This window comes from Trifolium pratense, linkage group LG3 (assembly GCF_020283565.1).
Source record: "Trifolium pratense cultivar HEN17-A07 linkage group LG3, ARS_RC_1.1, whole genome shotgun sequence".
NCBI lineage: Eukaryota > Viridiplantae > Streptophyta > Magnoliopsida > Fabales > Fabaceae > Trifolium > Trifolium pratense.
Genome location: NC_060061.1, coordinates 11,584,303 through 11,724,365, shown reverse-complemented (window position 1 = coordinate 11,724,365; position 140,063 = coordinate 11,584,303). Strand labels below are relative to the sequence as shown.

General features: G+C 33.6%; 16 protein-coding genes, 1 long non-coding RNA gene and 5 other non-coding genes across 35 annotated transcripts in view; 7 read left to right on the top strand and 15 right to left on the bottom strand.

Moving 5' to 3' along the window:
- The window catches only part of LOC123914289 (cyclin-dependent kinase G-2), a 4,188-nt gene extending 2,859 nt beyond the window's left edge, over positions 1-1,329 (top strand). The window contains exons 3-6 of one of the 2 annotated variants that reach the window (XR_006811789.1): positions 73-161; positions 243-264; positions 349-460; positions 539-557. Coding sequence is in view for 1 of the 2 variants with exons in the window: in XM_045965390.1 (XP_045821346.1) it covers positions 73-161; positions 349-460; positions 539-645; positions 830-929 (408 nt within the window). In the remaining variant the exon portion in view is untranslated. Of the gene's footprint in view, positions 1-72; positions 162-242; positions 265-348; positions 461-538; positions 646-829 lie in introns of those variants that run through there. The other variant, XM_045965390.1, reaches the window with a different exon arrangement.
- A 599-nt stretch (positions 1,330-1,928) lies between these two features.
- Positions 1,929-3,966, top strand: LOC123914292. The gene is made up of 3 exons (XR_006811790.1): positions 1,929-2,039; positions 2,530-2,612; positions 3,598-3,966. It is a non-coding gene; the product is annotated as an uncharacterized LOC123914292 (long non-coding RNA).
- Positions 3,967-5,968: 2,002 nt separating this feature from the next.
- LOC123914291 lies at positions 5,969-9,941 on the bottom strand. Of its 2 annotated transcripts, XM_045965394.1 has the most exons (5): positions 9,284-9,938; positions 7,730-8,161; positions 7,248-7,554; positions 6,617-6,794; positions 5,969-6,533 (listed from the first exon to the last, which is right to left on the bottom strand). In XM_045965394.1, the coding sequence occupies exons 1-4, from the start codon at positions 9,746-9,748 to the stop codon at positions 6,661-6,663; spliced, it is 1,338 nt and encodes a 445-aa protein (XP_045821350.1). In that variant the 5' UTR covers positions 9,749-9,938; the 3' UTR covers positions 5,969-6,533; positions 6,617-6,660. The 2 variants fall into 2 exon arrangements, with proteins under 2 accessions (XP_045821350.1, XP_045821349.1); XM_045965393.1 differs by having other exon boundaries at positions 5,969-6,794; positions 9,284-9,941.
- A 1,964-nt stretch (positions 9,942-11,905) lies between these two features.
- On the bottom strand, positions 11,906-17,121 carry LOC123914288 (lipoxygenase 6, chloroplastic). The gene is made up of 9 exons (XM_045965389.1): positions 16,413-17,121; positions 15,826-16,103; positions 15,310-15,553; positions 14,859-15,191; positions 14,403-14,488; positions 14,222-14,329; positions 13,818-14,119; positions 13,441-13,707; positions 11,906-12,949 (listed from the first exon to the last, which is right to left on the bottom strand). The coding sequence occupies exons 1-9, from the start codon at positions 16,777-16,779 to the stop codon at positions 12,190-12,192; spliced, it is 2,745 nt and encodes a 914-aa protein (XP_045821345.1). The 5' UTR covers positions 16,780-17,121; the 3' UTR covers positions 11,906-12,189.
- A 3,628-nt stretch (positions 17,122-20,749) lies between these two features.
- On the bottom strand, positions 20,750-31,417 carry LOC123914290 (probable pre-mRNA-splicing factor ATP-dependent RNA helicase DEAH4). 2 transcript variants are annotated; one of them, XM_045965391.1, is made up of 16 exons: positions 31,038-31,417; positions 30,859-30,951; positions 30,645-30,749; positions 30,308-30,525; positions 29,679-29,731; positions 29,443-29,559; positions 28,120-28,211; positions 27,490-27,576; positions 26,975-27,189; positions 26,618-26,710; positions 25,601-25,724; positions 24,831-24,975; positions 23,293-23,362; positions 22,350-22,510; positions 21,857-22,032; positions 20,750-21,708 (listed from the first exon to the last, which is right to left on the bottom strand). In XM_045965391.1, the coding sequence occupies exons 1-16, from the start codon at positions 31,226-31,228 to the stop codon at positions 21,552-21,554; spliced, it is 2,097 nt and encodes a 698-aa protein (XP_045821347.1). In that variant the 5' UTR covers positions 31,229-31,417; the 3' UTR covers positions 20,750-21,551. The 2 variants fall into 2 exon arrangements, with proteins under 2 accessions (XP_045821347.1, XP_045821348.1); XM_045965392.1 differs by lacking the exon at positions 30,859-30,951 and having other exon boundaries at positions 31,038-31,401.
- A 3,618-nt stretch (positions 31,418-35,035) lies between these two features.
- LOC123914287 (protein XAP5 CIRCADIAN TIMEKEEPER-like) lies at positions 35,036-44,552 on the top strand. 3 transcript variants are annotated; one of them, XM_045965386.1, is made up of 11 exons: positions 35,036-35,343; positions 41,261-41,479; positions 41,580-41,645; positions 41,768-42,036; positions 42,146-42,222; positions 42,412-42,473; positions 42,590-42,721; positions 42,855-42,908; positions 43,683-43,748; positions 43,912-43,986; positions 44,180-44,552. In XM_045965386.1, exons 2-11 carry the CDS (start codon positions 41,309-41,311, stop codon positions 44,228-44,230), a joined length of 1,023 nt encoding a protein of 340 aa, XP_045821342.1. In that variant the 5' UTR covers positions 35,036-35,343; positions 41,261-41,308; the 3' UTR covers positions 44,231-44,552. The 3 variants fall into 3 exon arrangements, with proteins under 3 accessions (XP_045821342.1, XP_045821344.1, XP_045821343.1); XM_045965388.1 differs by having other exon boundaries at positions 41,177-41,479; XM_045965387.1 differs by lacking the exon at positions 35,036-35,343 and having other exon boundaries at positions 41,102-41,479.
- On the bottom strand, positions 38,559-40,418 carry LOC123914285 (pentatricopeptide repeat-containing protein At3g02650, mitochondrial-like). The gene has a single exon (XM_045965385.1). It carries the CDS (start codon positions 40,416-40,418, stop codon positions 38,679-38,681), a length of 1,740 nt encoding a protein of 579 aa, XP_045821341.1. The 3' UTR covers positions 38,559-38,678.
- Positions 44,553-45,885: 1,333 nt separating the features above from the next.
- Positions 45,886-47,504, top strand: LOC123914585. Its single transcript, XM_045965788.1, has 2 exons — positions 45,886-45,912; positions 46,500-47,504. The coding sequence occupies exons 1-2, from the start codon at positions 45,886-45,888 to the stop codon at positions 47,502-47,504; spliced, it is 1,032 nt and encodes a 343-aa protein (XP_045821744.1).
- A 2,722-nt stretch (positions 47,505-50,226) lies between these two features.
- On the bottom strand, positions 50,227-56,039 carry LOC123914284 (U-box domain-containing protein 45-like). Its single transcript, XM_045965383.1, has 6 exons — positions 55,396-56,039; positions 54,470-54,583; positions 53,885-54,070; positions 53,626-53,733; positions 52,168-53,330; positions 50,227-51,412 (listed from the first exon to the last, which is right to left on the bottom strand). Exons 2-6 carry the CDS (start codon positions 54,521-54,523, stop codon positions 50,623-50,625), a joined length of 2,301 nt encoding a protein of 766 aa, XP_045821339.1. The 5' UTR covers positions 54,524-54,583; positions 55,396-56,039; the 3' UTR covers positions 50,227-50,622.
- A 6,699-nt stretch (positions 56,040-62,738) lies between these two features.
- Positions 62,739-72,472, top strand: LOC123914282 (mannosyl-oligosaccharide glucosidase GCS1-like). Of its 6 annotated transcripts, XM_045965379.1 has the most exons (23): positions 62,739-62,922; positions 63,025-63,086; positions 63,165-63,238; positions 64,078-64,329; positions 64,527-64,701; positions 65,485-65,571; positions 65,695-65,763; positions 65,915-66,011; positions 66,402-66,484; positions 66,653-66,760; positions 67,527-67,648; positions 67,851-67,958; positions 68,047-68,120; positions 68,680-68,805; positions 68,897-68,964; positions 69,708-69,857; positions 69,936-69,986; positions 70,947-71,003; positions 71,124-71,273; positions 71,414-71,505; positions 71,618-71,727; positions 71,796-71,859; positions 71,945-72,469. In XM_045965379.1, exons 4-23 carry the CDS (start codon positions 64,238-64,240, stop codon positions 72,087-72,089), a joined length of 2,028 nt encoding a protein of 675 aa, XP_045821335.1. In that variant the 5' UTR covers positions 62,739-62,922; positions 63,025-63,086; positions 63,165-63,238; positions 64,078-64,237; the 3' UTR covers positions 72,090-72,469. The 6 variants fall into 6 exon arrangements, with proteins under 6 accessions (XP_045821335.1, XP_045821337.1, XP_045821334.1 ...); XM_045965381.1 differs by having other exon boundaries at positions 62,739-63,086; positions 71,618-71,667; positions 71,945-72,471; XM_045965378.1 differs by having other exon boundaries at positions 62,739-63,086.
- A 217-nt stretch (positions 72,473-72,689) lies between these two features.
- LOC123914584 lies at positions 72,690-84,670 on the bottom strand. Its single transcript, XM_045965787.1, has 4 exons — positions 83,692-84,670; positions 74,683-74,746; positions 73,163-74,202; positions 72,690-72,928 (listed from the first exon to the last, which is right to left on the bottom strand). The coding sequence occupies exons 1-3, from the start codon at positions 84,668-84,670 to the stop codon at positions 73,188-73,190; spliced, it is 2,058 nt and encodes a 685-aa protein (XP_045821743.1). The 3' UTR covers positions 72,690-72,928; positions 73,163-73,187.
- Positions 84,671-86,850: 2,180 nt separating this feature from the next.
- LOC123914281 (mannosyl-oligosaccharide glucosidase GCS1) lies at positions 86,851-95,447 on the top strand. The gene is made up of 22 exons (XM_045965376.1): positions 86,851-87,286; positions 87,385-87,458; positions 87,943-88,194; positions 88,364-88,538; positions 89,473-89,559; positions 89,686-89,754; positions 90,113-90,209; positions 90,586-90,668; positions 90,843-90,950; positions 91,425-91,546; positions 91,743-91,850; positions 91,936-92,009; positions 92,763-92,888; positions 92,984-93,051; positions 93,438-93,587; positions 93,669-93,719; positions 94,033-94,089; positions 94,208-94,357; positions 94,468-94,559; positions 94,644-94,753; positions 94,825-94,888; positions 94,975-95,447. The coding sequence occupies exons 1-22, from the start codon at positions 86,987-86,989 to the stop codon at positions 95,117-95,119; spliced, it is 2,562 nt and encodes an 853-aa protein (XP_045821332.1). The 5' UTR covers positions 86,851-86,986; the 3' UTR covers positions 95,120-95,447.
- Positions 95,448-96,135: 688 nt separating this feature from the next.
- On the bottom strand, positions 96,136-99,005 carry LOC123914280 (F-box/kelch-repeat protein At1g67480). Its single transcript, XM_045965375.1, has 4 exons — positions 98,865-99,005; positions 98,106-98,191; positions 97,138-98,017; positions 96,136-97,018 (listed from the first exon to the last, which is right to left on the bottom strand). Exons 3-4 carry the CDS (start codon positions 97,674-97,676, stop codon positions 96,391-96,393), a joined length of 1,167 nt encoding a protein of 388 aa, XP_045821331.1. The 5' UTR covers positions 97,677-98,017; positions 98,106-98,191; positions 98,865-99,005; the 3' UTR covers positions 96,136-96,390.
- A 7,467-nt stretch (positions 99,006-106,472) lies between these two features.
- On the bottom strand, positions 106,473-108,016 carry LOC123914279 (probable signal peptidase complex subunit 1). Its single transcript, XM_045965374.1, has 2 exons — positions 107,870-108,016; positions 106,473-106,894 (listed from the first exon to the last, which is right to left on the bottom strand). Exon 2 carries the CDS (start codon positions 106,892-106,894, stop codon positions 106,613-106,615), a length of 282 nt encoding a protein of 93 aa, XP_045821330.1. The 5' UTR covers positions 107,870-108,016; the 3' UTR covers positions 106,473-106,612.
- A 6,344-nt stretch (positions 108,017-114,360) lies between these two features.
- On the bottom strand, positions 114,361-117,573 carry LOC123914278 (60S ribosomal protein L17-2). The gene is made up of 7 exons (XM_045965373.1): positions 117,472-117,573; positions 117,339-117,375; positions 117,197-117,237; positions 115,072-115,302; positions 114,880-114,982; positions 114,733-114,800; positions 114,361-114,615 (listed from the first exon to the last, which is right to left on the bottom strand). Exons 1-7 carry the CDS (start codon positions 117,472-117,474, stop codon positions 114,580-114,582), a joined length of 519 nt encoding a protein of 172 aa, XP_045821329.1. The 5' UTR covers positions 117,475-117,573; the 3' UTR covers positions 114,361-114,579.
- LOC123919241 lies at positions 115,460-115,590 on the bottom strand. The gene has a single exon (XR_006813150.1). It is a non-coding gene; the product is annotated as a small nucleolar RNA snoR74 (small nucleolar RNA).
- Positions 115,834-115,962, bottom strand: LOC123919237. The gene has a single exon (XR_006813146.1). It is a non-coding gene; the product is annotated as a small nucleolar RNA snoR74 (small nucleolar RNA).
- Positions 116,159-116,288, bottom strand: LOC123919240. The gene has a single exon (XR_006813149.1). It is a non-coding gene; the product is annotated as a small nucleolar RNA snoR74 (small nucleolar RNA).
- LOC123919239 lies at positions 116,453-116,582 on the bottom strand. Its single transcript, XR_006813148.1, has one exon. It is a non-coding gene; the product is annotated as a small nucleolar RNA snoR74 (small nucleolar RNA).
- On the bottom strand, positions 116,707-116,834 carry LOC123919238. Its single transcript, XR_006813147.1, has one exon. It is a non-coding gene; the product is annotated as a small nucleolar RNA snoR74 (small nucleolar RNA).
- A 1,092-nt stretch (positions 117,574-118,665) lies between the features above and the next one.
- On the bottom strand, positions 118,666-125,693 carry LOC123914277 (endoplasmic reticulum metallopeptidase 1). Of its 4 annotated transcripts, XM_045965368.1 has the most exons (21): positions 125,131-125,693; positions 124,909-124,994; positions 124,683-124,784; positions 123,735-123,841; positions 123,521-123,621; positions 123,160-123,247; positions 122,723-122,811; positions 122,458-122,597; positions 122,065-122,230; positions 121,815-121,938; positions 121,622-121,718; positions 121,399-121,528; positions 121,221-121,280; positions 120,999-121,117; positions 120,712-120,836; positions 120,279-120,503; positions 119,926-120,086; positions 119,545-119,708; positions 119,281-119,363; positions 119,110-119,195; positions 118,666-119,031 (listed from the first exon to the last, which is right to left on the bottom strand). In XM_045965368.1, the coding sequence occupies exons 1-21, from the start codon at positions 125,344-125,346 to the stop codon at positions 118,888-118,890; spliced, it is 2,613 nt and encodes an 870-aa protein (XP_045821324.1). In that variant the 5' UTR covers positions 125,347-125,693; the 3' UTR covers positions 118,666-118,887. The 4 variants fall into 4 exon arrangements, with proteins under 4 accessions (XP_045821324.1, XP_045821325.1, XP_045821326.1 ...); XM_045965369.1 differs by lacking the exons at positions 124,683-124,784; positions 124,909-124,994; positions 125,131-125,693 and adding an exon at positions 124,168-124,617; XM_045965370.1 differs by lacking the exons at positions 124,683-124,784; positions 124,909-124,994; positions 125,131-125,693 and adding an exon at positions 124,080-124,616.
- Positions 125,694-129,345: 3,652 nt separating this feature from the next.
- LOC123914276 (probable arabinosyltransferase ARAD1) lies at positions 129,346-133,204 on the top strand. The gene is made up of 4 exons (XM_045965367.1): positions 129,346-130,074; positions 131,006-131,302; positions 131,563-131,658; positions 132,326-133,204. The coding sequence occupies exons 1-4, from the start codon at positions 129,601-129,603 to the stop codon at positions 132,746-132,748; spliced, it is 1,290 nt and encodes a 429-aa protein (XP_045821323.1). The 5' UTR covers positions 129,346-129,600; the 3' UTR covers positions 132,749-133,204.
- Positions 133,205-140,063: the final 6,859 nt, after the last annotated feature.

Below are 140,063 nucleotides of genomic sequence, written 5' to 3'. Positions count from 1 at the left end.
TTTTGTTGTCTTGTGCCTAACCACTTATTACAATGATTGGTGCTATATTGATGCCTGTTACTTTAATTGCAGATTTTCAGGATACTTGGCACTCCAAATGAAACAATTTGGCCGGGCTTCTCAAAATTACCCGGAGTCAAGGTCAATTTTGTCAAGCACCAGTAAGTACTCATGATATCCTTTATTAATGACATTAACTGTTTAATTACACTGTTCTTATTTTTCTGCCACTGTTTTCCCAGGCTTCCAACTTTGGGTGGTTTGGTCTGACTATCTGGCCTCCCTTGGTGACTTGTACTGTTACACAACTTCTGTAATTTCTATTAACAACCAAAATGTTCCTTTCAGGTATAATCTTCTGCGTAAAAAGTTTCCTGCCACATCATTCACTGGATCTCCAGTTCTTTCTGATTCTGGATTTGATTTGTTGAACAAGCTTCTAACTTATGACCCTGAAAAGGTAAATGTCACTTGAGCTTCATGAATTATAATTCTTTCTCTGTTAAGTACTAAAAATAACGTCTACTATTTTATGCAGAGGATCACGGCTGAAGCTGCTCTCAATCATGAATGGTTCCGTGAAGTTCCTCTTCCCAAGAGCAAAGAATTCATGCCTACATTTCCTGCCCAGCATGCTCAGGACAGGTATTTAATCTACTGGGACTCTACTACTGGACCTATTTGTTTAAGAAAAACTTTAAATATCTTGTCCCAAGGTAGATAGAAAGGGACAGCTGTGGCAGGATGTTGGCAGCCACTGTAAATATCTGCTGAGTCTTTATAACATTAGTCAACATTGTTTATTTAACAAGATTCGTGATTTTAACAGGAGGATGCGGAGAGTGTACAAGAGTCCAGACCCTTTAGAGGAGCAGCGACGGAAGGAGTTGCAGCAGGGTGAATTGGGGACTGGCGGAATATTTGGTTAAGATTGGAGCTATTTAAACCTATGTCTCAATAATCATTCTAACATGGCACACTGAATGTTTGCATTGATGAGGTGAGGGTATGCACTGAACGGAAGTTGCAAGCTTTGTTTGTTAGACGATCACTCGTGCTGTTTTTTAGCAGGGACTTGTTGGTTTGAGCAAAGATGTATTTTTTTACCTCCTGGAACCAGATTTCTTTCAGGTTAACATTCTTCACGCTTGGTCATCTTATAGAAATACATCTGTGACACTTTGCTGCCCAAGGTGTGGCATAACCTTCTCAAATTAGGAAGTCAGTGTCTGTTGAATCTTGTGTATGTAACATATTTTCATTTCATTGACATATTGTAAACAAATTTTATCTGGTTTTGAGTATTAAAGCAATATGGATTTTCTAGCAGCTATCAGTTATTTCTCTCCTTTTTTTTTAATATTCACATTGTGTATGCAAGAGATGGCTGGTGTGAAGTGGAAGAGGGCCTTCTGTGCATTTCATTGGAGAAAATGTCAGGGATTTATTAGGCATGAAAGGTAATGCATTCCTATGATATCTTGGATATTAAGGAATGAAGATATCAAATATGTTTCTGTGTGATAGAAGAGAGATAATGCCCAGAAGCTGAAGTGTTACCCACTTACCCTGCTAGAAGAGAGACTTTTGATATTTATTGATGAGTCTTTTTTTGGGATGGGGGTTAAAATCTTGTGTGTATTTCTTCATAAATGCTGCTCGCACAAATTATTGTTCTATTTGGATGTCAACAATTACATTAAGTATTTATGTGAACGTAGTTTTGTGGGATGCATAATGTACGATGTAATATTTCATTGTTAACCTGGCAAATTTATTTAAAATTAATCATTGCTTGTTCGGATTTTAAGTGTCAGCAGTCTCTTTTTTGTGTTGACTACCTCCTTTAGAAAATTCACTTTTTTTCTCTTCCAATTGGACAGGAAGCAATTTATTTGGTATAGTAGGTTATTGTTGAACAAGTGAGTTGCCTTACCCAGAAGAATTTCAATTATTTTTATGGTATAAAATTATGCACACATTAGAAGATTTTTCCCCTAGTGCTTCTCTTGTGTCAGTAACCAAAGCTTGTGTGAAAGGTGTCTCTTCTCTTTCTTCTCTGTACTTGCTGGTTTGAAATTCCTTCTCAAATAATTTGTAATGTTTGTGACAATGGTGTTTGAAAACATTTTTGTGCTCTTGAGAGACAGTTTTAAGCTGCTGTCTGTATTAAACTACCAAATTTTTTGAATGCTGATCATGTTGAGGCCAAGTTGTCAATGAAATAGTTTTTTACATTGTATTTTCTTACTATTTTCTGGGTTCTTATTTAATACTATTTTTTTAACCTTGTGTTCCATTGTTTCAATAGCATTCCACTTATGAGAAAAAAATGTACAACTAATTTTCAGCTTGTTCCCTCTAGCTTTTTGTAGAATCTAAGAGTAATAACAAATTCTTTAATGCTTAGTTAAAAGGAAGCAAAGAAGTTCTCTTATTCATGTTCATGTGTATTCACCGTCTGAAGATTGAAGCTTTGAACAAGGATAAGAATTCTTTTATGACATTTGTCTGCAAATGTCACTGCAGTATCAAAGCAAGCAGGTTGAGGAGGATACCACGATATCCTAAAGTATAGGAGTTCAATTAGTCGACCTTCAGGCTCTCTAGAGGTACAATGCAAATCTTGGTTTGTCATATTGAGTTTTCATACCACTTGCATCTCCATGGAATATTAGATCAGAATTGTTTGCTTTTGTTGTATTCATGTTGTATGCTGTTTTAATTCATATATAGTCCTTCGCCTTTTCTATAATGGGGTATGTTGTGGTTTATGACATTTACAGTAATTCTTCATTAAACGAATGTTCTGTCAAATTCACTGTATAGTGTATCTTCAAAGCATCTTCCATAGCAAGGCTGTAACATTGTTGTTGGGAAACTCATCTTCCCTAAGAGTGATAGTTGTGAAATTTCCCCTCAGCAAACATTAGAGTAGGTAATATGTAGCTTTGCTGTTGTAAAATCCATGTTCACTGAACAATTTCTATCATGCTTCAAATGTCACAAGGTTTCCTGACTTCTGTGCGCTTGCTACACGACATCAAAATTTTCGGTTCTATGTTATGAATTCCGATGGTAAACTAACTGTCTCGATTTGTCTAATACTTTAACTTTATGGGGTTCGTTTCTTGTCTGATGTTAAAATATGCTGTCAAGTCTGGTCATAAACTATGTCTTCTCTGGTCCGATGGTGAAAATTAATTGTTTTGAAAGTTGAGTGTTTATCTCTAATGAAAACTTGTTCTTATCAGAATTAATATTTTTATTTATTTATGATCACCCATGATATTTTTTCTTGATGCTTTAATTATCTGTTACTACATTATAGAAATCTAATATTCAACAAATACAGCTGCCTTTATTTTGCTGTTTGTTATTGAAGTGGGGGGGGGGTTTCTCCCTTGTTCACACTTCATTTGGCTTTACACATAATATAAACAAAAGTAAAATATTTGCCCAACCTTGTTGTCGAGGGTTGGGGATTGTTATTTAACTTATAAGTTGGATCCAACTGCTCTACTTGCATGCTTGTGCCAATAGTTGGGTGCATCTCTATGATTCTCACATAATTGATGATTCTATTAATTTGCACAGCTGGGAGATTGTTTATTCAACTTATAAGTTGGATCCAACTGCTCTGCTTGCATGCTTGTGCTAATAGTTGGGTGCAACTCTATGATTCTCACATAATTGACGATTCTATTAATTTGCGCAGCTGGGAGTTTGGGTCACTAACAGATGTAAAGCATCCCCTCTGATGGGCGATATAGTAAGCATAACCTGTGGATTTGTTTTTAAAAAAACAACCCCCTCCCAATCCCTCTTTCTCTGTTTGCATAGTAAACATGAAATGTAGTATGCGGGATCTCAGAGTTTGTATTTGACATGTTCCATTATGCTCAACTAGTGAATATGCAATCAATTTTACTTGCTACAAGGTTTGTGGCAATGTGTTGGCTATTACGTAGGAATATCTTAAAATGGAATTTGGCTATTACGTAGGAATATGAAAGTGGGACAATATGAGTGGTTGTGATGTGGAGAAAAATGCCGTTTAAGTTTTTCTTTGTCTTGCTTCATGGTGCTTCTCATGACCGATTTTAAGCATTAGGGAGGAATGTGTGTGGGTATCACCCATAAGGACCACATGCAGTCCTTAACCTCAAATGGTGCTTCACCATCTATTTGTTGCTTAAACTATGAGTGGTAGTGCTGAGTAGGGTATAACCTTGTCAGTGTATTTTGCAAATCAGAAAAATCTAAGATGGAGGTTTTAAAAGAATATATAATAAAATTTTGTTTGCTGTAAGTCTGTCTGGTGTCAAATGCTATTAGATGTTAAAGCTTATCTGTGGCATGCATTGGTGTTTCCATATATTGGTCGATTTTCATTTATTTAATGTTAACAGCTTATGTTTTTTTGACATCTGTTTGCGAGGCATAGATTGAAAGTATTTTCCATTAAAAAAAAAGGCAATGTAACCTATATTGAACTTGAACTGTAAAAGTGTTGGGAATCAAATTATAAATGCTAAGCACACTACACTAGCATAGCATTGTTGGTCAGATTAGGCAGGTTGGTGGTTGAGTACTTGAGTTATATAGTCTACTTTGTCATTTTGGCGGGTTATACAGGTTAGGTGTGATTGAGGTCATAATACACATTTGCCATTTTTGGAGGTTAGGACTTGGTTAGCCTTCAATCTGTTATTTACGTCATATAACATTTTTAGAAAAGTGGTTAGTTATCAATGCATTGCAACTACTAGAAACAGTTTAATATATTTGTAACAAAATCATTAAAAAACTTTTGATGCGGTCACTTTCCGGTGCAAATACTATTGAAGAGCACAACCAGTTTTTCAAGATGACATTTGTGAAATAAATAAAGGTTTTGTTTAATGAGCGCAAGGAAGATAATCTTCCATAAATGTAAGATTTATCTTGTGTAACATACTCTCTCCATCTCGAAATATAAGAACTCATTGATCATTGCACGTATGTCAATACATAATTTTGATCACAAATATTTTTAATTGTCTATTAGTAAACATTATAAAATTTGATATTTTGAAAATATTTATCGAAACAAGTCAAACAAGATCTTATATGATAATATTTACATTTATATGCTTTTTGAAAAATACGGTCAAAACAAGACATATAAATAGTACATTTAGTCAAAGTAGGTCTTATAAAATGTGACTGAGGGAGTATGATATAATTGACCTAAAAACAAGATTGATACCTATGGGATTAGTTCGAATGGTTGACATAGGTAGCAAGAGATCATATATATATATATTTTTTGAAAGTGACCTTAAGAAGATTGGATTGAACTCAATTATGATGGAGCTCATAAGGAGTCAATGGACCTCGTGGGTTGTGGTGGACTTATTCGAGATTCAGATGGACGTTGGCTGCCTGATGGGATTTGTGCATGAGATTGGAGATTGTGATGTCTTCCATGCTAAAATGTGAGACATGTATATAGGAATGCATTTTGCAAAAACTAAATGTTTTACTCATCTTATTCTTGAAAGTGATTATAAGCTTCTAATTGATTTGTCGAATTGATTTGTCGAATATGTGAACTAAGACTTGCATTGGTAGGTTTGTTGTAAGCACACATGGTGTGAAGACAATTGAAGATAATTTTAGTCTCAATTAGAGTTCTTTCGATGTAATAGTTTTGAAAACTCCCCTTAGGAAACTTATGATTTTCTTATTCGAGTAATTTCGTAATTTTAGGGCTTTGCCCTCTTTTGTTCACCCCCAAAAAAAGAAGTAAAAACAAGATAAAATTTAAGTCACGTTGTGGGTCTTACTTATTTTGCTATAGTAAATTTTCATTGGTTGGCAAGTTCTTTAATTATCAACAGATTATGACGCATTAAGGAACTATATGAAAATACGTTATCATTATTCTCTAATCAATTTACAATTCAATTAACAAGTACTCTACTTCTTTGAGAAAAATAGTTCCATAGTGCTACTGCTATGGGAAGATTTATCACCATTCATCAAATATAACATAACAAGATGTCACAACAAATGATTTTAAATATGGGAATATAAAGTTAGTTATTTTTTTTTTGTTTACAATGTTGTCAATTAAATATATAGCACTCTTGCTCTCACTTCTAATTCCCCCAAAGCAATAAGTTATGGATTTAACAAGAGAACGCTCACACATGTCCAGAGGTTGAAATTTCAGCATAGTGAGGTATGATTTGAAGAATGCTGCGATCCTGACTGCTTTGCAGAACTGTCGTCCTGGCAGGTAAAAAACTGGAAGGCTGGTACACATTTAAGGCAAGTTGTGTGCTTGGATCATGTGGAAACCAAAAACCATATCATCATTGAAGATAAAGTACATTGATGAGAAGAATGAAAATCTTGGACAGAATTTTGGAGACATCTGTGTTGGAAGAAGCCAAATGTCTTTAGCGCAATGTCAGAAATCTTAAGGTCCACAACTGACAAGGCAACTTGTTGCATCCTTTCTACCTCTGCATGCATGTAACATTCTGGCACGGCTACCAAATTCAGTACCCTTGGTCATGAGGAAGAATTATGGATATACAATAGGGTTTCAATAAAATTTAGTAACCTTGGTAACTCGAAGGGTTTCTCAGTATTGGCGGTTAAACGTTATCATGACATCAGCGTCTGACCTAGGACAAAGGTAACCAGACTTAATTCAAGGAAGAAAATTGTGTTGACTAGAGACCGGTCCACTGTCCATCCAAATATAGTGATCCCTCCTGGATTTGACTGCAAATACATCACTGCATATTCAAAAGAAATCAATAAGGATGAGATTCCTGCATACATCTAATGCTAACAACCTCAGTTCAAGTGTTTCATGTGATTTAGCACAACCTCAGTTCCTGCATACATCTAATATAGATTGTCAATTAAGTGAATATTTTCTTATAATTAGGACCAGAGGGAGTAGTAAATAAAGTCACAAATGAGAGGGCAGTAAGTGGAAAAAATAAAAAATGTATAAAAACTGTTTCCACTACATGTAATTCTTTGTGCCTTTTAAGTAGCTTGAAATTATACAATAATTGTTTTTCCACTTCTCTGCATAGTCAGTAAGTGTTGAAAAATGTAAAAAAACTTACTACCAGCAGTGAAATGGCAATACTTAATTGACAATCTATATTTTTGCCATTAATTAGAAGAACTTGTAAAATTCACAGGTTTTTCAGACAGAAGGTGGTTTATTTACGTACCAAAAGCTTGCCTCTTGTGATGCGAGGACATATAAGAAACCAACTGGGTATTTACAGCCAATCCTCCGAAATCCAATGACTCCAGATCACTTTCAGAATAGTCTATATGTATTGAGTTTAAATGGTTTGCAACCTCAAGGCTTCCTGCACTCGCTGAACTTCTCATTTGTGAATTATCAGAAGATGCACATGTTGCTATTGCATGCCACCGACTTGCAAGCGCAACAACATTTTGAGCTCTATGAGAAATTCTTGTTGCTGCGTGAAGACACATAATGATGCCGACCACCTGAACAAGTGTGGATACCTAGAAGAAAATAGATACAAAAAATGGAACATTCAAACTATGTACATTGAAAAAGCTTTGTATGAGTATGAACACAGAATGCTGCTTAAGAGCTTCATAGCTTTTGTATGAATTAAAAGGAAGCAATTCTTTCAATATAAATGCATAAACACTTTGAACATAGAGTTGAACTTACAGCAAAATCTCCACCGTTTACCATGGTAATCATGTCACGATATCCTGTGATCTGCAACAGAGTCACGACTTGGCTAACAGTGACAACCAAGAATTCCAAAAGAAGATAGATTCTGAACCTATGACTTATCTTGGAAAGATGATAACGCAACCGCATGTGCTCCTCCAAAAACACCAACACGTCACTCTCTCTTTCCAAAAGCTTCCCATAATCATCAAAGTGGATGACTTGCAAATTACAGACCAAGTGAAACATAACGCAGGCTGACAGAGAGATTGCACTAACATATGTCCAAGATAAAATCAAAGCTATAAAAATAGCAATCGAGAACCCCCATGACCTATGTTGTATATGTGAAATGCGAATGATTTCTCGCACTGTCTTCAGAAAGAAACACGGCAATACCCACAGAAGGAACAGACGCAAAGATCCCTATGAATTCAGAGGGAGGACAGTTAAATTTTCATTTGTAATTTGTAAACAAGTTCACAAAATTGAAAAGGGAATGATTTGAAAAAATAACAGGCTTATCTTTCTTTTGACTTAATTGTACTTTTGTGGTTACCATAGTTTAAGTTGCTTAAATAAGTCCCTTTGGCCTATACTATCCTAATCAAGTAAACACTAAAACTAATGTTCTGCTGAATTACTAACAGATGGATTTGACTCCTTTAAAGTAGTAGTAAATAGTTTTTTTTTTTTTTTTGAAGACAAGTAGTAGTAAATAGTTACTAATTAGTAAAGTGAGAAAATAAGTAATGATATTTCAACTATCTATGATTTGTCATAAATGTGCAGATAATATCAATAGCTGATTCACTTCACCTTCAAAAGCTAGCTGCTAACTTTAGAGGAGCTGAATCCTAAATAGAATGTGTTGATTAAAATTCAGACTTGAGACTTGATTTAGACAATTTGTTTTTATAAGCAACTTGATTTAGACAATTGAAATGCATGGATCAAAATCACACATTCTCAAAACTACATCGATCAAAAATAAAATCGAAGCCAAATTTTATAAAAATAAAAATAAGGAATAAAGGAGAAGAAATAGAATATCAATTTCACATAGTAAATGCATCACATAGTTACTTATTTTAGTCGTCCGATCTAAAATCAACAGCAAATACATTTTATTTTTTTTTGCTTTCACCACCAGTTTAATCTAGTTCGGGGATTAGTTCTGGCATGAAGTGGTTCCAGCCCCCTCTCGATCGCAGTTGCGGGGATTGAACCCCCTACCAAGTTCAGTGCCAATCACCGTCAATTACCACCGAACAAACTAAAGATTGGTTACTACTTAAAATATTTTGATGAGGTGTAATGTGAGCCGACCAATCATCGATGACCCAGATCAATTAATGCGTGTGTAAGTGTGTTTCTAAATGCAGTAAATCCAAATCAAAAGAAAAAAAATAAAAATATATAGTAATGCTAAGTTGAACCCTAAAAAAAAGTCAAATAACAAACACATTTCAATTTCACAAACATTGCACATTTGAAGCTACAAAACAAAAAATTGTATTAACGTGGCAAATGATATGATTAACTTACCGAAATCTGATTAACATAATCACGATGAAAACAAGCAACGTGTCCAGTATAACGGTCAACGAACAGAAACCTCCGAAGTCCATATTTTCTCAAACAGTGCGAAATACAGAGCAAAGAAACAGCGGCAAGACTCGCCTGAAAAGTAACAATCACCATCTCGCAACCGCGTAACTCGTACTTCTCGCACTCTAAACAATCGCACATCCATAGCGCCACCAATGGAACCGCCACTCCTAAAATGAAGAAAACTGTCCAACAAATTATTGAGTATAGAATTGAACGTGGATTAAACCCTAAGATGTGTAAGAATAATTCTAATCGCGCTAGACTCTTATCAACTTCGGTATCGTCGGTTTCGTCGTTTTTGTTGTTAGTTTCTGGTTCGTGTTCGTGATTTGAAGTTAGAAGAGGGGTTTCTGTTGCTTCGGTGTTTGGTTCTTCTGTTCGTATTTGGAGATTCGTCATTTTCGTATTTATATTTTTTTATTTTTTGATATCTATGATCTATCTATGTATATGAATGGGAATATTGAAGTGATTATTTTCCATTTTGGTATTGAGATTGCTGAATAATGAAGCAGAATTAGTTTGAAAGTTGGTGGAGTAGGAAATTGGGCATTTATTGTCCCTTTCCTTTCCTTTTGGGGAATGCAATACTGTTTCCTGTCATAAGATTTCTTATTTTAATTCAACTGACATTGCCCGTAGAAAGGGAAAGAATAGCTTTTTAATTTAATTTAATTAAAATAAAGGTCATGCTAACCGGTAGCTCAGAGTATTGGTTTAGGAAATCAAAAAAAAAACTTTCAAATTGAAAATAATATTTTTTAAATTTTTTAGAAATTGACTTCACAATTATCAAGACCATATTACTATATTTAATTCCTTAAAAAGTGTTCAGTATTTTCATTAAAATAAAACACGGAAAACAAATTATAGTACTAAATTTGAATCCTGAAAATGAAATCTGATTCATGTGAGGTGTGAGAACCTTGACTCTATTCCTATTTTTGGCAGATTTGGAGACCACCGTACACATTGATTAGTTTTGGATCTCAATTCAATAGTTGAAGACTTGAAGTCAAATCAAAATGATTCATTTTGTCACAAAAGGGAAAAAACAAATCTAAGAAAACAATTATGCATGTCTTTTTTCTAGCTTAATCAAGGTTATTTGGTTTAAACATGTAGCAATGTTTAAAAGTTTAGAATTTGCCACATATTTAGTTCCAACAAGGCTTGAGGGATGAACTAAAAATGAATAAAGAAACTCATGATATCGGATAGAATAATAGATATGTTACTAGAGCAATCAAGGATGACAACAATGTTTGTCATTAGTGGATAAAGATCAACTCCTGCTCAATATATTCTGTCATTTATCATGCTCGTAATTTAAGGTTGATTGATTTTAAAGAGAAACATTTAAAACAAAAAAACTGTCATGAAGAGAGATCAATAGTTGAGATGACAATATGACAATGCACAAAAGAAGTTCCGTAGTAGAAGATCTATATATTATAGCACCTTTTCGTAAGAAAGTCGACAAAAATTACTTTTGCACAAGTTTTTCATTCCATCTCTCCGTCTTCACTAAAAAATATAAATAATCAAAAGAGAGTAAGATTAAGAGAGACATGGAATAATGAGAGAAACGAAGAGAAAATGTGAAGGAAATAATTCAAATCTTAAATATTTACTTTGAATAAAATTCTATTAGAAAAGAGGGCTCATAACGATTGTTATTTAACAATAAATTTTTTGACCGGTTTTTCAAATTAAATTAATGTTTGATGGTAATTGAGTTGGCCAAAATGTTTGAAATTATAACTATCTTTCATTCCTGAGGCAACGGATCTTGTGTGAGCTTACATTTTGTTGCAACAACATGAAAAGTGGTCCTGCTTGCTCCCTAATCAAACCAACGAAAATGACATGTAGGACTTTTGACAAGGCTAATACAAGCTTGCTTGGTGACATGTATTATCACGGGACACCTCTGAAATTTGAAAGTGTGGTATTCAGGTATTGTTTGCACGTTTTATATTCCAAGTTTTTATTTATTTTATGGAACTTGTATATTCCAAGTTGTACATTAACATGTCTTTGTTTGTAATAATCTATCTAATTAACATTGAGCAAGATACAAAATAGTAGTGTATATCCTAAAGATTAAAGAATACAAAAAATAAATTATAGGTGGTCTGTCTAGGATATTATCTCACATCCGCATCAGATGTGAAATGATTTGAATATGAGTTTATAAGTGGAGACAATTCTCACCTTACAAGTCGGTTTTTTTTTTTAGAGTTTAGTTAGATCCAACTCAAATTTTAAGATGGTATTAGAGTCTCCTCCAAAATTTATTGGGCCACACTCTATCAAGTTTTTGCTATCAGGCCAATCGGTAAAAAACAATCCTCACCTTACAAGTGGACGTGAGATGGTTTCACATTATAAGGTATACTTTGGGAATTTGTTTAGGTCATGTTTTAGTACACTATCAATTTATTTTGTATGCAAGCAGTGAATAACTTGCTGCCAAATGCTCATGTTCAATTCAGATTCAGATTTTTGCAATCAACAGAAGCTCATAGTCACAGTGTACAAAGATCTCGGTTGTTTGATAAAAGATCCAACAACTTGTTGTCGTATATAAACTTTATCAAATCAGCTTCAAATCACAACTTTGAAGTTTGAAGTATGAATCTTTAGATCTTGTGAAAAATATACATATAGGAGGCCAGCAGAAACATATTCATCAATTATGGCCATGTATAAAATCATAATGCTTACACTGCACTGCACATACGAAGTTTGTCCACAAAAATTGTGTATCAGATCAAATATACTATGTAGCAAGTGATGATGCCAACACAATCAAAACTGATCGATCAATCAATCGATCATATTGATATGCTGTTGGGGATTCCACGACCAGTTACACCGGGTCCTGACAGAGGAAGCAAAAGTTCATAAGGAGGAACACCTGCACCAGTTCTACTTTTCAAACTCGGATCCTTATTTCTTGCATTTATTATTTCTTCTATCTCTTCAAGTCTAGCAGAAAATTTACCAAACAATTTCAGGATTTCATTATCATTGATCCAATGATTATGCAGATAATTCGTTTGGCCCAAATACTCTTCGTCAGGCGAATGAGTTGACAATGTGTCTTGAACAGCCATTACTTTGGTAGCTTGAAGTTGAGTAGGCAATGATGATAAGAAAAAAAGCTGAGGATTTCGAATAAACTTTTCATAATCAGAATCATTTTCTTGAGGAATAAGTTTTCTCATGAGGGTAGGACGGTTTGGAACATATCCTCCAAAAGGGTATTGTCCAAAGTTTATAGCAGCATGTTGACCTGAAGCAATCCATATGATTGTTGTAAGTATGCCAGATAGGTCCTCTTTGATATCTAGTTTAGGCCACCAGGGTTCATTACTTTTGTCATGGTGACCCTTAAACTTGATTTCACTCCACCATTCTTGGAGCTCAACGTCGGATGTGATTGAATTCGATTCGGAATAGAAGTGTTCAACATAAGATTCTACCCATTCTTTAATGGCAGACCAGATTAGGAGTCCATCTGCAGCATAAGGGTAGTCATCAATCACAAGTTTTACACCATAGGGCATTGAAGGGTCTTCTACTGCCATGCCCCTGGAAAGTGCATTCCATATAGTATTAACAGACTGCTAGTATATGCATATATGTCCTATGAACAAAGGTTGAACTTCAAATGGTAGAAAATCCATGTTACCGGTAAAAACTACATTCGTCTCTTAATATAGGACCTCTTGATATTTTTACTTGTCTCTATTTATAAGATCTCTTTCATATTTACAACTGCATCAATTCTTTCTCTACCAATATACTCATAATTAAGTTACATTTTTTATCTGCAATTAGTAATAAATAACATATGATAGAAACATAAACTAATTCTCTCTCCTGAGGAGTAAACTTGGAAAACAATATCAATTCACAAAAAATTTAACACTACTATACTACTACGAACTTTCTTAATTCATGTGATTTACTCAACATGGTCCTATATTTGGGAACGAGGGTAGTAATAATTAGTTAAGAGACAAAAGAGATATCGAGCAACTGTATGAAAGCTGGATTTTGAAGCATGACATCAGAATTACCTCCGAATAAGATCTGCTGGGAGAGACTCCATATCAAATCTCCACATGTTCTTGTAAGCTGCTGAACTAAGCTCCATGGCATATTTTCCAGGACTAAATGATGCTTCAATTATGCCCCCTCCATTTATTAAATTTTGTCGAGCAAGTGCATTAATTTCCATTGTATAGCGCATATGAGGATGTAGCAACTTGTAAATGGGATGCATTGGGCTTAACTGTCTATGACTAGCAATAATATATGGCTCCATGCATGCATGAGTCCTTAACCTGCATATTACATATTTCCACTGTATCTTTACTCAAAGCAAAATGTGATAAAATTCACCAATTCTTTTGACCGGTTGCAACTGAATTTGCTAAAAAACCAATTATCTTACCAATGATTTACTAGTTGATGGATTCCAGCATCATTTGAGCAAACATGAGCTTTTGCTAACTTCCAAATCCAGTCTGTTGTGGCATCATGGCCTTGTGTGTAAACTCTTTTATTTTGTGGCGAAGAAGGTGTTTGAGGAAGTGAAAGCTCAATAGCTATAGGACGTAGAATACCGGTCTTTGTAATGAAGAGAATTGTCCGGGAGGCATAAGCTTTCCTCTCAGGTAAAGAGTTCATCTTCTTGATGAATGGCAAAAGTGTGTCATGGTAATCAATAATAAATAGTCTCTTTTCCTCCAAGGCCTGTCAGTGTAAAAAGTAATTGATTGCACGTAGGGATAGTGAGTTTCTGTAAGATAAACAGATCAAGCAACAATAAAACAAAAAACAAAACATGGATCAAACCTTTTCCAAGCTCATTCCACCAAGTTCTTGCTCCAGCAGTTCCTTTGTTAATGCTGATTCAGGAGGGCCATAGACAGTTGGATCTAGTTTGCTGCAGATTGGAAACTCCTGCAAAGACAACAAATTGATACTCAAGCAACTGCCTAATAATAGGTATGAAAAATAAATAAATGAAAACTACCTTCAATAGCTCAATATTCACTGGATTTACTCCAGCTAAGGCCTGCCTTGCAAATTCGTTGTCCCGCAACCATGCAAATTTATCTCCTGGAATAATGCAAAAGGATTAGTTTGTTCAATGAATGTGGTTTCGATAAATACAAGGTTATTTTGCGCTCAAGGTTTAAAAGCGTGGTGCAGTAAAAAATTGTGACTGATGATGGGGTCTTAATATGTTTGATTTCATGTTTTGACATATTTAAGTCTAACTTGAAAATAAAGTTTGTCGCTTTTGCATCTACAATTGATTCTAGAATCTAGACTCGAATAGATTATTCAATTCACTTTTACATATAGATATACAAACGTTATAGTTATTTTACATTCAACTCAATTTTTGTCACTGCAGAACTAAAGCACGTATTATAACACGTTTGCCTAGGAATTAATGTCGAAAGCAAACGTAGAGGTTTCATACCTTTTACAATAGCTGGGAGTTCATACTTCAACAACCGTTTTCCAGAACTGAGGACCTGTTTCATAACTTTTCCCACCAAGAGACTATCCACTAACCCTTTATTCTCTTCATCTATCAAACTAACACCATCAATATAAAGCTTGTCAATTTCTGAGAAACACTTGAAAGGAATGTCTGAACGGGACAGACTGGCGGAAATTGTGGGTATAAGATTGTGTAACACAGCTTTCAATCTTCCAGCAGAAAATGTAGCCTGTTTGATTTCTTCAAAAGTTTCATCTCGCGGCACATAAACAGGATGTGGCTTTTCAATTCTAGTCTCAGTCATTGGATCTAATTTATTGCACCAAAAAATACATGTTGCACACTTCATTAGATATATGCTATTTAATCCAATACACGAAAATTCAACATGGCACTACAAAGAAGTAAGAAAAGATATGAACTCTACCGGAGCGAGTTGGAGGTCTTCCAGTTCTGCAGCGGCGAGGATAAGGTCTCTCGGGATCTCCAAGGACTGGTCTAACAAGTTCTTCTTTATTAGGATTGCCTAAATCATTGTAGGGAGCATAATCATAGATTCTTTCATGTGATTTTCTTTCCTTTTCTTGGTGAGTACCACTACCCCTTATGCTTAGCAAGTCCTCGAGTCGAAGATCTTTGATACCTGGTGGTGTTTGTGATGGTAAATATGCCTATCAAATCCATGCAAACAACATGATAAGTTAAGTTTGTATGAAGGACGAGAAAAATGCTATATAGCATCGATATTTCAGATTGAAAGCGTGTTAGGTATCTGACACGTGCCAGTATCATATACCGACACTGACATACATGTTGTTAGTTGTTACATTTAATCACTTTTATTTTCTCAAATTATTACTGTGGTATCTACGTTGTGTCTGGTGTCTGTGTAAGTGCTTCATAGGAATTAATGACTCAATGGTAGATTTATCAGACTACTTACTTGGTTCTTGAATATGATTCTACTTTGAGGGTTATCGTTATGCGAATGAATCCATGTGTTAGCTGGAAAGAAAACGGGTCCTTCAGCAAAGCCGTGAAGGATGATTTCCAGCAAGTGGAACTCCTTTGGCCGAAGATTGGTAATGAGAATAGCAGCAGGGGATCCAAAGTCAGTTGGCACTGTGAAATCAGCAGAGTATTCCACAACATATGGAACGTTTGACGGCTTCGGTAGCCAACCTCTTACATATGATTCCACCCTTTTTCCATTATTAGTAACTGAAAATGTAACAAACAAAACAACAAAATCAAGTATAATCAGTTTTGTCTTGTTAAAAATAAAAAAAAGTATGATGAATTTTATAGTTCTGTTTTTTTTTTTTGCCTCACTAAGAAGTGAGATCACTAAATATTGATATTTTTTCTTACATTTGAGAATCAAGAAAGTATTTGTATAAATTATGGTTTTGAGATTGCAAATAAAATCTACCAATAGTTTGGATTTCGCCGTTTTTCTCGATTGATCTATGCTGAAGATTTTTCTTTATATAGAAATAATAATAATATAAGGATGAAAATGAAACAAACCAGGGTCAATTTGTTCACTGACAAGCTGAATTTGTATCCCCTGACCAGCACCATTGATGAAATACTCCAACTGATCTTCAACAATGTTACTCTTCATCTTCTTCCTTATCGTAACCACCGCCTTCACCTCTAACACTTCGCCGTTGTTGCTACCATCACTTGAACCAGAACCATGTTGTACTACCAAGCCGTTAGTCTCTTTACTGTCCAACGGAGATGTTGCAGTTTTACTGTCCCCGCTACTGATCACTGCTTGAATCTGAACACTCTGCCGTCCAGATGACCGTGAAATGTTTCTCCGATGCTTCTTATCGGAGAACACTATCGGAGATCGGACGAGCAATGGATTAGACTTCACTGCAAACATTGTCAATGGCGCGCAGTGACTTCTAACAGAAACAGAGTGTAGTGTAAACTCTATCTACGCACTATAGTACATAGTACATAACAAATGCTGCTTAAACGACGTCGTTGGGAAAATCAGATAGTAGCTACTAGCTAGCATGTTTATTTATTTATATTTTTTCAATTCACATATTTATATTCACATAATGCCTTTACTTACTCTTCTGTCATTGTTATAAGCAAAAAATCATTTTTCTAAGTTTATTGGCCTTTTCAATGAACTTAAAAGGTCATTTTTTTGTTTATAATAGTGATTGGAGGAAGTATATTTTTAGGGAAAAATTAACATGTGTCCTTTAGGCATTTGTTAGTATACTATAGATAGTAATTTTGTATGCATTTCATATCTTTAGAAGTCAACAATTGATTTGTTCAAGACATAAATACTATTTAAAATATCCTTAACATGTATTCATGTTAGCCTGACCCATATTTTTAAAAGAAAATTGCAAATATACGTCGAAGTTTGAATTTTTATTTATTTTAAGGGGATGAAATCTTTTTTGTTGTTGTCGGATGCGACTAAGTTACTTAATCACCCTTATTAATACAACTAATCATTTTATTAAGACACATCCTAGTTGTTACTTGTAGCTAGCAGAGTAGTTAAGTAAAGTGACCGTAAAAAAAAATATATCATTTAATTTTTTACAAAAATATATATTGTTTAATTATTATATTTTTATTTTTTATTAAATATGTGTGGCCAAATAATTAAATGATATGACCAAATACCTTGTGTTCATCCGAGAGCTGCTTCTTCAATTTAGTGTGTGTTTTAAATGAGAAATGATATTTGTACAGCCAATTTTAAATAACTTTTAGACAACTTTCTCTTTCATACTCTTATTATATTCTTACTCTTCTTCCTCCTTTCTTTCTCTTTATTGGTTTTACCCCACAAAAATAGAAGGAAAAAAAGTTGTCCCAAATTTTTGGGGTTCAAATATCAGTACTTGAAATGATGTTTGATATATAAAATTTGTTGTCAAATATGTAAGTGTTTGTGTATATATTTTTAAAATGTGTGCAAAATATAAAAAATATATACACACAGTTTTTACATACATTATCAATAAATTGACGTTCAAATAAAATTAAACCGATTTATGTAGCTGCTAAAAAGTCCTGTCAACTATCGACTGAATTGTCTTTCACAGTTGGAACTTGGATGCTATAAGAATGGTGACATATGAGAAAGAAAGAAACGTGATGGACTTGCAATGGACCATAAACGTGAAAATCGTTGGACCACAAGCACGAGTACTAATTCCAGGAAAATTTCATTTTCTTTATCATGAAAAGCCTTATCTTAATTTTGGAAAATATAATTAAATGTAAATAAATCATATAAATATAAAAAGTTACATGAATCTACAAATTATAAGAAATTAATTTCTTATACGGTCAAAAAAAAAAATTAATTCTTATGAAAATTCAATATAAAAAAACTAAAAAATTGAATTTGTGAAACTATTGGATGTTTGAGCAAATAGTACATACATTGATACAAGTCTAAAAAAAGATAATAAATATGTGGTTTCAAATATCCCTTCCCAAAAAAAACAAGGCAGTAACGATCACTATTTTGCATGTATTTACATGGTACCTCCAATTGGAATGGAGAACGACTTTGAAAATGAAAACTACATTGAGAACCATTCGAAACCTAATAATTGTCAAGTACGTCTCTGTCACCAACAAAAGCACTAGCAGGTAAATCAAACTAGTATTCATATCGAATGGTTAATAAACTCTTTTTAAGATGAATTATTTGAAAGAATTCAAATTAAATTTTTTATAAAAATAATTATTAGTTGAATTTTATTTATCGGTCAAATTCTAAATTACCGAAATATCTTTTTGCTAGAAACTAGAGGAGGGTTAACAAAAAAACAGTAGCTAGTAACCATCCTCATCAAAATTCAACGTGAAATCATGTGAAACTTGCTTACGGGAGGAGAGACTTGATATACATGTGATTTGTGAACCTACTATTCCGACTAATATTTAATACATTAATGGAAGACCAATATTTAGAAATTTGTGTAAATTTTTTTTTTTGACAATAACAAAATGATATTCATTCATTCAAATTGATAAATTACATCAAAAAAACCACATAATCAACATCGCTAAAAACGTAAAGGATGAATCTGCGAACAAAACTCACAGCATCCGAGTTAATAGCATACAACGGCAAAATGACTACAACAAATAATATGATAAAGTTAAAGTCACCGAAGTATCCATGCCTTCGGATCTGCAGCGTTGAAGCCCAAATCATTGGTTGAATCTGTAATTGACTGAAGCCGATCTTTTCAATAGAAATCAAATGAACACCGCATAATACGGGACAACAAAAACGTCGCACAAGACGACGAACAACACAACGCCGCACTCAGACGGCGAAATCACAAAAAAGAAAACACAAAAGATAAACTTGATCAATGTGAAGATCACTTATTTAAATAAAGAAGAAAAGGAAAAACAATTATGAGGGGTGATTTTGGGTCAAAAATTGACCCTAAAACCACCCCTCCTTGATAGATCAAGAAGAAAAAAAACTAGGTTAAGGTGGGGGCGGCTTTATATTTAAAAATAAATATGATTTTGTTTTCATCCTTATAAATTATGTTTCTCTTCTTTATAAAATTAATGAATTTTAGTTTTCGTTCCTATAAAAAAAATTAGTTTAACATCAACAATTGTTTCTTTTGTTTTTAGTATTTAATGGACAAAATTTTGACATATTTTTCTATAGAAAAATGCTAAACAGTGTTCCTGGAGTATTTTTTAAGCAAACTAAATAGTAAATTTTTGTTAAAATTTTATAGAATGTGTGAAGTCAACACATTGAAAATTGAAATGTTTCACATTTTAAATAAATTATTTCTTCAAATGAAATGTTTAAAAAGTGTTTCGGAGCACTATTTAGCAAAACATTTTTTCTTAAGCTAAAACAATCGCACCTATAAGTAACTTTTATACGGTAGTACTCCTTTTGGTCCTTAATATAAGAAAACATTCACTTTTTAAATACATTAATGTTTCAATGTATTAAAATGTAAATATTTTCTTGTAATGTTTCAATGTATTAAAATGTAAATATTTTCTTGTATTAAAGAGTAGAGGAAGTACTCCCTCCAGTCATTATTGTAAGAAGAAGTTTACTTTTTAGATTCATAGAATGTTGGATATATCTGGTTCATATTATTGACTAGATACATCTAATATTCTATGAATCTAAAAAATAAAGTTTTTCTTATAATAAAGATTGGAGGGAGTATTTATTAAAAGAGGGATATGAATCCTTCCAGAAAGGTGATCATTGGTGGCAGGAAAACATAGGAGAACCATACGATGTCCATCATTGGTGGCAGGAAAACATAGGAGAACCATACGATGTCCGTATGTAGTTTTCTGGGTCCACAGTTATTTGAGGGAAGTCATTGAGTTTCGTGTCTAGTTTGGTGAGTTTCCTAATATGGCTCACAACTTTCACCCTCTTCTTCAGTCAAATACTATATAGTAATATTAACTCGTTGGTCTAAAGCTGCCTGTTGTTAAAATTATGAAACAACAGCTAAATTGAGTTTAGTAATTTCAATGGTATGCTTGGTTTCAGAAAAACATTATTTTGGTCGTTTTTTGTTTTTAGTCAATTCGTTTCATGTTTTTCAAGTTTTATATAAGAATTTCCGTAAAAAAAAGTTTTATATAAGAATTAATGAAAACAATTTTTATTGTTTAGTTACCATAAACAAGATAAAAATAATTAGGGTGGCACCAAACAGTAGCATGGCTTTGAATCCAAACCAACAAATCTAATACCTTGTGCACTACCAGGTTACAAGCTAAGGACAACTTTTTCTAAAAACTGAATATAATTTGGTATTTCATTTTATAATTAAAACCTAAAATTGAAATTGTTTTCTAAAATTAAAGAGCACTAGCTAACTTTTTAAGAGAACTCTGTATGTAATGCAAGTTTTTGCTTATACAAGTGTAAGGGGATTGAGGGGTTCCTTGCCTTGCTCACAAAAGCAAATGATAAAGTACTATCTGCATTGCCCAGTGATCCAATGTTTCTGTCTCCTTTTGTCTGCTCTAAAGATGCTTAAAATACAACAAACTTTCGTGTCGTTTTGTTGTTAAATGTGACTATCAATCAAACTATTTGGTTAAATAAGAGATGGGACTAAAATGACTTATTTTGGACATTTTAGACTTGATGCAAGTTTTCCTTGTTGAACTGCTTCCTAAACTCCTCCCTTCAAATATCTCAATCTGATGTCTGTTATGGCAATTGCATTTCAAAACCCCCTCAGAATGGTTTGACATTTTAATTCCAGGGGTCTTGTTGACGTTGTTCTCTTTCTTCGCCTTCCACTATCCCTTCTTTCTCCACTCTGGGTAAATTTCAATGACAAAAGGGGGATAAGCAAAAAGTATAATATACACTCAGCTATTGTACAACTATCAGAATGGTACAATGCCCAATCTCAGGGTGTTCTGTGCTAAATCTTGGGATGTTGGCCAGAGATAATTGCATCACTATGACACAGGTAATATCAAGCTCATAAAAGGAATGAGGCAACGTGGAAAACTTGAAATGTTAGCTTATCCTGACTCCCAATTCTCAGGCAACTTTTACCAACTAGCCTGTCCCTTGAACAAAATTCCCGACAAAAGCCAAGATCACCATCTTCACAGGTATAAGTATGAGAGGGCTCACTTATTGGCTTTACGAGCAAGAAATCGTTCTCTGGCAGCTTGGATTCTACTTTCACTATCATCTGTAGCAGCAGCAACCTCGACATTCTTCTTGGGCAAATCTGGAATACTTCTCTCAGATTCCTCCTCAACATGATCCATAACACCACCACCACTACAAACAAAAGATTTAGAGTCAGCATCGATCCCAAATTATCATGCAGAGCATTAAACATATTACATATACCAAAGGAACAAGAAGTGCTTGGACGTAAGACTTTTCTGCCATATGTTTCATAAGTTTCTAATGCCAAGGGAATTACCTTAATTTTTTCACATTTAAGGTATTAAGCTTGTTAATGATGGGTATAACCCATTTCATCTCAACAGAACACACATTTCTCATGAACGGCCGTGGTGTTGCAATTAGCTCATGGTACACAACATAATCTGGAAACTTCCCATGTTCATCAGAACTCAATGCAGATGATGGATGCACCTAGTACAGAAGATTCAGGTAAGTCAGGTGCATACAAACAAAGCATTTAGTTGGAATTGAGAAATATTAGCTACTGGCTCTAAACTGTCACAATTTTACAGCAAGCTTTCACCTTTCTGCGATACAAGCCTTTTTTTATTTTGTGACGCACTTATGCAAGTTGTGCTACCCCTTCAATATGGGTTTTACAGTAAAATGCATGGATCTATGGGAAATCATAATTTGAAGGAGATATTATATTAAACCAACATGCGACAGAAGTGCAGCTAAATGTAATGGTTACACGCAATAATAAGTGACTATAAAACTTCAACTACCTGGACTACTTGGCCTTGCAAACCCAGAGTTCGATAACCATTGTGATGCATCTTTCTTTCAGCCAGCTGATTTGCATAGCCTACACACAGAGCTTTCCTCAAATTCCGATAATCCCGCCGGAACTCTTCCCCTTTCCCATTTTCCTTTATATCCAACGGTTCTATTGCAAAGTTAAGAAAATATATCAGTGAGAGAAAAACAAACCTGTTTGATAACCAGCTGGAGAACTCACTAATAAGAGAAAGCAATTCTTTTTCATCTAATTCTACATTTTATTATTCCCATTTTTGGATATTGTTAGCTCTAATTTTGTCAAAAGATATACTCTTGCAACTGCCTGATAAAGCACAATGACTTGTACTGTTATAAGTTAAAACTGAATATTACTGTGGAAATTATTTGACCATGAGAGATTTAAACCATAATTCAAATAAACACAAAAGATAATAAAGTTGCTCTCATGGTGGCAATACTTTATTGTCAAATCATATAACTTAGTTGTGTGAGAACCATAGTAGCAGTGCACATATTTGGGTAGAAGTATAAGTTTTATTATATTATTATGCACTCTTATTATCATTTGATTTGTAGCTGAAAATAAATCCTACACAAGGCATGGCATGCTTGGCAAGTCTCCCCCGTGAAAACTTCCTCCCATAAACTACATTAGTGCCGGGAAATTAACCATCATAATTCATATTCCCTTCATTCCTTTTTACCAGTCGCTTGTGCAGAAAAATATTGTTTTTATTTACTTGTATTCAAAATTCCATGTAACATTATCATTGTTTTGCCAATAACACACGCAGGGAGAGAAATAGGTGGAATGAGGTAATAAATAGTTAGGGTTTTATAGGAAATAATCAAATAATTCTATCAAAAATAACAATTTATTGAATTTTTTGTAAATGAAAATACTTCAAGAAAAATCTAAATACGAACCCTTGGCGATTTTCTGCATTATCTGAGATAACTGCTTACGGACATCTCTGGCAAACGTCATTCCTCGCACCTTCAATCAGTTAATTCAAGAACAATCACATTATGCATTGAAAAAATACACTGTGTGTGGGCGCATATCACTTCATATTTTAGTAAGGTGTGAATACTAGAAATCTTAGATAACTGTTGGCGAATAAAAATGCAGGTATGCATTATCATCAAGAATCAAGAATAAGAAAAGAAAAGAAAAGAAAAAAGGAATATATATTTCCCAATTACCCATGAGATTTTTTCATTAAAGGATAAACATTTAAATTGAGTGTGAATATAAGTAAGCCACAAGGATATTACTAGCCTTTCTAACCTAGGTTGTCCGGCCCCAAAACTATAATGGCGGCGGAATATGCTATAATAGCACATTGCAGAATGTGGTTCACTAACTACGAGAGGTGAACCCCTGATGGCTCAGGCGCTGGACACGGGGTGGGATGGCTGCAATGGTGTGGTTCAAATGGCTGTCCCAAGACTGTGTTTGCTGGTTGTTGAGCTTCGATCTTTGAATATGGGAGGAAAGTGAGTCCAGGGTTGTTTTTGGTCTCTTAATCCCTGATTGGCAGGGAAATTGCCAAAAGAATCCAGTTCCCTCTCTGTAATAGTCAATGGCAGATGGCGGTAGTAGCATGGCTGCTATGTCAAAGTTTTGGAAAACAATACAAGAAATTCATACCATACAATAAAACGTAAAATATAGAAGAACACACAACATTAAAGACATACTCATAACCAAAGTTCATTGCTATCAACATTCAATTCAAATCCAATATAAAGCAGACAAAGTTTAGCCTCAAAGGTTTAGACAACTCATCTAAGGTGAGGAGGAGAGGTGAAGCTGCACAAGGTGAGGAAGGGAGATGGAGTTGTATTGGAGAAGAAATGATAACAGGATCTATTTTGTTGCCATTCAAAATTTTAGGGTGAAATGACCAAGAAGTCCCAAAAAACAGAGGGAACATATCAAATTTATGGCCAAAAACAGGCTACTTTAGGGTGAAATGACAAAAACATCCAAAAAAGAAAAGAAAAGAATTTTACAAGAGTTTTAATGTAGTGGGAGCTGCATCCTGTATTTGTGGGGCTACAGCCACTACTCAAAACTGCAGTGCAATGGAGTTTCGCGTAGCACCTAGGGGCCTCTACTAAACTACACCGCAATAGCGTCCGCTATTGACTACACAGCTCTAGTGTCCCTTTCTTAAGGGTATTTTGAGGTTTTTAAGGTGTCTCTCATAGCCAGACCATGCAGCACCGCTATTGGCTGTGTTTTTTGTCTGTCATTGTGACTACTTTGGCTGCACCTCCAATATGTGATGCCAGGGATGGAGAATAGTGTCCACCAGCCGCTCCGCACCGCTATGCCATAACGGCGTCACATTTAACAACCTACCTTCTAACTAAATATTTTAACAAACCTCAATACAAGAGTTCCGTCACAAATTTATACATTTGATCATTGAAATACCACAATGCAAGAAGGTTACCTGCAAGCCATGGTCTTTGCACCAACCAATGTCATAATCAGTTTGATGCCAACGCTCGTATATCTGCAGTAATTGAATGTGATCACCCAAGCCAGAACCATCAGGAAGGCTAGATATTGGACGTTTCCTCTTTTTCTCGGTCTTGCTGCACATAAAAATGATGTTGTAACCGCTCAGTCCTTGTCAAATGTCAATGTATATATGTACAAACCTCAAGAAAACAAAAGATATATGTCATTTGTATATTATGGGCTCTTTTCTTTTGTTTGGTTGATTGGTAGTAGCTATATTCAAAAGAATGGAAATCATAACAAATTTTATAAGAATGTAGACAATAAAAAGATCAATTGTATGTGCTTGTTAACTGGGAATGCTAATTCCGTTCACCTTAGAGTAGAAGTTAGTGTGGACAATTATAATTGGACCAAGTAACCTGTCCCTTACCTTTCAAAGACTGCACAAGATTTGAGGGGATTCAAGTCATCTAAAAAAAATAAATATCAATTGATATGTTTTTTATTGCTTCCATGATCCTTCTATGTTAATAGAATCTCCACTTAGCCATTTCTTTCTCCTGAAAAGAGATCCGTTCTCCATAATATTGCAAGGGAAAACCAATTTGTCTAAAGCTTTACGGCCAATAAATGTCAAATTATTTAAGAGAGTGTGACTATATGAGCAAGAATGATATTGTAACCACATTTTTTTTGTTAAAGAGAGCAACTTTTTAAGTCTAATTTGAAAATGTGAAGACACTAAGATGGCTCAACCTCTTCCCTGGTAGCAATGCAGATTCAGTTGATAACATGGCAGCAACGGTCAAAGCCTCAGTTATGCAGCCATAATTGTTTGCTTCCATTAAAGTTCTTGACAGGGACGGTTCTAATGGAAGTTCTGCATGGAATTGAGAAACAACTCAGGGAGCCAAGAAAAGTACTCATCTTTAAAATTCAGATTAGGAAAATGAATGGATAAGAAATGAACAAATTTTATGTTCAAACTGAGAATAGCTTCCATTGTCAAGCCTAGCAAAAACACACTTCTACGAACATAATGATAGGAAAAAAAAAGTATACTAGTAAAGTTTTTTATCGAGACTGGGGGAAAGACAAGCATAGTGTTGCCCGGACGTTCAAGAGTTAACTCAACTTGCAAACATCACTAATCATTCAAGTACCCAAATTTTCGCCTTCAATTCTCAACCGAAACTAGAAATTCCAGTGAGCTAACTAATTGAGGGTTTTTTAGTCTAGTTTGTGAAGAACTAAGGCATGTGTCAGTGAGACTTTTGTGGAAATCATAACGATTAAAATAGTGGGCACATGTCCATAATCCCACATTCCCACCAAAATTCTTAGTTACTTTTGGAATTCCCTCAAATTATGTATAGATTTAAATTTAAACTTGGAAAAGAGTTGTGTTGTTAAGGAAAACATTGTACAGAAAAAGGTCTAACCAAAATTGGTAGTTACATACGTAGTTATTGTGGGAGTACCCTTTATATTACGGTTGAAAAATGCTCACATGAGCACACTTTGTTTGTGAAGTACAGCAGCAATAAAAGGGTTTTGATTGTTAGCATCTATGTAGATGATCTTATCTATACAGGAAATGATAATCAAATGATGGATGAGTTCAAAGCATCAATGAAAGATAAGTTCTCTATGACTGATCTTGGAAAAATGAAGTATTTTTTGGGAGTAGAAGTAAAACAACAACATAGCATTATCTGTGATTTCACCACCCCAGTATTTAAAATTTCAACACTAAAATATAAAGAAAAGTACCAGCCATTTTTCGTCCAATACTTGTAATTGCACCATTTTCATCAATAGCATCAATCAGATATAATTGCTTCAAGGCATCTTGTAAGGACTCAGCTGCAGAAAATATGGTTACACAATCACCAAGTTATACTTAAGCAAAACCTCTTAAAATCTCAAGAATGAAGAATGTTAAAAAGCACAAGAAATCACATAAGCAAAGTACTAGTCTGCACCCTCACAGGAAAAAAAGAGCTAAAGAATTGAAACTTCTTAGATAACATAAAAGCAACCTCACAGGATCAACGAGAATCTAGTTTAGTCATTTAATACTGAAGGAGCAAAGGTGTCAATTTACATTTAAACTACAAAAGATCTTACATGAAGGAGAATCAAGAAAGTCAAATTTGAGAATGTCAATATCAGGGAGGTCCAACGACTTCAAGTAAAGAACACTGCCGGCAAGAGAAGATCTCTGAATTTCAGGAACTGTAACATCCAAAAACTCATCATGGTAAATTTGGGAAGGATATAGGCGGTAGCATTTCCCTGGCCGTGTTCGTCCAGCTCTGCCTGACCGCTGATTAGCTTGCACTCTGCGATGTCAGGAAGTACACTAGTTTTAAAGCTTGTGAATTGATTATGCCAAGAAAATTATAACTGCTGTGATAATTGTTAATGCAACAAGAATCCTTTTAACCAATATCTCCGATTCTTTTGTTTAAAGTAATAAAAAATTACTCAAGATGCATTAGTTAGTATAAACCACTATATTGAATGAAATAGAACTGCATATATGATTTGCTTGTCTGTGAAAGAAGGAAAAAGAAAAAAGTACTGCATCAGTGAGTCTATGTTTCATGCCACAATACGATATTAGATTAATTATTGCTTACTTGCTAATTTGGATAACATCAAGAGAATACATCCTACTAGACGGATTGTACTGCCTTTGCTTTACATACCCAGAGTCAATAACATAACTACATTCATAAAATTAAAAAGAATATCAGAAACTGTAACTGTAAGTAGACAAGTTGATGTGCTTTATCTAAAAGGACAAAATAATTGTCAAGATACAGCGAAAGGAAACAAAAACACGTAAATACTTTATTGGTTGCAGTTTTTCAAATCAAGCCAAAAAGAAATAGAATACATCACTGGCTACAATATATACAGAACACTTGTATTCTTGTTTTGCCAACAAAATTTACATTCTCAAATGGGTGCAACACTAATCAATATTCATATAATTGATTCAATCATGTAACTTGTCCGCACATGTTCAATAAATGGAGTTTGGGGGTTCAGGTTTTACGGAACATTTTTTATTTCAGGCTAAAGACAAAATTAAACAGGCTACAGAGATAAGAAGCATTTGATTTAATACTATCAGTAATATCAGCAACAAAATAAAAAATTATGTATAATAACTTATATTCATGATGAAATATAACTAGTATGCATATATTAAGTTAAGTTTAAATTGAAATTCACAATATTTAACTAAATATCAGTGCCCTTACACTACACCATCAACGGTCAAAGAAGTTTCAGCAATATTTGTAGCAACAATAATTCGTCTGCAATTTGGAGGTGGAGGACTAAATACACGCACCTGTAAGATTATACAAGACATGCATGAGTTTCAAATGCCCATAAAAAACCATGCCTCAAATTTTCTTTGATGATTAATGTATCAAACATCAACAGTTGTTTATTTTGTGTTTTTCCTAGATGAATTATATGTTTTCAAGAGTTCATTGCAAGCTAATGTGATTTGACATGATTATGAAGCAGACAAAGCAAGTAACAAGTCGAAATCGGAAAGAACTAGGATAAACTCTCTCAAGGAAACCCACTTGGGCAGGCCTAATAATGTTGGTTTGGGACCTTGGAGTGTGCTCCTCTCAAGGTCTCAAGTTTGATACCCCCTGGTGCCAATTTTGGCGACAGAGCTTTGCTCTGGCTTTAAATGGGACCCCCACAAGTTGACGGTGGGATTGGACCTCTCGGATTAGCCGGTCCTTGGGCCGGATACCTAATTTTCAAAAAGAAAAATCTCTCAAGGAAGTTCAAAGACAGATTATCTATTTATCCTAAGAAAAAATCTTCCCCTAATGACATGTGAAGGAATTCCACACCTCTGTCATTTTTTTCGAAATCCGTGCAAGAGTACAGGATCTATACAAGTTTCCAAGAACCTTCTACATGTGATAGTTAGTTAAGTTCACTATGGACAAAGGTAAAAAAGAGAAGTGAGAGTTATGCGTGGGAGTGAAATTATAATGACTTTCCAGATATTATCAAAATACTGTTTCTTAGACATGCATCAGTACATAAATTTATAGAAGATTGATACCTAGAAATAACAGATACAACATGAGACACGGATACAAGTATACAACGCAATAAAGAAAAGGGGACATAGAAATTATGAAAAATTACAGGACACAACACAGCTATAATACTACATAAAAAACTAGTGTGAAATAAAAATATAAATACAAACTTCAAATTAAAAAATAAATAAAATAATTATGATATTCTGAAAATTAGAATGAGTCATTGCAAACGTAGTAAAATATGAAACTTTATCTAATTATTGTGGTATTCCCATGCGTGTTGGTATAACAATTCGGAAAAAAAAGGTAAGAAAATATATGTACAATTAGGAGTGACCAACATGGATATGACACAATACGAGTACTAATTCAAAGTAGCTATTTCAGGCTTCCTTTTTTTCATTGAGAAAAATTATTTTGTGTTTCCTTGATTGATTGTATTTGGAATAAGTAAATCTTTCAATTATGAAGATTGTACAAAAACAAAAAAAAAAAACTACTGGCCTGCAATTCGGGTGGCAAAGAACCATGTAGTGGAATGATTATAGCATCCATGCAGGAACCTTCATCGAGAGCCCGGACTTTATCTTCCAACTTAGATACCAACTTCTCTATGTCATCCTGCATATATCATCAAAACTTGTTCAATCATTACATCATGATAGAAACAAAAGGATTAAGATTTACACTCTAGAGTACTAGTTATTATAGTGTAAATGTCTTATAACAAAAATGTTCACCTGTCCAGTCATGAATATTAAAATATCCCCTTCCGGTTGACGTACATGTATATCTGCAAAACCAATCCCTCGTAAAAAACTGGAAGAACAAAATTACAAATACAGTAAATGGTAAATAAGGCAGATGGAATGGAGTGTGTTGTGTTGTAGTGCAAGCCTAAACTGAAAAAACATGACCGCATTTACTTCCTACTTGAAAAAAGTTACCAGCCATATTCAATCAGCAAAGAAGGTAAAGCAAGTGAATGTGATTGTTACATCTTTGTGGACAGGTGAATTTCAGAGTTCAGATTGAAAATGCATCAGCCCTCTCTTAGCAGCTTAGATTACTATTTACTTAAAAGCAGCAGCCTAAACCATAGTCGTCCTCTTTTCAATAGCTTAGACCAGTTTTCAAGAGACGTTATCCAAAAATATGTCAAATAGACATGTAAAGCAGTATCTTTTATCAATATGTAATAGAAAAGGCAAATACTTGATAACATTATGACAATTTTTTTTGTCTACCTACAAGTTCTATTTACACATGCAAGCATAATAAAATACATTATTAATAACAGGTAGTATGAATGTATGATTATTACAACAACTAGCTAGCATGAAGATATGATTAAAATTTCACAACATACCAAGAGCGGTTTTAAGAGCTGCGTCAAGATAGCTCACAGGACGCTCCTTGCTATAAAGAATCTCAACAGGATACAACTTCCCAGGGATGTTCAATACAGGGCAATCTCGAAAGAATTTCGACACCTTATCACCATCAAGCGTGGCAGACGTGATCAACACTTTGAGATTGGAGGAACGATGTTTAACCAAACGTTTCATGAGCCCCATCAATATATCTCTGAACACAAAATCACAAATAGTATGAAACAATATTTTCCAAAATGTATGCAAATATACAAAGCACTGACACAACACTAAGACGCCTTCAATCTGAAGTATCAATGCTATATGCCTTACGTGTTCAAACTTCGTTCATGAGCTTCATCCAATATGATAACAGAATAATCATTTAGTTCTGGATCAGCTAAACTTTCTCGGAGGAGAACACCATCAGTTAGATACCTAATCGAATGAAATTGATTCGAATCAATGAACAATGATAAGTTGATAACAAAGGCAATTGAACAATTGAGAAATTGAGAATGAAACTGAGTTAACATTAAGTAATTACTTAATGCGCGTGTTGCGTGAAGTTCTATCTTCAAATCGAATAGCGTAACCTACTTCTTCACCGAGCTGAACACCGAGCTCTTGAGCAACTCGTCTGTGAAAGTTGTTGAGTTAAAACGATGTCGTCGAGGTTAAGAAATTGCTAGGGTTAGTTAGGAAGATGAAATTGAAGAGGAATACCTGGAGACGGAGACGGCGGCAACACGACGGGGTTGAGTGACGGCGATTTTGGAGTAACCGCGGCGGTGTAGCATCTGAGAGAGTTGAGTGCTCTTACCGGAACCGGTTTCTCCGATGATGACGGTGATAGAATTGTTCTCGACGGTTTCAATGATTTTATCTTCGTATTGGACAATGGGAAGGGTTGCCATCTTCGCCGTGAGTCCACAGTGGAAACAACAAGTTCCAAGACCAAATTTGTTAGTACAAGGCGTTACTCAGATGAAAAAATTACCTTTTCTTGGTAAACACATTTGTTAAAAAATTCAAAAGTATTATTAAGTTTAAACAGCACTGCTAAGTAAGGCGTTTTGGATTTTCTGTATTGTTGCGGGTTTATTTAGATATCAACTTTAACCAATTACACATTTAATAAATATTTGGATGTCAACGTCGTAGATCCGAAAACACTAATATTTTGGTTGTTTTTATTTTATCATATTATTTGTAGACATTTTGTCATTATATGCTATTAACTTGGATGTTGTGAATTTATTCGCAGATTCATCTTTTTGTTTTTAACAAAATTGAATTTGTATTTACATATGATATATTCTATCAATTATTGGAATGAATGAATATCTTATTTTTAGTCAAATAAAAGAAAGCATTGCTATACGGCACGACAACAACGACTATTGCACGAAAGTAAAATAAGAATTAAGTCATGACTAATCTTAAAAGGTTTTACCATAAATGAAAGACAAAAAAAATCAGAATTTGTTGATTTTCATCGTAAATTTATTGCATTAAACAATATTATTTCTTATATTTAGTAGTATAATTTAGTTTATAACTTCTTTCATGTTTAGTCTCATACCGATATATTCTCTCTGTCCCAAAATGAGTGATTCATTTTGACTATATACATTATTCATATAATTTGTTTTGACCATAATTTGTTTAGTCATTATGTCATAAGGAGTTAATTTTTTCTCAAAAGTGATGTCATCAAAACCAATTTTATGAGTATACGACAGGAGATCAGTATATCCTGGAAGACCAACTACAAAGTCAGACCCAACACGCGATTTTTTTAATATGAATTTCATAAGAAGTTCAAATGTTGGTGGGTCTATAACTACATCAAACATATCTTTTAACATTATTCCAAATTGTTCTTTTCCGGTATATAACAAAATAACCCAAACTCCGATAGAGATATTGTAAAAATCTTTTAATGCATATCAGTCATGCCTTAAATAAATATTCTTGTTAATTTTCGACTAATACTTCGAATTGATTCTCGAATGGATCTACCAAATTTGCGAAACGATAAATTTCACCTCGAAAATCAGCGGAAAACATATTCGGACGCATCACTACACCCTTGAAACGCAACATACAACAAAAATAAGAATCATACTAATTTGCAAATTACAGACAAAAAAACATCTATTAAAAAATTTAAAGCTATACTAACTTCAGTTACGTCAAACTCAACATAGTAGGTCATATATCTAATCTGCAATTCATTAATCAATTTCTCCGGATCAGATAAATGATTGGGATTCAAATGACTTTTTTAAATATACATATTAAAAAAATAAAGTTAGCATAAAATTCTAAAACAATTTCGATTACATTAATAATGTAATGATATATAGAATAAATTGGGAAGATAAATATTCTGTAGGCCCAAAAACCATGAAACTTAAGTTGTAATGAGAATGTAGTAATGTAATTGCACATGTACAATTACTATAGTGGTTTGAAGATAAATCTTCTCTGACTGCATGCAGGTTTGATTGCATTTAATCCAGGTCCGAAAACCAAACCATTAAACTTAACTTCCAAAGATGAGTATAGGTCAATATGGAATGCAACACTAATAAAGTCAAAGGGAGTGAGGAACTGCAGGATCTAGCACAACAACCACTTGTATTAAGGTGGGAGTGCGTTCATATAGCGAATTAGTCTTAGGCTATGCAAGTGGCAACTTGATGTGAAACGGGTGTAGGATGATGAAGATATCAGTGCCTTTACACTACACCATCAACTGTCAAAGAAGTCTCAACAATATTTTGACACAACATTAATTCGTCTACAAGACATGCATGAGTTTTAAATGAGCATAACAAATCATGCCTCAAAATTTCTTCCATGATTAATGTTATCAAACATATCATATCAACAATTATTTATTTTGTGTTTTTGCTAGATGAATTATATGTTTTCAAGAGTTCATTGCAATCCAACGAGATTGGAAAAAAATTAGTTTGGGGAGGGAGGGAGAGAGAGAAAGAGAGAGAGAGAGAGAATTAGAATGAATCATTATAAACATAATAAAATAAAAAACTTTGTCTAATTATTGCGGTATACCCATTCGTACTGGCAAACAATTCGAGTACAATACGAGTACTAATTCAAAGTACCTATCCCGTGCTTCCTTTTATGCATCGATAAAAACTATTCTGTGCTTCCTTGATTGATTGTAAACCTTTCGATTATGAATATTGTACAAAAAACTACTTGCCTGCATTCAGGTGGCAAAGAACCACGTAGAGGAAATATTATAGGCATCCATGCAGGAACCTTCATCGAGAGCCCGAACCTTATCTTCCAACTTAGATACAACTTCTCTATGCCATCCTGCATATATCATCAAAACTTGTTCAATCATTACATCATGATAGAAACAAAAGGATTAAGAATTACACTCTGGAGGAAATTCTTACAGTGTAAATGTCTTGTAACAAAAATGTTCACCTGTCCGGTCATGAATATTAAAATATCCCCTTCTGGTTGATGTTCTGCAAAACCAATTTCTCGTAAAAAACTGGAAGAAACAAATTACAGATACAGTAATAAAGACGGATGGAATGGAGTGTGTTGACAGTATTTATTAACTTCCTACTTATAATGTTACCAGCCATTCAATGATTCCAATCAGCAAGTGTATGTGATTGTTTATATCGTTGTGGATTTCAGAATTCAGATTGAAAAGGCATTCCTCTCATAGCAACTTATATTCACTTATAAGCAGCAACTTAAACCATACTCATCCTCTTCTCATTAGCTTAGACTAGTTTTTCAAGAGACATTATCCAAATATATGTCAGATAAACATGTAAAGCATTATATTTTATCAATATGTAATAGATTTAAATGTAATAGAAAAGGCAAATACTTGATAACATTTTCTTTACACCCACAAGCAGAATACAATACATTATTAATTACAAGCAGTATGATTATTACAACCAGTTATGCTGGCATGAAGATATGTTTAAAATTATGCTCGAGTGCTTGACTCTTGATCATCCAATCTATAGATCGGATGGCCACTATGGCATGACCGCGTGAATGCATGGACTTGTTGACTGCAGCAAATCGAAGTCTGAAACCAACGGGTTGATGCATGATTCCAAGCATTAGTCTGATGTTGATGCAGAAAACATGTTTTTTTAACAGAAAAGCATAGTTTTTGGATATTCTTTTGGCTTAACATGAATTCATTATCCAATCTCACTCGATGTCTAGTCAATCAATCTTCACTCAAAGATTCATTATCCAAGCATATACTATTCAAGTATAGCATTACAAATCATTCACATGCCACATTTCAACACAAGTACACAAAATAGCAAATATTTCAACAAACTCACGCACGTTCAAGGATATTTAAACGAACATAGGGCATAAAACACAGAGTAAACAAATTCATCATAGTAATCCACAGACACAAAATTAAATTAAATTAAGTTATCACAGACAGTACCTTACTAAAACTCCAATTTATCACATTAATCAATTTTTACTAAAAAGGAATACAATCGTTAACAGATAGCCCCAGATTAATCGTTGGAAAAATAGAGTTTTTTAGTGAGGATGTTGAAATTAATTTAAATGCTGGTGGGTGGGTTTCGAACCCTTGACCCCTTGAACCCTTTTTTTTTTTTTTACGAAAAAACCATTTTTCTTTAAAAAAAATTAAAAATAAAAACAAAGATCAGATTTCAGTATAGGATTTTGTTTTCCCGCGATCAGTTGCTTTGCACTAAAATCAGTTGCTTTGCAAAAATCTTCCTCAAATCCCTAATATTGGAAATCGAATTCAATAGAAATCCCTAATATTTCCACGATCCATAGAAACTGTTCCTGTTCATCTTCCTCCAATCTAATTGCTTGAACCCAACTGTTAACCCTAATCTCCAAGAACCCATAAATCCTCTTCTCTCCACCATATACCCAGCAATTCAATTTTTTGGAAGTCGTACTTGTTCATCGTCGTGCCGTCACAACTCAAACCGTGGTGGTTATTAAGGTATGGTTATGTTATATGCTTACATTATAGATGTCTGAGAAAATTAAATTTGCAAAATTGATTTAAGTTAGAAGACCTGTTATTTTGCAAATTGATTTAAGTTAGAAAATTAAATTTGCAAAATTGTTCATCGCCCTGTTATTTTGATACAGCATCATGTTTACCTTGTTTACTTGTTACAATTGATTATTGTTTCAAATTAATTTGATCGCTACTGTTCCTCTTAATCTGTCAAATTCCAAATTGTGAATACTGCTACAGTGCGTGCGTTTTATTGTTACTACTTTATTAATTGTTTCCTGCACCAGTATAATGAAAATAATGAATATTGCTTTGTTTACTATTATTATAATAATAATTATTATGGCTGAGTAGTTTAATTGAGTCCAAAACAAGAGGACCATCGTTACTATAATATGTATTCGTCGGTGATGCGGAAGTAATGTGTATGCGTTGGTGATGCGGAAGTAATGTGTATGCGTCGGTGATGCGGAATTGAAGGTGTTTGTGCAATGTCTGCGTTTTTTTTGCCGTTGGGAAAGATCTGGTTTTTCCACTATGTTACGGTGATTAGTGTACTGGTTTTTCTAGGGGTGGTTTGCAATTTGTGTTTAAACTTCTAAAGCCTAAGCTATACCAACTAAGGCATGTGCAGCAGCATTCATAGTTCTCCTAAGATGAACCACACTAGTATATGATTGAAATTAGATGCCTTATAGTAGTAAATATATATTCTAGAAGTTGGATTTAGACAACAAATCCAAACAGTCTTGAATTACATGATCTAATTCAACTAAATTTAATCTTCCATGGAGGCTGTTCACAACAAGTCCAGCATCTAACTCAAAAATAAGCTTACCATACCTTTGATCTTTATCCCACTCTAGACCCCACCTAAGTGTCATTGAAGTATGAACTAACAATGAATTAGAATAAAGTCAGGAAAGTTTGAATAGTATTAATTCAAATATATTCATTTAAGATTATGTTGCGTTTTAAATTTCTGATGGGTTCATATATCAAATATGCATAGCCCTTTCCTCATTAAAAATTCACAAAAACTAGTCTGCTTCTATTGATATGAACTTAGGGATGGCCAAAGTTTGGTTTTTAACCAAAACTGTATGTGAACCGAACCAAACTGTATTTCAATTCTTTAAAACCGAACTGAACCATCAACCATTTAATTTGAACTGAACCGAACAGTTTTTTAAACTGTTGAACCAGTTCTGGATTAAAAAAAACCAAACAGAACCATTACTTAACGAATATAAAAAGGAAAAGTGGTCCTTGTTTCAGCGAAAACAAATACAGTACCCTACACCTCATGTGTATGAATCTGGTCTTTGATTTTTTAATATTTTTTTGATAAACTGAAGCTGGTCTTTGATGATAAAAGGAAAACAAATACTCTGCCTCGCCGCCATAGCTTGAGAAGCTATTATTTTATTATTATTTTTTATTTTATTTTGGTTAAGTGTATTATTGGGTGGGGTTAAATTTTTTTAATGAATCGATGAAATAGGCCAGTAAGAGTGGATTGTTTCGTGATTCCATGAGTGAGCCACATACCTGTGAGTGAGGGTGGTTTATTACTTTCGTTGTATTGGGGAAGGGGTTGATGGTGAGTGCTGCAAAATTTGTGAGTAACAAATAACCATGGTGCAGTTTGGTTAACTGGTGAATTTAAGTACATGGTTCAGTTAACAAACTGTTTCCAAAAACAACAGTTCGGTTTGTATTTTCTAGTTTTTGGTTCAGTTAAAAATGGTTTGGTTTCGGTTTGGTTCGTAGTCCGGTTTGGTTTTTCAGTTTTTATGAACACCCCTAGATATGATACATAAACTAGTGTATGCTCATATTTTTCCAGCTGAAACTTGTAATAGGCAGAGTGGTCTCCCAAGAAATTTGTTTCGTTGCAATTGTACTTCTCCCAAGAAATTGTTTATTTCTTTCAAATCCCACATATGATTGGTTGTTGATCAAAATAATAGAAATGGTTTCAGCAACTGTCACTTCCAGTATTATCCTGTTGTTTGGCTAAACCCTTTTATTTTAACATACAATTTATCTTACATAGGCACAAGCCTAAATAAAAAACATTTGGGCACACATACATAATCATGAAAAAATACTTGAATAATAAATGGAATAATTTGCCTAAACCCTTCAATCCTTGATTCAGATTTATAACCAACAACAATTATCTACAAAGCATATAATCATTTCAGTTGGATAAATGACAAGTTATGTTGGCCTCATAGATAGATAAAAGCACCAACCTTGGATCAACATCACAATCACACAGGACCAAATTAAAAATTGCAATAGGAACTTACATATTATTACATAGAATATAAATGAAGCACAAAAGACAGAAATAACAGATCACAGTACAGCTTGAGAGGCATTTTTGTTTCAAGAACAGACATAAAAAACTCATTGTGTAGACATATGATCAAAGACAAACATGAACAACAAAATGCAAATAAAAATTCTTATCACATACCTATCCAGAATTGCAGGTGTTCTATGCTAACAAAGCGCACAAATCAGCTTCACAAATAGTTGAACCAAAAACACATTTACTGCATAAACAGTAACAAATTCAAGCACTGAATGAAACAAACTATATATCATAATAAAAAAATTGCATCATAATACAAGGTATGTAACTATGTATGGCATTTATTGAGCAGTAACGAAATTAGCCATGAGAAAATTAGTGAAAGATTCAAATAATTAAAATGATAGGTAGAAAATGAGGTGAAATTTGCACTGTTTCATTAAGAATCAAAATCAACTTTTCCAACTTTAGAGAGCAGACATAAGAGTAAGAAACAAGCAAGGCACATCATCATTTGTAGAAAACCAAGTTTATTTATCGTAGAGACAAAGCAAAAAGCATCATAATTAACAAAACAATGCAATTCATCAAATGGAATTTAGCGAAAACAGAAATTTCCATGTGATGAAAACCAGTACGATAACCAATTTGAATTTTAAACTTTCACAGAAAAAAAAAAAGAAAGAAAAAGGCAGTGACATACCAAATCACTGTAGGAAAAATATATAACAGTGTGTATTTGATTCCACAGTAGGAACTAGGGAGAGAAGTGATTTCGTATGCATAAAATTTATTTTGATATACCAAAATTAATGACATCATTATCAAAATGGAAAGCAGTAGTTATACATAGCCAATTTAGACAGAATTCAATATAAATAATATAATATATATAAAAAAAAGTAAAAAAATTCATCCGACTCCAAACCATTTTTTCCTAATATTTTCTCAACTCAAAATGTTTTTGCATTAAGATTCTATCTTCCTATCAAAATAATGCCCTAATATTAATATACATTTCCTCTAGCTGCTCTTTCATCATATCCAAATCCACAGCGGCCATTTTGCTTAGCTGATTGTCTACCATTTCCCTATCCATAGGCTCCATTTCCTCTAGCTGCTCTATTGCCATTTTCCTATCCATAGCCTTCAAGCAAAGAGAGTGGAACAACTTGTGATATTCATCAAGATTGATGTGGGAGACACCAAAGTCCTTCATCTGAGTCAAGAACTTGAGAGCGTCATCAAATTTCTGCAGCCTGCAACATCCAACAATGAGTGTATGGTACAGCAGAGCAGTGATTAACTTATAATCCTTCTTTCTGGCTTCTTCCAAGATCTTCCTAATCTGTAGCATACCATTTGAACGTCCAAAACCAAACATAAGAGGCTCACAAATGTCAAAACCTATACTTTCCAATAGCTTCACCATCTCCAAAACCTGTCTGATTTCCCCAGCTTTAACATAGGCAGTAATAATTGTAGTTACAACATACATTGAAGGATGTTGGCTGTCTGCAATCGGTTTAAGGATCAATTGCTTGGCTGCCTCTAACTCTTTAAACCCGCACAAGGCTTCGGCAACATGCATACAGAGTCTTTGTTTTAAAAACAAATCTTCCTCGTCCGCCAACTCCTTAGGGATATCATTCAACATCTCAAAAGCCAAATGTACAGTTTCTTTTTTTGAACAAAGTACTCTGATCATATCAAGCGGTAACAACATATTTAACTGTGGGGACCAATTAGGGTTTGTTTTCCGTTTCTCATTTGCAGCCAGATAGAGAGCATAGGCTTCTTCAGTCATATTGTTTCGAGAAAACCAAGATAATATGTTGCCAAGTAACTCACCGTCATCAGGAAGGAGGGTTTCCGGATGAAGCAGCATCTTTTGACAGATAGAAGCGGCTTGGTGGGGCATATCAAGCCTTGTGGACAAAAGAGCTTGCAGTGTAAAGGTATATGTATCTTGATTCGGTACACATTGAAATACCTCAAATTTATGAAAAACTTCTAGGGCAGTCTTTCCTTGGTCGAACATAAACCCAAAGGAATGTAGGAGCTGATTGAGAATTCGGGTGTTAAGAAGACCAGTGTGACAGTGGCCAATATGCTTAAGCAAGTCCCACAGAAAAAGTATGTTGTTCTTCCTTAGATGAACATCATACGTATCCATGGAACCATCGCATATTGCCGAAACAAGGGATTCCAGAACAGGGGTAGTGATGAGATCTTTATTATTGTTACTCCTCTGCCAAGCCCACTTAATAAAGTGGATAAGATTATGAGGCGAAACCTTTCGGGTTTCAATTAATTTAGTTTGACGAGAGGTTTCAATAGTTTTGAGTACAAAATGGTGCAGCTGTTGACGCAGAGGGCTAAAATCCATTAAATTAAGATTTGCACACACACAGCCTTCGAGATATGGACGAGGAATACCACCAAGAAATGTCAGCGCAATCTGGAAGTCACTGTGGCTGTCATCAGGACTAAGAGGAGGTTGGGTGTATTCTTGATCATGAGAAGAGCCACCATCATGTTGATCATGAGGAAAGAGCAGCAGCATGTTTTGACAGATAGAAGCAGCTTGGTGGATCATATCAGGACTACAACTAGTATTCAAAAGAGCTTGCAATGTAAAGTAATATGTATCATGATTTGGCACACATTGAAAGACCTGAAATTTATTAAAAACTTCAAGTGCAGCTTTTCCTTCTCCTCTCCCCATAATCGAGAATGATCGTAAGAGTGTATTGAGAATCTGAGCATTAAGAAGGCCACCGCCGGAAGGGTGATAGTGTGCAATGTGCTTAATCAAATCCCACAGAAAAAGTAAGTCATTCTTGTTGGTGGTGTGGGAACATTACTAGAGCATATGGATGAAACAAGGGATTCGAGAACAGGGGTATCGACGAGATCCTTATTATTCTACCAAACCAACTTTATAAAGTAATTAGGGTTTGCTAGTTTAGGGTTTGAGTTTGTTAGTAATTAGTGAAGGAGTTGCTGTCATTAAGTTTTAGCTTATGGTTTGTGCTTTTGTATTTAGTGAATTATTGGATTGTTTTTTATGTTTTATTGGATTGTTTTTTATGTTTTGGTCTGTGTTGCAGTTATTTGTGCTTTATGCTTTGTTTCGGTCTGTCATTAAATTTTGTATTTCCTGTGAACTGTTTAGTTAATTTTTTATGTTTTGGTTTTTTATGTTTCGGTCTGTGTTGCATTTTTTTTTTCTTCTAAATTATGTACTAAATCAGAAACCCCAAACAACATATTGAAATTTTTATGCTCATTTCTTAAATTTATTACATCCAAATAGCCCTGTGAAGGAGAAAAGTCATAAAGTAGAAAACACCAAAATTTATGTTAAATTCCATAAACTGATAGACAAAACCTAAACTCAATTGAAGTAAAGCATTCAGATATCTATGTGTACTCACCGTGTCTGGTCTGGAATTCAAACACACACTTTCCTTTTTGGCCCAGACCCTTATGGGCTAAGGTTGAATTGGGTGGACAAGCCTATATTCACAGCTGAAATACTCATAATCCCCGTTTTCACAATCACAGACAGCAGGCTGCATATTTTTATCTGAAGAGAAAAAGAGAGAAAGAGAGATGTCGGGTATGGGAGATGGATATGTGGGCACTGCCCAAGATGCAGTCCGGATCCGACGGCTAGAGAAACAGAGAGAAGCTGAACGTCGGAAAATCCAAGAGCTGAAATCCAAGTCTGCCACCTCCAATGGTCAACCCGGTCTCCTCCAATTTGGATCCAGCACTTCCGAGGTTACATACTGTTTTGTTTTTATTTTTCGTTTGATTTTCTCTATTGCAATCGCTAACTAACCAATCCCCCCCCCCCCCCCTTTCAATTTCATCATTTCAGATTCTTGAAACTGCTTTTAAGAAAGAAACCGTTGGTCTTGTCACCCGTGAACAGTACGTTGAGAAGGTATTTATTATTATTATTATTATTATTGTTGTTGTTGTTGTTGTTGTTATTATTATTATCCCTAACCTGTTCAGTTCATTCATATGTCCATACTGATGGGAATTCTGAATTTGAATACGCAGAGGGTTAACATTCAGAGTAAAATAGAGGAGGAAGAGAAGGAGAAGCTTCAGAAGCAACTACAAGAGGAGGAGGAGCTTCAACTACAGAAACGAAAGAAGAGGAAGATCAAGGGAAATTCTAGACTATCATTTTCTGAGGATATTATTGACAATGACGCTCAGGAAGAGGAGGAGCCACACCAAAGTAATAATATAGAAACAAATGGAGGAGTACGGTGTGGTAAGCTTGGTAAAGACCCCACCGTTGAAACTAGCTTTCTACCTGATAGGTGCGCCGCCCTCTCTTCTATCTTCAATACATACACTCCCTTTTCCTTTATTTGTTGCTTTGTTTGTTTCCCTAACGTTCGGCATAGGAGTGCTGAGGATTTTGTTCAGTGAGCGAGAGGCAGAGGAGCAAGCTGAACGTGAAAGGCTACGCAGACAGTGGCTCCGTGAGCAGGATCAAATTCGAAGTAAGTCTGTCTACTGTTGTTTTTATAATGGTAGTTCCTAATTTCTTTCAAAAATGATAAAAGGTTGAAAAGTATAGCTTGTGGAATATGCTTCCGTAAGGAAGAAAATAAGTGTAATTGCTTTTTGTACATGCTTAATTGCCTCTTAACTCTTGTTTAATCATGAATATATTGCTCTTGGGTCCCCAGATGAGCCTCTTCAAATCACATACAGTTATTGGGATGGAACTGGCCATAGGCGTGTTGTCCAGGTAAGTGAAGGCCATGGGCTTCAACTTCAACTTACTTTTTAAATCTTAAGTAAGTTTGCAGTTTCTAATTTTCTATATAATAATTACATCTGTGTTTTTATCATTTTGTAATTCAGGTACGCAAGGGTGACACCATCGGAGAGTTTCTTCGAGCAATCCAACAGCAACTTGCTCCTGAATTCCGAGAGATTCGAACAACCTCGGTAGAAAATTTGCTTTATGTGAAAGAAGACCTTATCATTCCTCATGTATGAAGACCAAATTTGTTTAAATTTTTAGCAAATCTATGTACATCTTTGTCTGCGTACGGGCATGTGCCCTATTTTATTTATTTTTTATTCAATCTCATTTGTTATTTACCTGTTTTCGTGCATATTACAGCAACACAGCTTCTATGAACTAATTGTGAACAAAGCGAGGGGGAAAAGTGGACCGGTATGTTTTTTAGTTCTTTTTTCTTGAATTTGTTGTGTTATTTTATTTCCGAAGTTGTGTATCCAAATTTTTCTGAAAAACAATATATTCACAGGTATAATATTCCTCTTGAGAACATATATAACTCCCTCACACCTTGTAAATGGTTCTTAAATTGAGAAAACAGAATAGTAGAACTATATTTTTTATTTTCTGCTGTTGGGGTTAATTTTTTTGTGCATTACGCACAATTCAAAACTGTAAACCCATGAAAAAGAGGTTATCAGCTACTGAAAGTTGAACAAATACACAATTTGTGACAAATCATATATAATTTAGTTTGAAGGTGCGATTTATAGCTGAGATTTGTAGTTTGTACTAGTGCCTATCTTAGCTAATAAGCGAACTTATTCTTCTAAGGGTGTAGGGATTCTAGTCAGGGGAATAGTTGAATGATGGTTCATTGCAGTAATGAATTAATTCTTCTTGGTTTAAATGAGAAATTCTGTTCTTTTGACCAGCTGGTATTTCTCCACTATCTGTAGAAGTGTCTTTAACACTAACATTTTTGGGTGATAACTTGTGGTTTTACTTTTAGTCTGTAATCTATATTGCTTTGATGTATCTGACGGTGTTGATATGGCTAATGCTAAAATGTTGCATTCCATCTCAACTGCAGTATCTCTGACAAAAATATTGCTACATGCCGTCATAAACTTGGAGGTGTTTGCAGATTATCTATTAATTATTTGCAGCGAATTAAAGTTACTTACTATTTTTCATATGTATATACAGCTTTTTCATTTTGATGTGCATGAAGATGTAAGAACAATTGCTGATGCCACTATAGAAAAGGATGAGGTACATTTTCTACCCAGTCATTGTAGTTACCTTTTTGAAATTCAAGTTTGCAAAATACTTAAAACTGGACAAATGCATGTTTTTTTTGCGTGTTCTAGTAAATTTCTTTTCGATCTTTTTGCTCTTAATTATCTTAATCAGTTATTCGTATCTCAATCAACAGTCGCATGCTGGAAAAGTTGTAGAAAGGCACTGGTATGAGAAGAACAAGCATATATTTCCTGCTTCAAGATGGGAGGTACTTTGTTTCTCTCTCTCTCCCCTTTTCTGTGTGCATATAGTTTATACGCCGATCTTCATCTTCTTTGGCATCGTAGCATAGTGTATTTGTACATATTTATTATTAAAATGTGTTCTTATTAGTGTGCCTGTAATGTGTTGCAGCAGCAAAATACACAGCTGATTACGATTGTTTTCATTGTCTATCGCAGATTTATGATCCAGCAAAGAAGTGGGAACGTTATACCATCCATGGGGATTAAACTTTTGCTGCCAAATAATTTTACTCGGATTTGCTGCTTCTGAGTTTTGATCTGATCTTCAGCTGAACTATTATGCCTCAATTTCCACCTTGAATAATGTTGGTTTATAATAATATAATTAGCAATTCCGGTATTTGGAATGAGTGGTCTTCATTGTAGAAACTTGGACAAGTAGTTAGAGTGGTGGCGTCATTGGCAGCATCAAGAGCTGAATAAATTTTAATAGTTATTAATCTTTGTCGGATAATTTGTTGAACACACAAAGTGAATTCTCCTCTCAATTTATTTTTTTCATATTTAAGAGTTGAGATCGAATTTCTAACCAAAGGGACCCAAATTTCTTACGATTTAGATAAATTCATTATTGGTACTTACAACACTCAAGTTAATAGCATAAAATGCAAAATGTCTACAAGATGCGACAAAATAAAATTTACTAAAATATCCATGCATTCAGATCTGTAATGTTGATGTTCAAGTGATTGATTACATTTGTAATGGAACAAAAATGATATATTAATCTGAATAAAATAAATACTACAAGATAAGAAAACGAACAACGTCGAACCAAGATGATGTGCTAGTAGGGGTCCAACTCACACTGTGCTCAAGGGGCACACTTTTTAGCTCCTTAACCTTGATCGGTGGGCTACTCTACTGATACATTAAATAGTCTCACATTGTTTGAAAATTAAAATTAGAGATAGTTTATATACAAAATTCATACTGCTTAACCTAACGAGACATCTTATAAAAAAAAAAACTACGCTTACATAAAATCCAAAGAGAAATAATATCTCAAAAGTGCAATGTTGTAGGCTTAGGCAAGAAGAACATTCAAAAAGCAAAACTTGCTCAGGCGCTAATCGTTAGGTTAAATTGCACTTTTGGCCCCGTAAGTTTTAGAAAGTTGCAATTTTTGCCCCTATGTTTCAAAATAGCACTTTTGACCCCCTATGTTTAACCCCTTTTGCAAAAGGTCAATTTTGACCAAGTCAAAGCCAAAAGTGTTATTTTAAAACATAAAGAACTAAAATTGCAACTTTCTAAAACTTAGGAGACCAAAAGTTCCGAGTACATTAGCGCCCCTTATTTTTTTTACAGGGTACATATATAAGTACATATTAAAAAATAAGTTCCAACAAATAATAAATTTAATTATTATTGTATACTCCCTCCGTGACAATATATAAGCAAAAATTAATTTTTTTTAGGTTCATTGCATATTTAATGTACATGTCTTATAATATAGACCAAATACATTAAATATGCAATCAACCTTTAGTGTCTTTTGTTTATATATTATCTTGTCAATTTCTAACTCTCTAATTGCCAATTGGTACTTTTGGTAAAAAAAAAATTGAAACTGGTATATATATTTTTATTTTTATGTAAATATACAAATAAACACATGGTAAATGTAACATTCTCCCTCCATTCCTAGTTGCTAGGATTGGAACCATTTTCTGTTACGGGAGAGTTGATTTTTTCCATATTTTCCTTTTTATATATATAGTTTGTTGTTCTAGCTAGATCATCATTTACCAACCTAAATCTAATAGATCTATAAATAAATTCTCTCAAGCTGCAAATTAATTACCTGCACATTTATTTACAAACCCTTATAACATCTTCTGCTCAAAATTAATCATATCATGCCACCCGCCACTTTCTTTTCCCAAGTGAGTTTCCAATTTTTCATATCATATTTTTATAACTCAATGTTGTTATGTTAATGTTTCAATTATTAGAAAATGTTGTTTATTTATATTATTATTACTAGTAATCTGAAATTGTTCTTCCAAATGTTACATTTCTGATGAACATTGTTTTTCGACACATTTCTTTGATTCCGTGTGCGTTTTTTATTCCATAATAATTCGTTTAATTTTATTGAAAATTGATGAATTAATCTCTTCACAACATTGCATTCCCAGAAAAAATTGAAGCCATGCAAAGAGAATGATGATATGAACATGCATGACATTTTGTTGTAAAATACAATAATATCAATCATGTTATAAGATCTGTTTTTTTTTTTTTTGGTTTACTAAACGAAGAAAAATAAAAACAGATTTCATAGACGTGATTGATATAAGACAAAATGAATTTTAGGAGAAACAAATTTTCAACATCAATTTTTTATGATCGTTATTTCATATACTTTGAAGTATCTATACTAATTAAAACATATTAATTTTCAATTTTTAGGGGGAATTGGATTTTTTTCTCCTCATGTAATGATTTTATCTATCATTTAATTTCTCAGAGGAAGGCAAAGGCAACAAAAAAAATGAATTCAAGGCAACGTCCATTACATGCATGTGGAGTTTCAATCTTAGCAATTGGTGACATTGCAATAGGAAAAACCCAAAATATCAAAGGACCATTAGGTTCAACATTAAGAAATATGGCAAACTTGGCCAAATTTGTCACACCCTTAATCTATGTCATTCAATACCAATGGCTAGCAACCCTCGCCTTCATCGACGATCGCATTCTAGCAGCCGAAAACATTACGGAGAAATTGTTTCCACCTTCGACATACGTGTTCAACAAAATCGATGAAATTGTGTTAATGATAGTTTATTTACCAGATAAACTTGATGGCGCATTGAGCAAGTATGTACCTTTGATAATCCACCATGTTCCATTGTTGGAATGGACATTGCAAATTGTAATCTCAAAGTTGAATTATTTGGCTTCAACTTTGGTACATGAAAATTCAAGTGTGGATGAGAAAACAATAGGTGTTGATAGTAATTATTGCAGCAATAATAGTACTAATGAGGTAGAATCATCTGCATCTGAGGAGTTTCTTAACCTTCCGGTGGATCCGTCGAGCGTGGAAAGTTTTCCTCCTATACCAGAAGCTGATAATAAAGGAGTTATTATGGCAGTGTCTTGTAGTCACAAAAAGAAAGGATCATATAAAGAAGTATTGTTGGAGAGTAATGAGAAGAAAATCGAATGCGATGAATGTGAAGGAAAACAAAAAAAAATTGATGAGAGTACTGAAGAGCTTGATGGAAGTAAAGGATCATACAAAGAAGTATTATTGGAGAGTAATGAGAAGAAAATAGAAGGTGAAGGAAAACAAAAAAATTTTGATGAGAGTACTCAAGAGCTTGATGAAAGTATGATGAAATTTAATGTTGAGAGAAATGAAAACATGAAACAAAACATGAAACATGATCCACTTTTGGAGTTGTTTGAATCTGCATGGCTTATGAGTCCTGCTAGTTACAGGAACAATGCAGAGAAAGAGAATTAATGCAATTAACTAGGATATTGTGTGAGTCATGTAAGACTATAGCAATTTCATGGTTACTTCAAATGTGAGTGCCATTTTGCAATTTGTTTTTGAATTATTACTTTGGAAAACCTAAAGAAACTTGTAAATCAAGTCCAACTTTGTTTTATGCATACCATGTCTCTTTCTTGTTTACTAGATTTTCCTGCTTCATCTTCATCTGATTATTCGTTGTGAAAAATGACTTAAAATCAGAAAATTAAATTCTGATGAATTCACTTAGCGAAATTAGTGACAGTTTTTGGTTACAAATCATCCTTCATGCTAGGAATTGAATTGAATTGAGGTAATATCAATCCCTTATCGCTTATATCTCTGTGTCAACCGATTGATAACATTTTGCATATAAAGTTCAACCGAAACATTCCTCTTAATTTTGTAAATACTTTATACTATCGCAACAATGGCGAATACAAGGCATAAACATTTAAAAGAAGAGAAAAATTGGAAGTTAACAAACCAAACTATTGAACGAAATGTTTTAAATAAAGAAGCTGCACATACCGCATTTTTTATCGGCATAAATTAGTATATACTTATTTTTGTTCGACGTATAAGAAAATGTTGATGGTTTTTATGATTTTTTTCCATTAAACTAGCTACATGTCAATTTCATTAAACAAGTGACAATAAGAAGTGTTTTAAACATACACTACTTTATATATCTGTTGTATATTTGAAAGTATTAACATTGTTAATACTATATTTGATGTATAGATTGAGATCTTTAGCCAAACTTTCTATGCATGTAATCAATCGTTTGACACGGAGAAATAAGCGAAAAAGATTGATATTGTTAGTGGTTTTATTGCTTGAATGAGAATGTTGAATGAAGCTTGAATGAGAATAACGAGATTGAATCTAGGGATTGAAGCTTGTTGGAAGTCGGCGGTGACTTGGTTGAGAATAACTGAGACGTTCACGTTTGTGCTTCCGGTGAAGTTCACGGTGGCGTTTTCATGACTTCCGTGTTCTCTCTTTTAATTGTGTTCACCGTTCTCTCTTTAGATTCAATCTATGGATCGCGTTCACCGTTCACATGTACACCGGGGAGGTTCCGGAGGGTGTTCCCATGCACTTTCAATTAGAAGCTTACCATGACATGGAGGCCTATCAATCTTTGCATCCCCATTGGTACCATGAGAGTTTCTAATTAGCCAATACTTAGACAATTTCTTATCTACCACTTCTTGTCTGTATCCAACTATCATAACCAACCTAACTTTTTGGTAACTCTCTTTAACCACATGTAATTTTATCAATTGTGGAAGGATTCACCGTGAAAGAGGGATTCACTGCGTTGACAGCCCCAATCGAGATAATCGAGTTTGAGAGAGTTAGGATCGGAAGAAGAATAACGACGGTCATAGCTAGTGATTGGGTTAGAGAATTTTTCCGGAGAGGAGAAAAATAAGGTTTGAGTTTAATCGATGATTTGGTTTATGAATCAAAAGAGAGAAAATGCAATTCCAAAAAATCTATAATATATTTCGTTGAGACTTCCCGTCTCTAATCGACATTAAACTACGTTGTCAAATTTTTATATTGACAAAACGTTCCACTGAAGCAACAGATAAAAAAATCGAACATAAATCTGTATAAATACAAGTGAATTAAAAAGTGAATGAAGGGGGCTATTTTGCCTTGATTCTTAATCGGAGTGAGAACACCCTCCTCCCTCCGTTTAACATATTGCGAGGGAAGACAAGAAATTTTTCAATATTTTGAAAAGTGTCGGACAAAACTATATAAAACATAACAAATACTATGAAACAATATTTAACAAAAAATATTAAAACCATATTATATATCTTCTCATCAACATATTAAAAAGAAACATAATATTTATATAGATATTAAATTGTTGAGAGATATAGGTATCACTAGCTAAGGGATAAGGAGTTTTTTTAAGTAAAGGAATTAGTTTAAATATATATTTTTGTCAATTAATTAATATGGTTGTTTATGTATTGATTTTACAAACAAGTCATTTGAAATTAATAATGATTGCACAATTGGAAATGCTCTAAGGACAAAGATACTTGAATCTTGGTTGACAAAGATACTCCAATTTTTCTATACCATGAACTTTTAAACAAAATTGTCTCGTGGACTAAAGCCACTTAATGGTGATGTTGATGAGAGAAGAAAAAAAACATAGATGTTGATGTTCTAAACTTCGTTGAAGAGTTTAAAGTTATTGAAATTCACGTGCAACACCAAATTCTAATTATAACCCAATTATAGAAGACAATCCAACTCATCAACTTAGTTTCCATCATCTTGAAATATGAAACACCAAATTATATCACTCTTCAAGCTGCCCAAAGGTTACGAAATTATTATATTACATGTAATGCAAAATACAGTCAAATTAACTAAGAAAAAAGAAATCTACAATAGTTTATTTATATAAAATCCATTTTCATCAAAATTCGTCTAATGAAACTACCAAATATACTACTAACTTTTATCCTTGGCACTTGTCAAAGCTATCACATAGTCACCATACATACTACTAATTTTTATATGTATATAGTATAATCTCACTAAATCATGAACTTTCCTACTCTTTGATGAAAATGAAATACAAGAAATTAATTGAATCCTTCAGTATTTGAGAAAACAACACCTGGTATGCGACAAAGTTAATACTTTAAAAAAAAAAATGTTAAAATGAGAATTTGAGCAATAATCTGAATATCTTCTTTAAATACTTCAGTTGGCATCCCATTGTCTTTTATAAAAAAACTACTATAGCATGCGCACTACCAAGTACCTACCAACATCGTGCCGAAACAAGGGTAAAAGCTTAAAGTTGAAACACTTGAGGAAAACAGAATAGCTATGACATAATTCACATTTACATTAACTTCAAAAATGCAAATCTAACACTTGCATTGAAGAGATTATGTTACAAAAAGAAAAGGCGAAAGAAGAAAACAAAATCCATAAATTACACAGGCCTGTACATCTCTTCTTCGCTTTGAAAACCAAAAAGTAAGCAACACTGCAACCCCCATAGAAACAAGAAGGAACAAGGGGATAAAACAGAGATATTTACAACTTACGGAACTTTTCAACACTGGTACACGGAATAGCTCTTGCTTCTCCAGAAAAAGCTAAAACCTTTCCCAGTCTTTCTTCTAGTCATTGACTTACATAGAGGTTTCATTTCAGCAGGTGGCACAGAGAAATCACTAGTTTCAGGAGGAGACTCATGTGTCTCAACAGGTGAATCATCTCGTCGCTGCTGTCGGAATAGCATCAAGAGTTTCTGAGCTTTTTCTTGTCCTCTTGAGGTTCCATTCACTGATATTGATACCAATGCAGGTATAACCCCTTCTTGCAGGACCATATCAGAACATTGTTCGCTTCTGTTGCACAAAATTAGGAGACAAGAGACAGCTTGCTCCTGTACTTCGAGCTCATCAGTGTCCAATATTGAAGCCAACACACTAATGAGTTCAGGAGTTGACACCATTTCCTCCCTTCCAACTTGAGAAGTAGCTAAATTTATCAAAACAGCTATGCATTTTTCTGTCCATGTAAAATCATCACCCTGGTCTACAAGAAGGGACTGTAGACTATTAACAATGCCAGATGAGAGTAAGTATGGAATATTGGAAGGCACAGTAGAAAGATTATAGAGAGCATGGAGAGAATCTTGCTTGTATTGAATGTCATAATCAGATTGAAGGAGCTGGGTTAGGAACTGTGCAGCCTGACTCGTGCCAATCATAGGTTTGGCTTCTTCAAGGCAGGAGAGATTCAGATATAGAGCAGTTGCACAACCATAAGAACCGGTGTTAGAAATCATTTCCTCTAACAAAGATAAAATTCCAGCTGATAACAAAATCTCCTTATTTCTGTTGGCAAGAAAGGAAGAAAATATCAAGTTAATGCCACCACAGAGGTTAAAATAATTAAAATATGTAAATTCAAAGAAGACCTAATGAAACATTAACTCTACTATATCTTAAGAAACTTCAGCTGCATTCAATAGTTGTAAAACACAATCATTCTCTTTCTGTTTAAATAAGCCAATAAAGAAACAAAACCCTAAAAACCAACAAATTATGTATATCGTCAAAGTTGTAGTGATGCATTCAATGTAAGGCTATGCATTTCTTTTTAACTGCACCGTCGACCAATGTGCAATTTATTTACAATATTAAGTATAAAAGATTTCGAGAAAAAAAGTACTGTTGTCTTAAAGAGCTAGAGCATAAACAGGTCTTGTGATAAAAATTATTTCTTTTAAATGTTTATTGAAGATGATTAAATTAATAAAAGCTGATGAAGGTAAGGTTCCTTGGCCAAAACGCAAGCTCTCATTTTTCAAATATACCAAGATTGGTTTTGTTGAAGCAATCACATGAAAAGTAGTTTTACTTAATGATTTACAACTCTCAATTAGAAAAGATAATGCAGAGTAGTACTTGTTCACTTTTAATTAGAGACTATTGATTTAATAAAAATTGAATAATGTAAAGCATTGGCTAAATGCAATGTCCTACTTTTTAAATAGTAATACCAAAAACCGTTTTGATTTTCCAACCACATGAAATGAAGTTCTACATAATGGTTCAAAATTATAAAAACTACAAATGATAATGCAGACCTGTCATTATTCACAGCTAGGTTGAAGAGAGCCATTGCTCCGCTTTCCTGAGCCGTCAAATTCCTTTCATGGACAGCCGATTGTAAAAACTGAACAAGTGCTTCAACAAACCCATTAGCCCCCATCAAAATTCTAGCTTCCTCATCATCCCTCAGCAACAACCTTAACTGTTCTACCACTTCATATTTCCTCTTCCAATCGTTCCCTTCAGTCAAGACTTTCAGAAAACTAAGATACTGCTCAGCGTCTTCCTCTTGTGCAGATACACTTTCAGCTCTATTTTCCCCATAATTCTCTGAGACACAACTATCTTCTAAAGGAACCACTTTGACACCCTTCAACTTGCAAGAGCTTACACTATTTACAGATCTTGAATTTGTAGACTCAGACTCTGATAATACCAGTCTCCAGTAGTTAAGATCAAGTGATTCAGGAGGGCCTTCAGGAATAGGAATTCCATTTTGTTCACACCAACTAGCAACAAGACCTTTAACACAGTAATTAGGAGTCAAGCAAAGATGTGGAAGGTTTTGTTGGGTCTTTGGGCAGTTGCTGTGTCCATCACCGAACCATTTCTCTATGCAAACCTTTTCATATGTTTGCCCAGAAGCAATGATGACAGGATCATACATAAGTTGTAGAGATATTGGACACCTTAATTCTTCCGGTGGTAGAGCCATCTGCCCCGGCTCCATATTATTATTTGGTTTGAAATTAAAGGAACTAAGTTTTGAAAACTGTCTTTCAAAAGCCTGACTATGACCAACAGGAACACCATCCTCGATAGATCCCTGAACAGTGGGAGAACAAGGACCAGAACCCTGAGAATCATTGTCATCTGCAAACTCATTTCTGAATAACTTGGAGTATTTCCTCATAAGATGCAAAAGATATGCAACAATTGATTCCTTTCGTTTGTCTTCTTCAGCCCGAGCCCTGTCAATAAGTTTCTTGAGAGCTCTTCTTTCAGCAAGAGCTACTCTAGAAGATGTGATTCCAAGCCTAGTAGCAGCCTGGTGAAAAGATTCAAGCTCATAACTTTCACTATCGTCATCAAACTTTTTGCCCTGCTGAAGCAATGAAATTAAATCATCGCCAACTTGCTTCTCTAAGGGATCAAGTGCAAATTCCACATTTGAAAATTCATTCACAATCTCCTGAACCTGAACAGGTATTGTCACATCCCAGACCAGGTTAAACATTGGCAACGAAAACAAGAAAAAAGCAAAGCAACATTTGTGCATGTGTATAAACAAGGGGCAGGTTTAAAGAAAACCAAATCTAGAATATCACCAGCGAGATGGCATTCAATTATTTAAGAATAAAAAATTTTAAAAAGTCCCCCCTCAGTCATATGCCTAAAATAGAAATCAGCACAGTAAACCCCAAAAATAGAAATCAGCATAATAAACCCGAAAAAGGAGAGAACTATGTAGCAATAGTGTTGAAGTCTATTACCTGACATCCAATGGATTGTGGAACAATATCTTCCACCCGTCTAAGACTATCTTCAAGAGCACATTTAGCCTTCTCAAATTTAAGGAGAACAGAGTCCCCAGTTACAGCCTGCATCACAATCAATCTCATGTAAGATATTCTGCAAAAGTATTTCAGGTCAATAAACCTCCAACCAACAACAAATAATTTTTTAGTAAGATAGGATAAAAACCTTGCAAACTTAATCAGCAAGTAAAACTACGGAAGAAATTAATCATACCAGGTAGAGTTTACTACACACTGAGCAATGATGAAGAACATTCTTGGCTTTCTCTAAGGCCACATGCAATGAACATAATGCCTGAATTCCAGTTTTACTCCTAGGCCTAGCTGCTTCTAAAGAAGGAAATATTGCCAATACTTTGCAATATATTATAGAAAGAGCCTTGCACATTTCTCCATGTAACTGCAAGAAAAAGCAGATAGGTATTGGTTAGATTACATTGCAGAGAATTAGGGGGTGTAACGTAAAACGGGAAACAGTGACACAAAGGAACAGACTAAGAAAAGTATAAAAACATTTACTCTTTTCCTTTTTCAATTGGCCAGGAATGAGAAAATAAAATAATCAAATACCAGAGTTCGCGAGCCTTAAAAGGCAAGACAGATTCAACTATTTTCCTTTATTGCTAGAATAATTACGAAAACTCCGAAAGAAAATATAATTATAATAATTTTCCCCTAGTCCCTAATTAATTGAACTAAAGAACATACAGAAACAAATATAAAATAAATTTGAATCCTTAATTATAATAATTTCCAAAACACCATACAACACAATTAAACATATATATTATAACCATACCTTGGCATCACTAACAGCAAATAGATTTTCTTCAACCTCAGCAGTATCCATCATTCACATCCACCGTGGGCGTAAACTCAAGCACTAAATGATCTCAACTATTTTAGCTACAACCTACGGGATCAAAAGGTAAAACAAAAGAAAATTAGCCAAGAGAATAAAAACTATCAGTTTAAAATCGAAACAGCATCAATACAGCTGCAGCCAATAAAAATTTTTGCATCGATTTTATTAAGCGCTAAGCAGAACACTTATTTATGGCCAAACAAATTCACCAAAAATCTTCAAGCTTTACTTACAGAATCAGAAATTATAAAACAAAAAATTCAAGCTAGTGTTACATACAAAATATAAAATCTCATGTCAACTTACAAATGAATTTTCCAGAAAGAAAAACAAAACACAAAGAACAGGGACCACCATGCAACCAAATGAAGAAGAAAAACAAAACTCAATTAAGCCTTAGATTTGTTATAGCCTTAAGTTTATTCTCAAAATAGGAAACAACTACTTTCTTGAATCTTGACCAAACTTTTCCCTCAAAAGGACAAAAGACACGTGTTGCTAAAGTTTCAAAGTAAACTTTTTCAGCTAAGACTACATCATCAAATCCATTGACAGCAGAAAATTGATTCAAAATTTCAAATGATAAATCAAGTTAATCAACAAGTTTTCACATCATTCTCATTCATGATTCCAATAAATCTAAAGAGATTTTGGAAACATGATTCACATGCTACGATCTTCATTTAAACAAATTCAAATTCAAATTCATCATCATCATCAACAACAAAATTAAGTAAAAATCTGATTTCAGAATCAGAAGCGAATCAATGATTAACAAATTAAGAGAACGCGAGAAAACAGTTGAATCCAGTAAAAAAGGGTGAAATGAAGGTTTAGGGTTTGGAAGCAAAACAACGTACCAATCGAACAAGGAAGTAATAAGAGAAATCATAACCAAGGTGGTTTCATGAAAATGAATGAGAAATTTGAAGAATCGTAAAATTAGGGTTTGGAAAGATCTAGAACTATTTCAGAAGCGTGTGTTGAGTTGAGTTGAGTTGAGTTGAGGTTCGAATCGGAGAACGAGTTTCGTGGAGCACTTTCACGCAAGGTAGTGAAGAAATGATGGTGGAAATTGTTTAAATAATTTTATTTTAAATTTAAATAAATAAACATGAAAACGAGAAAATATTTATTTATTTCCATTATTAGTATTTCTTACTGTTTCACTTTAGTTAGTTAATTAATTAAATGTTGGAAGTTAAAACTGAAGTGTCAATTTTAATTATGATTTTTTAATTTGTGGGGTAGAGGTTTTTGTGGATGAAACGAAAAACAATTATTTGACGAAGAAAAACAATTATTGTTAGTTTTTTAATGATTTTTTATTTAGTTTGAAAAATGTTTGAAAGCAAAGAAGGAAGTTAGAATTTTCGCCGCTATTATCTCTCCAGGTTCACCGGCCGACAGTTGCCGACCTCCTTCCTGATTTGTTGCCTGTCCCAAGACCTGTCATAGTTCTGCTTAGCTCAGTTACAATTTTTATTCTCTTTCAACTTTGAGAGGTTTCAAAGGTGAATAGATAGATATTACTCCTATATGAGAATTAAATTATACTCCCTCGGTCCTAATTTGATTGACACAATTGATTATTTTATGCATGTCGATGTATAACTTTGACGATTAATATTTTTAATTGTATAATAATAAAAATTATAAAAATTTGATATTTTAAAAATACTCATCGAGACGAATCAAACAACATCTTATATGCTAATATTTATTTTTGTTTATTGTAGAAAAATAAGGTCAAAGCAACGTGTGTGAATAGTGCACAACAGTCAACTGTGTCAATCAAATTGGGACTGAGGGAGTAGTTTAACAGTTTTACCGACAAAAATATACCAATTTTTTTTATTACAATGGAGTCAGGGAGGATCGAGCTTAAAACTTTCTGCATACCACCCAAATTTCATCACCATAGACAAAACCTAGATCGGATGTTATAATTGGAGTTCGAATTCTGGTTCATTTTTCTATGTAAAAAAAATAAAATTTCGGACACGAGAAACGATATAGACACGTTAATATCGATACATGTTTCTAAAAATTAAATTAATTAAATGTATTAGTATATTTTATCATAGAGAATTATTTGTATAGTCTTGATCACCATTTGATTATACACATAACAAAACATACATATTATTTAATTATTTTTTCTTTGTATTGTTTTCTCAACTATGTGAGTGTGACCAAGTTGGGACCAAATAGTAATGGTCCATGCAAGTATTTCTCTTTATCATACGTATCAAAGTTGCAAATATTAATGGACTTCGACTTTCATGGTAGCATACTGGAACCTGTGGAATTAGAGAAACAAAGAAATTTTTGAAGAAGGTTTTCCACGTCCAACTGACCCTACCTATGTTATTCTCAAGATGGCTACAGAGACTGACCACCGTCTCCACAATATTTGGAGTGATAATCAACATGAAACTACCTTCATTGGATGGAGAAGTCCTGGGGAATGATGGGTGAAACTCAATTGTGATGGCTACTGAGACTTGCTGGTTGCGGTGGTTTGTTGAGGAACTCAGATGACATTTGGCTAAAGGTTACTCACGAAAACTAGGAAATTGTGATGCTTTCCATGCGGAAATGTGGGGCATGTACCTGAGACTAGACCTTGCTCGTAGAGAGGGGATCATGCATCTTCATGTTGAAAGTGACTTTAAAGTCTTGATATGGTGACAAAGAAAAGCAGCTTTAAAGGAAACATACCCTCTTTGGTCAGTCGTATCAGACAACTCTTGGATTTAAATTGGCAAGTTCAATTGTCACACATTTGGCGCGAAGGAAACAGAAGCGTCGATTGACTTGCTAATTTTAGTTACTCTCTAAGTTATTTCGATGTTCATTTATCGAGTCTCCCCCTAGGGAGCTTCAAAGAATTCTTTTTGATGACATATCTGGGGCTTGCATGCCTAGAAATTAGGAATGACAATTTGACTCATACTCAGAGGCTACCCGCAAAAATTACCCACAACGGGTAGGGTAAAAACCCGCATTTTGGGTACGGACACGAGTATAGGTAATTACCCGCAAAAATGAACGGGTATGGGTGCGGGGTACCTTAGTACCCACCCCGCCCCATACCCGCATAATATATATTTATTTATTTTATTTATATTATTATATTATAATATATGTAAATCAATTTAAAACAATACAACTCTACTAAACTATTACATAATTTTAATAAAAATGTTTATTTATAACATAATATAAAAATAATGTGAATATTTAACATTAATATGAACTTTAACATAAGGTTAGTAATACTTTTGTTTATAATTTTCAGTAGTCAATATTAAAATCTTTGAAATTTTTTTAATTCCTATTAAAATTATATGATATTTTATAATTGATCAATTTATTTTTAGTAAAAATGCGGGTAACGGGTATGGGTACCTAGGTACCCATAGGGTATGAGGACGAGGACAAAAATTGTTATTCACGCGGGTATGGGGATGGATACGGGTATTTTTTCAATCCGCGGGTATGGGTACTATAGTACCCTACCCATACCCTACCCATTACCATCCCTACTAGAAATGTTTGTTTAATTGTATAGTTTCCTTTCTTTTGGGCGTTAGCCCTCTACTATACCAAAAAAAAAAAATTGTCTCACAGGAGATTGAAAGACTACATTAATATATGATAAGAATTGTTGTTTTTGATATTGAAAAATTAATTTTCGGAAAAAATAGAACTGAATATATTATTGGCTAAATCGCGTACTAGATCACTCTTTTAAGACGTTTTGCGGTACTGTTTAAATTGTGCAAAGCAGACAATCAACCGCGCCGTTTTCAGATAAAACAACCTTATTCAACATAGAACCGCGCTGTAATGATAGGAGAAGGAACACCTTCTTGAATGCTTCAACAAAACCACTCGAAAATTGATACAACAATATCAATCGAAATCGATACTAGTACTACAAGTTCTGAACACCAATGAAACACAAATGGAATTTTTTTCAATGAAGAAAAATGAGAGAAAATATTTTTAAGAGTATTTTTTTTCTTTCTCGTGTACACAAAATGAAGAAGAAAAGTTTGTATATATGAGAAAGGCTATAACCGTAAAATGGATTAATGAGAAAGGCCAAAATGTAACGTAGGGGACAATGAAATTATGTGTGGATTAATGGATTTAATTGAAGAATCCGTTGGAAAGAAATCAAAGGTGTGCAGCTATAATGCTACCTTTAACCAATTTAATTAACTAAAAAATTGTAGTTAATTTGATGTTTGGAGTTCGTTTACAAAATTGGGTAGGTAGGGCACATCTCTATTAGTCACTTTGAAATATAAATATATACACATTGTTAAAGAGAGTGTTCTTATCAATATGAGACTTTTCCCACTTTTTTCAATTCACATTTCTTAGTTTCAAGTCCTACAATTTATCCCATTTTATTTCCAATCATAATGTTCCAACTTTCACACATTAAATGAACACAACTATTTTCATTTTTCCAACAAGAATTAGAGCTACAAAGATAGAATATGGCAAGATATTCTCACAGAATATATGATAAGTTTCATGATAAGTTATTATATTTTTCTAGAATAATGCTAGCACCACACTCTTTAACAAACACACTTCAACACACTCTCTTTTATTGGTTGAAATTCACATGGATCTCATAAAAAAATGTGGACCCATATAATTTTTATGGGACCCATATAAATTTTAACCAATAGAAGATAGTGTGTTAGAGTGTGTTTGTTAAAGAGTGTGTTGCTAGCACTCCTCATTTTTCTATCTTAGTGTCTTACTAAACATTGAATTGAGACAAAATATAATATAGTTTTTTTGAACTAGGCAAAAATATAATATAGTTATTCAGTTCATATTTTATCTCTTATCCTGATCGTTAAACGAACCCTAAAATTAAAACATGTCATATCACTATATTTTAGACCAAATATTTGTTTGAGGATTAACACCATTGAAATTCATATATTGTCAAGGGGAGGAAAAAAGATTAGTAGACAGAAATCAAATCCTAAACCTCATTCATAAGCTTTTTCAATTATTTACTAGTGAGTTACACTTTCAAAAACCTCATTCATATATTTAATTTTATTATTTTTACAATTTAAATCATTGCATTTTAATTTTAAAAGTGTTTTTTTAATAGATGAAGTGTCAATTGCCGCATAAAACTCAAACATAAAATTAAGAGGTCATAAATTTGAATCTAAATGAAGATGGGTCCGCTTAATGTTAATTGATGTAGATAGTTTATCTTCCTTCCCTCATGTTTCTTTTTCGCCCTTCTAGCGCACAAAAAAAATCGGTTTTTAGAAACCGAAGCTTTTTTTAATGTAAATATTACACTAAAAAAAACTTCGGTTTATAAAAACCAAATTTTTTTTAGTACTAAAGGGGTGAAAAAGAAACATGGAGCCTAATGAGAAACCAACATTGATGTATACTAATTTACAAACATTTTCAAAGTCTACATCTCCATTATTCCACAATCGGTGTTAATGACATCATGATTTGAACTCAAATCTTAATCTTCTTTTTTCACACTGATCTCATCCACCTCCTTTGCTTTCAAGTCTCAACACTTTTCATCCGCGTTATCTTTGTGCAACAACCTCAACCGCTACTAAACATTCAGCTATGAGAATGTAACTTTGCTAATTTGTCGTCTTGTCCACTTAAAGAAAAGTGAGACACATCACATGTACTAGCACTTATGATATATGAATATGTTCTGCATATTGATTAGAATTCGAATCAATCAAATTTGTGTTAATGTATGTATATGAAAATATAATAATTTAAAATTGATCATCAATAACTAACTAACTAATTACAAGTGCATAAAAATACCAAATGCCGTACAGATTCATGCATACACATAATGTATCTATGTGAATGTGACCACATATTTAATATGCCCATATCGATATATTGTATGTCTTCAAGACTCCAACTATGTGGAGCACATAGGGGGTCTTGCGATAGGAAGAAACAAAATTAAATAGTGATCACTTCATGTTTTCTCAATGTGTCACCAACATTGAAAAGGACAGGGACGTTGTAGCTAGGTCTCTTATGAATTTAATTTGAATTTATAAATTAGTGTGTGTATTGAGATTTGTCCAAAAAAAAAATTATCTTCCAAAGAATGTACACACAAATTGATCAAACCAAACTATAATACAATATACTTTTCGGCAACAATTTTCTTAGTTTTAGGCTAGCTCTACAGTTTCAATTTTAACCAGTTTTGAAAAGCAAAAATGTTATAGTATAATTATCCAACCAATGGTAACTAACTTGTCTTCATGTAACATGGATTAATTGCATTATCTAATCTCTTGCTAACAACTGGTTTATATGAACCACGAGATAAACCTATGAGATGCAAAGTAGGGTCACCTCATCCCTAACCTAAGCATTAGATTCAGTACTGTGTTAGCTTATTATCTGTTTGTTATGTAGTAAGAATTATTGAGGTGTTGCTCTCAAGCCTCTTTAACTTGTCTTTCTTTCTCCTAGATCTATGAATTGATGATTGAGGTAGTTTGGTGGTTGTGATTGGCACACATTATTTTTTATTTGTATATTTGAATCACAGAGTGAAAAACTCTCAAAAACAACAAAATGTGAATTATATAGAGCTACTTATTTAATTTTTTCAAATTATTTATTGTGCCCAAGTTCAATATGTCTTAGGAAATAATCGCATGGAAGAAATCATGTTCGATTATTGAAAGAAATAATTCTTTATCAAATTTTACTTATTTTACGGTCGAACCCTGGAATACACATGAGCTCAATCTCCTAAGAATCGGAAGATTAAAACAAAAATAAAATGAAGTTGTGGTAATTTTGCATGATTATGTGTGCTAATTAAAGAAAAGTCACTATACCTTTGCACAAAGTGTGAGAGATTTTTTTTTTTTTTTGAAACAAAGTGTGACAGTTTTTTAAGAGGAAAGAAAGTGTACTTTGCAAATGATGCGAATAAACATAGGTCTTGCTAGCATGTGTCATAAGGACACATGTTAAGGAGCTTAAAAATGGAAGTTTTCTATTAAAAAACAAAGTTTTAACTTTGAAAAAATTAAATGTACAATTTTTTAGATTAATTTTCTATATAAATGTGCCCTTATAAGACACATGATAGCTTTCTTCATAAACATATTTATAGGGTCTGAGGAGTCGTTGGTGAGTAAAGGAAGAGCCATTGCAAATGACATCCTTCAATGCCTTTTAACTCTTGGAAAAATGAACCTTAGGATGATGTCAAATCGGACTTTAAGTCGGTTCAGAACAATTTTATATCATTCAATTTTGACTATATCATTAAATTTTGACCAAATGTTGTTTGTCTTTCACTTATCTTCAATTTAGTTTGAAATTTTAAATCAAATTTCAATCTTATGTTAGAATTTAATGAAAATTATAATTAAAAAAGATCTAAAGTTGACAAAATCAAGTTGAAGAAGTTTTTATATAAAGTTTCGTAAAATGAAAAATTAAGTTTCGTAAAATGAAAATTAATTTTTTTTCAAGTATGAAGACAGAGGTAAAATTCGAAGGAAAAGTGATCTATAAGCTAATTGAAAGGAGACAAAGTTTTAACTTGCCACAGAAGCACGCTCACCATGAACTTGTCACATCATTATCTTGTTTGTTATCAGTAATTTCGTTAACTCCGCCGTTGAACCTCGTCTGCCTCGGGTGGTTACACCATTTCCCGCGCCAAAGTTAACGGGATCTTTCTCAGGTTATAACTTCAACTTCATCCACTCCATCAATTTTTCCCCCCTTTCTTAGATGAATTTGGTTGCATTGTGTGAATGAATTGGTTTGGTGTTGTTGCAGTTTCAAGGTAAGCACAAGGAGAATTTGTATTGGGGAACTTATCGTCCACAACTATATCTCGGAATTCGTGCAAGGTATTGTTATCATATAGGACAGAGTAATATGAAATTTGTGTCTATACGTATTGGTGTAAAATGAAGCGATACCTTATTATAGCTTATCGTATTTTCTTCCAATATTGAAAAAAATTATTTTCAATACTTTTGCCACAAAATAAATTTTTTTTTTGACTAAAATCATTTAAATTTTTAAAAGCTTAAAAATGGCTCTTTCCTTTTACAAAAAAAAAAAAAATTTCTCCATTAAAAAAAACTTGGCTTCTATTTCTTTCCTCCTTCACTTGTAACTAGTCGTTACTACTACACTGCAAACACAACTCTACTCTACTCCATTAGTCAACGATTCAACAAAAATGATCGGAAGTGGAACAACAACCGCTCGTAACAGACTCAGATCCCCCTCTCAATCCGACGCCGATTCTCTCCACCAAACTTCTAACCGTCACAGAGCCACAACCAAATACGGTACCTCCATTCCTTTATTCAACAAACTCACCTTAATCAAACTGTTTCTCGCAATCACCTTCTTCATCATCTTCTTTCTCATTCTCCGCCGCTCCGTTGCAGTACCTCGTCTTCCTCGTGTCATTACGCCATTTCCCGCGCCAAAGATCATGGACCTTCCTCAGGTCAACTCTAAATTCAACTTCATCCTTTTCATCAATCTTAATTTTTTATTTTTTTTTCATAAATTTGTATTGTTGCAGTTTCAAGGTGAGCATAAGGAGAGTTTGTATTGGGGAACTTATCGTCCTCATCTCTATCTTGGAATTCGTGCTAGGTACTAGTAGTTTCATTTTCCATTTGATTTATGTATTTATTGATAACACTACGATGTGTCTATAGATTGTTTTACTTTGCCTTTGTTTAGCAAAAAGAAAGTGAATGGCTAGATAAGCTAACAGATTAAATTTGTAGTGTTTGGTAAAATTAGCGGTTTAAATAACTTAAAAATATAAGATGACATAAAAAAAATACAGTATGTTTAATCAATATTTAATTTTCTTTTTCAAGTATGATGACAGGGATAAAATTCGAAGGAAAAGTGATAAGCTATAAGCTAATTGAAAGGAAAAATGAATTAACTTATCAAAATAAGCTACTAAAAATAAGTTATAAGCTGGCAAGATTTTTTTTACCAAGCCTTTTTGCTTTTCAATACTATTTTGGTGATTTTGTATTTGTACTACTAATGGTGCACAATCTAAATCTTGCGTTACACATAAACTGAATAAACCGTCAATATAATCATATGAGTATCACTCTCTCCAATTTAGTTCTTGAAGTATATAAAAGTAATAAGTAGTTTCTAAAATATATGAAAACCATCATTTTAGTTCCTATATTATATGAAAATCCATCATATTTTTCCCTAACATCTTAATAGTAGGGACTAAAGTGACGGATTTCATATACATTAGGGATTATTTATTTATGTTATATGCTTTAGGGACTAAAATGGAAAGAGAGATATTTTAGAAACTAAATTAATGGTTTATTCCACTGAAATTGATGTCTATTTATCTGGTTTAGATTGTGTTTGGGACGCCGATGTCAACAACATTTGACTTTCTCATTTTTTTGTGTTTTTGGTGGGACTTGTTTGTGTGTTTATGTCAGGACTCCACAATCTCTGATGGCTGGATTAATGTGAATTGGTGTGAAGGACGGTAGCAATCACTTGAGGCATGTATGCAAGCATGAGGATGACTTAAGTGCTTATGGTTGGGGAAAGCACAATGGACGTGATTATGGGCATCAAGTACTGGTTGACCATGGCATGATCTTGACTACTGAGTTCTTAAAATCAAAGGGGGATGTCAGTGGTTATGGAGGGGACTGGGCAGTTCGAATTGATGTGCAGGTTGATAAGTAAGTGATGCTATTAACTTCAAATAACTTTTATATAAGTATTATGGCAGAACAATTTTGTTTCTGGTTTTTCCTTATTGGAAAGTATAGGTAGTGACAGGTTTGTTTCCCTGTATGAGTATCTGCATCTCTCAGTATTTGCTTTATTGAATTATTTTTATCGATTGAACGGCTTTGTTCTTGTGGTCCAACCCCAGGTCTAAGTGGAATGAAGAATTTGGGAGAGATGCCCAGCTCTTTTTCTATTTGGCTGATGAAGGTGGTAATGTTCTTGATGTAGGTAGAGAAAAATTGAACATTCGCGAGAGTTCATTACTTGCATCTGGCTCTCGAACAGACATTGGAGACTGGCAGCTACATTTAAAGTCAATGGTAATGCTAGGAAATGGTATTATGATTAAATATTCAAGAGTATCTTGTTCGTACTGCCATTGGACATATTTTTGGAGTTTATGTTTAGTTACTTGTAGCTAAATTGACAATCAATCTCGTTTAGTCTGCTCAAGGAAAACTTGATTAGATGCCAAATGTCAGGCTGCCGTATGATACAAATGACACTCATGCGGTCATGCCTCTAGTTTGCAAAGCTTTAACTCACATTCAGGCAAAAGAGGCTGACAGTTAGTAACATTTGTTGACATTCCCCCAAATCCAATCATCTAATATCACTTGTCTCGGGCATGTACCATACATGTACATGATGAGCATGGCATGACCTCCATATTCATGACCACCTTTCTCATTGCCTCAACTGTGAGCAACCCTCATGTTGCTTTGATACCAACTTGAATATGACCTGAAAGTTGATATTGAATTGCTTCAGAGATTAACTCTAAGCCTTGTGATTTTTATAATGATAAATGTGCAACTATAATCCCTTGTTATAGGGATTAAATCCGGTAACTACAGACTATATCTTCCTATAAACTTTCCTAATTAATAATTACATCAGAGAAAATGTACAAGGAAAGATGGAATATTTATATACAGGAAATAAGGAATATCTCGACATAGCTCGGCACATATAATGTGCTTTAATTTAGTTTCTTTTCTATCTAGATTCAAGTTTTCTGACCTATTTTTCTTCTCGATTATCTGTAATATTAATATTATGCCTAATCCCATTACTCACTTTCTTATGATTTTCTTGACCAGGATGATCTAAAGCTGCATTACTCTGGATTTCACACACCTCACTTTCACAATTTGTCTGATCTTGTTGAGGGAAACCTTGCATCACAAGTATGTTAGGGTATTTCAACTCAATATATTTATGATATAAGTTTCGTGTAATAGAAGATATATGTGGTCATAAAACTTGCGAGTGTTTTGCTGATATCTCTACTTATGTGCATGTCTTGGTAGACAAGAAAGCATGGTCAAGTGCAGCTATCTGACTCATCAGATGATTCTCCTAATGTGTTAGCTTTTCAGGTAAAAGCACATATGCACTTTATGAGACCCATTTTAGGAAAACTTGAGCACACATTTGGGTGCACGTATAGACACACAATACAAAATTCACTCATTTTATAGGGACTAAAATAATATTTAACTCCCCCCTTTTTTTTACTTCATGATGCAGATTATTGGTGGCTTTCCTTTCACTACAGATATCGTGTTTATCTCTGGAACTGATTCAGAAAATTCAATAGTAGAAGAGCGCGTCAATAGTCTTGCAGGTTTTTACCACTGTCGTATAGTGTGCTTTTTTAAAATATGGTGTGTATATTTATGTGCTTTCATGAAAAGGGAGAACAAATTTAATTATTTACTTTGTTGCAAGAGTGGTTCATTACTTTGAAAACCTTCTCAAGTTGACAGATAACATGGGGGGATTTATACGATTGTGTTACTTATGTGTGTTCATTAATGTAATTATTGTAATGACTTAAATTTGGAAGATGTCTATTTTTAGTTAAATTCATTTTTGGTTTTTGACTCTAAGGATGTTTAATGTAGAACTATTTTTATTTTATTTTAAAGAGAACTAGACTACTCTTTAATAATATTTAGCTAACATTGATGTTCTAAGTCAGTGTGTAATTGTTTGTTCTTCTGTTCTATGTTAGGAGCCTCACTGTCAAATGAACTGAAATATAAAGAACAAGCATATGATGAAAAGATTGAGAAAGTTTTCAATTTGGCGGAGAAGGTACCGAGATCGTTGTCCTTTAACTTATTTATTCTTTTACTTCACTTTTTCTAATTCAATAATGTATTATCCTTGTTTGGGTTTCAAAAGTATTATGGATCTCTTAAGTTTCATATGATTGATTAAATTCACAGAAGTAAATTCTCTATCATACTAGTTGATTTCCAGGTGGATTCGGATTCCATTTCTGTTGGTAAGGCTGCGGTTGGAAACTTATTAGGTGGCATCGGTTACTTCTATGGCCAGTCAAAAATTGCTCTGTCAAGAACCCTGAATGTAAGATTTTATTATAATTTGGTATCGTCCTTATTGAAGAGTATGAGTATGCCACCCTTTAATATCATATAATGTGACATGATTATCATAAGGTTGACAGTTATCTTTCATGTGTTTTATATAGTCTCGGTTAAGTATAAAATTTAGAAACAACAGAGAAAAAAGTTCAAGACAGTGGTAAAAAAGTTCTTCAGGTGAATTTTTTTCTTTGTTGTCTCTAAATAAAGGGCTGAATTCTTACTAATAAAGGAAAGTTAGGGTTAGCTATGGTAGTTAATTAGTTAATCAGAAGAGGCTCAATTTGATAAATATGGTGGATAGTGCCGCAACCGTTTGCTACCAAAGGCTTCTTAGACGCAACTTTTATCATGCATAGAAGCTTGTTTAGTGAAATCCTTATGATAGGTGGCCATTCTCTTGTTTATTATATAAGTCTAATTAATTAGAGTAGATGTTATGAAACATTTACCTATCATTTAATTAATCTTTTTGCGAGAAAAATGATTTTTCCTTTTTCAGAAAGATTATTTTAGGCTGCAATAGAGATCTTGTAATTTTTCTTTGTCTGTATCAATCTGCAGTTATTTACCTTACTACTTATGAAACTCTTTATCTAGCAGTGTGGTTTTGCTGTTCTCTAGTTAATTGCAGTCAGCGGATTTAGTTTTCCTTTGTCTACTGTCATATTACCATGCTTTAAACTTTAAGTAATCTATCTGCAATTTAGGATTCAGACAAATATGCAGTGGGTTATTTTTCTTTGCAGGATAGAGAACATGTTGATTATCTATCATATTGGCCTGCTGAGCTTTACACAGCTGTGCCATGTCGACCAATCTTTCCAAGAGGATTTTTATGGGATGAAGGTTTTCATCAACTTGTAATCTGGTCAGTTTCCAGTTATAATAATATAGTTCACGACCACCACCACCGCCACCACTATTATTATTTTTCTTGTTTCAAATTTTCCTATAAAGTGCAGATAAGTTTTGTATTATCTTGACTGCGCACGACTTACTGTATTATTTAACAAACAAATCATCTTTGGTCAGTAAAATTTGCTTTATTTGCACTAATGCACATTAACCAGTCGTTGGGATGTTCATATTTCATTGGATATCATTGGACACTGGCTAGATTTGATGAACATTGATGGATGGATGCCGCGAGAACAAATTCTGGGGGCTGAAGCACTAAGGTTTAGTATTAATTTTTTTTTTCCTTTCCAAATGATTGCAGCAATCTTTTTAGCTATCCTTGTGACATAGATTGTTCTGTATTTGCAGTAGGATCCCACAGGAATATGTTGCTCAGCATCCAACAAATGGAAATCCTCCAACTCTGTTTTTAGCATTAAGTGGTATGTCATATATATTAATGTTCCTTTTCTATTTTCCCCTTTTTTGTTATCCTTTCCCCCTAGTTATGGCATTTGAGAATTATTATTTCTAAAACACGGCAACAAATATGATCTTATTAGCAATTTCAAACAAGCCAAATAGATTTGAACAATCATAAAGCTATACATTTATTGAAACAGTTTGACAATTTATATGAAGTGCATATATTTATAAATATTGCTCTAGACATGAAGCATGGCTAACATTAGTTTGGTGGTACTGAATATATCTTAATGTATCAGGGGTGCTGGAAAGCAATAATTTAGATTTTAATGCTATTTTCATTACTTGCATTTTTTTAGAAATCCGTTGATGCAAACTACTAAATATATCCTGAAGAATGAAGGCAGATTTATATGATAAGATAAAACAAATAGCAGTAATGCACCACTTGGGTTACAACGACATCATTATGGAGCCTATAACTTTGATCTTTTTATTTCTATAAATTCCATGCGCCCCACTAAAAGATAGTTAATCTATCTTCTAGCCTAATTAACTAAATATGTGTTTTTATAGGTATAATCAATGCTTTGAAGAATAATGAGTTTAATGCGATGGATAGAAGCGAGATTTCTCTGTTTATGGAGCGTGCCTTTGGTCGATTAGAAGCATGGTTTCAATGGCTTAATAATACTCAATCAGGTATATGCTATACTTCAATGTGGAATGCTGGAGTGCAGGAAATAGATTTTTCTTTCCGACCTTTTATATTTATTATCTCTTTTTAACATAGGGGAACAGATGAGCAGCTACTATTGGCGTGGACGGGACAATAGGACAATATTTGAATTAAATCCCCAGGTTCTGATACGCATTCATAAAATGGAAAGAAGACCTAAAAATAGGACAGATACGCATTCATAAAATGGAAAGAAGACCTAAAAATAGGACAATACTATCTTACCTTATACTACATCCGTCCCTAAATATATGACCCAGTTGACTAAATTTATAGTGGATGTTTGTTTTACAAGTTTATCCTTCAAGGGAGAGAATTTATTTATGTTATTATCATAGCATTTATTGTAAATTGTAGAAAAAGAGGTAAAATAAGTAGGGGTATGTTGACAAAGAAATAATTAATGTGGTTGAAAATTTAAAGAGGATCTTATAAAAAGGGACAAGAAATTTTTACAAGAGGGTCTTATATTAAGGGACGGAGGTAGTATATAATTTCTATTCCAACAATCCCGACAGGTCAACTTAGCATGCTTAAAAACATAAGCTAATGCTAAGGAAATTGCTGATGAGATTTATATAGAATGCTATACACCAAGATAGAACCTACTTTATACAATAGGTCTTATTTTTCCAGAAAGATTAAGCCTATTAGATGGCTTTGTCTGTCGTTACTAGAAAGCAGAATGTCATTGACACAGGCCTTGGATGAATCTGAATCCATACTCTCTCTTGCAGTTATGCTGTTTCTTTGAGATCACAGTATACACAGGGATCAGTAATTATGCTGGTCGATTATGACAAAGCTTTCATTATCCTGAATGAAGACATATGCTTCTAACTAACATTATTTCTGCCACTTCCAGACACTGTCCTCAGGATTTGATGACTATCCACGTGCTTCTCACCCAAGTGCAGATGAACGCCATCTGGATCTTAGATGTTGGGTGTTACTTGCAGCAGAATGTATGCATTCCATTGAAGAGTTGTTGAATAAGGAAACCAAACCTGGAAAGGTACAATTTAGACAAGCAAACTTAGGCAGAAGAAAACAATCACCTAATTTAATTGACATATTGACTGAAATGATGCAGAATTATGGTTCCACTGTGAAATTGCTAACAGATCTAGAGTTATTGAACAAGGTATTTACCTTTGCTTTCGTCTTTCTTTCTTTCTTCAAAGCTGTATATTTCATTATGCATCTCTGCTGTCGGTGATACTACTCTGAAACAGGAGATGAAGAGAATAAAGAGAAGAGAGAAAAAGAAAAAAAAAAAACGCAAGAGAAAACTAAGCACACACAGTTGTGGAATAGTTGCTGATTAGAGCTAGGAATAACAGATTGCTATTTTCCGGATAATTTCTTTTTCATTTTCTTATTTATAAGACCTTTTATTAGTTTTCCTTAGATGATCAAACTTTCCAATTTGAAAAACAAGGTTTTGCCTGATCTTTTTTCTTATAATCTAGATAGTGAAAATGTGTCTCATCTGAGTGATGCCTTAGGTTTTCAATCTAAGACCTTCTAGCTGATTATGATCAAATTATCGAGTAATGTGCACTTCTTAAGAACACTGCGAATGTAGATGGGACCCTTCAATATGAACACGTTGTATATGCATGGAATGTTTTTTACATCTTTCCTCTTTACTATTTAAATTTCCACTGGTCTAAGAAAGATTGTGTATTAGGGCCCATTTGAATTAGCTTATTTTTGAACTTATGAAAAATAGCTTATGCAAATAAATAAGCTTTTATGTTAATTCATAAGTTCTCGGCAGTAAAAAGTGTATCTTCATAGCTATTATTTCATAAAATACCTTAAAAAACTTATAAATAATACATAAAAACTTATTTATTTGTGTAAGCTGTTTTGCATAAGTTCAAAAATTAGTCAATCCAAACAGACCCTTATACTTTATGGATAATTGAGGGTAAAGAATCTGGTTTTTCTTCTCTTTTTAATTGTTTTTTTGACAAAAGAATAGTGAAAGAAAACTATGCAGTTGACTTTCATCAAAGTTTGCTTGGTAACACTAGAGAGTCTATTACTTGGTACTGTAGTTATGCTCATCCCGAATTTGTGTTTTTTGTCCATTCAGATGCATTTTGATGAGGCATATGGTGCTTACTTTGACTTTGGAAATCATACGGAAAAGGTATGTTGTCCAATTATTTATGTTTACTATCAGTATGTTTACTATTGCAAGATTAACAATACACGGGTTCCCTGTTCGTGTCTGAGATTGAGATTTTCTTTACATACTTAACCAAGCTAGGTTCGACTTGAATGGAAAGAATTAAAAGCAGGACACAATCATGCGACTCGCCAGCTTGTCCGAGAAGTTTCGGAGAGGCCTGTATTGAGCTTGGTTCCTCATATTGGTTATGTTAGTTTCTTCCCATTCATGGGGAGAATCATTCCATCTGTAAGTAATGCACCTAATTCAAGATTTTTTATGCTAATAAATTAGTCCCTGTTTGGTTAATATCTTAATCGTAACTAATGCTACTATATATACAATCATCTCACATTAAAAGGAATTTTTAATCTTACTATCTCATGCAGGGATCATGGATCCTGGAAAAGCAGCTTGAACTCATTTCAAATCGCAGCCAATTATGGACTGACTATGGACTACGTTCTCTTGCCAAAACAAGGTCTCACCAACACTCTAATGCATTTTCAAAGGATTAAATTTGAGTGACCTTATTCAGCATATGTAAATTATTTGATTAAAGTGAACCAAACATGGCATTGTTTATTCCCCAGTTCCTTGTACATGAAGTACAACACAGAACATGATGCTCCATATTGGAGAGGTACAATTTGGATAAACATGAATTACAGAGTTCTTTCAGCACTGCATCATTATTCAGAAGGTATATCTGCATATATTCAACTTTTATTCATTGCTTCTTGAAACTAACGTGTAAGTTGAATCTTGCAGAGAATGGACCATATCAGGACAAAGCCAAAGTCATCTACAAAGAATTGAGGAGCAATTTAATTAGGTATTATTTGAGTTTTTTGGTACTGAAAGTCTTGTTTAAAGTTATTGGTTGGTTTTTAAAACAATGTATTTCCCTGATACTGCAGAAATATGGTGCACAATTATCATCAGACTGGATTTTTGTGGGAGCAGTACGATCAGGTTAAGGGGAACGGGAAAGGGGCACATCCATTTACAGGTTGGACATCGGTTGTAGTGTTAATCATGGCGGAAGCATATGACACAATTTAGGAGGAACACTCTTCCCAGCTTTCATTCACAGCCACCACCGAGGCAATATGTCGTGCTACGCTGTAGTTGAAATATTAAAATTTCTAGGTTCCAGTTTCTATTAATTTCTAAAGCCTCCCAAATACCTCCCAGATTGTGTTTCATCCAATTTAGCATAGAGGGGGCATTGACACTGAGTGAGGAAGGCATTAATTTCTGTAATCCTGATGTTTTGTAACTTGTGCGTTTGTCTTAAATAAAGGCTAAATTCTCAGTTTTATGCGACACGAGAAACTCAGAAAAAAGGAAAACCAATCAGCTTTGTTAATGTTGACATAAATTGCACAAAAGATGGACAATCATCTAGGTGTTCGATGATATAACCATGTAATGAAGCTACAAATTGCATCCAGCTCCCTAAGTTAACAAAATAAGAATCTATGCACAAAGAAAAAATTGCAACAAGAATGCCAATCAACAATGGCTGCAAGCATTAAAAATCTAGGCACCAACTAACTACAACGAATCACAAGTTATCCAAATATAGGAATCATGATGAATGTTTTGAAGTTTCAACTAGACAAAATGTGATTATGTGAATAAGATGTCTGTCACCTCTAACACTCAACAAGCTGAGATGTTTTTAACAACTACCAATATAATACGAGAAATACATTAAACAGTAACAAATTAAGATGTTTTGAGAACTAGTGCTATTGAATAATGAAATCTAGAAATTGAAACTGTTGAATAGAGTTAAACTTGATGTGAAATTCTCCTGTATGAATCGGTCCTCTCCTCATCATGTTCATTGGTAGTGTTAAGTATATATGTCAGTGAGATCACCCTTTAACATCAACCTGCATAGATAAAACACTTGCGAACATGAGAATAAATGCCATAAAGACTAATATACTCGAATTTAATGAAACTAATCGAACCGCCCGCAGCTATTTTCTTAAAGACTTGAAGCCATCAGCCATCTAATCTATTAGTCATATAATTAAGAACAGTTGAAAGAAAGGTGATAATTCTAGTGAACATGAATATTATATCAGTTTTTCCACAATACTATTAAAGATCAAATAATTTACCTGATGTCAAGTTGCAAATTAAGCTTCAGAAAATAGATTTGATTGTCTTCAAAAATGTCCGTATACCTGAACTCTTTTTTACTTGCTTCGCACTAAATTTATCTTGTCTTTTGTTCTTATCATGTGTTATTTCTAAATACTGTAGAGTTCTCTTCCTAATTAGAACTCCTAGCACATATTCCATTTCCACAACCTTATAACTCATACTTGATGCATCAGATCGACCTTCATCGGCGGTCTGCAATAATGTGGATGCGGAATCACGAAAATTTTCATCCAGTATCGAAATCTTGTGAGATGAATGATGCAAACTTTTCGATCTACCACTGACTTTTTCATAAGGATAGTAGAATGTTCCTTTTCCATCCTCTAGGCCTTTGCTCCATGTCCCAACATAAATTCCTCCATTGGCAAATCTACAAACTCCAAATCCATGTCTATGTCCATTTGACCAACAACCATCATAAGCAGCACCATTAGCCCACTTCATACTCCCTTTCCCGTCCATTTTATCTTCTGTCCAATTTCCAATGTAGATACTTCCATCCGTCCAAGTTTGTGTCCCGTTACCATGACGGAAATTCCCAAAGAATTCACCCTCATACTTATTTCCTGATGACGACGATATGATCATTCCTTTCCCTGTCATTTTTCCATCAACCCAATCACCCTCATAGATTCTTCCATTTGACCACATGAACTTTCCGTTTCCATGTCTATGTCCATTTGACCAACAACCATCAAAAACATCACCATTTGCCCACTTCATAATCCCTCTTCCATTCATTTTATTCTTTTCCCAATCTCCAATGTAGATTCTCCCATCCTTCCAAGTATGGGTGCCTTTACCATGATACAAATTCCCAGAGAATTCACCCTCATACTTATTTCCTGATGGAAATATGATCAACCCTTTTCCCGCCATTTTTCCATCAACCCAATCACCTTCATATATTGTTCCATTTGACCACGTGTACTTTCCATTGTCATGTCTTATTCCATCAAAAACATTACCACCATTAGCCCACTTCATAAATCCCCTGCATGCTTACACTCATTAGTCAAAACAAAAGAGGATAATGAATTGCATACTTTCAACCCCGTTTCGATTAGCTTATTTTTTAGCTTATGTAAATAAGCTATGCAATTTTTATGTATTATTATAAGTTTGTCAATGTAGTTTAGGATAAAATAGCTTATAAAAATACAATTTTCACTATTGTGAACTTATGAAAATAAAATTACTATAAAACCTAATTTATATTTCACAAACCTTTTGCATAAGCTAATCCAAACTAACCCTTATTTGGAAATTGAATAAAATTATAAAAACTCAAAACTAGCAGTAAGAAAACACGAGTATAATTCTAAAAAAAAGATTAAAAAATTGCGAACCCAAATTTTGTTTGAAGTAGGGTTTATATTTTATTTCTTAGTACATGTTGGTGTTTTCATATTAATTTCAAAAAGAATACTAACGTTGGTAACACAAAAGCATAACACAGAGTAAAATGGCTTACCACGTTGCTAGGTTTCCTACGATCTCCATTACTCCTCCGATTTTTCTATCCTTATTCTCTAAACCTTCTATTTATCCAGAAATAAAAAAGATTTGGTGTGAAATTTTCATAATAACAATCATATCTTTGATTTTTTATTTTTTTTACATAGGAAATTTTTTTATAAAAAAGATTTGGTGTGAACTTTTCATAATTAATAGCAACAATATCTTGAATCTTTTTTTAAATAGAAAAAAAAATTATTAACAAACTTACTATATAATACCAACAATACCTTTGTTTTTTTTGTAAAACAGAAAAAATCTTTTATTAACAAACTCATTACAACATAAAATATTTTTTTTAGCAGCAAAATTTTTTTATTAACAAACTCACCATGATATAAGACATTTTCTTTACATAAGTTACATGATAAAAGAAAATATAGATCACACATACAAACGTAAAATGTCTAGCGGCTAGTATTTAACTTATATATAGTTTAGGAAACAAAAGTTCACACTTTCTTTTTGATACATAAAGATTAAAGAGAGCAAAGTCCAAGAAAAGTTCACAATTGATTATAAAAAAAAAAAACAGTTCACATTTTATTCGCACATAAATCACATTATTATATTTTTTGGTCAAGAAAAAAAAATCACATTATTAATTAGAGTAAATCAATAAATTTTATTCTCTTGTCAAAAAACTAAATTTTATTTCATTATAATTTTTTTACAGAATCATAAAATATTTTGTTTTATTTTTTAAAAAAGAATTATATATATATTTGAATAATGTGATTTATAATATTTTTTTGTTGGTAGAGATGTGATTTTTTTATTTCTTTTGATAATAGAGATGTGGTTTATAATATTGTTTAGTAGACTTAAATCTGACTTGCATCTTATACAAAAAAAAATATAAAAAAAATCTCACTTGCATCTGTTGCAAAAAAATATATATATCTCTACCCTTACCAGTTACCACGGTATGGATTGCTCATTGATTTTTGGATTAATTGTACTAGTATTAGTCTATTTATCTTCATCCATTCAATCATAAATTTTTTCTTTTATTTTAAAATTACACAGTTTTATATTGAGAATAATATGCCTAAATATACGAATTGTTCAGGAAAAAAAATCCGAGTTCGATTTCGCGAACAATTCTTGGTCACTTCATTTATCTCGTGATTATTAGACTCCAAGTAGAGGGTTAAAAAAAATGCCTAAAATCCTAAATATCTTTTTTAAGATTTTAGATTTAAATATAATTTATATTTAAAATAAGATATATTTATGATTTGTAATTTCACTTTTTATTTAGAATATTTAGGATTAGTTTGTTATTTAAAAATATGATATAATTTTTTTTTTTGTAGTTCTACACACAGAGCCAAAAAAAAATTGTCAAAAAAAATATAATGAGAACATATTATGTTTCATCCAATTTAGCATTCAGGGGCACTGATGCTTAGTGAGGAACGTGTTATTTAAGAAATGAAATTAATATTGTATGGAAAAGAGAAATTATAAGTTGATTTATAAAATTGTCCTTCATTTATGGTATGAAAAAAATAAATTGAAGAATTGAAAGAAATGAGAGTAATAAATAGTTATTAGTTAAGGGTATAATGGAAAAAATAACATTAAATGTTTCATTAGTTAAAGGTATAAATAAGCCTTGTGAGCTCATAACGCCGATGTTTTGTAACTTAAATGTTTGTCTTAAATAAAGCCTAATCTAAAAACCACTAGTTTGGTCTAATAGTGAGGGGTTTGGGTAGTACATTATAGATTCTGGGTTCGATTATCAGCTAAGTAATAATATACTTGGTATTACACACTGAAAACAAAGTAGGTTATGAAGGAAGTGTAGATGACATTCATGAGGAAAACAGATTACTTGAGGAACAAGTAACTGAAGAGTAGTGTAGCACCATGATAGTTTACAGTGCACCACTTGTATACAACCATTCCCCTTTGGTTATTAGTTAGTTATGCTAACAGAAAGTTTGTTTGAGTTAGTTTCTATTAGCTTCTAGAAGCTTCAACTTCTAGCATTGTATATAAGGACTAGCTTGTTCCTCAAGTAATCTGTTTTCCCCATGAATGTCAACTACACTTCCTTCATAACCAACTTTTTTTCAGTGTTTAATACTTAGGCCTCCGAACAAACGAAAAAAAATTATATCAGTCATACATATAAGATAAAAAACTGAGCTGCCAATAAGGAAGCTGGGAAGAACTAAATGAAAGCCAAAAAACTAAAGACAACATTTCTTATAACAGATTCAACATAATGGAATTGGCAGTACATATACAATTTTGGTTACAATCTATTTTGATTATTGTATATAATTAACTAACTTCTTGAGATTCAAATGCTAATTAACTATGTTCAAAACATGATCATATGAAATAGGTAAATTTGCTGATATAGGCTTGAAAGAGATTGAGATACCTGATAAGAAACACTCAGGCGCTACATTATGCTATCTAGTACTAGTACATACACAGCAGTGTGATGACTTTTAATTCTCTGCATGCCCTGGCCATTCAAAAAAAAAGAAGTATACTACTTACTGAGAAATGAGAATAATATATATAATAGTCTCTCTCTGATGATGATGATGATGATGATGATGATGATGATTTTTTCAGTGAAATAAGGAACCCTCTCTCTGTCTCTCTATGACTTATGAGCATATTATTGATCAATTGATAAACGTACGGTTTCTCCTCCCACTCAATTCGGTTTAGCATATATTTTGATCCAATTGTTCGCAAATTTGTTTTCATTCCACTGCTCAACTTCGTTAAGAGTTTAATTTTGACCAATACTTAGTTTCTCATCTTTATTGTCATCAATCAATTTCTCATACATATGTGATGTTTTTGTTTAATATTGCACGTCTTCACCTACTTTATAGTATTATGTGTGTGTGCGCGCGTGCGTGCATGTGTGCGTGAGTTTTAATATTATTTTAATTAAAATTGAGTGTAATTCTCATTACTGGGTGTGTACTTGAAAAAATGCAAATCTAAGTTTACATTACTATATTTCTTGGGACAAGAATGCTTAGCTAGAGTTGTATAACCCAATAAGTTGATCCTAGCGATCCTCAAAACTTTAGATGTTTGATTAAGGTAAAGGATATGAAACTTTTGTGACTTGATTTCCATAGTCAAGCTACCATTTTGGCGATCAAGCTTGAACTCTAGATATCCACAATAGTTCGGCCGGGTGTTGAGAATCCAAAATGGATATCTAATAGCAGTGAAATTACCACATCTGAAAGGCGCACAAGATGTGTCCATTTCATTAGCTGTAATGGTGTGCATTTGGAATTGGATTAAGATGAGTGGGAGGAAGACAAAAGTGTTTATGATTAAAGAAAAAGATACAGGCATATGTGAAGAAGAATATTTGATCATATTGTTTTACAAATATAAGCCACAACGATAGATGTGTTAGATAATAAAATAATAGTTTATGTTATTGGGCCTGTTAGTTTAGAGTCCATTAGGTTTTATTATATATTCTCTAGTAACCTTTTTGTAATGTTAAGCAATGCAATAATATTCTATTGAAACCCTAGCCGTCTCTTTCTCTTTTCCTATTTGTGTATCTCTGATTCTAACATGGTATCGAGAGCATGGTTTGATCCGCCTTGAATCAACTGTTGGCTTCCGCTGCCGAATTCCCAAAAGTTTGGGAATATGTTTATAGTTTTTTGTTTGATGCTTGCTTGGTCATATTGGACGATAAGAGGTGTTTGTTGATTCTCTTTCTTTGTTTCGGTGGTATTTGATTTCTGCATCAGTTCTCTTTGTTTTTTTTATTTCGTTCCCTTTGCTTCTCTTCTTACGGCATGTGTTTTGGATTTTCGAAGAATTTGGTTTGTTCCATCTATTGCTTGGTAATATTATTTCTTTATTGATGTTTTTGAGAGTTTATTGTTTGCATAATTGCACCGTTCTTCGGTTTTCGAATTTGGTTTATTGAAAGCCACCGACCAACATTAGATGGAGAGACTTAGTAAGTTTGATGGGATTTGGTTCGTTTTTAAAAGGTGGAGAAGGAATATATGAAAGTTTATATATGGTGATATCTAGAAAAAGGTTGTTTGGAATTAAAATTGTATGCATTTGCCAAATTGGACTTTTGGTTAAATGAATTTGAAGTTGCAGGAACGGCTTTCCGGGATGTATAGGTTCTTTGTCTCAATGTAGTTAGTTGGTTTTTGGGTTGAAATGTTGTGATTTCTCGATGCAATTTCAGTTTGTTGCAAGTATTATGGTGGAGTTGATTATGTTTTGCCATTTTAGTTTCAATTGGTTCTGATTGGATTGCACTTCTCCCTATTGTAGTTCTTCTGATTGATTGCACTTCTTCTCCCTATTGCAGTTCTTCTAATTGCATTGCACTATTATTGCATTGCACTTCTCCCTATTGTAGTTCTTCTGATTGATTGCACTTCTTCTCCCTATTGCAGTTCTTCTAATTGCGATTAATGATTCAAGATGAACTACCAGGAATAGAATATATATGACTCTGAATGAGATTCTCGTAATATTCAGATAGGAAAAGAATCCCAAAATGTCTATCACGGAACCTCCACTCATCCTAAGTTTTACTCGGACCCGGGTATATGGTCTCACTCGCAAGTGTGTGCAAAAGGTGAATTCAAGTGTAGTGTGTGATAAGAGCAAAAATTATCTCTACCCGTCAAATTTTGACATTTGAGTAGGCATTGGGGGAGACAAGATTTGATTCTGTTTTTTAGGACGACATGAACAAAATTTAAGAGCAAAACTTTATCACTATCCATTCTGCAAAACAAGCAACACACACATGGGATGTTTCTGTTTAATATTTCACGTCACCTACGTTTATAGTATTACTTGTGCGCATGCATGCGTGCGTGTGTATGTACGTGTGAATTTTAATATTGTTTTAATATAAAATAAACTCAATCCAAGAATACAATAATCAAGTTACCTTGAACAATTTCAGGATCTCTTCTCACATCAGAAGATGCTTTATTACCAAATATGAAATAAGGAAAACAACCAAACAAGCCATGACATTGTAAAGTAATTTGAATGCCTAAGAAAACTCAGGCACAATCACAAAAACAGAGTCTCATATATTTTCTAATGCTTTTCAATGACAAATTTGAAGCTCGGAAAGTGTTAAAAATTTTACTATTACTTAATTTCTCATTTTTATTGTCATCAATCAATTTATCATACTGTCATACATATGAGATGCTTCTGTTTAATATGCACGTCTTAACCTACTTTTACATTATTCACTAATCTTTTATATTATAAGCTTGTATACATAAGCAAATTCTAAACCCTAATTTGTTTTTCTCATTTTCCCTCCATTTTATAATGCAATTTTTATTAAAAAATAATACAATTTTGTCTTGACTAAGATTCGAACCCGCAATCCTTCAATGCAAGGCAATATTTCTAACCACTATGGCAAGTATACCAATTGTGATTAAAATTATGTGCAATAATTGATAAGCACCATCAATTTTAAAAGTATATCATATCAAAATTATTGTTGACTATATTATTCATCACGAAATATTTTTATGTCTTTCCTGATCAATAATTTTTTTTCTACTGGATCATAAATTTAGAGAATAATTATCATGTGAGATTTGGAAAGTTATTATCACGTGTGATTTGAAAAGTTATATATATATTCTCATACTATAACACCTTCAACAATATTTAAATCTATTAAAAAAAAACCATCTTTCACATTTCAATGTCTCATGTAACCTTACTTATATCACTTTTTAAATTATTTATTATGCAGTTTATTAAATTGTAGTTTTTTAAAATTGGAAAATGAATTTTGTCAAAAAAGATTAATGGAAAAAGAATTGATATTTTTTATAAATACCCTTTATTTTTACGTTAATGTATCCAAACATAAATCAATTCTGTTTAACTCACTTTTAACCAAAATCAAATCTATCAAACTCAATTCTGCTAAATCAATTTTTTTGCAATACAACCAAACACAATCATAGTTATGTCACTAATCACATTCATTATTTTGATTTTAACATTGCAGATTTAATATTAACCGATGATCAATTGATACAATATGCACTAAGAGATATTGAGATGATGTTACGTAGTTGTGGGAAGAGTTTAAAAGATTATCCTCCAATGTCTAGAGCAGACACATCATTAGTTCCTGATATACAAAATAGTTTAATACACGACGAATTGAATTATAACAAACAATCATTAGCTGAGGAACATGTTAGATTGATGTCAACTATGACTTCAAAGCAACATAAAGTATATGACACAATCATGACAAGATTTAACGAAAACAAAATGGTGTGTTTTTTCTTTGTGGTTATGGCGGTACAAGGAAGACATTTATTTGGAGGGTCATGTCAGTCGCATTACGCTCAAAAGGTGAGATAGTTTTAACAGTTGCCTCAAGTGGGATCGCTACATTGCTTATACCTGGCGGTAGAACAACACATTCAAGATTTTGTATTCCTCTAAATGTTGACGAGTTTTCAACATGTATCATAGTTCCTAAAAGCCCTTTGGCGCTATTAATACAAAAAACAAACCTCATTATATGGGATGAAGCACCAATGATGCACAAACACTGTTTCGAAGCTGTTGATCGAACTTTAAAAGATATTCTCAAGTCTGTTGATAAAAAACAATAAACACATTCCCTTCGGTTGAAAAGTTGTTTTTGGCAGAGATTTTAGACAAATTCTACCAGTAATACCCAAAGGTACAAGGCCAGAAGTTGTTCATGCTACTATTAATTCTTCGGTTCTTAAAAATTTTTTGTGAAGTTTTAACATTAAGTAAAAACATGAGGCTTCTCGGTGGTATTTCGAGTGCAGACGTTGAACAAAGAAAATTGTTTTCTGAATGGGTTTTGGGTGTTGGCGATGGGGAAATTGGAGATGAAAACGACGATGATTTAGAACTTGACATTCCATCAGATTTATTGATTCCAAATTCAGGTGATCCTCTTGCTTCTATCGTTGAAAGCACATATCCCAAACTTTTACAAAACATGAACGATATAACGTATTTCCAAAATAGAGCTATACTAGCTCCTAAAAATTCAATAGTCGACACAATAAATGATTATATGTTGGATTTAATTTCTGGTGAAGAAAAAACATACTTGAGTTATGATACTACACTCACACAAAATGTAGACGGTCAAACAGTGGATGATGTTCATACTCCCGATTTTTTTAACACGATTTCTACGTCGAGACTTCTAAATCACAAGTTGAGACTTAAAGTTGGAGTTCCAGTTATGTTATTAAGGAATTTGAATTAAAAATTAGGATTATGCAATGGAACAATATTTATTATTACGAGATTGGGAAAACGTGCTCTTGAAGGAAAATTTATTTCAAGAAGTAATATTGGTAATCAGGTTTTCATACCTAGATTTTCTCTGACACCATCTGACGTGATAATTCCTTTTAAATTTCAACGGAGACAATTTCCTATAATGATTTCTTTTGCGATGACTATTAATAAGAGTCAGAGGCAATCTTTAAAGCATGTTGGGATATATCTTTCATCGCCAGTGTTTTCACATGGTCAGTTGTATGTTGCAATTTCAAGAGTTACTTCTAGAAAATGATTAAAAATATTGATCATCGATGACGACGGTGAAGATACGACTAAGACTTTGAATGTGGTCTATAAGGAAGTCTTTCGTAATATAACATAATTTTCTTTGTATGAATATTTATCCAAAATTATTATTGAACTATCGTTTAATGTTACTCAACTTTTTTCATATACCTTACATTATTTGAATTATCATATATTATTTAATCATTATATATCTTACAGCTAATTAGACCCGTGCACCGCACGGGTCGATGTTCTAGTGATTACAATATTCAATAATGATCAAATCTATATTGTGTTCTCCTATTTATACAAAATAGTGCATTTTTTATGTCACAAAAAGAAATGCAGGTACAGTAGTTGAGTAATTATCAAAATATAATGACTTATAATATATTGGTCCAAATAACCCACTTGCATTGGTCTGGTGGTATTATCTTGGTACATGAGAGTGTGCTCCTCCTTGAGGTCTCAGGTTCAATTCTCTCTTGTGCTAATTTGGATGGACTAATTTAGCTTCTTAAAAAAAAAAAAACAATTGGTCCAAATCCGTTATTAGCCTACAGTTAAACATGCTAATCCAAGATTTGTAGCTGGACAAGATGGATTTTGAATTAGGTTCTAATTGTGGTGAATAATTTCTATAGTAACAAGTTATACACACTCTGATTATGGTGATAATATTAGTGATTGTAAACATATTTATACTATCATATTGAATTTAATAAAAAATAAGTCAAAAAAGTTGCTCATACTCTTAACAAAAATGACCACATTTTTAACTAATTTTTATCTTAAATTTATACATATAATTGCAATATTTTCATTAATAAAATGCTATAAACTTCTTACCATAAAAATAAAATAAAAAAACTCACTGCAACCTTTCATATTTTCTATGTTAATTTGGATGTAAATTTATAGTATGAGTAGTATATTATAGGGATTTATTGACACACATAATGGTTTTCTTAATCCAAATAACAACCTAATGGTTTGCTTAATCCAAATAAGTAAACCTAATGGTTTGCTTAATCCAAATAACAACCTGTAAAATACTAGACTAGGTAAGAAGTTCATATTAGAGAAACACATCCTCATTGCATATTTCAACAAATAAGCTACACAAAAAATTCTATAAAAAAAAAATCAAGTTCTTATTGTGAATACATAAAAGATGAAATAATTTACCTAATGTTAAGTTACAAATTAAGCTTCAGATTAACTCTGACAGTCTTAAAAAATGTCCATATGTATGAACTCTTCTTTACTAGCTTAAGACTACATTTATTTTGCCCTTTGTTTTTATTATTATGTGATTTATCTGGATACTTTATGATATTCTCCATAATTAGAATACCTTCCTTATATTCCCTTTCATAAACCACACAACTCATATCAAATGTCTTAGATTGGTCTTCATTAAAGATCTTGTGAGAAAAAGGGCGTGAATCTTTTGATCTACCACTAATTGGTGCCTTTTTTGAGAGACTAGGGTTAACTCTTGTTTTTGGAACCTTACAACTAAGGACAGCACACAACTTCTTAAGTAGAGATGATTGTTTACTACCATAAGGATAATAGAATGTTCCTTTTCCATCCTTTAGACCCTTACTCCATGTCCCAACATAAACTCTTCCATTTGCAAATATATAAACTCCACATCCATGTTTAAGTCCATTTGACCAAAAACCATCAAATATATCACCATTAGCCCACATCATAATCCCTTTTCCATTTATATTCCCTTTTTTCAAATTTCCTTTGTAGATACTTCCATTTTTCCAAGTAAACTTTCCATTTCCTTCGGGAATTCCTTCTTTCCACGAACCATCATAAGTACCTGAACTGAAATGGACTACTTGTCCAATTCTGCGATAAGCATCCATCCTCCAACCACCTGTGTAAACACAACTAGTCGCTTTTGTTAAGGTGCCTTGACCGTGAAGGTAACTCTCATAGAATTCACCCTCATACTTTGTTCCTGATGGCCATGTCATTACTCCTTTCCCTGTCATTGCTCCATCAACCCAATCACCCTCATATATTGTTCTGTTTGACCATATGTACTTTTTGTTGTCGTGAAATAGTTTGACGTTGTCGTTCAATTTTGTAACGAATTCACCTTCATACTTTATTCCTGATGGCCATATCATAAGTCCTTTCCCTGTCCTTTTTCCATCAACCCAATCGCCCTCATATATTGTTCCATTTGACCATGTGTACTTTCCAATGCCATGGAAAACTTTACCCTTGAATTTACCAATGTATACATCCCCATTTGAATATGACTTCTCTTTAAAACTACACTTTACCAGAAATGGTGAAATCATAATCATAATGGTTACTTACATTATACACACAAAAAATTGTAAAACAAAAAGAGATTGAATTGAACTGAACTGAACTGAGTAGCAGTTTCTAGAATATTATTACCTTGTATCATCATTCACGACTTTCATACTTTCACCGATTTATCTAGAAAATCGAATATATTGAACGGACCTTCGATGAGTTGGAGGCTAAAAATTAATATCATGTGACATGAATAAAATCAACTAAGATGAGAAATACATAATGTGTTGATACATATATAATCGTATCCACAATGTATGTGTAAACTATAAAAGAAACTTTTGCATCTCTCATAAATGACTTTTCCTTCTTTGATTGTTAATTGTCATGTGTTAACTACTTAAGAGGATTTTGATCCATGCAATTGCAAAGGAATAGGAGTTTCTTCTCTGACTATTAATTGTTATGTGTTAACTACTAACACGTGTTAGTCAATAGTTTTTTTAGGAAATAGGAGTTGTTTGCTATAGAATAAGAAAATATTACTAGGTTGAGAGAATTACATATATGGTCTATGGTGGATCATTGCTTGAATATATATACTTCAAAACATCATATATATGATATATCATATGGCTAATACTACGGTGGACCACCTTCACAAGTGGTATTGAATTTGAAACGGTAAACCGAATAATAGAAGAATATATATTTTCTTCACTTAAACATACCCTTTTAATTTTTAGTCCTCGTAATTTTTTTATAGTACTTGCAAATATATATTTTCTTTTTAACTTTAGGTCATTGTCGTTTTGTTTTATTCCATGTAAATGTAACATTTATCATAGTTCCCAAGGATAGAGATAAACTTATGTGTAATAATGAAACTTAGGTTTTATTGCATGTACTGTAATATAGTACAACTCTAGAGATAAACTTATGTGTAATAATGATACATTGTGCAAAATAGGTCCCAAATAGTACACTTTTTCACACTCCAACATGAGCTTAGATGAAACATTCATAAAAAAGTATTGTTTTTATTTGGTTTCGCAAAATATATAACAAAAACTAATTTGGAATGAACATAGTTCTAAATTCCGACATTGCAGCCAAACAGAGTATGTGTGTGCTGTGATGCAATGAAGAAGAAAAGAAGAAGGCAAAAAACCTTCTTTGGAATGAACATAGTTGTGTATAATTAATTTTGGTTAAAAATATATTGAACATAATTTTGTAGAATCTAAGTTTTTGGATAAAATTGAGTTTGTAACCAAGTCTATTTTTGGATTAAAAGTTAAATTATGATTTTAATTCTCTCGTAGGTGGGAATCTCCAAAAGTAGTATCTTATTTAAGATATTAAGTTTGGAGATTTTTCACTGCGTGAATAGAGGAGAAAAATCCTTAAGAATGTGTTTGGATGGAGAAATGCTTCGAGAAAATTCAAATTATTGTCAAAATTCTTTATTCAACCCCACTTTAAAGGAAGTTTAAAGATTGGGTAAGGTAGTGTTTCTAAATCATTTGCTAAAGGTAATTTTCTTCAAGCCCTCATGGCTTTTAACACTAGAAAACACACATGGTACATAATAATAAAAGGAGTAATTACTTAATTAGACTTGAGAAGATCAATCTAGCATATATCATGTTTCTTTGTAGAGATAACAACATTGTAACATATCAAAGACTTTTAAAAGTACGATGGTTGCTCTTCAGTTCACACCTTTAAATTGATCTGAATTTCCTTATATCTCTTCATTCATCGAAAGAAATATTTAAGTTGTCTAAGTCTTATCGGAAAATATTTTTCAATAATGTAAATGTTATTAAAAATAACTTCCTGTAATTGTTTTTATAGTGTGAGCAATAGATGAAAAGAAATTTTTCATATAAGAAACTAATTTTGTTTTTTTAAGAGGAAACTAGTTTTTCATTTTTGCCTTTGAATAAATATTTCGGAACACGTTTTTCGAATTTTTTTGCTTTGGAAAAAACTTCGGAATATGTCTTTCGAATTTTTCCCGAATTTGAACTAAAAAAAAATTCATAAAACTTCGGAAAATGCGTTCCGAAGTTTTTATATAACGGAAAAAATGGAAAAACGTGGGGTAGAAAAGAAACACGGGGGTGGGAATCGAAACTTTCAAACCATACATGTTAATGTCAGCCCAAGTTGGCCCAAACTATTTTTTTTTTCAACCGAAAAAAGTTTTCGTCACTGGTCAAACCAACCGTCTCCGTTCGTTACACTGCAAACACAGCTCTCATTGCTCCTTCACTAAAAAAACAACACACTCTTCACTTCAATTACCGAAAACCGATGTGGCAGTGCCGTCGTTAATCAACGATCCGTTAGAAATGACCGGAAGCGGAAGAACAACCGCTCGGAGCAGAGTCATCAGATCTTCCTCTGAACCCGACGCCGATGCTCTCCGCGAACGAAGGCCAAAATTTAACCGTCAAAGAGGTAGAAGCAAATACGGAAGCACAATTCCGTTATTCAACAATGTCAACATCAAATTCGTTCTCGCCATTAGCTTCTTCGCATTCTTCATCATCTTGTTTCTCATTCGTCATCTCGTTAATTCCGTCGTAGAACCTCGTCTTCCTCGTTCAATTACGCCATTGCCTGCGCCAAAGATCATGGACCTTCCTCAGGTCAATTTCAACTTCATCTTCATCCACTGTGTCACTCTTTAAGTTTTTTTGTTCTGTTTTTATTGTGAATTGAATGAATCGATTTATTGTTGTTGCAGTTTCAAGGTGAGCATAAGGAGAGTTTGTATTGGGGAACTTATCGTCCTCATCTCTATCTTGGAATTCGTGCTAGGTAGTTTCATTTTTCCTTCTCTTGATTTTTTTTTGTATGCATGTGGTGTGTTTTGATTTACAGAAATTAAATAACTACTATAGTTAAATGTTCAAATTTACTGTCCATAAATTATAGATTAACCGACAAAAATGCCGAAATTGTTAGGTCGGACTCTGTGACCGGAGTTCGAACATCAACTTCTTCACTTGTGTGTGTGTTTCATTGACTATTTTATCTACCAAAAAAAAAAAAAAAAAAGAAGAAGTTCAAATTTACTATTAGTACTCGTAACTTAGTAAGGGTGCACAATCTAGACATATTCCTAGTTGTATAAAATTTGAGTGATGTATGTATGTCTGCAAGTTATGCATCACACAGAAGTTGGGGTTCTATATATATGGTTTAGATTGTGTGCGGGGATGCGAGGTGATGATGTGAACAGCATTTGATTTTTTCGCTTTTCTTATTGTGGTATTTGTGGGGCGTGTTTTGTTTATGTCAGGACTCCACAATCTTTGGTGGCTGGATTAATGTGGATTGGTGTGAAGGACGGAAGATATCACTTGAGGCATGTTTGTAGACAGGAGGATGACTTAAGTACTTATGGTTGGAAAAAGCATAATGGACGTGATTATGGGCATCAAGTACTGCATGACCATGGCATTATCTTGACTACTGAGTTTTTAAAATCAAAGGGGGAAGATAGTGGTTATGGAGGGGACTGGGCAGTTCGAATTGATGTGCAAGTTGATAAGTAAGTGATGCTCTTAACTTCGAATCACTTTCGTATATGTATTAAGGCGGAACAACTGTTGTAATTTTTTCTTCGTTGTTTCCCTGTATCAGTATCCGAGTTTCACAGTATTGCTTTATTGAGTTATTATTATTGTTCGAATGACTTTATTCTTGTGGTTCAAACCCAGGTCTAAGTGGAATGAGGAATTTGGGAAAGGTGCCCAACTCTTTTTCTATTTGGCTGATGAAGGTGGTAATGTTCTAGATGTAAGTAGAGAAAACTTGAACATTCATGAGGATTCTTTACTTGCATCTGGCTCTCGAACAGACATTGGAGATTGGGAGCTACATTTAAAATCAACGGTAATGCTAGGAAATGATATTATGATTAAATATTCAACATTATCTTGTTCATACTACCATTGGACATATTTTTGTAGTTTATGGTTGGTTACTTGTAGAATCATCTGTGCTTCCTACTTCGTTCTATGTAAGAGTTTAAGAATTTGATAAACTTATAATCTCCACTTTTTAAAGCAAACATATACTTGAATATGAGACTAATGTTGATGTTTGAGAGATTAACTTGCAGCTTGTGAATTTATCATTATACGGTACATTTAAAATTCTTTGATCTTTCCTATAATCTTTGGTAAGTGATAATCACATAAATGTGCAAGAAAAGATAAAATATCTTCATTCTAAGGTTTTTTGTAGGCTACAAACAAAGACATTGAATTCCCCTTAACAAAAAACCTGAGTGGTTGCCTTCCTCAGCCTGTCAGCCAAATAACACTTGTCCTGGGTATGTCCCATACATTTACAGGATGAGCACCATGGACGACCTCCAGATTCACCACCACTTTTTCTATTGCCTCAACCGTTGACAGTCTCCATCTTGCCTTATGCTAACTTAAATAAGATCTTAAAATTGATATTGAATTGGTTGAAAGAATATCTCTTAGCCTTGTGAATTTTATCATGATAAATGTGCAACTATATTCCACTGATTATAGGTACTGGTAACTACATCCTATATCTTCCTATATCCGTTCCTAATTAATAATTACGTCAGAGAAAATGTACGTGGAAATAGGGAATATTTATATAGAAGAAATGAAGGATATCTTGACATATCTTAACATATATAATGTGCTTCTACTTAGTATCGTAACTATCTAGATTCAAATGGTCAGACCTATTTTTTGTTTTGAGTGACATAGTGATTGTCATTCTTGATTATCTGTAATGTTATGCCTGATCCCATTACTCACTTTCTTATGTTTTTCTTTTCCAGGATGATCTGAAACTGCATTACTCTGGATTTCACACACCTCACTTTCACAATTTGTCTGATCTTGTTGAGGAAAATCTTGCATCACAGGTATGTTAGGGTATTTCAATTCCACTTATCTAACGATATAATTTTCATGTAATAGATTAGAAGATATGTTATGAAAATATTTTGTGGGTTATGCTGATATCTCTGCTTATGTGCATATCTTGGTAGATAAGAAAGCATGCTCAACTGCAACTATCAGACTCATCAGATGATTCTTCTAATGTGTTAGTTTTTCAGGTAACCAAATATATGTACTTTTTGAGACCCATTTAACAAACTTGTGCACAACTGTGTATAGACACACAATCGAATTGTCTCTTGAAAGCATCTTTACTAATTGCTTTTGCTGTCACAACTCACATTAGCTTTCTCTTTTTCTGAATTTTGGTTTTGGTCCCAATAAAAAAAATATATTTGGTTTTCATCTCTAAAATATGACATAACTGTTTTTGGTCCCTACTGTTATAAATCAACAGCAATAATTTCAATGTGGGATGAAAACCAAAGCAAAAATTTCACATAGACCAAAACCAAAATTCACTCATTTTATAGGGACAAAAATATATTTAACCATTTATTTTACTTCATGCTGCAGATTATTGGTGGCTTTCCTTTCACTACAGATATTGTACTTATCTCAGGAACTGATTTAGAAAGCTCAAGAGTAGAAGAGCGCGTCAATAGTCTTACAGGTTTTCACCACTTTTGTATAGTGTATTTTTTAAAATATGGTGTGGTGTATATTTATGTGCTTTCATGAAAACGTAAAACAAATTAAATTATTTACTTTGTTGCAAGAGTTGTTCATTGCTTTGTCAAGTTCATGGACAACATTGGGATTTATACAATTGTGATGGTTATACATGTTCAATTCATTAATTTAATGGCTAACTTTGGAAGATATGCCTACTTTGATTTCAAATTCATTTTTGGTTTTTGACTCTTGGTTATGTTTAATGCATAAAATTATTTTATTTTAAAGAGAACTGGGCTACTCTCTACTAATATTTAGTTATCATCAATATTCTAAGTCAGTGTGTAATTGTTTGTTCTGCTGTTCAATGTTAGGAGCCTCACTGTCCAATGAACTGAAATATAAAGAACAAGCTTTTGATGAAAAGATTGAGAAAATTTTCAATTTGGCTGAAAAGGTACTGAGTTCGTTGTCCTTTAACTTATTTATTCTTCATTTCAGTTTTTCTAATTCAATGATGTATTATGCTTGTTTAGTCTTTTAATGTATTATGAATCTCTCAAATTCCATATGATTGATGGAGTCAATGCTTGGTGGAAGTAAATTCTTTATCATATTAGTGGATTTTCAGGTGGACTCGGAATCCATTTCTGTTGGTAAGGCTGCTATTGGAAGCTTATTGGGTGGCATCGGCTACTTCTATGGCCAGTCAAAAATTGCTTTGTCAAGAACCCTTAATGTAAGTTACTTTAGTTTGTTATAGTCCTTATGGAATAGTATGCCACCGTTTAATATCATATAACATGACATTTGATAATCATAAATTTGACAGTTATCTTTCATGTGTTTTATTTTATCTTGGTAAAGTATACAATTTAGAGGCAACAGAAAAAAAAAATTAAAAAACAGAAGATTGCTAACCAATAAAGGACTGAATTCTTGCTAAATAAAATTTTTCTTCAGTGCTTCTGGAAATGAATTGTAGGCTGGAATAGAGATGTGATCTCAGTTACTTTGTCTATATTTATTTATGTGCAGTTGTTTGCCTTATTACTCAACTTTCTCATCCGGATATCGTGTCTTTGCTATTCTTTGATTAATTGCTGTCAGTGGCTTTAGTTTTCCTTTTATTCAACAAATTGCCGTCCTTTGTATTTTTAATTAGCTTTCAGCAATTTAGGATTCAGATAAAGTGGCTTGTTTTCCTTTGCAGTTTAGAGAACATGTTGATTATGTATCATATTGGCCTGCTGAGCTATATACAGCTGTACCAAGTCGGTCTTTCTTTCCAAGAGGATTTTTATGGGATGAAGGTTTTCATCAACTTCTAATCTGGTCAGTTTCCTGGCTAAAAATGTCCTTCATGATCACCATTATCATCATTTTTATTATTATTATTGATCTTGCATGAAATTCTCTTTTAAGTGCCTATGAGTGGTGTCTTGTATTGACTCACAAGAATGATTATTTAACAGACAAATCATCTATGGTATATAAGTGTGCTTTATTTGTACTTATGAACATTAATCAGGCGTTGGGATATTCGTATTTCGTTGGATATCATTGGACACTGGTTAGATTTGATGAACATTGATGGATGGATACCACGTGAACAAATTCTGGGGACTGAAGCATTAAGGTGTAGCATCAACATTTTGTTAAAGTAATTACAGTAAATTTAGTTTTTATCTGTCCCAGTGACACAGATTCTTCTGTACTTGCAGTAGGGTTCCAGATGAATTTGTTCCCCAGCATCCAACAAATGGAAATCCTCCAACATTGTTTTTAGCATTAAGTGGTATATGTTATTGTTCCTTTCCTATTTACCCCTCTTATATTATCCTACTTTTTATAGCGATGACTCATGAAAATCGTTATTTCAAAATGAAGGCAACCAATATGTTCCAATTTGTGAGTTTAAGCAATCCATAGGCTAGTCTCCATGATTATATTTTCTTTTCATTCAGCAATGATTATTGACTTCCCGCCTGGTTATTTTTTGTTACCTCTGCTAACCTTTCCTGGTACTTTCTTCTTATCTTCTTGATTATTAGCTTAGTAATCATGTATGATTCATTGTATTTTGTAATTCTTAAGATGTTTCTGGTTTAGAAATTTATGGAGACAATTTGACAATTTATATGTAGCGTATCCATAAATATCACCTTAGATCAGAAACACAACTAACATTAGTTTGTTGTGTTGAATTCATGTTGAAATATCTTGGTAATGCTGGAATGAAATCATTTAAGATTCGATACTATTTTAATTACTTACATTTTTTGAGAATTTTGATGTGCAAACTAACTCAAAATCTATCCTTAAGAATGTAGATATGGTCATATGCTCTTTTCATTACTTGCATTATATGTTCATATGGGGCATGAAGATTTTATAAAGCTTATAAAATTTATCACTACCCTCAGCAGTTACATACTATAAAAATAGTATAATTTTATTTCTGCTTATTCTTTGCTCTCCTTCCACCCTCCAATCTTTTTCTATCATGTCCTAACTCCTAACCAAAGTAATTAAACATTTGCTTTTGTAGACATAATTACTGGCCTGAAGAATAATGAGTTCACTGCAAAGGATAGAAGTGAGATCTCTATGTTCCTAGAGAGCGCCTTTGTTCGATTGGAAGCATGGTTCCAATGGTTCAATACAACTCAGTCAGGTATATGCTATATGCATATGTGGTCTTTTTGAGTGCCGGAAATACATTATTGTCCTTTCTGATATTTTTTTCAATTATAATTTCTATTAATCCAGGCAAACAAACAAGCAGCTACTATTGGCATGGACGAGATAACAAAACAATGCGTGAATTAAATCCCAAGGTTCTGATATGCATTCTGTCTTTCTGAAGTTGTCTACAATTTTAATCTGAACTATATGGGCACACAGCATATTAACTTGACCAAAAAAATAACCATTGGCATTCTTATAATGCAAGCCAATTAAGGAAATTGCATTTGAGATTTATTGACATGTTGCTATTGGATGGCTTTCACTGTTGTTACGTGAAACTAGAAAGTCATAAAACATGGGCAGTGGATGAGTTTGAAACCTGAATTTTAACTAGCAGTTTGATCGTTCTTTGAACTATTACATCTAAGGATCGCATAAATAACATTATTTTGATCGATTGTGATTTCATGACAACTTTCTTTATCCTGACCAAAAGACACATGCTCCTAAGTAACATTATTTTTGGCGTTTTCAGTCACTGTCCTCTGGACTGGATGATTATCCACGTGCTTCACATCCAAGTACAGATGAACGCCACTTGGATCTTAGATGCTGGATGTTACTTGCAGCAGACTGTATGCATTCCATTGAGAAGTTGTTGGATAAAGAAACCAGGCCTGGCAAGGTAAATTTTGTAAAATAAATAAATGTAAACATCAGAGTTAAATCATCAATTTCAATGGACTCAGAGAATGAAATGATGCAGGATTATGGATTTACTGCTAAATTGCTATCAGATCATGAGTTACTGAACCAGGTATTTACCTTTACCCCCTCGCTCATTTCTTCAGAGCTGGTACACACCTTGATATTTCACTTTGTGTCTCTGGTGGTGGTGATGCAGCAAAAGAGAGTGATGATAAAGAAGAGAGGAAAAATGATAAAAAAAAAAAACTTAGCACATAGTTACCGAATACTTGGATCTAAATATAACAGATATAACTTACTGTAAAAGCAAACTATGGAGTTGACTTTCATGATTTCATCAAATGTATACTTGTTGACACTAAAGTCAATTGGTTGATATGATAATTATTCCCATGCCTAATTTGTGCTTCATGTCCATACAGATGCATTTTGATGAGGCATATGGTGCTTACTTTGATTTTGGAAATCATACAGAAAAGGTATACTGCTTAGTCATTTATGTTTAGTATCAGGTGCATTGCTTCCCAAGATAACAATGAATGAGTTCTTCGTTCAAGTCTGAGAAATGAGATTTTCTCATAAACTTAACCATGCTAGGTTCAACTTAAATGGAAAGAAATGGAGACAGGACAACAATATGCTCCTCGTCAGCTTGTCCGGGATGTATCGGAGAGGCCTGTATTAAGATTAGTTCCTCACATTGGTTATGTTAGTTTGTTCCCATTCATGGGGAGAATCATTCCATCCGTAAGTAATGCACGTTAATTCTGATATCATAATTTTTTATGCTAAGAAGTTGTCCTGGTTTGAATAATTTCCCAATTAGATGCATTTTTTAATATTACCGTCTCCTTCAGGGATCGTGGATTCTGGAGAAGCAGCTTGAACTCATTTCAAATAACAGCCTCTTATGGACTGACTATGGACTGCGTTCTCTTGGCAAAACAAGGTCTACAACCTAGGATTTCATTTGAGTGACCTTACGCAGCTTATGTTTATTTTAGTGAACTGAAATTTTATTACTATTCCGCAGTTCCATGTACATGAAACGCAACACAGAGCACGACCCTCCATATTGGAGAGGTCCTATTTGGATAAACATGAATTACAGAATTCTTTCAGCACTCCACCATTATTCCAAAGGTATGTATAGCCACAGATATTCCACTTTACTCAACAATTCCTGAAACTAATCTGTAGGTTGAATATTGCAGAAAATGGACCATATCAGGACAAAGCCAAAGCTATCTACACAGAATTGAGAAGCAATTTAATTAGGTATTGTTTGGTTTTGTTTCAGTGTTGGAATCTTGTTTAAAGCTATTGGTTGGTTTTTAGAACAATGTATTTCCCCTGTCCTGCAGAAATATAGTACGTAATTATCAACAGACTGGATTTTTTTGGGAGCAGTATGATCAGATTAAAGGCAAGGGAAAAGGAGCACGTCCATTTACGGGTTGGACATCACTTGTAGTATTAATCATGGCAGAAGAATATGGCACAATATAGGACAACAAAATGCCGTGGAGACTGTATGACGTACATGGAAGTGGATTATAAATTTGCAGCCTTGTAGTTGAAATACTAGATTAAATTTATAGATTACAGAGATAATTATAATTAGATTTTCATAGCTACCCAAATCAATAGGAAGAGATGAATAGATTATGTGCTTGTTGTTGAATATTCAAATGGCAGTAAACGGGGAAATAATGAATGTGTGCCAACCTATCAGTTTTTATCACCAAGTTATGTTGTTTTTTTGGTTTCAAGAATGACCACTAGACTGTACTATCATTTAAGAATACAAAGGCTCAAAAAGCAAGTTCAGATTGAATTCCCATCTTCAGTTATTCTTGTTCCTGTGGTCTCAATCATTATAATCTCCATCCGGTGTATAATCTCTCCGCAGAAAATTATTTGACAGATTTCTGTTTTTTTTTTGTCGGTAGAATTTCATAGAATTCTCTGAACAGGAATAACATAACAGTTTCTGACTTCTTTATTTAATAAAAAAACAAACTAAAATGTTGATAAATAAATTTTCTAGTTGATCTCATTACTACAAAATCTCCAGATCCTTTCAGCTGGATATGCATTACATTTTTACATTAAAGATAAGCTCATTTGCCTATTTTTCCCGTTCTTAACAGGTGGTTACTTGGAGCAGTAACATAGATGTTGAGAATGAATTCTAGTCATGAAATCCCTTTCTAATCAAAAGAGAACAAAAAAAGAACAAATTCAACATCCATAATTTGAAATAGTTGATGGTTATCGAATGAATAAAATAAGGGAAATGCTTTACATCGCGAAATATAGCATCATGAAGGGCAGCCAAATAATCTTATTGGCCACATGAGCGTATTTTTCATAAGACACAGACTGACATTTTTTTGTCAATTGTTCAAAAATTTTGACATGAATGGGTTTGTGTTTTTCGTGATCCTTTTTCGCTACATATATATAGCACTGCTCATAAAATAAGGGTATAGAATATAAAACTAACACAAACAAGCAGAAGCTATAAATTAAAACATCTGATATGCATATAATTCCAGGGACACAACACAGTCATTATTATCAAACTTTTAAATCACAGTAAAATACAACTGATTTGATCTCAATCTCAATCATATTCATAGACATAAAAAACTTCATGCTGCAGCCAAAATTGTGGTCGCAAACTTTTTTCATAACTATGTACATTACAATCATAAGTACTAGTAAAACAACATAGAACACTATCAAGGTCTCTAATTCAGAGGCAGTAAACCCTTTCAGGCCTTGATAGTAACACTACACAAGCACAAACCAGATGGTTTTATATCAATAGTCCCCCACTCACACCCCGGCGCTGCATTTGGATCATACAACAAAGTCCTATATGTAGGATCTTCCTTCAATGAAAACAGCAAAAGCTTACCATTCAGTATCCCAAATCTAAAACCTACACTTGAACTACCCGTCAGAGGTACCGGTACCATTTTCCATGAATTATCATCTGGATTAAATATCGATAACTTCCGTTGATTCTTCCACTCCATACAAAATAACTTATTTTCTAGTACCGCGTGAGCAGTGACCATGACACACCCATTTTTCATCTCACGCCACGTATGCTTCTCAGGGTCATAAACATCAACAAACTTGGAATTTCCAATTGTAAAGCTTGACCTTCCACCCATCACATAGAGCTTACCCTCAAATCCACAGGCAAAACAACCCCATCTTGGACGACGTAAGCTCTCAATCATTGTCCACTTGTCAGTATCGGGATCATAGACTTCGGCACTTGAGAGACTATCACCTTCTGCTCCATATCCTCCAACAGCATAAACCAAGCCATTGACTTCTGCACAAGCAAAGTTGTACCGAGCCACATTCATGTTCGACAATCTGATCCAACTGCAATAGCAATTACAAACTTTAAATATACACTATTCAAAGACACTATTCAAAGACATAAGAACTCACATGACTATTATATTGAGATGGCTTACTCGAATTGCATACGACAAACATACCTGTCGAGGTTAGAATTATATTGGTAAACCTCTGCCAAAACAGAAATAGTTCCACCAATGGATGAATAGCCAGCCATAACAAGAAGCTTTCCATTAAGAACCACAACACCAAACTCAGCCTTCCCTGGACCAGGCATAGGTGGAAGAGATCGGCGATTATGACCAAAAGAATTCATAACCTCCCAATGACTTCCTTTTCCTTCACTATCAGCTGTTAAGATATAGAGCCATTCCTCAAGCTGCCCAGCCAATTTTCTCACGGTTATGAATTCTTTGCTTTGAATGAAACGCCTCCATCTCTTACACACATCGCCCATAGCTAGGAAGTTAGAACGAGGCACAAGCGCAAGGCAATACTTTGAAACATCATCAGAAAGTCCAGGAAGAATAAAGCCATCATCATCATCAGCGTCATCCAGAGCCTCGGACCTCATACTATGATCACCTTTCGAAAGAGTTGACATATTTTGATCCGCCAAATTGGAAAAACTCATATTTTTCTTCGAAAACATCTTCTTGCCAGCAACAAAACCAGGCATTTTTCAAATCAGCAATTACACACAATCTTATGTATGATGAAGAATCGGTGAATGAATCAATCAATGAATGAAAAAATGTCTTATTGAGTATCTATCAACCAACTAATGAAACTCGTGATATCATTCAACAATCGGAATTCTACAAGACCAAGGCATACAAGATTTTGCAGTTCGAATCACGTGAGATGTATAAGCAGATGACTTTCTATTAGTGCTCCAATTTGATTCAAATTCCATAAAGGAGCTTCTACTCCTACAACAATAATCCCTCTTATTTGTTTTGTGCGAGTTATAACTTAAGCTTCCGTAGTTGTTTCTTCTTTCACACATTGCCTGGGAATCTATAGATTATGGAAAAAGATTGTTATATTTCAAATTTTCAAAAAAGAACTATCATTGTTCAATAACCAAATAGTAAAGTCATCATACCACCAGTATAGGCCATAGTACATGCCTAGCCTTAGCCAACTGTAACTTCCACTCTCTTCAAGTCTCATATCAGCTGAATAAATCAACTAAATTAAGAGGAAAAAAGATAGCATAAGATTTAGAAAAATTAGATAAACAGTTCAATTAAGCGCTTATAGAAGAAGCACTTATCAAATAAGTACTTATATATAACCTATATTTCAATAACAAAAGATAAACTAAAAGTCAAATAATTTTCATATCTATAAGTTGTTTTCATACTATCCTGGAGAAATTATGAAAATAAGCTGAAAATAATTGAATGAGCCATTTTCATAACCTCTTCCAAATATCCTTACAAGTGCTTATATTAGTACATAAGCTCAAATAAGTCAATTCAATTATTCAAACAAGTCCATAAAAACATTCAATTGAGAAAGGAAAACATATTTAAAAATAAATAAATAAATAAATCAATATGCAAGATTAACATAAACCAAAAACACATCCTTAATAATTTTTTACAGATATATCACTTGGACAAGAATGTGTATATTAAATATGTTGATTACAATACCATAATCCAAAAGGTAAAAAATTGTGATCTTTCTTCCAGATAGATATTAAACAATTGTGATCTCAACAATGGATGAAGTTTTCATGATAACAACTATGAATAAAGGATAATTGTGATCTATATTTGAAGACTATAATTAAGGTATAACAATATGAATTTGAATAAATAGAATAGAAGGAAATGAAAAGAAAAGAGGAACTTACAAGAAGAATGAATGAATGAATGAAGGTATGAATATGATAAAAGAAAATGAAATTTGATGGAATATATAGTTATGTTATGGTGGTGGCAGTGTAATAATAATAATGTATTGAAATGTAAAAATGTAATGTAAGAATAAAGTGTAAGTTGAGAAATATATTTATAGGAATTTGAAACGGTCGGAGACAGGATAACGCTGACACAACAAAACCACGTCATTAACTGATTTTCACCCTTGTATCCAACTCTGTACTTGTGTGTGTTGATAGATAGATAGATAGATAGATAGATATTAACAATATTCAACTTAAAGATAATTCTTTCTTTATTTGCCATTGGAAATTCTTTAAGGAGAATGTTAACTTGTGCCCTTAAGGGCACATGTTAAGGAGATAAATGTGGAAAAAATTTATTGAACTTGTGGTGTATTCAATTCTCTAGACATTAAATGTTTTCTATCATTAAAAGCTATATTTCTATTTTTAGGTAGCTTAACATGTGCCCTTAGGGCACAAGTTAACATAACCCTTAATTAAAAAGAATGGGTATTTTGGTCCAATTAAAAAGGTGCATCTTGCTAACTTAGACCTAACTAGGGTCTAAGTTAGAAAACCCCATATATATATATATATATATATATATATATATGATCTAACCTACACAAATTTATGTCAGATCAAACTATTTTTTCAGATCATGGTAAGACTTTTTTATAAATATATTTTGTTAAAAATATCAGATTATAAGCCATAAAAATGGATAAGACCAAATCTTAAATTTCTGTCAAACTTTCAAAATTTAAAATATCAAATACCAGTATAGAAAAATTATTTAAAAACAAATTCATTTTTTAAAATAAAGACCATCTATCATGTAAAATGGTTATCCGTTTATCTAATAAAAAGTTAACTGTTATATATACACCCAATATTAATTGTTTTTTTTGTCAACACACGATATTAATTGTTATGCACCGATAATGTAAGAGAGTATGAGAGAGAGGAAGTTGTCCGGATTTTCAAAGAAAATACAAACATTCATTAAGTATTTTAGAAGCTAGAAAATTCATTTTAAAGGTGAATAAATGGAGTAAATAATTTTGGCATCAACGTTGCAGATCCGGAAGCATGAACATTCCAGTGAGTTTAATTTTATCATACTATTTGTAGACATTTTGCCGTTATATGTTATTAACTTAGATGCTGAGAGTTTGTTCACAAATTCATCCTTTTTGTTTTTAGCGATGTTGAATTTGTATTTGCCTGATGTACTCTATCAATTATCGGAATAAATGAATATCGTTATTTTTAGTAAAAAACAACAAAAAAAGAAAAAGAAAGAGAGAGATAATAAAGAAATTAGTTATTTTTATAGTTTGGATGAGGAGAGAAATAAGGAAAGAGAGAAATATAATGGTTATTAACTGTCGGGAAAAAAAACTGTCGAAAACAAATCTCTCCATATTAGGCAAGATTTGTGTAACAGCCCGGGCCCCTTTTCTACGTAGCTCAATTGGTAGTGAGAATGGATTGAACACGTATTTGAACCCCAGGGTACGTGGTTCGATTCCCACGGAAGGCAAAAACTCCACTAGAGAGGGGGGTGGAGAAGGTCGTGAGGTAAAGCACCAGGATCGTCAAGATGGGGCCAGAGGGCTGTTACAATTTGTGTGTAAAGAAGTGAAATAAACAGTCTTACAACAATGTCTCCATTCAACTGATTTATTTTCTTGTAAAAAAGGATAAATTTGTTATTTTTTCTTATTTTTTTATTCATTCAGATAAAATTTCTATCAAATTTATCTTCTACATCTTTTCTTTCTTATTTCTCTCTTCACTATCTCTTTGACATCCAAACATAGTATTAATGCCTAGTAATCATTAAATTCTTAGTCCATGTGAGCTTAACTCAGTTGGTATAGACATATCGCTATAAACGCAGGAACCGAGGTTCAAACCCCGGACGCTCCACTTATCTGCCTTTAAGGTGAAATTTCTAGTCAATAGGCAACTTGATAAAAAAATCATTAAATTCCTAAAAATATTTAATAAAATATGATAAAAACGCATTATGAATTCTTCTTCTTTTTTTTGGTACAAAACTTTATGAATTATTCTAATGAAACAATATTTGATTTTTTTTATATAATTAATTTATTTTATTTTGATATATTAACAATTTTTTTACTATATTATAAGCACGATGAGTAATAATTTGTCTGAAGTATCCCTTAAACTTAGCTAAGTTAGCAGGGACATTGCATTATATATGTAAAGAGTCGGAGTTCGAACACCAATCATCTCACTTATTCACCTTAAGATTGAATAAAATAACTTTAAGAATAAAATTTCTAACCACTAAACTACTTGACCAAAAATAAAATAAAATAATTTGTCGGAGGTTTTTTAAGACACACAAGCGAATGTAGATTCTCTATCGTAGATATATCACAATGTTTTAAGTCTCAGCTATTAATTTTTAAATTAGATGGTTCAGATTGAACAGTGACAAAATCATTATAAATCTATATATATAATTCCTAAATAGTTGTGGAACCACTAATCTAACCCTAATCCACATAAGCCACTTACATCCAATTAAATCACTCAACAATGCCACATCACTTTCTTATATTATATCATTGTCATTATTATGTACACTTCATATACTCACATCAATAACATTTATATAGATGACTTTTCAAGTTTTTTTTTTTTTTTTTTTTGTAAATTTTCAAGTTTTTATTGTAAATAATATTCTTCACATTGTATACTAAAATTTGATTAAGATTTTAGGTGGAGTTTATTTTTACTTTTCAAGATTTTTTCTATTTTTTTTTGTAAATAATCACCCACATTAAAATCTCAGTCAATTTATTAATTGTCTAACTAATTATTATTTTTTGGCTAAAGAAATTTTCTAATTATTTTAGTCTTATTCTTGGATTCTTTTTTCTTTTTTTGGGTACATACATATTCTTGCATTCTCTTACTTAGTGATTAGTATCAATTTTGTTGATAGTTTACTCTAGATTTCTTTAGTTGTTGGGTTATTGATTTGTTGTAATATACTAATGTAATTTCAAATATATGGTGGATAGAGAAAATTTTCGAAATGTATAAACAAAATATTTACATCGATATATTATATTTAGATGATTTTTATTATTATTATTATTATTATTATTATTATTATAATTTTGATAATAATTATTATTTCAACTTATACAAATAATTTTTCCGCGTTATAATGTAAAATAGCGCATAAAACCCGTGCATCGCACGGGTAAGGGTCTAGTAAACTTGAAACATTAATATAAAAAATTGGGACTAATATATAACCGCGTGTTCATAGTTACTGCATCATATCCAAATTCCACACAAGATGAGATGAGATAAATTCTAAGCTCCCACTCAACTAATACACCACAAGTTCAATAAATTTTTTCCACATTTATCTCCTTAACATGTGTCCTTAAGGGCACAAGTTAACATTCTCCTTTAATTAATTAACCAAAATACCCATTAGTAGACGCAGATCCAGTGTCGCGCGCGTACCGAAGGACCATGGTTACAGACCGTTGATTTCTATCAGACAGCCAAGATCTGATCTCATCAAGACTGTCTGATAAATCAGACAGCCCAGATCATCCTGATCCATCAGATTCCAGCGCCTGCGCCACACTGGATTACAACCTGGAGAGAGAAAAATTTGCTTTTTAAAAGTAGGACACGTGTCACACAATGGTTGGCTGGGCGTATTTTTGTTCATTTAATACTTTGAACTCAATTATTTCGTTGTAAATTAATTTTTTATTTTTTTATTTTTATACCAAAATTCATAATTTTTTTTTGTCTACAAATAGAGACTTGGTTCGTTTGATTTGGACACCGAAAAAAAAAACGCAATTTTTCACTACCTTAATCTCATTTTTTGTCTACTAAATACGTTACTTGTGTGTTGTAATTTAACACACACCACTCAACCAAATCACTGAAACCATTATACCAGGAAAATAGTAGATAATATTCTGGAACTTTTGGTATATTTTATGAAATTTTTGGAGACCTGAAACTATTTTTAGTTAATTAAATGAGATAAAACGGTAATTAAAAACTAATGTTTGCTTCTGAAACCATTTTACTGGTAGAATGGTTGCACATAGTTGTATTCTGAAACCATTTTACTGGTAGAATGGTTTCAATGAGTAATTTATTAATTGTGTTTGCTTCTGAAACCATTTATCTGGTACAATGGTTTCAGAGAGTTGTAATCTAAAACCATTTTGCTGGTAGAATGGTTTCAGTAAGTTGATTATTAGTTATTTGCTTCTGAAACCATTTAACTTGTAGAATGGTTGCACATAGTTGTATTCTGAAACCATTTTACTGGTAGAATGGTTTCAGTGAGTAATTTATTAATTGTGTTTGCTTCTGAAACTATTTATCTGGTACAATGGTTTCAGAGAGTTGTAATCTGAAACCATTTTGCTGGTAGAATGGTTTCAGTGAGTTGATGTAAGGTAGTGAAAAATGAGATTAAGGTAGTGAAAAATTGGGTTTTTTTTTTTTGTGTCCAAATCAAACGAACCAAGTCTCTATTTGTAGAGAAAAAAATTATGAATTTTGGTATAAAAAAAATAAATAAAAAATTAATTTACAACGAAATAATTGAGTTCAAAGTATTAAATGGAAAAAAATCACGCCCAGCCAATCAGACAGCGACACGTGTCCTGCTTTTAAAAAGTAGATTCTTCTCTCTCCAGGCTGTAATCCAGTGTGGTGCACGCGCTGGAATCTGATGGATTCGGATGATCTGGGCTGTCTGATTGATCAGACAGTCTTGATGAGATCAGATCTTGGCTGTCTGATGGAAATCAACGGCCTGTAACCATGGTACTGCGGTACTCGCGCGACACTGGATCCGCGTCCATTGATGGTAATTTGGTTAATTAATTAAAAAGAATGGGTATTTTGGTCCAACTGAAAAGGTGCACCTTGCTAACTTAGACCCAACTGGGTCTAAGTTAGCAGCCCCCTATATATATATATATATATATATATATATATATATATATATATATAAACTCTGTAGGTGTCTATTCTCATCTCTAAGTGTACCAAAAGAAATATAAATAAATAAAGTAGAAAACGAAAGTGCCTTGAAATAAAATAAGATGATCTATAAAAATATAAATAAGTAAGATGATGAAAAAATGAGGATCGTTGACAAATTAATTTTGAAGTTATTTAATTTGATGGGTGGCATAAGCTCGACGCAATCGGATATGTCTCGTCACTACAGCTCAGCCAAAAAATGCTTTTATATTTCTCCTCCTTCAAATGAAATAGATTTTGACTCCGACAAAAAAATGTAGTTTTTTCATATAAAATAAATAGTTTTTTTAGGTAATATAAAATAAATAGTGCCCCTGTGAGCTTAGTTGTGGGTAGAGATATCGCATATTATAAATAGGAGCTGAATTTAAATTCTAAATTCACTTATTCATTTTAAGAGGAAATTCAAACCATTAATTATTTGTGAAATGTTTTTTATTTAAGCAAATTATTTGTAAAATGTTCATTCTAAAAGAACTTTCTTTCACCATTTATATTATAAGCACGGATACACCAATCAATATTTTTATATAACACAAACAATAGATTATGTGCACGACTTAACATTTCTTTAAATAAACATCAAAGAAGTTATTAAAAAAAACATTAAAGAAGAAGATTATGACATTTTTTTATAGTAGCATATTTTTTCATGAAAAACATATTCTTATATGTATTATTACGTTGTTCTATCCTATGAATTAGAATCTAAGATTTTGGTTCTCTAGACTTGCAACTAAGACGTGCCTCTTAATCAAAACCAATGGCTCCAATTAATTAAGAATCGGAATAATCTTTGATAGCATAGCAGAGGATCAGATAAGACCACATATTTGAAGCATGGGCTGGTATCCATATCATTATCCGATATAAATTCATTATTATATTTGAATCATGGTTCATTTGGAAGTTACTATGATCCATGATATGATGCCATGTGCATGGTGAACAATGCTTCCCAATTTATTGGATGTTGAACACTCTTTGTTCTCCAATTATCATCAACTAGAGGGATATATGGTGACAAAGAAAAGGGTTTTTTTTTTTTTTGTTTGTTTTATGAATAGTTTTCTAACCCTTTGGATTGTATTTTGAGGTAGTTGTTTTTCCTCTTTCTTTTTTTTTTTTTTTCCTCTGTTGCCTTTGGGTTGATGCCTTTTTAGTGAGGTGAGTACTCTTTGTACTTCATCTCATTTTGTGGTAGAATACTCTATACTTTCTTCCATTGATTAATATAATTTGCAGTTAAAAAAAAGGATATCGTGTGATCTCATTCAAGCACCCTATTTATTTATTCTCCTTTTGATAGTAAACAAGGCACTCTAAAATTTGAAATTGAGTTTATGAGGAGTGCTAGCAACACACTCTTTAACAAACACACTCTAACACACTCTCTTCTATTAGTTAAAATTTATATGGGTCCCATAAAAGTTATATGGGTCCACATTTTTTATGGGACCCATGTAAATTTCAACCAATAAAAGAGAGTGTGTTGGAGTGTGTTTGTTAAAGAGTGTGTTGCTAGTATTATTCTTGAGTTTATACACTTCAGCTGTGTGTCATCAATTGGTTGACAATGTGTAAGCAAATTGATAAAGGGCTTATAACTAATTATAGATAAGCTAGTTGATTAAATTTGATTTCATTAATAAAATTAGTATATCCTAACTACAACTAAAACTAAGTCTAAAAGAAATCCAAAAAAAAATTGATACGAAACAAGTTTAATAATAATAACTGTAGTTGGCCCCCAAAAAAACTATACACTGACATTGTAAATATGTTTCATACATAATTCATCATATTACTGCATTAGAATATCACTACTTAAAATTTAGGTAATCTTCCAGTCCAACACTCCTAATTTTTAGTGGGTGAACGACCAGACCAATTGGCTCAATTTAACTTTGGCTGTTCTAGTTGGATAGCAGGAGATGCAAAATTGCAATCAAATATATCATCCAAATTATTTCAAGCAGGGTCCCTAAAATCATCAATATCACTGACTCACTTTGTAATTTGCAATGAACACTACATATGTCTACACTGTTCATTTGGGGTTCCGGCCAAACATACATTAGCAGTGACGTCAAAATATGAAGAAGGCGTTATAAATTAAAACTAGAACAAGAGAAGTTTCTCAGTTTGTATATGTAACAGAAATAACAAGAATCCTCTAGCTTAAGATGTAAAACCAGTTCATTGAAAACCTTAAACGATGACAATCCTATGTATATGCCAACTCAATTCAGTAAAGCAGAACTAAAGAGGGGTTTGAGGGCTATATATTGAGTAGCTCGTGAAATCATTTGGCTATTAGTTATGCTAGGGACTGACTTTGAACACCAACAAGAATCATAAGTAAATACCAACAAGAATGGCAGAAAAATGATGGTCTGCCCCATTATATTATCAATATCTAAAAGAGGTTAAAACAAGAGAAAGTGAGAGAAAAAAACAGGCATCAAGGAAAATGGCTATCGAGACGAGCAATGTCCAAAAGAAAACAGAGATATAGTTGTATTCTAAGAAGTAAAGTACATTGTAATATAGATTCGTAAACTTGTGTCAAAGCATCAACATCAGAATTTGAAGAGATACTAGAACCAACATAAGCAACAAGAAAAATAAACCTACTTTTTAATGGATTTCTTCTTTGCAGTTACATTCACAGATGGTTGTGGCTTTGGATGCTTTTCTGCCTCGCTCGGGTCCAACCACTTAAGAGGATGGTGGTTGAAGAAGGGCCAGTTGGGAAGAGTGACTAATGTGGTGAGAACCACACCACCAGCGTATGTGAGGATCATTGTTTGGAAAGAAGCCATGATATATCCAGCTCCAAATGCAATCACAGCAAATGAAAGAAGCATTATCTGCATCAACTGCTCTGCAAGCTTTTGCCCTTCCCAATCCATCTAATGAAGCAAAGATAATCAAATGAAAACATTAGTTTTTACATATAAGCACTTATGTATAAGCTATTTCTATAACAAAAAAATCAATAAAGTCAACCTGTTTTCATATAAACTATAAAACTAAGCAATTTTCATAAGCTATTCAGGAGAACTTATGGAAATAAGGTGAAAAACAGCTTGTGGATAAGTTGTTTCCATAAGCTCTCTCAAATAGTCTCACAAGTGGTTACTTCAGTAAATAGTTCAAATAATTTTAATCCAAACACACCCTAAGAAAGTACTTAAGCTCTCAAATTTGTAGTGGTTGCAGTTGATATTGCGGAAAATAGGGAACAAATGTGGCTGATGTGCCATAGTTTCGTTCGCGATCCCAACAAACAACATTGACACTGTTTTCCCAGACCTTTAATTCAAAACCTACTCTAACAATTGCGAGTTGGACCTAATTCAACCCTACAAAACCGGCTTATAAGGTGAGGATTGCCCTCACTTATAAACATATATCCAGGTCATCTCGTAACTGTAAAACTAACTACCTTAAGCCAGATCTAGATCGACTAAATAGACATTTTAGTCCTTAAAATTGTAAGTGTCATCACTTTGATCTCTCAAATTTGCAAAGTAACAATCTAGTCCCTTAATTTGAAAAATACCAATCAAATTCAGTCCCTACATCAAAGTACTTATTCAGTAAACATCCATCAAAACCAATGAAATATATAAGCACTAAATTGCTATTTCGCAAATTCGAGGACTAAATTGACTGAACTTAACTTTATAATTTCAAGAACTAAGCAAAAACTAAAATGGTATTTACTAGATCTAGTTCTATTGTGATTTTATTAAGTTATCATAATCATAAATAAAGTCATAATTGAAAATTAGTGTCTCCAACAAAACTCGTTGCAATGAATATGTATATAAAAATGGCGATATATAAAACCAGAAAAAGTAAAATCGGAAACGTGATGATACCTTTTGACAGAGAAGCGAAGAATAATGCGGTGGTGGTGGTGATCGTCGATCTGGGTGAGTGAGGGAGAAGTTGTTTATTTTTGTATGAAAATTTTACAATCGCGTTTGATTTTGTTACCCTTTCTCTTTAACATTTGGATTATTAGATAATCATTTTTAATTAAGGAGATACACGTAATGTTTTTACTCTCAGCCTATTCAAACTAAACACGTGGATTATTACTTCACTTCATTACGTTACTTAATTAATTCCAAAAAATTCTATTGGCACCGCAAAATTGCTGCATCATAGAAATTGTCTCTTCACTCAAATTCAATAAGGATTTGTATTCTTTCCAATTTCACTTGGATTAAGAAAAATGCGAGAAGACAACAGATGTGCTGATTGGTTAGCTTCATATAGTCTAACAAATGATTTCTTTTTTCCCATTGTTTTAGAGGTCCCACCGAGGGAGCTGCAGAGTATCTTGTTTGATGACATTTCAGGGGCTTTGCATGCCTAGAAATGTTCGTCTAATTTCGTAGTTTTTTTCCTTTATTTGAGCTTGTTGCCCTCTTTATGTACCAAAAAAAAAGAGATAAAACATGAGGGAAAAGGGAATTTGAATTCTCCATTATTATATAGTTTTTGAAATATAAATAGAAAAGTGTGAAATTAAAAAAAAAAATGGAAATCATAGCTCAACTGATAATGGAAGAAATGAAAGAAACAAAAATCATAGAAAATGGAGAGGATCTTATTATTTCTCCTTTAAAAACTACTCACTTCGTACCACAATATATATATCACTTTGGGAAGAAAAAAAATTGTACCACAATATATGTCTTTTATATTATCAATGAAGCATTTAATGTTATTTTTCCTATTATACCTTAACTATTTATTATTCTCTCTTCTTTTAATTCTTCAATTTATTTTTTCGATACCATAAATGAAGGACAATTTTGTAAATCAACTCATAATCTCTTTTTTCCATACAACATTAATTAGATTTCTTAATACGTGTAAAAGTATCAAAGCGACACATATTATGGTTGCTATTTTTTCAGAATACAAAATTTAACTCCAAGTTTTGCTTAACAAAGAAAATATTCAAATTGGAGGCAAAATCATTAAATGTTATGAACTAAATTTTTGCAAATAATATCACTATAAAAAATCAGTTCATCAATAATACCTTCAATCCAATAAAAATCGACAACACCAGACCAAATGATTTTTTATAGTGTTATTTAAATAAATAGCAATTAAAAGGTGATGTTAAGAATGTACCAAAAAAAAAAGGTGATGTTAAGAAACATGCCAAATCATTTCGCATGTGATGCTATATAGACAAGTTCACATATGTTATGTTTCTTTGTAAGCGATGTGGGACTAAAAGACCATATTTTTACTCTCTACTAGTACTTTCACAAGTCAAAACTAACTTGTAATAATATATCACTACTACTAGTATGTGCAAGTGCAAGTGCAAGTGCAAGGCTTTTCAACAAGCTTGTGTTTCATTAACACGTCACAAAAATCTATGTACAATGTGAATAAAATTAAAATTTTATGATGCAAAAAATCACTAAATGTTCCACCATTCAGCTCATGAGGTTAAGAGATTCAGAAAGCTCACCAAATGTCCTTTTTACCCTTTTCTCTTCCAACATCTTCACACCTTCAGCAACGCCACCACGCTCGTGAATGGAATTGTCACCGGAGTATGTTGGTTTTGACGATTTTGATGGCGGTTCATCTAGAGTTATTCGTATGCTCCTTCTCTTTTCAAGGCGGAACTTACCATCTCTCTCTCTCTCTCTGTCGACGGATTTGCTCAAATCCGGTGGTTTGGGTTGCGGTTCTCGTCGTGGGAGAGTTGTCGCGAGTTGATCGAAGTCCCACGATTTTGATTGACGTAATTCCAGTGAGAGTGGATCAGGTGGCTTCGACTTACTTAGTAGTAACTCCGATGGGTCTGGTGGTTTTGGCTTAGGTGGAGCCGCTAAATTCTTATTGATATTCACTTTGCTATAAGAACAAACAAATTAATGATCAGTTCACAAAAAGAATGATAGCTAAGAAACCAAGGCTGCATTATTAATAATGAAATCAAATCACCATAATAGTTTTATTATGACTAATCTCAATGACCATGAAAGTGTTCTCAACATTCTTGATTGATATTGTTGTATCATCAAAGTGCGTTGAAGATTGCTATTAAGTGCACTGCTAGTTTTTCTTTTTCAAGGCAAATAATGTAAATTCCTGCAAAAAAAAAAATGATATTGTTAACATGTGCATATAGGGCACATGATAAAGTATCTTAATATAGAAATTTGACATTTAATGATACAAGATATTTAATGCTTGAAAAGTTAAAATGCACAAATTCTAAGACATAATTTCTATTTTTACTACCTTAACATGTGCTATATATGCACATGTTAACATTCTCAAAAAAAAAAAATCCAATTGATGTGGACTTGTTTAACCTAAATGAGATTTATTGTTTGGTTAAAATTATGTTTTTCAGAGGTGTTACGAATACGTATATAATAAAAAATTATGTATGTCTATAATAGTTAATCTTTAGAGCATTCAATCATTATTATAGATAAAAAGTTCAAAACACAATTTTCCAAATTGCCTCAATAGTTGAATCAGTATATAATAAAACGATAGAAGAAAACTAAACATGGCAACAAAACTGTTCTCTTAACATAAACTGGGTCAATTTGCTGCAAAGTGTTTTAAGCCTTCATGCTGGTTGCCAACTGGGACTCAGGTTGGAAAAATAACAAAGTGAAAACGAAAAACATATTTTACCCAAAAACTAAAATTTGAAAGAAAAATATATTTTATCCAAAAAAAATTCAATTATCAAACACATCAAATTTTGCATGCAACATAGACTTGGCAAGATGATAAGAGGCAAAGTAAAAAAAAATATTATGAACTGAATTTTTGCAAGCAATATTACTTTCAAATACCTCCTTTCCATTTATAATACCACAAATTCAATAAAAATCGATAATATTAGAGATGGAAAAAAGGCACCAGAAAGTGTTATTGCATTAGCAATTTAAAAGTGATGTTAAGATGCATACTAAATTTTTTTCACATGTGATGCTATATAGACAAGTTCACATATGCTATGGTTATTTGTTAGCGATGTGGGACTAAATAACCCTATTTTTCTACTTTTTGCTTTAAATATTTCAAACTCCTTTCACATTGTTATTTCGTTGGTTTCCTTAGAGCTGGATTGGACAAACATTACTTATTTTGATGGCAAGTAGCATATGAATTTCATTAGTAATTAACTGTGTTAGTTGGAACAACGTATGTCTTGGTTTAAAAAATCTGGAGCAATTTAATTGTGCCCCTCTCGTTAAGTGGAAATGGAGGATGCTAGTTGAGAAAGAATCTATTTGGCATGATCTTCTGACATACAGGTATGGCCTCCTTACTCACAATATTTGGTGGAGAGACATTATGACTTGCGAAGAGATTTCCGATATGCACAGGATTCTATCCAACCCGGAGATTGGAGTTTTAGCACTGAGAAGTATACAAGGTACCGAAGACTTCTACTATTCACCAATTCCCCAGGAAAAACACTTGAAATTAGCAATTAGACTGGTTTCAAAACCAAATCTGTAGCAAACTTGGCAATGGAAAGGATATTCCATTTTGGCAAGCTAGTTGGCTCGGCAGTGTGAGTTTTAAGGAGCTTTTTCCTCAGCTGTTTGAAGAAACTAGCAGCCAAATGGATTCAGTCTCAGATATGGGTAATTAGGTGGACTCAAATTGGCGATGGAATTGCGAATTCAATATTCCCGGATCAGATCAAGGGTATGCCTTTGTCGAAGAACTACAAAATGTTTTGCATGGTGTAAGTCCATTGGCAGATAGCAGAGATAAATGGATTTGGACTGCCGAGTGCCGACCCTGTGAATGGATTCTCGGTGAAATCGTGCTACAAAGAGTTGAGTAGAAGTAGTGTTTCTGCAGATCCAAATTCTTCTATGCAGGTGGCGATGAACTTATTGTTCGCACTTATTGAGTAGAATCTTGCTCGCACTTATTGTTCGACTGCTCGTTCTCCGCAAAAGTGTGGGATAAGATAGTTGGTTGGTTGAATTTGGATAATTCTATTGAAGGGGAAGGACATTTGCATTTTCTTAAAAGCTAAGAGCCTAATATGGATGGGCATATGGAACATGAGAAACAAAGTTGTTTTCTAGGGAGAATGCAAGAATATTGAGTTGGTTATGTAGGGCATCAAATTAACCTCTTGGTCTTGGATTTCAAGTTTTCACCCTGCTATTAGTGGTTATTCTTTTGTTTCATGGGGTAACAATCTCATTACTTGTCTTCACCTTTGTTAATCCTTTGTTGTAATGGGTTCAAGTACCCCTTGCACTTCCCGTGAATGCATTTTATTTTGGCTATAAAATAAAAAAATAAATAAAAAAAACTGTTCATACTAGTAAGTGGAAATTTGCTTATAATTAAGGCGGAGGGAGTTTATGATAACATTGATAAGCACTTAATTAACTTGTGTAACCAAACAAGAGGGGTAAGTGAGCACTTTTAGAAGGCTGTATTTTGAGTAGTTCGTGAAATCATTTTAACACTTAAACACTTAACAATAATCAGAAGACAAATGTTGGTAGTATTACCGATATCTATTTAGGTAAAAAGTAGTACAAGTTCCAACATGTTAACATTTTGCTTACTTTAAAACCACACAAAAATAAGGAAAAAATGAAGTCATGGAGATATACATGTTCAATTGTAATACCATAAAGAACAAGTTCATATGTGTTGTGTTTCTTTGCTAGCAATGTGGGACTAAAAGACCATATTTTTACTCTCTACTTTCACAAGTCACAACTAACTTTTGTAATAATATATCACTACTAGTCTACTACTATAGTATGTGCAAGTGCAAGGATTTTCAAAAAGCTTGTGTTTCATTAACATACTCTATGATAGTCAGATGAATATTATATAAACAACACATCACAAAAATCTACATACAATGTGAATGAAATTAAAATTTTATGATTGCAAAATGTTCCATCATTTATTGAACCTTGAGTAACAAACAATGAACAGAGGTTCACCCAATAATGTGAAACACATGAGAAAGTACCCATTAATTGGTGCTATTAGAATTAGTATCTGAAAAAAAGATGTTGAAGAATATGGAGAAGCAAATAAAAGATATTGTTTTTGGGGTTACGACTAATCTCAATGACCATGAAAGTGTACTAAACATTCTTGATGATAGTGTTGCATCATCAAAGTGTGTTGAATATTGCTATTAGTGTGTTGACTTGGATATGAGATACATATATAGGGCATCAACATCCAAACTTTTCACCTGTAACATCACTTTTTTTTTTACTGAAACCAAAATTTTACTCTCTACTTTCACAACTAACTTTTAGTAAGATATCACTACTAGTATTTGAAAGAATTGATGTCCAATATCCTTAATAGCAGTTTGAACTTGAAGTTAAGAATAAAACACCCATTGTAAAATAGTTAAGGAACCTAATATAGTAAAATAGTCTTGAAATTTGTATAATCTACAAAAAAAAAAAAAAAAAAAATGTCAAAATATTTACATTTTTTTGGTTATCTTAACTAGTGCTCTAGAGACACTAGTTAGCATAACCCAAATAACTTATGATATGTCCAGAATAGCTTATGGAAACATAGTATAGCTCATATAAAAACAACTGACTTTATTCATAAGCACTTATATGATAAGGGCTTAATTAAGTTGTGCATCTGAACAGTACCATAATAGTTTTATTAAACCAAGCCTTCAGATTCATCAAAGAGTTTTATGAGAGACGTTGTCAAAATGCTTATTGATTATCAACCTTGCAAGAATGTGATCTTGAGAAAGATGCAGTCTCTTTTCTCTACTGGTTTTTCTTTTTAAAGGCTAATAATGTAAATTCTTGCAAAACAATTCCAATTGAAGTGGACTTGTTTAACCTAAATGAGATTTATTGTATGGTTATTACAAATATATAACATCTACTATGTGTTATGTTATTTTTCTTGGTTGTTTTTTTCTTCATTGCTATGTGTGCTTGTGTTGTACATTAACACTGTCAAATAACTCTACTAAGAGGTTTTCCTTGAACCTCTTTGAAAATAATTTAAGCAAAAAAGAACCTTCTAGTTTGTGTCTTATTGGCTCAGCTGTCTCGTGTCTAAAATATTCTCTTGACAATATCTTATGAATTATGAAGAAAACTAACATACTAGTATTTCTTAAGTGAATGTTAGAAAAGTTTTTGTGAATGTTCGATTTTTAAAAAGTAAACATTTTGCTTATAGTTAGTACTTCCATCATTTGTTTCTCTTGACAATTTTAAATTTTACAGCTCGTGATTGTATTATACCCTCTAATATGTTGATGACATGCTAATTACTTGATAGGTAGAAATGTAGAAACTTTGTGTTGGTTTTAATCGACTGGAACCAAAATTGCTAGGCTGAACCAAGCAGCATAAAATCTAGTAGATGAATCATTTTTAAAAAGTTGAAAACACAAGGTTTCAAATTGCCTCGATAATTTAATCAGTATAATAAAACAAAAATTTAGAAAGACTAAAAATATCTCATACAAATAACAGAAGAAAACTAAACATGGCAACAAAACTGTTCTCTTAACATAAACTGGGTCAATTTGAGTTTAAGCCTTCTTGCTGGTTGCCAACTGGGACTCAGGCTGGAAAAAAAAACAAAGTGAGAATTTAATTAAATAACCAAAATCATGCCAAATCAATTAAATTAAATAACCCATAAAAAAGGGAAATTGAAAGAAAAATAGGGACAACAAGAATACCTCCTTCCTGACAGCCTCTTCCTTTTCAGATAAAATCAACTCAATGTGGCATGGAGATGACATGTAAGCTGCAAATAACACATTCAATCAATTAAAACATAAACAAATAACTTTCAATTAAAACAAATCTTAAGATTTGAAACATACGGTTGATTCTTCCATGGGCTCTGTATGTTCGGCGTCTTTGCTTCTGTGCTTGATTGACTTGGATATGTGAAACATATAGGGCATCAACATCCAAACCTTTCACCTGGATAGAAGTAATTATCAACCAAATGAGCATACAAACAAGAAATTAAATGTTAATAACCAAAAGCAAATAAAAGATACATAACATACTTCTGCGTTGCTCTCAGCATTCTTGAGTAAGTCAAGGATGAACTTTGCAGACTTGGCAGGCCACCTTCCTTGTCCATTAGAGTGCCTATTCTTGGCCTGGGCAGTCCTTCCTACACCACGACAGAAACGTCTGAATGGAATGGCCTGTTTGTGTGCAAGAACGTCTTCCAGGTACCTTTTGGCCTTGATCAAGGGCAACTTCCTGATTGCAAACGCAGTTTCCCTAGTGTTCTGCAAGTACAACACAAAATGATTAATCTCATAGTAAAATAATACATTGGAGGAAAAACAGTTAATACTTATAAAACAATAATGGTTTACATACAGAGTTCCTAACTGTTACATAGAAGTAAAGTCAAAAAACATTATTGAATGCATAGAAATTAAAAAATGTTCCATCATTTACTGAACCTTCGCTTACAAACAAGGAACGGAGGTTCACCCAAAAACAATGGTTATGATATGCCTGATAATTACGAGAGGACTGCTCAGAGATAGGCAACAGACCACTGCTTTTTTTTCATCAGGTTTTTCTGTTACTCTAATCTACCCTTTCTACATTAGCTAACTGGAAAGGCAAACTCAAAAACTTTTTATGTTTTAAGTAATTAGGTAATGAGGAAAAACAGGCAGCTACACAATCAGATGGTGGCTACATATAAACAGGCTAAAAACAACCAATGGAATAGATGACAACACAAAGTCCAATAAGAATCAGATTTGCAGTGGATTTAAAACAAATTCAAATGAAATAAGAGAACTAAATATTCCATCGTTTACTGAACCTTCAGTCATAAAAAAGGAACATAGGTTCACCCAATAACAGTGGATTTAATTTCCCTGAAGGTAACGAGAGGACTGCTCATATAGGAATCAGACCACTGCTTTTTTCAATCAGGTTTTTCATGACTCCAATCTATGATTTAATAACTAAAATGACATCTACATGTGAATGTGAAAATTAATCACAGATAATCAAACAATCTAAATAATGATATTATAAAGGAACTATGGGACTCAATCTACAAGAAACAGGATATCCACAATAATGAGTGATATTCATAATGTACGAAGAAACAGATGCACAAAATGTTCCGTCATTTACTGAACCTATAATCACAAAATGGGAATAGAGGTTCACCCAAAAACAATGGATATTTTATCCCTGAATTTAACGAGAGGACTGTTCACAAAAGGCAACAAGCCACTGCTTTTTTTCATCAGGTTATCAGTGACTACCTTAATCAAAGTGAAAATTGCAAACCAGAAAACTAAAAAACTCCAAGTAACGACATTAACAAGGAATCATGTAACACAGAACAAATCGGTCTATACTCAATAATGGGTGAAACTAACAATGTATGAAGAAAACAGATGCACAAAATGTCCCATTATTTACTGAACCTTTGATCACAAAATAGGAATAAAGGTTCACCCAAAAACAATGGATATTATATCCCTGAATTTAACGAGAAGACTGTTCACAATAGGCAACAAACCACTGCTTTTTTCATCAGGTTATCTCTAACTACTTTTTTAATAGCAAAGTTATAGGTACAGCGGCAAACAAGGAAATCATGCAATAATAAAAACAAAGACAGGCCAAGTTCAATGCTGGTGAAAAAAATTTGAATAAAATGTTCCATCGTTTACTGAACCTTGAGTTACAAAAATAAACATAGGTTCACCCAATAACAGTGGCAATTATATACCTGAAGGTTACGAGAGGCCTGCCCACATAGGCAACAAACCACTGCTTTTTGTCTTCAGGATTTTTCAGACTCTAATTACTTACAAACAGAGATATCCAAATAACACATCGATAAGGGAATACAAAAGACAATATCAAAATCATATAAAAAAAACTATTTTATAAATGTGGTCATTGACGATGAATAAAATCACATTGCATTAACAATACAATCATAAATGTAACAATACAATCATAAATGTAACAATAGGTTCACTAACATAAGCCAAAAAAATGCAAAACCTATTTGAATTGAATTAACTCAAAATTTATCTATTAATAGTTTCATTATTAACAATACACAAAAACAAGCAAAACTTATTCATCAAGTTCAAAAATTAACTGAACATTAAACAAAATATAAAATATAATTACCTTGAAATGAACTCTAAGATCTGCACCTCGTGCCTTAGTAGCTGCAGATATGAAAAAATGATATGAAAAAAATGTAAGAATAAGATCTAAACAAAATGAAGAAAAACTAGAATCATACGAATGCGTAGCACAAGTTACTTACACTTGGTGGGATTATCAGGTTCTCTTGAGTACTTAACCTAATTTCAAAAAACAGAGAGAAAAGAGTTACGAAAACGAATCAGAGATGTGAAACGGAGAATTAGATGAAGATATGGAAGTGATGAGAAGGTTACCATGACGGCGGATTGTAGCGGAACCTGCAAAAAAACGATGGAGGGCTCAGGGCAAGAATCAATGGAGGTATAGCTGAGTTTATATAGCGAATTTATAAAACCCTAATTTATTTTTTTATATTGTTTTTGTTTGGATCTTATGACTTGGGCCTACTAGGCCCAACTTGTTTCTTAGCTAAACTCATACCCCTCAAATTGAATTACATTATAGTGTCATTTTTGTAAGCACGTTCTTAAAATATCTCCACAAATATCTACATAACGTGATTTCTTTGAATACACCTGCACCTGTAAACAAGTTTTTACATTGTCGGTCTATTAAATAAATAAAAAATCTTCATAAAAATAAATAAATAAAAAAATTTAGACTTAGAGTATACTATTGAGAATTCACCTAAAAAAAATGTAGCTCTTTTTTAAGACAAAATATCTTTTACAAAATATTTTTCAATACCTTGATACTTATCTTTGGTTTTTTAATATTGTGTCCCTTATCGCATAAGACAAAATATTGTTCAATACGGTGTCTATGGAGAAGCATAATGGATCTCAGTTACTTCGAGAGGATTAGTCTTTGCAGTTTCGCGCGGATGATACATTTGGTTTGCCAAAAAATATTGTTCAATACCTTAATATGTATCTTTTACAAATCAAATGATCACAATTGCCATTTTACAACTGTCTTAAACCAGATTTAATCTAGATCTCTTGAAATTTTAAAGTCAAACTTTTACCACTAAATTGTGACCTCATGAACAATTATGTTAAACAAATTTACGTTGATCGATATAATTTAAATTTGAGGTAGCTAAAATTTTACGTTGATCAATATAAGTTAAACAAATTATTTAATTTTATAAAAAAATGCAATGATGATAATATTAAAATGATTAAGGACATCATTATCTATGTTTGCACAAGGCATTTAAAATATAAAGGATGATACTTAACCATTTTTACAAACCAAGCAAGATATCTCCTTAGACCAATAACCTTAACTTGTGTTCAATGTGAATGAATGAGTTTAAAACAATTGATTTTCAATATTTAACACAGTAAGGCACTGTTTTGCAAGTGGATCTATTTCTATTGAGAAATCGAAAGGATCCATACTTCATAGTTTGTACCGATAACTTCATATTCTTAAAACTACGAACATATCCACGCGCTACTTGAATATTGATGCATTGTAAGTATTAGAATTCAGCAGAGATTTATGGCATTTCATAACATCGAATTTTTGTTAGGATTCTGCATCTATAAATACCAAGTTACTTGTTTCGTCTAAAAATTTGGATATAAAATAAACATCAAAATCCTGTGCTGGAAATAGGTTAGCGATATAAACTAACTTAATTATTCTACCAATTCCTATGGCTATGAGTCTATGACTATCCTATACAAATTTAATCACTATTAAAAGGTATAGCAAGAAATGAAACTAGAATAAGCAACTACATCAACCCATTTAGGGAAAAGATTCTTCAATCTCTTCGCGGGATCAACCAACTTTTGGTCCAAAACTGAAAGCTCCACTCTCAATGCTTCAGAGCTGTTAGCCTGATATTATCAACCAAAATAGAAATTCAGCTTTTATTGTAATAACGAAGAAATTTAATGCAGCATATCAAACTTTACCTCTAACCAGAAAGACCAATTCCTGTCGCTCGGTCCGCTAAGTCGTAATATATATGATGGTGGACCACCACCATAGGCTTCGGTTCCTGTGCATAAGCAAACTACATTATGCAACGAAAATATATGATAAACGAAAAAGAAAAAATTAAGCCGATGAAATGATTATCATACCTGGAAGCGCATTATCTGCAAATGACCAACTAGATAATGGACCGGTGATGTTAAGAACTGCAACCCAGATCTCTTCTAAGGAACTGAAAGGAATAGAAATCAAGTTATGCATACAAAACAATTTTGTATGAAAAATCAGTTCGACAAAAAATATTTTAATTTTTTTTATAGACAAATGATTTAAGTCATATTCAGCTAAACAATCAGTACAATCAAGATTGTATTTCTGTATAATGCTCGGAAAAATCAACATTATTCACTCACCCTAAATAAAACTCCAAGTGAACTCTTCTATGTCCCTTTTCGGAATCTGAAGATGTATTTTGAACAGACAATGTGGGAAAGAATTCATATTGCTTCACAATATCATCCTCTTTTGCAGGGAACTTCAGACTATTTGAAAAGAGAGAAGAAACGGGAAAAATTACCTGCAAAGAGAAATTCCTTCACATCAATTTCTAAAATTCACAAAGCACTAAGAATAACTACTACGTTATAAATAAAAAAACAGTTACTTTTGTACCGAAAAATATACGATACTCACGTGTCACGTCTAACTGTACAAATCTATTACATAATATTGAGAGTGGAAATGTAAAACTGCCTGAAAGAAAAATATTCACATAATATTGGCATGAAACTTACCATCCAATCGTGGCGTTTAGACAGTGATGCAGATTCAAGTGAAAAATCCGAAGTAACATTCAATAATTTTGCTACTTCAGGTGAGTGTTTGAAAATGAATAGTAAAGAATTGGAATCTAGTACAGATAAATCATAAGTGGATTCCGTTATCTGACTCACGCCTGCCAAACCACACGAAAATTGTAAGAGATTTGAACACGGAAAATAAAAATAGGACATTTGAATACTAAAGTGATAATGATTTTTTTTTTGTAAATACAAGATTAAGTCGTCACTGTTTCAGAGGGCGCTGTGAAAATTATAATCGTTCACCACAATTTCGTTTCTGATACAAATTGTCAGGATATCAATACCTGTAGTTCGGAAAGTGTGCTGAAAAACAATTCTCTTAGGTGCAGACGTGGAGTAAGGAAAGAACTGAGAAGATATCGCTAAACCAAGCAGACTAAGATGCAGCAGAAATCGCAAAATAGATGACCTTGCTAACCAACGACCACAAATGGGCATTAGAGGGCCCACAGACCAACCAGTTATAAGTCCAATTACTGCTGCCACAATAATATCCGGAACATAGTACCCTGCAATGAGTTATGTTCAGCAGCTAGTAAGCATTTTTTACAAACGAAAATGCTAAATTAATGTTATTTTATAAAATAGCTTAGACTATATAATAATGTTAAGTTACAATAAAGATACCTCAAGCAAGATAATCCTAGATATACATTACACTTGTTTTAAATAAATATACTGAAAAATGTAATAAATTATATAACAGGAAAAACTAACCATATGGTAGAGGAAGAGAACCCATCATGCCCATCTTCTCTATCAGAAATTGAGCAAGAAAGCCACCAAAATAAACAGCGTATGAAAGGCATGGAAAAAGGGGTAATATGTAAAACATTGTTGACCTAGAAAGTGAAAAATATGAAGTGAACGGAAAGATTATTGCCAAATTAGAATAGTAGATTTAGTACGAAATAAGATTAGATAAATAGCATGCATATAAATGCAGTGAAGAGATAAGTCAAATATATCGTAATGTTCAAATTACATAGCTATTTATGACCGACCTGAATGAATGTCGTCCGAAGGATTTGACTGATAAGCAGAAGGATATCCATGAAGGAAGCATGGAAGCAGACGCAACAAAAGTCACGAATCCTCCACTTAAACCAGCTACAAGATATGCCTGATTTTTACTAAACTTGTTAGCTAAATAAACAACAAGAGAATACATCACATCACGCTTAAGAAAGAATAAATTTGTCTGAACACATTTTAAATCTACGCACCAAAGTTAATAAGGCATAGAAACCAAATGCTCCCCAAAACCTTGCTTCATCGGATAGTGCCTGAATGTGTCAAATCAAATCTTAGTTGAATAAACTCATACCACCAATACAAACTGAAATTAGTATGAAACTTATATAACACTTGATTTATTAAACATGTTTCAATGTACTGGAATACCTCTTTTGATCTCTTGACAATTGCGGGATCTTGAGAAAGAGGAAAATGTCTCCAGATAATTCTTGGGATTATAAGACCGACGAGTGCGCAGGGTATAAACATCAAGAAAGCCAAAAATGGATGAGCAAACCTGTGTATTATCAATTTTGTTAACACAGGAACAGAAAAATGCATTAAGGTATTTCAATTGTTACACCTTAGATAATGATAAAAATGAAGTTACCAATTCATCGTCTGAGAAGTGAACAGTAATCTTAGCAAAGAAAACACAACAGGCACAATAATTGCCAATATAATCCCAACTGCATGTAACAGAAATCCTGCAAATCCAATAAATTTCAAAATGTTGTTCCAACCGTCAGCAAAGAGACCAATTAGAATACATCTTATAAAGAGGTAACCATTTACTGATTTACCTTTCACAAAATCACACAAAGTTGACAAACAGGAACTGAACCGACCACGCGTAAAAGGCATGACAAAGAACAAGAAGATGGGAAAGCTGTGAAGAATTTTAGCTACCCTTTTGGAATAAAATATCTGAAAATCCACAAAATAAAGTATAAGAAAACAAAAGAGCAAGACGGGCCAATTCTGAAAATCGTATTGCTATAAATATCAGTGCATCATAAACAAATGTTGGAATAGACAAACTTTACTGCATACCATAAACCATGAGAGATAATCAAAGAATATAGCTCGCTCTTCGTTGAATAAACTAGCTCTAGCTTCACTATAATTTGTTTGATATGTGTTTTGTAACTTAGAAGAATTACTAAAAGCCTTGATTATGCTGAACAAATTTTCTCCACGTGCTTGGATGCTTCCAGGTCTGGAGACATAGAAACACATCAAAACGATCATATACATGCTTGAGGTAAAAATAACATAAAAATGGCAAAGTAGTACTATAAAAATCCCATCTTGGCGGGGTCTAGAGAAGGATTGAAACCATTACGCAGGCCATTACCTTGTACGAGAAGGATTGCAAGAGAAGGTAAAAACAATATGAAATTAAAATAAAATATTCGTACCAAATAAAGTAGGTAAGAAACATACAATAGTTGCTCCACTGTATCAAATGAGGTATGGTAAAAATAACCACCAAGGAGGAAGATAATGTCAAGCCCGGGAATACTGCCGTAGTCTTCGGAAAATATTCGGTAATCTGTATCACCGGGAATAATAGGAAAAACATCCTGCGTTTTAAAATTTAAAAAATTCAAGATTGTATTGGTAGATACGAAAAGGGAAAATAGTTGCTACACGACACAATAGAGTACAAAACATGTACAAGGAGATTATTACAATAGGAAGACAATACCTGAGCTGCACTAGTAGCCATAGGATATATTGCTGCTTCTGCGTAGATATTAGAAGGCCAAGAACTTGGTCCAGATTGGCATACTAAATCTGTTAATTAACAACATTAATATTCAGTGAAAATTCCTACACATCATATATCATAAGTTGGTGGACAAAGATTGTTCGGTGTTGTCAAACAACGACTATAGCAGCACTATAACGCTACATCATAGCAAAATAGTGGCTATAGTAGCACTATAGTGCTATTGTTCTGCAGAATGCGATTTAGTGCAAAGTATTGTCAACTAGCAGCTATAGCAGCACTGTAGCATTGTAGTGTGGCATAATTTATATAAACCGCTATTTTCTGCTATCCACAATTGACAACGTTGGGATGTTACAGATGTAGCTTATGATATCCTACTATTCATAATAGAAATTTAACATCACATTTACCAGGGCCTCCAGTCCCAGATGCCTCCACATTTACAAAAGCTCCTATCGTGTTGTTCCATTTATTTGTCTTCATGAATCCATGTGAACCCTTAAGCATCAAAGATTAAGAAGTAAATAACACTTCATTAGCAAAGATCCTAGTACATTTAAATTTTCCAATCACAATATTTTCATTTCATCACGATGAGGCTTTTATTTGAAAGTCATGTTTTGAAGTCAGTAGCTTTAAATGAAATATACAAGGTTCCACTTCTCTAGAGCACAAGAAAAAAATTAACATATAATAAAAGAATCTCAAAATATAAAAAGAATAATGGTCATATGTGATTTCAACTCGACGTTTATAGTTAAGACATCCTACCAACATGAAAAGTTCCTCAGCACCATTAAAAAGGAAAATAACAGGGTGGTGCGGAACCCAACTAGTGTCCACAATTAGTCTTGCAATTTCCAGCATTGAAGCTGAAAGGGAAGAAAGTATAATAAGACTTGGTATAATCAAGGTGACAAGGTATAGATTTTTTAAATATAATGTTTCAAAAACAACGAAGACTTCAAATATAGTCGCTACCAACCAACACATGAACCACAATCACCAGCACCAGGAGAACCAAGGGGACTATCAAAATGTCCGTTTACTAAAACCGATGGATCCGTATCTTTAGAATCTATAGATGATATCCTACAATAAAATAGACATAAAATCCACCACATCAGCATTTAGATACAGAGCAAGACTTTGTTTTATTTGTGATATACAAAACAGTTCTGTCAAATAACAGTTCTGTCACTATTATTCTGCGATACGCTATTTAGTACAAAGTTTTGTCAAATAGTGGCGCTATGATCCACAATTGACAACACTGATATAAAAGCATGTGCAGTTACTTGTGGTGTGGAAGTTGATGAGGATTTGTTACCATCTCGGTGACATAACAAGCACAAAGGAACTGTTTTTTAACCGGCAAACTAGAATGTTTAGTCTTAATGAGTACTAAGAGGCCTTACTTCCACCAATGATCCACAACCATTAAAATCCACCGTTATGCTCTTCTACATGTTATTTGGTACACAAAGGTAGAAATAACAATGTTGGTTTCATGTTACTTGGATTTAGTTTGCTAGTTTCATGTTACCCTTCCTTAATCAAACACTAACTTTTACTCAGTTCAGCAGGTGAATCATAGCAGCTGTTCAAGATTTAGTGCCCCTTAGTTAATCAGGATTTTCAAATTTTGCAGGTTAATGTGACCTGCCAATTGTTGGTTGAACTTAGATACTATTTGAACCATGGAATACATTTTCCTAAACATATAGCAATGTTGAATCTGCCGGCTCATAAAGTTAAGTTTACTGTAGTATGAAATGTGAAACTGAAATTGCTTGAAGTAGAAGCAGTAGTAATCCATTAAGCAAGAATAACTAAACTTAAGAATCTACTAATATATCAAATCCAAGATAAGTATAATATAATTGTGTCCTACAAGTAATAATTGACATTGACTAATACAAATGTACAGTACCTCATAATAATATTAGTATGATTTCTGTATCCCAAAGCAATGTAATGACCCAAAAAGTTCATATTAAAGGATCCACTAACAGTACTCTCTTCAATCTCAATTCTGCAACAACAAAAAAAATGATTGCCAATTAAAGCAACCACCAGTCAAACAATAATAATTAAACAAAAAAAGACTAAAAAGCAAAATCTAAACAATAATTAAAAAATTAATTAAAGGTACAAACCTGACATTAGAAGTAGCTCTGTCCTTAATTAATTCCAACTCAGTCTTAATGTAATCAGCAGCTTTTTTCAAACCAGGACGCCCTTCCTAATCAATAAATTATTCAAGAGTCAAAATCAATTAAATCATGCTTAAATTGATTAAACTAATTATGTAATGATGAAACCTAGTAGTACATTGTTTTGACGAATTAAAAAAACAAATGATATACACACACACTCACTTGACGACCGTCGATCTCTTGAGACAACATTCGAACATGTTGGATAGCTCTACCTTCAGAAAATTGATCTCGAGGAGCATCGATATGAAGTGGATTGATGAAGTTCATGTGAATGACTGAGTATGTAAGCATAGACATAAGACCGTACACAATCGTCATAAGGAAAAGGAATTTGAAACCGGATACATCTTCGGATGACCCGAATCCGACAGCCATGTTGGTTGGGTTTTTTGACGGAGAATTTAGAGAGAGAGAAAATGAGAAATAATAATCTCAGATTGATTGTGTTTTTGTTTGTGTGTTGCGTTTGATTAGTTTATAGAGTCAGAGTCGTAAACAAAGTGCACTAGTGGTGCGGCAGTTAGTTAGAGAGAGTTATGTATGTCTTTTTGTTTGGTGTTGGTATTGAAATGTGACAAAAACAGTGCACTTTTGTTGACAAGAACGGGTAAGTGAGGGAACATTCCAATTTTGTTCATCGCTGGTTTTAGATTTATAATCGGTTTATTAACTAAGCTGACTTGTAGTGTGGGCCGGTTTTTTCTCTCTGTTTTTTTTTTTCTTCTTTGACACAGTGGGATAATTAGATCTCAAGATCTATGTTATACAGTGTGCAAATTTTATTTTGTAAGAATAGATTACTTTTTTTTAGGCAACATTTTTTTTTATCTAAGCTAATAAAAATAGTTGAGTTGTAATAAACCGCTTCTAAGTACAACTTATTTGATTGTCTTTTCTTTTTTTTTTTTGACAATTGCTTTATTTTATAATAAAAGTTGAGTCAACATATTCATAAGTTTCTTTGAAGTCTACTTTGGTACATCTAATGCTGAGGTGACTATTTTTATTAATATCTCATTTTGGCCCGTTAAAAAAAACAAATCCATAAATTTTTGCTCAACGATTAAAAAAATATCAAAATTATTAGGTCAGACATTATGATTAGTGTTCAAACTCTAACTTTTTTACTTGTATATGTGAATTTATTTATGATAACTTTTTCATCTCGTCTATATACCAAAAAAAAATTGAACAACCTAGATTGCATATTGGGAGAAACTCTTCTATGGTCATGGGTCCAAAACATCAAATTTGGTCTCATCCAATTAGCTTTTTACACATCATAAAAATAGAAAATAAAAAAGTGAAAAAATATTTGTTTTTCTCTCTCCATTGTTTTCTTTCTTTCTCAATCTCGGCAACACAACATTTACACCTTTTAGCTCCTTTCATCCATAGATCTTGAAGAAGAGAGTTGCAAGAACTTTGAAAGAGACGAAAATGCTTATTAAATTTTAATTTCCATTTGATTCGGTTTTGTAAGGGACAAAATAATTTTTTTGTTTTTTTTCCATATTTCTTCTGCATCTTGTTTTGTTGCTCAAATTGCTTAATTTTTACAAATGTTGTAAAGAAAGGTGATGTTGTGTTCTGAAGTAAAAAAAAAAGGTGATGTTGCATAGATTTGAAAAAAATAACTCAAAATTAGTTGCAGAGATGGAAAGAAAGAAACGCACTGGAGAGAGAAAAGACCAAACATTTTTTAACAATTTAATTTTTTATGTTAATAATGTGTAAAAAGCTAATTGGATAGACCAAATGGGAGCCTTGGTCACAGGTGGATGCAAGAATATCTCTACATATTGGTCAAGTTTCATCACACTTGTAAAAATGTTTTTACTGTTGGCCTATTGTTTTTGTTGTGAATTTGAACCTAGATCAAACCATCAAGCTAGCAGCAAGAATGTGTAAAATAAAACTCACACGATAAATGTAAATAATAATAATAAGATAAAGAGAGTATAAGATACAACATCAAAATTATTTACTTAGTTTGCCATAAATCGACCTATATTTGATGCCGAAAGCAATTCTCTATAGCTTACACTAAAAACATATTTTCAACACATAAATGTTACAAAAAAATAACGTTAACAGTCTTCGGGAACAAAATATTTTCCATTCTTTTCTCCTAGTTTCCCATACAACAAGAGAGTAACAAAAGTGGTTAAAAAATTATTCTCAACTTCTCTTCTTTCCTATATTAATCTCTCACTTGATAGATTTCACTCATGAACTCATTAAAGAAAGTTTTGATTATGCCTCCAATGATTACTAATTGCCCAAAATATTTAGATGTGTTTTACAACACAATAATCGTACACAAAAACTCTTAACCCATAAGCTTTGATTTCATAGTCTCAATTTTGGTCACAAAAGCTCTCAAAGTTCGTAGAAAAAACATAATTTTATATTATATCTGGCAGTGTCGTGAAAAACAAACAGTGTTTCTCAATCATTAATATCATCTCAGCGCTATGTTATTAGAGCTGTAAAAATGGGTCGGACTACCGGCCCAACCCGCTAGCCATGTATTTGTGTGATACGTGCGACATGTAGTTTTATTGTCCACTATATCTCTTTTTTAAAATTAAAAAAGTATGAAAATTAGTCGGGACGGCCCATCGGATAATGTAGCCCTTTGTTAATTGGGTCGAGCATGAAGTTAACGGCTCGACCCACTTAAGCCCATTTATATGTGTTAGCCCCGGGGGCGGGCCGGTCTGACCCCCTTGACAACTCTCTATGTTATCAATGAGGGCATAAAAAGTTATATCGAAAAACCAAAAAGTTGGTTTTTAAAAAAGAAGAATGTCCCGTGAGCTTGACTCAGTTGATAGGTACATCGCACTATACGTGCAGGAGTCCGGGTTCGAACCCGGGACACTTCACTTATTCACCTTTAAGCTCTGTTTGGATTGATGGAATATAATGGAATGGAGCGGAGCGGAATAGAGTGGGGTGGAATGAGATGGAGCGGAATCAAATAAATCTTCTAATAGGGGATGAACAAAATTGAAGGTAAGTGGTGGTATTAGATGAAATTCATTTCATCCTATTCCATTTCATTCTATTATTATTTTACAAATTCAAACAATGAAACATTATTATACTCCATTCTATTCCATTTCATTCCATTGCATTTCATCAATCCAAACAGAGCCTAAATTTTTTAGTCACTAGGCTACTTGACCCAAAAAAAAACTAAAAATTTTAAAATATCAAAATAGAGAATCAAAATATATTTTTTATTTTTGACAAAAAATTGCTTATAGCATTTCATTTATAATAAAGTCACATGGCTTCATCAATGAAGGCATTGAAGCTAATTAAAGATGATATTACTCTTATTAAAATATGATCTATGTCATTCATTCGTCTCGTGTTAAACTATTTAAAAAGAGTCAGGATCCGTTGACACCAACTAGTTTGACACCAAATGTTACACCTCTCAATAACGTTTTAACCGATATAAATTTTATAAAATCCACCGTTGGATTGAAAGTTTACATCATATAGATCATTTGTGTAAAATTTCAGACAAATCCAAAATCATTTGATATGCTATTGAGACACATAAAGATTAACGGCATTTAAAAAAATACAAAAACCGTTAATTTTGATGTATCTCAATAACATATCAAATGATTTTGGATTTATTTGAAATTTTACACAAATGATCTATATGATGTAAACTTTCAATCCAACGGTGGATTTTATAAAATTTATATCGGTTAAAACGTTATTGAGAGGTGTAACATTTGGTGTCAAACTAGTTGGTGTCAACGGATCCTGACTCATTTAAAAATGATTTAATTGCTGTGCACCGTCGGTGTATTTTTTTTTACACATACATCCAATGACGTGTTGCCACATCATTTAATGAATGTGACACATCATGTGTTTTTAATGACCATACATGATGTGTCGGTATATTATTGGACGCATGTGCAAAATAACTTTACACCGACGGTGCATATAAATTAAATTCTTTAAAAATATTATATTTATTTTACTTAATTATTTATTATATTATTACATATTATATTCTTACCAACAAAAATAATCCTTAAAAAAAAAAGTATAATATTGATGATGCGATAGAAAGAGATAAATAATAATTTTATTTTTTTTATAGATTTTTCTTTTTATAATAATATTGGTGATGCGATAGGAGTTGAGATCCTCTCCATTTCTTATGTTTTCCATTTCTTCCATTACCAAAGTTTTTAAATATTTTGGGGTGTATAAATGACATTTGGACCCACTTGATGTCACATTTTTGCATTTATATTCCCAAAACTATATAATAATGGAGGAAATGGAAAGAATTGGAAATGGAGAGGATCCTAACTCATGCGGATAGAAAGAGATAAATAAATTGAAAAAATAAAAATGAAGTGTGTATCTAATAAGTTTTGGGTGTTATACAACATGGTGAAGACGTGCATTATCATCCTTTCCTCGGCGGCGTTTCCAGGCGATGAACCGATACATACATAAACGGTGAATGCTATTCAACAACCAACCATAATGAAAATAGACACACCAACTTATTAGTATCAATTAACAACATTTTCATTTTCATTATAAGAAAAACAAGAAAAAGAAGATTCAGAAATAAGCATCATGTATGGTAAAGTGGTTCTGACATTCATATTCGTCTTCCTTCTCCTAATTTCCTACTCAATTTTCATCGGCACTCTCGACATTCGATCTTATTTCTTCCAATCACCAGTTTTCCAACCCGTAACATGTAAACCCGACCCGCCTATTCGTCTCTACATGTACGATCTCCCTCCTCGTTTCAATGTCCAAATGATTAACCGTCGGATTCAATCTCAATCTCCTGTTACCGCCAAAGACTTTCCGCGGTGGCCGGATAATTGGGGACTTAAGAAGCAACATAGCGTTGAGTATTGGATGATGGGATCGCTTATACATGAAGATGATGATGATGATGGTGAGTCTAGAGAAGCTATCAGGGTTTTGGATCCGGAATTGGCGGATGCTTTTTTTGTTCCGTTTTTTTCTTCCTTGAGTTTTAATACGCATGGCCATACTATGACGGATCCTGCTACTGAGATTGATCGCCAATTGCAGGTAACCGTTCTTCGTTCAATTCATCGATCGGTCTTCTCAATCGTTTAATTGCAATGCCAGTAGTTTTACTTACTGAAAGTCACAATAGGATTCCTCCAAATAAGAATTGAACAAAAGTCATACCTTTGCAATAAGTGAAAATGGTTGGCTGAACTCTTCGGAGATACAAGATAACTAGATAAGAATGAGTTCCTGAAGTAAAATTAGAAAAGTCCGAACTACCAAAAGTAAAGAAACGGAAAACTTGTATCTTTATAATGATAGAATCTTTGAGGAAAGTAGTACCTTATTAGTCAAAGAAACATGAAGATAATAAAGGTAGGTTGGTTAAGCCAAGATCTCCATGTATTATTGTGAAGGAATTGTCTGATCTGGTGTAACGATCTAGAACTTTTTTCGTTTAATAGTTTCTTTATAAATTACTAGGGGATTATTACTCAAATGTTTTGAGAGGATATATCATTATTCTTTCAATCAGTTCCCCCTTTATCATGAATTGCCCCCAATAACTATGATAGGGACTTGGGTATTGTTAAGTCCCACATCGAGTAATATTGGATGTTTGGTGTCAAGGGGGAAGAGCCAAGCCACTTGAGTACCTCCACCGAGCATCCTGTAGACCTGTACTACTCGATGTGAAACTTAAGAACCTCATAATACCCAAGTTCTATCAAACCATCTCTTATGATGCGTTAGAATAATTGTTTGTTTTTTGTTTTAAAATGTTCTATAAGTTGGTTTTAACAGTAGTACCTTATCCTGCCATACCTGCATTGTGATTTTTTAACAACTGCAGGGTGGGTTAGGATCCTAAATGGAGAGGATCCCTACCCGTGCAGGGTAGGATGTCGTTACTCATACCTGATGCTTGTAATTGTACAGCTCTTTCGTTTATCTTTTGATGTTATATTGGGTTTGTTTCTCGTGTTAGGTTGATCTGATGGAATTATTGAAGAAATCCAAATATTGGGAGAGGTCTAAAGGCAGAGACCACATATTACCTATGACACACCCCAATGCCTTTAGGTTCCTACGAAATCAAGTGAACGATACTATTCAAGTTGTCGTGGATTTTGGCCGGTACCCCAAGGGCATGTCTAATTTGAACAAAGATGTGGTGTCCCCGTATGTGCATGTTGTGGATTCTTTTACTGATGATGAATCTCAAGATCCGTATGAGGCTCGTTCTACACTGCTTTTCTTTCGAGGGAGGACTTACAGGAAGGATGTATGTCTGGCTGACTGTTAATAAAAGAATGACAGGTTTCTTAAAAGGACGAGACTCTTCTAAAGTAAGTTTGTCTTTAAAAGTTAGCAAGTAAGAGTGTATCCATCTTTTTTTAATTTGAATTGCGTTGTGATCTCAACTCACCAAGATTCGAGGTGGATACATACTTGCTCATTTTAGAGGCAATATTACTTTAGAGGAGCTTTTTCCTTCTTAAAATTTCATGAAATGTGATTTTGTGAAGTTTATGATGTTTGCAGGAAGGCATTGTCCGTGCTAAACTGGCAAAGATATTGACTAATTATAGTGACGTTCACTATGAGCGAAGTGTTGCAACCGAAGAAAACATAAAAGCGGTATGCTATGTGGCTATATAATTGATCTCTGATTCATGCTGCTCTTTTTGCTTCTACTTAAAATATTATTGCTAATCATTTCCTAAAGTTGAAATATTGATTTTACAATTATTTTTTCTTCCTCTTCATATGTAAGTTGACAAAGGGGAGAAATGGAGGATCCCTTTAAAAAGAGGAAAATAAGTTCCGGATTATTTAGATAATAGGGATAGAACATTTTTGTTATGGCTCATCTCTAGTCTTGCTAGTTGTGGCTCATCTCTAGTCTTGCTATAATGTTTTCCCATGCACTCTGAGTCTGTACATTTGAAGGGGGATTTTTTCTTATTTTCAGCTGGTAAGGCGCAGGATAGATTCGCTCTGCAAAGAAAAAAAAGTACTAGTTTAGATTATTATTTTATTCTCATTTCTCAGTTCTCACTATAACCATTGGTATAATGCCTTGAATAAAAAATGTTCCATTTTATTTTCCAAAAAAAAGAAGTTTCATTTTGATGGCTCAGAGACCCTGAAACTTCCTTTGTGTATCAGTTACTATCTTTCCTGTGGGAGAGGAGTCATATAGTCATCTGATTTTCAATTTTTTTTCTTCTTGTTATTCACCTTTTGTTATCTGCTAAGATCATGAACTATAATATTAATTTATGTACTGCTTTTGACACAACAGTCATCTAAAGGGATGCGTTCATCAAAGTTCTGTTTGGATCCAGCAGGAGACACACCATCATCTTGTCGCCTTTTTGATGCCATCGCGAGTCACTGTGTTCCAGTCATTGTGAGTGACCAAATTGAACTCCCCTTTGAGGATGAGATTGATTACTCCCAGTTCACGTTATTCTTCTCTTTCAAAGAGGCACTACAGCCTGACTACATGATCGACCAGCTTCGTAAATTTCCAAAGCAGAATTGGACTGAAATGTGGAGGCAGCTTAAAAGCATCTCCCATCATTATGAATTCCATTACCCTCCAAAAAGAGAGGATGCTGTTAATATGCTATGGAGACAGGTCAAACACAAGCTTCCATCGGTCAGACTCTCTATTCATAGAAACCGAAGGTTAAAAATCTCAGATTGGTGGCGGAAGAGATGATGATTTTTGGAACTTTCGGTATTGATCTTGTACATTCACCTTCTTCAGTTTCTGTGAGTATCATCCCTGAAAGGGAACAGAAGAATATCATTGCCACGTCTTCTTATCTCGGCATTTTAAAATAGAATGTTGCATAGAAGTTTTAATCCGCGGTTTGTTTTGGTGATTTATGCCAGAGCTCACTTGGGAAAGTGATTTTCTCTTGGTTATTTTTGGTAAAACATGGACTTTCTAGTTGGCAAATGAAGATATGCTCTCGGGATCGGGAAGATATTATAGGAGAAAAGAAAGGAGTTTTGATTTTCACTGTCATTCACCATTTCACTCAATTTAATTTGTACACCTCCGTTAATGCTATTGAAGTAAAGTTAATCACAATATTCATTTGAATTCATTCATTAACATTCACATTCAAGGAGTTTAATTTACAGTTTTTATAATCCATTTTCTATTTGATACCGGTTGTTTGTAATTTTGTTTCCTGGTGAAAGCCTGTTATTAGTGCAATTAAAAGAAGATAGTATATTCTCATCTACTATGAGCCTGCTCTTGGAGAAGGTGATACCTGATGCCATGGAAGTGATCTCACATGGATTCATCATATAACTAATGGACATTAATCACACATATTAGGTAGATCAAGAGGTAATCCTATCCGAGATATGTCAGACGGGACATCTCTTAGCTGGAATTTGAACTTTGATTTGTCACGTTGTGCGAGTTTAACCCATTCTGCTAAACCTCAATCTCCATTAATATAAAAGTTAGGCAAATGATTCCTCTAAACTTTATCTCATGTGATTTAATATAAATTTGATTTAATTTAAATGAAGTTGAGGAGTTTATTTAAAAATTAACTCTAATGTAAATTTTAGTATAAATATTTAAATTAACAACCAAATATCTAAATTTCATTAAAATCAATTTTGTTATGAGTTTAAGAACTATATATGCATTGTTCTGTCAAAAAAAGAACTATATATTCATTGACATTGACTGTATAAAAAATTTACTCATATGTACGTTCAATCTTTGTTTTATTGTACCGTGTCATAATATTATCCGGTAAGATACTTATTGGATCTATAGGAAAAAATTATAATCTTTTTTATTAATAGAAATCAAACATGTAGTCCAAAAAGTTTATAACACTAAAACCTAATGCACACCAATCAATTGATTATATTATGGTTTTTTGTTTTGTTATCTTTAGAAATCAATCACCACGTAAGTGAAAATATACGACCTAACAATATCGATATTGTCAATTAAATTGAGCTAGATTTTACAATAAATTATAATTTTCCTTAATAAAGGAAAACAATATAGTTATAGTCTATATAAAACAATTACAATTGTACATTAATAGTGCTTAATGATTAAATTTTTGTTTATTGAATCTATCTATGCATACAATATTATTAGTGCTTAACCAATATTTAAAATTTCTTTCATGGATTTCTCCTGAATCTGCTACCATTATCCCATTTTTTTCCAAATGCAAAGGCAACCTTTCCTTATCCATTAATTTTATTTTTAAAAACTGTCTTGGATCGAATCCAAATAATCAAGCTTGTGTTTATAGTATAATTTTTCTTGTGAATCTATAAACAATGTTTAATATTTAATATTTAACTATTTTGTTATGACTTACTGTCAGATTCAGTGATTAGTGCATGCTTTCCTCATCACTTACTGGACTGCGCATACCAATTAGCATGAGAGTTAATGGGGTCTCCAATATTTTGCATACACGATTTTATATATTAAGAGTAACTAGAATATACTTAGTATGAGGTAGCCACGTTAATCTTCTTTTTGTTTTTTGTTTTTTTTTTTTATATATATATATATAGAAGTCACCCACCTTCTTCAACTATAGGACCAAATCAGATAATTAATATAAATATTGTTGGAAAAGTTATAGGACTGCAGAGGACAGTATTAACGTACTTATATCAAATAAATATATAGTTTTTTTTTCTCCCACGAGTTTAGTCCAGTTGGTAAAAATATTGCATTATATATACAGAAGCCGAAGTTCGAACCTCAAACATTTCACTTATACGTCCCTATATCAATGTATTATGAACGACGTTACTACGGAGAGTCAATAACAAATGCAACAAATAGTCCTTAATTAGTTACTGGGCGTAGCATAACTTAAGGAAAAAATTGATTTGCGGGCAAGTATAATGGGGAATCCTGAATGTACCAAAAAAATAAATAATGGGGAATCATGATTAATTTATATGGATATGCTATAAAGTTTAATTAATTTAAAGCAAATCCTCTCATATGCGAGTCGATGTCTCATTTTGGCCAATGGAAATAAAAAATTACAAAGATTCCCCTTTAGAGTTTTAAATTAAACCTTTAACTAAATTTTAACAACAAACGCGGTTTCTTTCCTTTGAATGTTGGTCTCATAAATTCTATTGGATTTGAATAAGACTCAAACATTGATGACGTAAGGTAACTGATCGTACCTGGTGATCAGAATAGATTGATGGCCGGTCCGTTGAGCAAGCTTCCACACCGAAGGGGGGGGTTTGTACCTGCAGGTGCTCCGATGCCTAAGTCAGCAAGGTGAACAAGAGAGATACAAAGAAGAGAGAGAAAGTAAGGTATAGAATGAATTAGAATACCTGGCTCTCCTGTCTAGGAGAGCTTATATAGTGCCCCCAGCGCTGGGCCAAAGGTTGGTCTATTGGGCCTGGATAACCGGCCCAATAGACTCAACTGCCAAGATAGTCCCTGTATCGTAGGGGAAGGCCGTTATTTGCCTCTATCTTGGTTGGAGCCGTTCCGCTATTCGCGGGTAAGGGATAGGCTCGATGACAGATGCAGTTGGATAATGGAGCACGTGTTAAACGTGCAGCTTAGCTGTTAAGCTAAGGCTGAATGAGTTATTATGCTCGGATAGTCGAGCACGTGATTAGCGTGAAGCTAATCTGTTATGTCGAGCAGAACACGTCAAGGCTGACGTGTCGGGGAAACCTCCCCTTGTTGGGCTGTGCCCCAAATGTCGGGCATAAGTGATTGGGCCAGCTCTTGGCCCAGTCCAGAACAGGAGCCCCCCAAGTCGTTGCTCCTAGCTATAGGAGTAATGACTTAAGGTACATGCCCGTATGTCGAGGAGAGTTCATATGTTGTTAATAAATTTCTCAATAGTATGACGAGGAGGATTTTACAAAGGGGAAGTTTCTCTTTGCCCGTAACTCGCGTTTGCTCCTTGTGTCGAGGAGACAATTACGTTGGTGATAACGATGAGCCCCTCGAGAGACGCGTGGTCTGTTCGATGGGATGTGAAAGGACAGACGTTTCGTCTGATGTTGCCACGTGTGTGGGCTATCAACAGACGCAATGATGACATTGGGAGTATGCGTTTTTTGCTTCGTTTTCCGAGGAGGTTTATTAGCCATTGGATTCATCGTGTCGTTTGGTTTATAGTGAGATTCAATCAGAGCCATTTGATGCTTTTAATCGGGACCGTTGAATTTTAATCAACGGTTGTGACACGATGGGGTGTATCCCTTTGCAATGCAGGTGAAGAGACCTGGACAGATTATAAATAGAGGAGGAAGGGCTCACTTTCAAAGTTTCCAATTTCCCTTCCCTCTATTGCGTTGTTGCTGCTGCTTCCAAAGGTTTTAGGCCCTAAGTTCAAACTTCAAGGTTCCAGATCTCCATTCAAAGGCTCTTCATTTTTACTTAAGACAGGTAAACACCTTTTCTCTTTGTCTTGATTTCGTTTGAGTTATGCTTTCAATTTGTACCCATTTTGTTTGTGTTATTTGGGTTTTTGCATTCCTGTACTGTGTTGGTTTGAGGATGTTTTAGTTTAGGCTTTGTGTTTAATCACTGTATTTAGTGTGATTTGGTGTTTATTTGCGGTAAAATCACCCCCAAAGACCCATTTTGTGCTCTGATTTTGAGCCTTTTCGCTGTGTTTTGGTCATTTTTTCTGGAAAAATGATGAATGTTGCTATGGAGATGATGATTTTCTGGAAAAAATTATGAATATGATGATGAACGCGATGAAGGTGATGAATTTCTGGAATTCTATGCGTTTTGTGTCGGGGAGGAGAATGCTGTTTCCTCTCCCCGTTTATTGTAGCAAAAAGCTAGGCTATTTGAACCTTATGTCGGGGAGCTTCTCCCCGTTTTCGCCTTCGCGAATAGCTTAAGTGTCTTTATGCGTTGTATGAATGTCGGGGACCTTCTCCCCGCTTTTTCTTAGAGAAAAATAAGTTTGCTGAAACTCTGTGTCGGGGAGCTTTTCCCCGTTTTTAACTTTAGATTTTATGCAAGACTACGTTTGCTTCTGGGCGTCGAGCAATGTTGATGGCTTGTGTCGGGGAGCTTCTCCCCGTTTTTAACTTAGTTTTTATGCAAAACTAAGTTTGCTTCTAAGCGTCGAGCAGAGTTTTGAGTTTGTGTCGGGGACCTTCTCCCCGTTTTTGGGCTTTGTTAAATGGTTCTCCTCGTTTCCTCTGTTTTCGTCTTTGTTTTGCCATTTTGATAAGGGCTTTTGGTCGGGGACAGCGTCCTCGCCCTTTTTCACGCCCTTTCACTTGAATTGCGGTGAAAGGGTGGATTTGATAACTGTCGAATTCACTGTCTTTTCGCTGCTTTTCAGGTGTTCGAAATGTCAGACACAGAGGAGATGACGGGGAGCCAAGCGGCTGCCAAGCATAAGTTGGTCGATACCATAACGGATCCAGCGCTAGACTGGGTCGCGCCCGAGCCGAGGGGCATTGCTTCGACGCTCACAGCTGAGGATCCTCGTCTTTACACCATCGTTGAGGACGTTGGGAATGGGCCAGTGAATTGGGAAGCTCATTTGCCCGAGGAGGGGAAACGGATCTGCTCGACATTCTCCGAGGATGGATTCGCTATGTATGAGCTGGCCTTTAAGGAATTGGGCTTTAAGTTGCCCTTCAGCAATTTTGAGTGTGAAGTTTTTGGCCGGTTGAAGGTGGCTCCCTCACAGCTCCACCCCAATTCGATGGCGTTTATCCGGGCATATCCTATTCTTTGCCGGTACTTAGATGTCGAGGCCACCGTTCCCCTATTCTTCCACATTTTCAAGATCCAGAAGCAAATAGTCGGGGAGAGGCAGGGTTGGGTGTCTTTAAAACATGCCTCGGCGAAGATTTTTAAGATGTTCGTGGAGTCTGCCCGGGGGTTCAAGGAGAGGTATTACGTCGTCAAACCAGTGACGCAAGCTGCCCGGGATTCTCTTTATATGGATAAGGAGTTGCTTCAGGAGGATGGGTCTCCTCGACTCAACGAACAAGGGGTGCCCATGACTGAACGGGTACCCCGGTTTCCTTTAGCTTGGTCGTCCGAACATTTCGAAATGAGGACGGAGGAATATTTAACCGCTGCTGTGGATCTGTCCCCGGAGGAACAGGCAGGGTTCTTGAAGCTCAAGACTTATGTCAAGGGCTTCAAGCCTTGTACTTTTACTATCGCCTCGGGTGCTGTTGCCCTCGACAAGAAGGGCAGGCCCAGGGTCGAGCCTCGGTTTGTAAATACCAAAGCCTTGCTTGCGTGCAAGAGTGTCGAGGAGGAAAAAGTCTTGCTCGGTATTTATTTTCAATTTTTGCCTGTATTACACTTGTTTTTATTTTTGATAGTGTTTTGTTTTATTTGCTCCTCCTCGTGGCGCTGACCATTTACTGTTTTATTGCAGATAATATGGCCGACCTTGCATCAGAGCTCTTCAAACTGGCTGCCGAGCACAAGGGTGACAAGCCGAAGAAGAAAACCAAGAGGGCCAAGGTTGGGTCGAGCAGCACAATAAATCTGGAGGAAACTGCGTCCGGGAGTCCGAGCCAATCTTCCCCGGTCGTAAGCTCTAAGGTGGCTCCAGGGAGTCGAACTAAGAGGCAGAGGGACGAGGCCATGGCCACCATCGTGGATTTGTCGGAGGGGGACGGTGGTTTTGTCCTCCCCGCTTGCTTGAGCAACAGGAGTTTTTTTGATAACCACCCCCTCCAGGTGCCTGTGTCGGAGAGGAATCATGTGTTGGGCACTTCTGCAGCTGCCCGGCAAGAGCAGCTGACTCAAGATGTGGCTGCTGTCATCCGGCTGGCGGAGACGGCTTTGGTCTTAAATGAGGGTGGCCCGACTTACGAGGCAGAGAAGTTGGCCGCCAAAAACAGGAAGCTGGAGGCTGAGATCACCTTGCTGGAAAATGACCTGCTCGACCTTAGGTCCAAACAGGAAAATTATTTTAAGAATATGGAGGAGGCTCGACTTACTGCTGAGCAGCTGGAGAAAACGAATAAGGTGCTCGAGGACCTTAAAGTCAGCAGTGCCGAGCAGAGGAGTAAGATGTTGGAGGAAATGGCTATATTGCAAGCCAAGTGTGCCCCTCTTGAGGATGAAAAGGAGGAGACCCTCAAGTTTGTAACTCGGGGAGACCTTGTGAAGGAGATCCGTAGGCTTGGGGGCCTGATGCTGGCGAGCATGGTGCACGGGTGGAAAAACGCCATTGCCCAGCTCAAGATTGTTAATGTCGAGCATGGCCTAATTACTGAAGGCATTCACAAGCTTAAGAAGGTTGAAAATGGGCAGATCGTTATTCCAGAGAAGTACAGGGAGATGGCCCTTGAGGAGGAAAAGGATGAAGAAGAAGAAGATGATGATGATGACGAGGAGGAGGATGCTGAGGAGGAGGCTGTCGAGGAGGAGAAAAATCCTGATGGGGATAAGGAAGGCCACGACGAAAGCCACTAGACCTCCTCGACGAAGTATTTGGGCCTGCGCGCCATGAGCTTGTAATTTATTTACTTTTTATTCCATGACAATTTATTTTTGGGGGGCCTGCGTGCCCGGCATTGTAATATTTGACAAATGGGTTTTTATGCCCGTTAATTTATAACATTGATGCTCGTTCTTTAATCCTGCTCGTCTATTTTATTCTCCTCGTGTGTATGTTTAAATTATTTTTGCTTTTGTTTTGCTAAGTTATGCCTGCGTGGAATGTGCATGTCTTTATGCTTGCTCGTTTTTAACTTAACAAATTTTTGGTTTTGGTATTCGTATATTTGCTCGACATTGTTGTATGCCTGCTCGACAAAACCTTTTTTATATTTGCAAGTTTTTTGTTGCGAGCGCGTTTCGTCGAGGAGCTCGTCCTCGGATTTAACTTAGAAAGTTTAGGGAACTAACTAAGCGCCTAGAGTTGTTTTCTGAGGCTAATACGGAGGCCGACACGTTGTTGTGCCCGTCCCCGCGGCTTGAACTTCCCATCGCGAGCTGGGCGTTAAGCCTTGGCACGAAAGACGAGGAGCTTGTCTTA

What these genes read in the sequence shown, in the direction of transcription:
- LOC123914291 (XM_045965393.1), bottom strand. Translation starts at nt 9,748, where the DNA reads ATGACGAATCTCCAAATACGAACAGAAGAACCAAACACCGAAGCAACA. An exon ending in ATTATGTTAATCAGATTTCG is followed by an intron (nt 8,162 to 9,283) that starts GTAAGTTAATCA and finishes CTGAATTCATAG; the next exon opens with GGATCTTTGCGTCTGTTCCT. An exon ending in TAAACGGTGGAGATTTTGCT is followed by an intron (nt 7,555 to 7,729) that starts GTAAGTTCAACT and finishes ATTTTCTTCTAG; the next exon opens with GTATCCACACTTGTTCAGGT.
- LOC123914288 (XM_045965389.1), bottom strand. Translation starts at nt 16,779, where the DNA reads ATGTTTGCAGTGAAGTCTAATCCATTGCTCGTCCGATCTCCGATAGTG. An exon ending in AAGACCTCCAACTCGCTCCG is followed by an intron (nt 15,192 to 15,309) that starts GTAGAGTTCATA and finishes GCAATAAATTAG; the next exon opens with ATCCAATGACTGAGACTAGA. An exon ending in CATCAACTAGTAAATCATTG is followed by an intron (nt 13,708 to 13,817) that starts GTAAGATAATTG and finishes TGTAATATGCAG; the next exon opens with GTTAAGGACTCATGCATGCA.
- LOC123914290 (XM_045965391.1), bottom strand. Translation starts at nt 31,228, where the DNA reads ATGGCAACCCTTCCCATTGTCCAATACGAAGATAAAATCATTGAAACC. An exon ending in GCCGCCGTCTCCGTCTCCAG is followed by an intron (nt 30,952 to 31,037) that starts GTATTCCTCTTC and finishes CAACTTTCACAG; the next exon opens with ACGAGTTGCTCAAGAGCTCG. An exon ending in CTTTCTTGATTCTCCTTCAT is followed by an intron (nt 26,711 to 26,974) that starts GTAAGATCTTTT and finishes TATTTTCTGCAG; the next exon opens with CTGAGTCCTTACAAGATGCC.
- LOC123914285 (XM_045965385.1), bottom strand. Translation starts at nt 40,418, where the DNA reads ATGGGGAGAGGAGAAGGAAAAGCTGCACTTGAAGTTTTTAATAAATTT.
- LOC123914287 (XM_045965386.1), top strand. Translation starts at nt 41,309, where the DNA reads ATGTCGGGTATGGGAGATGGATATGTGGGCACTGCCCAAGATGCAGTC. An exon ending in CCACTATAGAAAAGGATGAG is followed by an intron (nt 43,749 to 43,911) that starts GTACATTTTCTA and finishes CTCAATCAACAG; the next exon opens with TCGCATGCTGGAAAAGTTGT. An exon ending in TTCCTGCTTCAAGATGGGAG is followed by an intron (nt 43,987 to 44,179) that starts GTACTTTGTTTC and finishes TGTCTATCGCAG; the next exon opens with ATTTATGATCCAGCAAAGAA.
- LOC123914585 (XM_045965788.1), top strand. Translation starts at nt 45,886, where the DNA reads ATGCCACCCGCCACTTTCTTTTCCCAA. An exon ending in CCGCCACTTTCTTTTCCCAA is followed by an intron (nt 45,913 to 46,499) that starts GTGAGTTTCCAA and finishes TTAATTTCTCAG; the next exon opens with AGGAAGGCAAAGGCAACAAA.
- LOC123914284 (XM_045965383.1), bottom strand. Translation starts at nt 54,523, where the DNA reads ATGATGGATACTGCTGAGGTTGAAGAAAATCTATTTGCTGTTAGTGAT. An exon ending in TTGCTGTTAGTGATGCCAAG is followed by an intron (nt 54,071 to 54,469) that starts GTATGGTTATAA and finishes TTTTTCTTGCAG; the next exon opens with TTACATGGAGAAATGTGCAA. An exon ending in CACAATCCATTGGATGTCAG is followed by an intron (nt 53,331 to 53,625) that starts GTAATAGACTTC and finishes ATACCTGTTCAG; the next exon opens with GTTCAGGAGATTGTGAATGA.
- LOC123914282 (XM_045965377.1), top strand. Translation starts at nt 64,238, where the DNA reads ATGATCTTGACTACTGAGTTCTTAAAATCAAAGGGGGATGTCAGTGGT. An exon ending in AGGGAAACCTTGCATCACAA is followed by an intron (nt 65,572 to 65,694) that starts GTATGTTAGGGT and finishes ATGTCTTGGTAG; the next exon opens with ACAAGAAAGCATGGTCAAGT. An exon ending in CTGGGGGCTGAAGCACTAAG is followed by an intron (nt 67,959 to 68,046) that starts GTTTAGTATTAA and finishes CTGTATTTGCAG; the next exon opens with TAGGATCCCACAGGAATATG.
- LOC123914584 (XM_045965787.1), bottom strand. Translation starts at nt 84,670, where the DNA reads ATGATTATGATTTCACCATTTCTGGTAAAGTGTAGTTTTAAAGAGAAG. An exon ending in TGAAAGGGAATATAAGGAAG is followed by an intron (nt 74,747 to 83,691) that starts GTATTCTAATTA and finishes GATAAATAGAAG; the next exon opens with GTTTAGAGAATAAGGATAGA. An exon ending in GTAGGAAACCTAGCAACGTG is followed by an intron (nt 74,203 to 74,682) that starts GTAAGCCATTTT and finishes GTAAGCATGCAG; the next exon opens with GGGATTTATGAAGTGGGCTA.
- LOC123914281 (XM_045965376.1), top strand. Translation starts at nt 86,987, where the DNA reads ATGACCGGAAGCGGAAGAACAACCGCTCGGAGCAGAGTCATCAGATCT. An exon ending in AGATCATGGACCTTCCTCAG is followed by an intron (nt 87,287 to 87,384) that starts GTCAATTTCAAC and finishes TTGTTGTTGCAG; the next exon opens with TTTCAAGGTGAGCATAAGGA. An exon ending in AGGAAAATCTTGCATCACAG is followed by an intron (nt 89,560 to 89,685) that starts GTATGTTAGGGT and finishes ATATCTTGGTAG; the next exon opens with ATAAGAAAGCATGCTCAACT.
- LOC123914280 (XM_045965375.1), bottom strand. Translation starts at nt 97,676, where the DNA reads ATGCCTGGTTTTGTTGCTGGCAAGAAGATGTTTTCGAAGAAAAATATG. An exon ending in TATAATTCTAACCTCGACAG is followed by an intron (nt 97,019 to 97,137) that starts GTATGTTTGTCG and finishes TTGCTATTGCAG; the next exon opens with TTGGATCAGATTGTCGAACA.
- LOC123914279 (XM_045965374.1), bottom strand. Translation starts at nt 106,894, where the DNA reads ATGGATTGGGAAGGGCAAAAGCTTGCAGAGCAGTTGATGCAGATAATG.
- LOC123914278 (XM_045965373.1), bottom strand. An exon ending in ATGCTGAGAGCAACGCAGAA is followed by an intron (nt 114,983 to 115,071) that starts GTATGTTATGTA and finishes ACTTCTATCCAG; the next exon opens with GTGAAAGGTTTGGATGTTGA. An exon ending in AAGAGGCTGTCAGGAAGGAG is followed by an intron (nt 114,616 to 114,732) that starts GTATTCTTGTTG and finishes TTTTTTTTCCAG; the next exon opens with CCTGAGTCCCAGTTGGCAAC.
- LOC123914277 (XM_045965368.1), bottom strand. Translation starts at nt 125,346, where the DNA reads ATGGCTGTCGGATTCGGGTCATCCGAAGATGTATCCGGTTTCAAATTC. An exon ending in ATCTGGGACTGGAGGCCCTG is followed by an intron (nt 122,812 to 123,159) that starts GTAAATGTGATG and finishes GTTAATTAACAG; the next exon opens with ATTTAGTATGCCAATCTGGA. An exon ending in TTCGGACGACATTCATTCAG is followed by an intron (nt 120,837 to 120,998) that starts GTCGGTCATAAA and finishes TTCACTTTCTAG; the next exon opens with GTCAACAATGTTTTACATAT.
- LOC123914276 (XM_045965367.1), top strand. Translation starts at nt 129,601, where the DNA reads ATGTATGGTAAAGTGGTTCTGACATTCATATTCGTCTTCCTTCTCCTA. An exon ending in GGAGGACTTACAGGAAGGAT is followed by an intron (nt 131,303 to 131,562) that starts GTATGTCTGGCT and finishes TGATGTTTGCAG; the next exon opens with GAAGGCATTGTCCGTGCTAA. An exon ending in CCGAAGAAAACATAAAAGCG is followed by an intron (nt 131,659 to 132,325) that starts GTATGCTATGTG and finishes TTGACACAACAG; the next exon opens with TCATCTAAAGGGATGCGTTC.